A 144,179-nucleotide genomic window follows, 5' to 3' on the forward strand; every position below is an offset into this window, starting at 1 on the left:
TTTTTAAAAGAGTAATTTTCTTGTATAACCATGACTTACACACTTCTCCAAATTTATAAAGAGAAAAACAAGATTTATTATATATGGTATATATTTAATTTTTATTTTTTATTTTTTATTTATTTATACAGGATTTATATACAAGTATTACAGTATATTTATGTATACTGTATATTAGATTTATTTATTAGAATCCTTCACGAGACAGTTTCACTGATGAAATCATAGTGCTGTTACAACAAAGACAGCAATGCCCTGTTCTGTCTCCCTCTTGTGGTCAATGTTAATAACTGCAGTCAGTGTTTCTTCTTGAGGTTCTGTTTGATGATCAACACGTCTCAATGGAAAACATCCAGATCCCCAGTGTCTCACAGTAACTTCTGTGATCTGTCTATAGATATAGAGTATATTGCTTTCTATTCTACATAAACAATACAAGTCACAAGATAAATATAGATATATAGTTATGCAACAATATTGAAATCTTTTGTTTGATTATAATGCTAATAGCATAATTAGCTATAATGCTAATAGTTTGTTTGATTTGTCATTTTGAGTTTCGTAGTCTATTAAGCTTAATACTTAAATACATCTACAGATCCTTTCTGTGTGTTTATTACACAAGATTTACTGTATACATGATCAAGTAAAGGTTTATTCCATGCTGAAAAGAGAAGAAAAGAAACACTACGTTTCAGCTGTGTAGTCTTCTTCGGGGAGACCACCTTTACTTTTTGCCTTTGCAGGCCAACCCAGATGATGCAGCTACGTACCTACTTGAACTATTTATAAATGATGTACAAACACAGTCTGTTTAGAGATATAGCAGCTCTGCAGCTGTTCTAACTCTCAGTCCTCAGTGGTTCTTGTTGATGAGCTCCTGTAGAGCTGAGGGAGGTTTTTGTACAGACGTGTATCACTGTGTGAGAGGGTAGCTACTGTATATTTCTGCTGACAGTAATAATCTCCTGCATCTGCAGCCCTATTAATAGGACAGCACCTCCTACAGGGCAGCAGCTGAATTCCTGATACAGAGGAAGGTCTGCAAACCGCTGCTCTTCAAGCACCACTCACAGAAACACAATCATATTATTGATTTGCCATTGCAGTCCTGACCAGGACTGGCCTTGCTTAGGTTCAGGGTCACGTTTAGCCAAACATTTTGGTGATATTTAAGAAAGATATTTATTGCACATTTCTGAACTGGACACAACTTATCAAAGTGTTTACTTAATCAAGAAAATTGTCATTCCGGAGTAACCACTTAGCCTTTTGCATAAAACACAGCAATTCATACAGCATACACTGTATACAGCAGTAACTGATCTTCCTTGAGGTATCATGAATTGAAGGGATTTTGCAGATAAACCCCAAATCTTCTCTGTTTTACTGAGGTTTTCCCAAGCTCAGGCAGTAACAAATCCAGTGTTCTTTTCCCTGCCCTCGTGTTATTTGGTTTTGAACCTTCATTTCTCTTTTCTCACTCTCTTGTAGATTTTTTACACCTTTAAAAACCTGGAGTTCAGCCCAGCAGACACTGTTGGGCCCAAGGCTGCTGATACAGTACATGTGATATAATGAATGACACAAAGTACTAGCAAATCCTACAGGAAAAAATATTTGACTCACTAATCGAAACAATGGGCAAAAAATTCACTCTTCTTTGTGAATAATGATCCGAAGCACAAGGCCAAAACCTCACTGAAGAGGTTTGACAAGAACAGACTGAGAGTCCTTGAGTGTTCCAGTCCCAGTCAAAGCCCAGATTTGAATCCCATAGAAAAGTGATGGAGAGACTTGATAAGTGTGGTTCATTAACTCTGTCAAGAAGAATGGATACAATTACAGTATCCCACAGTGCAAATCCAGTACAGACCTGTCCAAACCTGCATCCTGTGTAATAACTGAGCTGAAAGGAGCACAGTGGTCTGGGTTGGTGATGAATCCTACATGCAGGCAGGCAGACGAGTGAGCAGGAGGGCAGACAGGAGAACAGGTAGTAGACTGCAAGCAGGTGGGAGACATTCAGCAGCCAGAGAAACAGTCCTGTGGCCATACTGTGGTCATGCAAACAGGATTTGAAGGAAAAGAATCAATGTACACACACAAAAGGAGTATAGTCAGGTGAAGTGAGAAGGTCTGTAGCACAGGAGAGGATCCAGACAAGGTAGAAACTGTCTAGGTCAGAGATGGGAGGAAACAAGCGAAGCACAAATGAGATCTGAAACATAGTATCACAGCCTAGTTATGGCTGTATTCCATTGCAGTTGATAAGAAAGCTCAGCTTATCTTTGATGACCCAATCCAACCTCTTCATTCCTATTTCCAAGAACTGCATCTTCAGTCTGGACTCCTGTGATGGTCAGAGTGAATTCAGTCGCAAATCCACTGCCACTGAAACGCTCTGGGATCCCAGTCTGACGGGTAGTTGCGTAATAGATCAGGAGTTTAGGAGCTTCCCCAGGTTTCTGTTGGTACCAGGCTAGACGGTTATTACTGTACACTGCAGGACTGGTCTTACAGCTCACAGTGACTGCCTGTCCTTAGAGAACTGATCTTATTAATGGAGTCTGAGTCACAGTTACCTGTCCACTGGATTCTGAAAATAATTAAAAAATATTTGTCTGATCCCTGACTGAATTTAAGAGAGACATTGACCAACATGAGACCTCAGTAGGTGAGGGCCAGAGACAGATCATAGCATCTCACTCTTTACAACATCTCCCTCTGCTGGGGACTGTGGGGAGAGCATTATCATTACAACCCTGCTCTCCTTATGATCTCAACTTTCTCACACAGCCTGTGCTCAGCCTCCAGGAGACAGCAGCTCCCTGTAGTAGAGAGCAGGGACTTGTAGCCTCCAGTCGACAGTAGAGGGAGGCTACACTAAAGGCTTTTCTTTCCACTTGCTGGAGGGTAGAGTTCACACTTTCAGTATGATACAGTATATACAGGGAATTCAAGATAGAGTTTGCTTTTGGGTTTTGAAGAGCCTCCAGAGGAAAGTTTTGCTTTAATAAAAACTCCTTGCACTTTTTATATTATTTTACAGTTGCAAGTTTTAATGTGCTGAGGCCACATGATCCATGGGCATTTAGGTTGAGAACTGTCACAAGTAGATATTTTTATAGCCTGCCTTGTGTGGTTAATTACCATCTCCCTGCAGTGCTGAAGGAGCTCTCTGCTCTTCACTGTGATAATACCATCTGCAGCTGAGTGTTTTCTGTGTGTTGCCTCCTTTTTATACCGCAGGGAAACTGTAACCTTAAATATCTGTTAAAGGCTTCTAGATATTTCTCTGTATATCCTTGGACATGTTTATTGTAATTTCACAGTGGAACGTTATTGTTGATTTAATTTTGTTGGATTTTATTTTAAAATGGAAGTATTTGCAGAATTAAAAAAAGTCTTTGCCACAGCCATTAGACTCCTAAACTCCAGCTCTTAATTAACCAGCCCCCCACTCCCACAGTTTCTGCACTGAACTCACAATACTGCCTCTGTTGGGCTTTTGCACTGTGCTGCTGTCTGAATGCTAGTGAACACTACAGCTGTTATACTTCTAATTTATACTACTGCTATTGTATTCTGGATTAATCGCATGCATATTCCTGCCAACCACAGTTTTATTTTTTTAGTTTTATTTTATACTGTTTCTTAACATTATGCTGTTGGCACACATGCCATTATGCTCCTGTCTCTAGCAATATATGTTGTCATCTGTTATGCCATTTGTTATGTGAGGAAACAGGCAAGTAAGCATTTAATTGTACTCAGGTCCATATGACAATGAACCTGAGCTTGAGGTGTGAACAGATGTGACCCTTGTGCTTGATTAATAATCAATTATTAATCAAAATTATGGATTTTATTTTGTTAAGTGCTATTAGTATTAGAGTATTGTATTTATAGAATAGTTTAAATAAAGCTATTATATCTTAAATAGAAAGATTTCTGTCATATGATGTTGTTTGTTCCTGTTTTATCTGGGGTATGAATATAGCTGGAGCCACTGTGTCTAATCATGGAACTCCATTTTACTACAGATATGTCATTCATGAAATTCAGTGTGTTTGTGTGCAGTTGTGGTCCTCCACAAGCTAAGTCCTATTTCATTGTCTTCCCTCTCAGCACCTGCACTAGGTCTCAGCTGCAGCAGTGCAGTTGCTGTGCAGTCCTGCTGAGGGAGGTTTTTGTACGGCTGTGTAACACTGTGTGAACACACCACCACTGTGGTAACTCTGACACTAATAATCTCCTGCATCTTCAGCCTGGACTCCTGTGATGGTCAGAGTGAAGTCAATCCCAGATCCACTGCCACTGAATCGACTTGGGGTCCCAAGTTAATTTTATTTACAAGATAAATCTAGAAGCTCCTTCAGATTTTTGATGGTACCAGGCCATGCGTTCACCTGCTGAGCCACTGTATACTGGACTGCTGGTCTTACAGCTCAAAGTGACTGTCTGTCCTAGGAGAACTGATCTCACTGACGGAGTCTGAGTCACAGTAACCTGTCCTCTGGACTCTGAAAGGAATAAGACAGAACAAGAAATACTGAACGTTATACTAGAATACTGTTGAAATATGTAGTACAATATTTGTTTCCATATATCATCCACAAAATCTTTCTGCTGTATATCATTCTTACCTTGAATGCACAGAAAGAGAACAAAGATGAAGATGGTGATGAAGGTCATTGTTGCTGTGGGTTCTGTTGCCATGAAGGGCAGTTTTCAGTCATGAAGTGTTAAACTCACAGGGCTATAAACACTCCCAGAGCACTGAAGCATGTGCTGCCAATGCAAAGTGTCTCCTCTATGCAAATTGTCTTCCTTTGTCTGTAGAAAATGGAGAGGAGCAGTTTCTGTAGTTGTTAATTAAAACAGTGTGGCTCTGGTATGCAAAGCACTTTCTTCTCTTGTATATAAATCCTGTTTCAGACCAGTCAATGTAATCTGAGCAGTGCGCAGAGGTAGTACTTGAAAACGGATGGATAGTTTTCCTCTGTTCTGCATCATTCATTAATCGCAGGGTTTTGAAAGATGAGAGAGAGGGGCCTTCTCTCTGATCCCTGACTGAATTTAAAAGAGACATTGACCAACATGAGACCCCAGTAGGTGAGGACCAGGGAGAGATCACAACCTTTCACTCTGTACAACATCTCCCTCTGCTGGGGACTGTGGGGAGAGCATTATCATTACAACCCTGCTCTCCTCACAATCTCAACTTTCTCACACAGCCTGCGCTCAGCCTCCAAGGGACAGCAGCTCCCTGTAGTAGAGAGCAGGGACTTGCAGCCTCCAGTCGAAGCAGAGGGAGGCTACTCTGAGGGGCCGTTCTTTCCATTTGCTGGAGGGTAGAGTTCACACTTTCACACACTAGTCTGATGAAGTGGTTTTGTTATAAACAGGGAATTCAAGGTGGAGGTTGGTATTGGGGTTTGAAGAGCTTCCAGCGGAAAGATTTGCAATGTAATTATTCTTTCTTCTCAAGTTTTACTGTTCTTAGGCCATGTGATCCACACCACTTAGGTTAAGAAGTCACAAGTAGATATTTTTCTAGCCATTCCTTCACCCTTTGGGGTTAACTACCATCTCCCTGCAGTGTTGAATAAGATCTCTGGTCTTCATTGTGATAATGCCATCTGCAGCTAAGTGTTTCCTGTGTGTTGCCTCCTTTTTATAGCCCATGGGAACAGTAACCTATTGGAGGCCTCTGTATATTTCTATATATATTTCTGGATATGCTCACTGTGAGTCCAGAACATTGTTGTAGATTTAATTTTGATGGATTTTATTTAAAAAAGGAATATTTTAAATCCAGTTTTATTAGAGGTCTTCCCCACAGCCATAAGACTCCAAACATCTTCCCACTCAAAGCCCCTGAACTCATAGTACTGCACTGCTGGGCTTTTGCACACTGCAGCTATCTGAATGCTACTGAAGATTACAGTTGTTACTCTTCCCAATCATGTATTAATCAAAAACATGCCTTTACTGTTCAGTGCTTTTAATATTTTAGTCTTGCATTTTTTGAATTGTTTAAATGAAGATACAATATCTTAACTAAAGATTTCAGTCTCTTGTTTTTAATAATAATAATATACTTTATTTTATATAATGCCTTTAAATGTGGCTTCTCAAAGTCCTTTACAGAATGACAACAACAATAAATTCAAAAAAGAATAGACAAGATAAAACACAATTACAATATACAGTGGAAACTGTGGATGGTGGTACTACTTAAAGTAGATTCAGAGGGGTAAAGAATGGAACCAGTTAAGTAACAGCTCTAAGTTTTTAAGGTTCTAAGATTGGATTTGAATGAGTTCATAGAAGGTGACTCTCTGATATCCTTGGGGAGAGAGTTCCAAAGCTTGGGGGCATAACAGGAAAAGGCCCTGTCACCCATAGAGTGTAGACAGGCTTAGTGGACAGTTAGGAGACCAGAATTAGAAGAGCGAAGGTTGCGAGGTGGGGAGTAGGATAATAATAGTTCAGACAGCTACTGAGGTGCCAAGCCATGCAGAACCTTATAGGTGAGCACGAGGATTTTAAAATCCACATGGAATTTGACAGGAAGCCAGTGCAAGGACTCCAGGATAGGAGTAATGTGATCACTTGTACTTCTACTAGACCTGGTCAGGATTCTGTGTGCCAAATTTTGGACATACTGCAGTTTGTTCAAAGTAGATTTAGATACCCCAGCGAGTAGAGCATTACACTAGTCAATTCGAGAGAATACAAATGTGTTGATCAGCTTCTCAGCCACAGTTAGTGATAACATAGGGCGTAGTCTAGCGATATTTCTGAGGTGAAAAAAAATATGTTTTGACAATATGCTGCACATGTGGGTCAAATGTTAAGCCAGAATCGAATATCACCCCAAGGTTTTTCAATTTAGACTGAAGTTCAAGTACATCTACAACCATCTACAGATAGAGTTACAGGATTGGCTTTATAAAGTTGATGAGGGGTGCCAATAAGCATGACTTCAGTCTTGTCGCAGTTAAGATGAAGAAAGTTTTGAGTCATCCAAATTTTTATGTCAGAGATGCAATTAGATAGAATAGACAGCTACATCAGTGTCAGGTTTGGTATGGAATTATATTTGAGCATCATCAGCATAGAAATGATAGCTGAGGCCATGTGATCTTAAAAGCTGACCAAGTGGAAACATGTACATGCTGAAGAGCAGGGGGGGCATTATTGAGCCCTGATGAACACCAAACTTAGCAAGACCAATTTCAGACCTATACCCATTAAGAGAGACGAAGTGACAGCGATCAGTGAGACAGCAATTTGTTCCTATCTCATTATTGAGCTCCTCACTACTATAGAAATGTCATTAATTAAATTCAGTGTGTTTGTATGCAAGTGAGCTCCTCCTTAGACTGTGTCCTGTGTCTTTGCCCCAGCTGCAGTAGTGCAGTCGCTGTGGAGTCCCGCTGAGGGAGGTTTTTGTACGGCTGTGTAACACTGTGTGCGTGGCCAGTAACTGTTGATCTTGTGTAAACTCTGACAGTAATAATCTCCTGCATCTTCAGCCTGGATGCCAGTGATGGTCAAAGTGAAGTCAGTCCCAGATCCACTGCCACTGAAAAGACTTGGGATCCCAGAGTTTAGGGCATTTACATAATAAACCAGAAGTCTAGGAGTTCCTTCAAATTTCTGATGGTACCAGGCCATGCGTTCACCTGATGAGCTACTGTAAATTGGACTGCTGGTCTTACAGCTCACAGTGACTGTCTGTCCTGGGAGAACCTATATCACTAATGGAGTCTGAGTCACAGTAACCTGTCCACTGGACTCTGAAAGGAATAAAACAACAAGAATTTACAGTACATTTTTAACTAGAATATTGTTCATATATGTAGTATGACATTTGTTTACATAAATCTTCCACACATTTTGTATCTTTCTACAGTATACCATTCTTAGCTTGAATACAAAGAAGGAAGGCAGAGATGAAGATGGCAATGAAGGTCATTGTTGCTGTGGGTTCTGTTGCCATGAAGGGCAGCTCTCAGTCATGAAGTGTTAAACTCACAGGGCTATAAACACTCCCAGAGCACTGAAGCATGTGCTGCCAATGCAAAGTGTCTCTTCGATGCAAATTGTTTTCATTTGAATCGTGGAAATTTTTTTGTCTTTGAATAGAGTAAGATTAGCAGTTTAGTATTAAAACATCCATGAAAAAACAGATTTATATGGAGAACATGATAAAGTACAATCAGCTGAGGCCATATTGTATGTGTTAAGGTATATTTTTTAAATAAATATATTTTTTAAATAAATTATTTTTAGAAATTATGGTTTGTAACTTCAATACATTTTTAGCTGAAGTCTGTTCTTATACTGTACACATACTGTATGTATGGCATTCCTATCCTATTGGTTCTGGTGATAATGACATGAAGGAGGAGTATATGAGAAATAATGAGAATTTATCATTTCATTGCAATACATCAAAATCCTATTCTTATAAATATGTGTAGTATTATGTTACTGTCTGTTGAGTTGCTATGAAAATGGCAGTATAAAAATAAATACAAATTTGAGTTACAACTCCAGAGCAACATAAACAGAGCTTGTTGGCCACGCCTGAGAGGGAAAGTCAATTCTAGTGTTGTAGAGGAGATTTGACAACCAGACACCAGCAGTGAGATCATTGGAGCTGTCTGTTGAGGCACAATGAGGGAGCAGATGTTTCTCACTGTCAGGCGTTCAGACACTGGTGTCTGATGTTACTCTTATATTTCTGGCAGGTTGCTTGTGATACAAATGTAATCACAGTCACTGCCTGTGTGTAATCAAAATGAATTAGCTTGACTTCCTTATGAATAAATCAACTCGCTTTTGAACCAAATTAATGATGAAGTGTTCAAGAGGCACAAATGACTTTTTTTCTTTAATCATAGTGATGTTCATCATTATGTACTAGAATGTGCATCATAACACCCAGACCCAGAACCCTAAATAAAACCTCCTTTTCCCTAAGGAAAACAGGGGGTGTGTCCATGGTGCGCTGGTGTTCGGGGGAGGTGTGGCTGAGGCAAACAATCCGAGGGAATCCGAGGCAAATCAGAGAGTGTAGCAAATGTCCAAGACCAGGTAATCCATCCTGACAGACAAACAGAGTTAAAAGCCAGAGCGGGGGAATAAAAAGGGGGTAACAGGACCAGACGCTCCAGTCCCAGTCCCAGATGGTCAGGACGCTATGGTGAAGCCGATGCCATCGAGTCACTCCTGGACTCGCGGGTAGGCGGGCTTCCGGGCATCCATCTTCCAAAGCTGAGTCCAGATTGGCAGGAATGGCTCTTTTATAACACGGGGGGCAGGAACCGGAGGCAGGTGCAGGAGATAAGTATAAAACAAGGAAGGACTGGAGCGTCCTTAAAGGAGGAGTTTACGATCATGACACATCCTTGCTCAGTATTAAATTTTCACCTGAAGGTTACACATCCTGTTTTACCATGAGATTCTCTCTGCTGTCCCCTTTTGGCCCATGGACTTTTGCCTTGTCTTTTAACCACGATTTCTGGATTTTCCCTTGGATACTTATTGCTCCAAGACTTTTTGGCTTTTTGACCTGTTGTTTGTTTGGACTTCAACCTTGGATTTCCCTGTCTCTTCTGCTTGCAGCTCTTTGAGTTCCCTGTATCTGCATAGGGTCCATCCCTGACTATAAGCTGCTCTCAGCGGAGCAGTATGGATAGAGGCAAAAATATACTGTAGAGGAAAACATGTTTTAATAAATTCAGTAATAGTGAATTAAAAATGAGTAGAAAATTCACTCTTCTTTAGTGCAATGGCTCGAAGTCTAGAGCCACACTGAAGAAGTTTGACAGGAAGAGACTGAATGTCCTTAAGTGTTCCAGTCCCAGTCAAATCAAAGACTTGAATACCATAGAAAAGTGATGGAGAAGCCTGACAGCTGAAGTTCATAATCAACCCTCAACAAACCAAGTGAGGACTGAAGCAGCTTTCCCAGGAAGAATAAATACGATTTTACTACACCATCCTGCTGTACACATTGAGGGACATGCACTGTATCCAGGAATGTTGACAATAGTTTTTATTGTTAAATTAGTTTCCAACAGTGATTGCCTTAGGGGAATGAATACTGATGCTTCAGTAAATTTCACAGTCTTTGGCATTTTCGAAGATTTACGCTGATATTTATCCTCCTACACCTACTGTATAACAGAGTTCTTTTGAAATGCAATGAAAAAAAGCACTTGAAAAATTACATTAGACACATTACTTGGAATTAAACAAAAGCTGATATCATTGGCAGGAGGTACTGTACATGGTACTTTGCAGTACTACAGTTTTACTTGTACTTAATACTACTCATATGTATAAGTAGGAAAGCTTTGTGGTATGAAAAAAGCCTTAGGTTTTTTCAAATGTAAGAATATAATTATTTATTTCAGGCTTTAAAACCTAAAAATTGCTTGAATCACAAGACTAAACTACAATCAATAGACCAAAAACTCCTGAAAAAGATCAACTGTGTTTTATTATTACTTTGTCACTTTTTGTACTGTAAATCAATGATAGACTATATATTAAACTTTATGAATTGTCTGTACCTATATAGTTTTTTTAGATTATTGTATTGACATGTTGTATCTTAACAAAAACATTCTGAATGTGGGAAATGGCCTAATTTACAGAAAGACCTTATTTCTTAAAAATGGCGAGATTAGAAACAGATGCCACAATATCAGAAAAAATGTGCAAATTTGTCTTGTACTGTATGTGAAATTAATAACTGTGGGTAAGAGTGGGGATTTCTTGTACACTAAATAACTGAATAACAGAATACAGTATTAATATAAAAATATTGTATTTTCTCACTTTGTTAATTTTGTTTTTATGTTTGAATATGTGCTTGAAGCTTTTATTTTCCCCGTTGTTTGAAAATAGTATAAATATGAAATTATAGGATTCCTCTAATATTTTTCTTCAATGTTAATCAAACCCCACCTACTGTACAGTATGTGGACTGGGGGCTCAGGATGAGCTGGGATATTACACAGGGTCACTATGAGCTCAGACGGTAGAGACAGTGAGAAACTGTAGGTGTGAGATGAGGACTTTAATAACATCACTGTTCTTTTTCACACAGACTGATTTTCAGATTTATAAAGCTGGGCTTTATGATCTTGTGTTTGAGCTTTCTTTCTGTTACAGAGTGTAGGAATGATTATGATCAGAATTGAATTAATTGTATGAAATACATTATAGAATATGCAAACACAAATTTTAATATTATACCTAAAAAGGATTATTTTGTACGGAAACCTATTGCTGCAACCAAGGGGAAAAAATCTCACCCTTATCTTATAATTAATGATCTTGTAATTATGAATTAGTAATTCTCATGTACTTCATTTGATAACGCAATAGCACAGTTGTCATATAAAACCTATAATATTTCTACGTGCAGACTTACAGTTTAAAGCAGTGGAACTGATTGCAGATGTACATAACAGAACCAGCGTTGCTTTAATCTCTAAATCCCACACAAGTAGTCCTCATGCTTGTAATGATTCTGTTCATATTTGCTTAAAATGGCAATTTCATTATGACTAAACCCCAGTCAAATGTAGATCCATACAAATTCTGCAGCGCTGGATATTGAGACCATCAATAAACCGAAAGTGCCAGCCGAGCTCACTGTAGCTTCTAAATGTGTTCAGGGGAACAGGTTGTACATACACTGACGTAAGCATTGCTATTTCGTAATTACGAGAAAACTATCTCATAATTACAAGATAACAAATGACCACGTAATTATGAAATACCTGTACTTTTCTCGCAATTACTGTTATGCTGGGCATGTGGGTGGAAACGGGGCATGGCGAAGTAATTATTTCCGGAGCCTGTTCAGCAGTGAAGACTAAGGAGTTTATTGGATGATGACAATGGGAAATAGAAGGAGGGATGGTGAACGGCTGAGATGCACAGATGAAGCAGGTAGGAAACGGCAGGCAGGAGAGATGCGCAGGAATGGCAGATGGGTCTGGGATGAGGTCAGGGCGGGCTGATAGATGATTAGCGGTGGCAAGGTCTGGCAACTGGAGCTGGGAGACCAGAAACTGGGGGAAAAAAAAAACTGTAGTTACCTTCTGGAAACTGAAATAGAGAGCAAACAGACACTAGGGTTATTGACTCAATGTCTGAGCCCTGAGGAATACCTCTTCATGAAGCTGATAAGCCCAGCCTGATCTTGTTAGAGATGGTCCTGACGAGCTCCTTCCATGTGTGGAATGTGTCGTGGAACCGGAAGGAATAATTGTGGGAGCATTGGAACTCGCCAGCGTATCACAATTATGAGATAAAGGGGCGTTTTTTTTCCCTTGGTGGCTGCAATGCACTTCCATACTTGTATATTTTATACTGTGTTTAATTATTATTAAAATATTTTCATTCGGGGCATTTCAGTAATCCTTCTTCAGGTGTTTAATTTTAAAGAAATGCAACCATTGGCACAGAAGAGACAAAGCCAACAATGAGAGAACTGGATTGACAAGGGTGAGAACTGCAAGCTGTTCTGTTGGTTTTATCAAGTTGCTGTTGTACAGTGCAGGTAGCAGTGATCTGTCTCTCTCTTGTGATCAGCGTTGAAAACTGCAGTCTGTAACGATTGTCGTTAAATTTAATAATAAACACACCAGGAGAATGATCAAAACTTCTGTGTCTTCAGGCTACTGCTTCATCTGAATGTCATTTTAAAAGATCCTGTGTCCTGTGAACAGGCTAAGAAATAAAAAAATAGACTCTATTGCCTGAACAGCAGCTTTTGCTTTCTCTTCTCAGTGATTGAAGTTATCATTGGACTATAAACTAAAACTGTACATAATATTTAATATTGTTTAAAATGCTAAACAGCTATACTTTTATTTTATTTTTAATTGTAAAAATGTATAACATATTATTTATTTAGCTGTTAAATGTACAAATCATTCTTCATTTTTAATTTTCAGTTTCATTTAATAATGTGGATATATGTTTACCCAGTAATTTGATACTGACCCCCTGTACTGCTATCAGTACTTGGTACTGCTACCCAGTAATGTGGGTAAAAAAATTACTATAACATAAAAGTTTAATACATTATGTACAAACTTAGTTCTGTTCAGTTCACTTGTAGCAGCTCTACAGTTGTTCTCAGTCTCAGTCCTCTGTGGTTTCTGTTTTTTAGTCAGAGCAGCTCCTGTAGAGTTGAGGGAGGTTTTTGTATAGACGTATATCAGTGTGTGTAAAGTAAGCCAGCAGCCATATCACCCTGCAACTCACAACTGGCAGCCCCACTGAAGTTAAGCAGGTATGAGCCTGGTCAGTACCTGGAGGGGGGGACTCCTGGGGGAAAACTAAGGTTGCTGCTGGAAGAGGTGTTAGTGGGGCCAACAGGGGGTGCTCACCCTGTAGTCCATGTGGGTCCTAATGCCCCAGCATGGTGATGGGGAACATGTACTGTAAACAGGTGCTGTCCTCCGGATGAGATGTAAAATCGAGGTCTTGACTCTCTGTGGTCATTAAAAAATCCCAGGGTGTTTTTTGAAAAAGAGTAGGGGTGTAACCCCAGTGTCCTGGCCAAATTTCCAATTGTCCCTTACCAATCATGGCCTCCTAATAATCCCGATCTATGAATTGGCTACATTACTCTGCTCTCCTCCCCACTGATATCTGATGTGTGGTGAGCGTTCTGGCGCACTATGGCTGCCGTCGCATCATCCAGGTGGATGGTGCACATTGGTGGTGGTGGAGGGGAGTCCCTGTCATTACCTGTAAAGCACTTTGAGAGGAGTGTCCAGAAAAGCGCTATGTAAGTGTAAGCAATTATTATTATTATTATTATTATTATTAAGATGCTACTCTGCTGACAGTAATAATCTCCTGCATCTTCAGCCTGGACTCCATTGATTGTCAGTGTGAAGACTGTCCCAGAGTAACTGCCAGTGAATCGATCAGGAACCCCAGACTGAAGGCTTGTTGCAACAGAAATCAGGAGCTGTGGAGCGTGCCCAGGTTTCTGCAGGTACCATTGGACGATATTGCCAAAAGATTTACTGGCTGTACAGCTGATTGAGGCAGAACTTCCTGTGAGAACTGTCTCTGCTTGAGACTGAGTCAGAACAATCTGCCCACTGGACTCTGAAGAGGAAACATTTATAAATAAAGGAATATTAATAATTGTAATAAGCCTTTTAATGGTTTTAAATTCAGAATTCAGAATAAATCTCAGACATAGAAAGCAAGAATGATCTTTAATTCTCAAGTTGAGCAAAGAGCCCCAGTGTCCCCAGCAATAGAATCAGTGGCATCATTGTCCCGTGTGTGTCAGTGACTCTGAAAGGGCTGAACAGTGACTGATCCACACTATGAGTATTAAAGTGTTTGGAGCAGTGAGGCGGCACAGGTATGCAAAGCTCCTTCCTGTATACAAATCCTGTCACAGACAGTTAGAAAAGGCCGGAGCTGGGAGAACAGGTGCAATCTGCAAGGGTTGGAACTGTTGTTATGTGTATATAATATGTAGTGCATGTACTGCTAGATCAGTACTCTGACGTTAGACCTCTACCACATTTAGACTCTGCATATACACCTCTTAAAAACAACAGCCTTTCCTCTAAACATTCTGAAAACACTGATCCAGCAGAGACTCGCCTTCCCCTGGAAGTCCTCTTGCCAGCACTTGGGGATCCCAGTCCTCCGCTGGCCTTGCTACAGAACCTGCTATTCCTCTGTCTGTTTATTCCTGGTGAACTCTCCCCAGTGACCCTGCTGTCTCCTTTCCACACAGCTTCTCTCACGCTGGTCTCCCCACCTTCTCCTCAGACATGTCCCAGTCTGCAGACTGCAGCCTTCACTCGTTCCCAGCCCAGTCAGCCCTCACATCTCTCGCTCTCTGCTTCCTGCTTGCTGCCTCACCTCCATCTCATCTCTCTGATCTCCCAAAGATCCCTGCAGTCCTGCGCTTGGGGCTCAACCTTTCACTGCAGGGCTTAATAGCAGCTGCAGCATAACATACATGTACATGATGTACAACTTATTGATACAACACCACAACATGCATAATAAACGATAATAGAATATATTTGTGAAATTATCTGCTGTGATAAGAAAGATTGATCTTTCATTCAGGGATTACCAAGATAAGACTTGAAAACATCAGAGTTTATATATATCATATATGTTAATTCTAATGATCTCCTATCTTATAATATAGTGTAGATCGGCTATAAAGTGTTGTTGTAAACCTTGTAGGTTATATCAGTCTCAAGCAGTTAAATCACATTTATTCCTTCATACAAATAAATCTGTTTTCACTACCATAAAACTATCAAATGTGTCAATACAAATTTTTGCATATTTACTTTTTATTTTGCATCTGAACTTCCTGAAGTTCTTATCGTGGAAAGGTGATCTATTTTGTAGGAGTTTGGAAAGATGTAATATTGTGGTTCGGAATCTTCCAGGATTTTCCACTTGTTATTTAAGATGCAGACCAGAAGATCGGGGTCCACATTTCAGGTGCGTTTTAACATGGCTTTAGGGATATGACTGCCAACTGTATATTAATTCATAGGAGTATTACTATATGATGACTGGCAAAGTGTTGTTGAGTACTGTCTCTTTTTTCCTTTAGTTCCTTTTCTTTAAGTGCTCTTTCTGTCCCTCTATTCCAGTTGTGGGCCAGACTGCACACATCCATTCTAACTGTGTGGTAATTGATGAGCACCCAGGCATCTAGACAAACTGTATGATTCTAAATGTGAAGAAGCTTCTGCTTTGCTTATTGTACTAATAAAGATAATATTTTTAATCATTCTCAATCAGAGCAATCCAATTGTTCATTATGATATCAATTATGTGTTTTCAAATTATTATTAGACTATGTTAATTAGCAGATTCTATTTGAATATCCCTTACTACCAAACTTCTATTAACTTTTTATTTCTGTATTTTGATTGCTACAAAATACTAATTTCTGAATACCCTTCCACTCACCAGATATTCTATAAATACCAGTGTCTCGCATCTGAAGTAAGAGAAATTATTTTTAATAAAAAGTCAGTCTTAATTGCAATTTCCTCATACAATGTTTCTGATAGCACAGTCTGATGATTTTTATTTTTGTTTGTATATCATCATACTTGTTTAATTAGTCTGTTGATTCAATTTTTTGAATGTGAGCTTTTTGGATGATCATGTTCTTTCTACATTGAAAAAGAAGTATCAGAAGCATTCTCTTAATTTTCTAATTATCTTTGTGTGCCTTGAGCAAGCAGAAAGGGCAGAAGAATGTAGCTGAAAAGGCCCCTGTCTTTAGCTCTATATGGCTCTCATGCTGTGATCTCAGCCACAGAGTGACCTGGTGCTCTTTGTGTGTGGGGAAGTGAGGGAGATGGGTTTGTCTTTCACAGGACAGTGATGACCCAGTACTCTCCATGATGGATGTTTGCTGCTGGTGGCTGGATGTCTAGCAGAGAGTCATCTGAACATGATCATAAGGTCCAAGGTCACTGTTCATCACCCAGAGGAAGATCCACCAGTGGAAGATCTGTAGGGTGGTACCAGAACCTAAGCTGACAGCATCTCAGCCAATCACCAGCTGTGATGTACAGAATTCTGTCCAAGATATTCTTACTTGTGTTCAAGAAATCTTGTGTTCGTGATCCAACTGTTATGTTTGCTGTCTATTTTGAAATAAGACAATTGCACTCTTTCTTTTTGTCGACATGTTGAATGTCCGAATATATTCAGAAATAAGCTGTAGCCGAGACAAACTGATTTCTCCCACCTGTCTACCTTGTGGCCAGACCCAGGAAATCAAACTGTGTACAAACTTTGTTTTTAAAGACTGAAGTTCAGCAAGACATGGTTATCCACAGGTGAACCCAGCTGCCTGTCTGACTGCGTTTCCACAGCAACCGGCTGGACTGGTAGAACTAGCCAGCTCCACAGTGCCCCTGCTGCTGTGAAAATTGACCCTGGCGTGAGTGTTTGTGTTTGTGTGTCTGTCTGCCCCAAAGCCTCACTGTCAAAATGATTTAAATGAGAAATAGAATAATCACAGTTTCTTGAACACCGTGACTGTGTTAAATTATCTCTTACAGTAGTATAATAAACTTGTAAGTGCACCTGCAGTAGGTCCCAGCTTTAGCAGTGCAGTCACTGTGCAGTCCTGCTGAGGGAGGTTTTTGTACGGCTGTGTAACACTGTGTGAACACATAGGTACTGCTTGGATAGTGGAAACTCTGACAGTAATAATCTGCTGCATCTTCAGCCTGGACTCCTGTGATGGTCAGAGTGAAGTCAGTCCCAGATCCACTGCCACTGAAACGCTCTGGGATCCCAGTCTGACGGGTAGTTGCAAGATAGATCAGGAGTTTAGGAGCTTCTCCAGCTTTCTGTTGGTACCAGTGGAGGTAGTTGTTATTATACACTGCAGGACTGGTCTTACAGCTCACAGTGACTGTCTGTCCAGGGAGAACAGTTTTCACTGTTGGAGTCTGAGTCACAGTAACCTGTCCACTGGATTCTGTAAACAAGACAAAACACAGGGAATTTAATTTCTTTTAGCTATTTTACTCTGTTCTGTAAAACTTGTTTACATAATATACTAACAGCGACAGTATATACTCCACAAATCAAAACATATCTTAAAGTCAACACCTAGCCCAATAATTAATTATAATACACACTTTTTACAAATATATTTGCCTCTGTAAACATAATTAAAATTTTAGATTTATTCTAAATTTATTCAGTTCTTTCAACTTTAACTTTAAAAGGTTAATGTTGTGAAATTAATGTTAATAAAATAAATATAATAAAATTAGATAAGTATTTTCTTTAATCCTCACCTTGAGCAAAGAGCCCCAGTGTCCCCAGCAGTAGAATCAGTGGCATCATTGTCCTGTGTGTCAGTGACTCTGAAAGGGCTGAACAGTGACTGATCCACACTGTGAGTCTTAAAGTGTTTGGAGCAGTGAGGCGGCACAGGTATGCAAAGTTCCTTCCTGTATGCAAATCCCGTCACAGACAGAAAAGGCCTGAGCTGAGAGAACAGCCTGGTCTACAGTGATTATCAGTGTAAAGGCTGGTCCAGACTCACCACCAGTGAATCAATCAGGAAACCCAGACAGATGGGCTGTATGCAATATGGATTCTACTCTAGTCCGCAGAGATATCTACACAATTCACACTATCTGAGCCAAACCACACTTTATACCCAATCTTTTTTTAAAAATGCTTTCTTCTGTTTCTCTCATTTCATCTTAATTCTGAATCTTTATACACACGTGCCTCTTTTTTAATGAGTCAGCATCTCTGCAGGATAGAGTAGAATCCAATCTTCCCACAGTAATAATCTTCTACATTTTCAGCCTGGACTCCAGTTATTGTCAGTGTAAACGCTGTTCCAGACCCACTGCCATTGAATCACATCAAGAACCCTAGATTTATGGGTTGTAAGCAATATGGATCCTACTCAAGTCCATAGAGCCTGTAGGTATGCAATGTGTTTAATTACAATCTAGGTCCGGGAGATTGGTAGCAGGATGAGCCGTCGGGTGGGAACGCAGGTGCAGGAGTTTCCCAGGGTGTCAGCAAGGTAAGTGTAGGGAGCTCCAGCTGAGAGATGTGGAAGACAGTTTGATACTGTGCTGAAAGCAGGCTGATAGTTGAGGGGAAGGGCAGGTGGCAGAGCAGAGACACTCTGGGGTAAGACAGACAATGGAGCTGCTGAGCAGGAGCTGTGCACATACTGCCTGTGGAGAAAAAAAAAGTCTCCGCTAGTTCAATGCTATTATTACTATTCATTCTGAAATACCCTATTGATATTTGGTGCAGCCTGGCTCCCCTCAGTTTGCTATTGCCCTTCTGCCCAAGACATTCAGACACCCTCAGCATGATCATTCACTGATGGACCTGATAACATCCTAATCAGTCCTCAGCTGTGATTTCGTACCTTACAATATAGCCACCAACTCATTTGATTGGTAAACTCACTGGCTCTATTTTTATCTCTGACTAACTTGGCAAATTGGACTTTACCAAGCACGTGACTGCAACAGTCCAGATCAGGACTTAACTTTTCTCCAGGACATACTGTAAGACCCAGACAGTGAGTCACTAAAGTGAAGAATTCTGCCCGAGATATTCTTCCTACAACACATGAAATCTTACAGTATATATTGCAAACCAATTGTTAATTTCTAATTGATTAAACTGAGGCAGTTGGACTCTTTTTGTCAGCATTCTGAATATCCAGACAAACCTGTATTCAGTTAAGGGTTGTAGCTGGGACAAATCAAGTTTATCCCACCTATCTTCTTTGAGGCTGTATCCAAACAGACAACTGTGACCAGCATGTTTTAAGTGGGCTCTTTAAGGTATGCCTATAAGGAGCAGAGGATGAGACACAATCAGCTGAGCCCTTATTCCACTCAACACAGCTGGAATGGAGTGGAGTGTGGTGAGTCTGGTTAAAGCAGCATATGGCTCTGTGTGTTCAGACATACTGTAGCAGGACTGTAGGATTAAAACTTAACATGTAAGTTGCCATTATAAGACATCAGTTAACTTCTTAATGTTCAGTGACACCGATGATTAAGTCCCTCCTCAATTCCTGCACTTTGTACAGTATGTTGGGCTGGAGAGCAGCACATTGAACAGAACATCTCTGACTTCAGGAATCGACTCTGGGGGAGTTTGCCCTCTGGTGGCACCAAAGTGATTTTACTTTTCTGTGAAAAAGAAATTGCGAAAACTGTGAAAAAGAAAAGTACATTGAATGTACAGTACTTTTCTAAGCCAATATAATTTTCCATCTCCAGAACTCACTGACCTTGTGCAAAACCTGAAAACCATCAGAGAGCCAAACATCCCCTTGTAGCACCAGTTGTGTTTCCTGCTTTTAAAGAGGTTATTTTTCCAAACACTACAATCCCCCTAAAGCACCTCAAATCCAGTACAGAACAGGCTCTTTGTGGGTCCTGGCAGGAAAATAGAGTATCGTTCTGGTTTCTTACTAAATACAATCATATTAAAAATTATACATACTGGAGATCATCTGATTTGTAATAGGTTTCAGATCTGTACATGTTTTGGAGTTTCACTCTGATGCCTGAAATGCAACCAATTGGATCTGTAGAAGGAAAAACCTCTCTGGGTGTGTCTGATACCTTGTCTGTCTCCAAAGTGGTTCATAATGTGTCACTCCCACTGTGGGCGTGTCTGATACCACATCACTCCCACCTAACTATTCATCTTCAATTAATCAACTAGTAGGAGCTGTTCAATCAGAATAAAAAGCTGACAAATTAAAAACAGGTCGTGTAAAGATCTGTGTGCCGACGCTGCACAACTGAAGTGTGATAAAAGTGTAAACAAGCAAGAATATCAATGAAGTTATGAAAATGCACTGGAGGAGCAGAGCTCAGCTTGAATGAAAACCAGCAGACTGTGTTTCTGCAGCCCCAGGGCTGGGAGCCACTGCTCTGATTTATTTTCACGTCCAGGGAAATGTGAGACTGACTCTCAGTGAGACTCTGATCTCTGGAGGGGCTCTGCCTGGGCGTACAGACCTCCAGCCTGTAGAGATCACTGTGCTTTGGAAAGAAGAGCCCAGAGGCCCTGCAGATTTTTTTAAAGCTCCGTCTTTATACATGGAACGGCTTCGGCAGATGCTTTGTCGTTCACATGCCGGGCCGCCCTCACAGCAGATTTCCTGGACATCTCAATCCCCCCGTGGAGCAGGGCGGTGTGTTCCCCCAATAATCAGACTCTCTGAAAGGGCACGAGCAGAGCCTGGCCTCATTATTCCGTTTTTATTCCCTGTCCCTGCACCAGATCCGGTTTTTAACCTTATCTTGTTTTTGTCTTGGATGGATCATCCTGTACTGGACTCTTGGACTTCGCCCTGGATTTCTCCCTGAACTCCTTTGGACTTGTCCCCCCCACCCCGAGCACCAGTGCACAGTCATCACGCCCCCCTGTTTGTCAACATGCCCAGTTCCTCGACTTCTCCCCCCCATGTCCGTTTCCACTAACCTCCAGATTCAACCGTCTGGATAGGGTCCTGACCAACGCATCGCTACAATGATCACACCTAGGCAGGGGAAGAGCTGCTTTCAATGCAGTTACTTTATATTGGTTGAGCTCAAGGGTTACTAAAAATTAGAAAAATATATGTCACAATAAGTGTCAACAGTTGAAGAAAGGTCAAGGCTCAGAAGATTAATTGAGTTTGTACACAGTATATAGTGGCCAGTGATTTTGTCAGTTAAGGGGTGTTTATCTTTCTCCAGTGTGTCTGTTTCCTCTTCCTAATCAAAGTCTTCAAAAGTAGAAATTGGGGCAGGTGATGATTAAAAAATGTGTCACTGAAGGACATACTGACCCCATCCAGCTGTGGTAGGTCTGAAGTTGTTCTCTGCTTCAGTTTTCTGTAATTCCTGTTGATGAGCCAGAGCAGCAGTTTTTCTATGGGTGTGCATCACTGTGTGAACACAGGACCACTCTAACAGTAATAATCTCCTGCATCTTCAGCCTGGACTCCTGTGATGGTCAGAGTGAAGTCAGTTCAGATGCCTGCCTGCCACTGAAACGCTTAAATATATAAATATATATGATATATGTAACCTTATATATCAGGAATTTCATAGTTTCCCCAGGTTTATGATGGTACCAAGTAAAACAAGGGGTTGGTGTATTATAAATAATATATTTATATATAAATGATAAAATATACCTGAGAGGCTTATTATACACAGTTTCACATTTGAAACATTTAAAATGACATTTCTGCTAATTCCAAATCTTGTATTAATTAATTTGCTACTTGCCACGAGTACAGACAATAAGTGTCCGTATGAAGACACTGATAAAAGTCATTGTTGCTGTGTGTTCTGTTGCCATGAAGGGCAGCTCTTGGTCATGAAGTGTTAAACTCACAGGGCTATAAACACTCCCAGCCCACTGAAGCATGTCCTGCCAATGCAAAGTGTCTTCCTTAATTAATTAACCAAGCTGAGCTGTAAACACATTTGTGCACTGAGGTCTGTGAAGAAATGTCTGGTGGAACCTGGTTCTGCCTCATTATGCACAATAAACAACTTCATAGCAGGAATATTCCAAGAGTTCCTTTTGTTAACGAACCCGAGGGCTCAGTTTACCTTATGTTTTCATGCAGATGTAGTTCATGTTACCTGATGGCATTCAGTTTGTGATCTTGTTGTATTCTAATGACATCTGATAGTTACATAGATATGTTGGTAGTTGTTTTGGTTAGTGCTGCCTATCTGGCAACACCAGGTTAAATTATAAAATGCAATGAAGTTTTCCAGTAATTCCAGTAGAGGTCACTGTTGCAAACTAGAAATACACTGACTTTCAGTACTTTGGCTCCCCTTCTCTCACACTTAAGAGTGGCTCATCTTTGTCAACACACAATGATACAAAATAAACTTCAGATGCACACACAGATCACATTTCTGATTTTATGGGTTATATGCTGATAAGTATCCAATATAGTATTGTATATCGATCTATTTATGTATATTTACTCTATATAGATATACTGTAGCGTATCGCATTGTAATCAATTATTTAATTTATTTGCAAAAAAGGAATTGTATTGTAAGAGTTTTAATGGTGTAGTGAAGGTGTGAATACAGTTTGCACTGATTGACAAATGTTAGATGTTTGAAGGCCACATTGTCTCACAAATACCTGAAAGCAAGCTATTTGTAGGTAGAAAGGATTACAGTATTTAGACACAGTATACACTTCTGATACAGTCTAAATTTCAAATCTAAAAACTCATTGTTTAAACCAGTCATCTACAGTTTCCATGACATGTGAAGCATCCTGGAAACACTCCTGCAGTCAAACTACATCTGTGGTACCCGTCACACATTTCAGATACTGAATGTGAAGTTTAAACACTGCGGAAGGAACTTAACAAGTAAAAGGCCACAAAGAGATTGAACTGATGTAACCAGGGTTCAGGGAGCTGTGTACCTGGTTTTGTCAGAGAAACACAGAGACAAAGTCTTATAGGCGCTGGAAATTCAATTTGATATATCTGGAGTACAGATATGGATTTCTACAATGTAAACTACTATACAGAGTTACACATCCCGATCTCAGTCTCCTCTAAACTCTCAGAGCCCTGGGTCAGCACAGCTGCAGGGAGAGGTCCCAGTCAGATCCCAGGAACTTGGAATCCTCAGGGAGCTCAGGCTAATGGAGTGAGGATCTCCAGGCATCGGAACAGAATCAGGATGCCTGGCTCCCTAGGAATGAATAAAAAGGCTTTGCTGGGGAGCAGGAAGAAGAGGGAAAGAAAAGTAACCCAGACAACCAGAGAGAAAGGGGTGAGGAAAAGCAAAGAGTCTGAATAACAGAGGCTGGCCAGAGCTGTACTCAGACTATAAAACATCCTGCAAAACTGCTGGGACTCAGAGCACCACAGGGATACACCTTTTGTGTGTCTTTCATGTTCTCTGGCCTTTTTTTATATGAATTAAAACCCTTTTCAAATCATCACTGATCTGTGCTGTAATTTGTTGCATCTCTGCAGAGTGTATGGCATAATAACTTATTCTAGTATAACTGTGATACTTAAAAATGCCAAAGGTTTACATTTCTTTTCCTAATCACTTTGATAATCTAAGATTAATGATTTGTAATAAATTGTACTAATGTCATTGCATTTCCTCCAGCACCAGCACATACAAACTCCACACAGTCTGGTTACCAGATTCAGAATTGAACCCAGGTTACCAGCACTGCAAGGCACAATAGTAACCACTGTGGCATCATGCTGCCATATCTATTAACTTAGATACATTAGAGATGTATGTGTAAAAGTATAAAATAACAAACATCTACAGCACTTGCATATATATTCAAATATAATATAGATGTGTACATTGTGTACAAACCCAGTGTTGTTCAGTTCTCCTGTAGCACCTCTGCTGCTTCTCAGTCTCAGACCTGATGATGAGCCAGAGCAGCTCCTGTAGAGCTGAGGGAGGTTTTTGTACAGACGTGTATCACTGTGTGAACACACCACTCCTGTAGCTCTGACAGTAATAGTCTCCTGCATCTTCAGCCTGGACTCCAGTGATTGTCAGTGTAAAGGCTGTTCCAGACCCACTGCCAGTGAATCAATCAGGAACCCCAGAATAACGGTTTGTTGCACCATAAACCAGGAGCTGTGGAGCCTGACCAGGTTTCTGCAGGTACCAGTTCAGGTAGCTGCTAACAGACTGACTGGCTGTACAGCTGATAGAGACAGAGCTTCCTGGGAGAACAGACTGAGTTGGAGACTGAGTCAGAACAATCTGCCCACTAGACCCTGGAGAGGGAATAGTTATAGATAAGAGGTTATTAATAATTGGTCATTATAAACAGTTATGTATTGTTTTACATGAGAAACAAGAACATTGCTAAATTTCAGTTATCTATAAGTTTTATTGTATCACAAAATTCAGAATAATCTGAATCACAGAATGCAAGAATCATCTTTAATCCCCACCTTGAGCAAAGAGCCCCAGTGTCCCCAGCAGTAGAATCAGTGGCATCATTGTCCTGTGTGTGTCAGTGACTCTGAAAGGGCTGAACAGTGACTGATCAACACTGTGAGTCTTTTTAAGTGTTTGGAGCAGTGAGGCGGCATAGGTATGCAAAGCTCTTTCCTGTATACAAATCCTGTCACAGACTGTTAGATGTGATCTGAGCTGTGAAAACAGATGGAGTTTTTACTGGAGTCTGTGTCTTTGAATTTCCTCTGTTCTACCCCAGTCAAAGAGTAAGCTAAAAAAATGTGGAGTTTTGTTGAATATCACAACTGTCTAATCTGTATGATAAGATAAATATGAATGACACAATAAGATGAATTATAAATCGAAATATTTATATGTTATGATAATTAATGTAAATACTGGCACAGCCCCTATGCTGTCACCTTTTCATTGATTTCTATCCATCCATTTTCTAACTGCTGTATCCAATACAGGGTTGTGGGCAGCCAGAGCCTTTCCCAGCAGTAAATGGCCACAAGACAGGATACACCCTGGATGGGACACCAGTCCATTGCAGGACTCACACAGACACAGACACACAAACCTACTCAAACTGTGGTCAATTTTCCCTGAAACCAATTAACTAACCAGTATGTGTTTGACCTGTGGGAGAAAACCAGACCTCCCGGAAGAAGCCTATACAAACACAGAGAGAACATAGTGTAGCGCGTTCGCCATGCGCTGCGACTGAAGACTGCCAGGCTGGGGTACGTGGCGAGGGGTAGGATGGGAGTAGTAAGGGTCAGGGCGGGGATGAGGAAAGCCACTGACCAGTGCAGCTGACCCACTGTAAAATGGACATACAGTTTGGCGAGATCGCTCGGATTCTTCTAAATAGGTCCCTGGTTTCTAACCCCCTTACCCCTATCCCTGTGTAGCTACTCGAATAGACCCCAGTGTGTTGCTCTCTCTCTTGCTCTCTCTGGCACTCTCTCGTTCTCTCTCACTCTCTCACTCTCTCTCTGTTAGCGTGCGGGTGAGGGTGTTGTGCTGGCTGTGCGAAAAATAAGTGTCTGAATCACTGTGTCCTCACAGAACCCGAAAATTCTACAATACAAACTCCAGGCTGTCAGGACCCCAGCTTCTGAATTGAACCCTGGGCCTCAGCACTACTGGGCACAAAGGCCAAACAGGCCTTCCCTTATTCACTTGTTGTTGAAATTTAAATATTTATTTCCTGAGCAGCTCCAACATTCTAAAGATGCTGCAATGGAGGACCAAAGAACTGTCCTCATGGCTTCTGTCATGTAGAGTCGCAGGATACTCACTTCATGTACTTAGCTTTATATGTTTTTAAGAGGAAAGTGACTTTGTTGCCAATGACGACACCAGGGCTCTTGTCTGTCTTGGTGGGGTTTACACTGGTGAACGTGGTGGGTGTCCCCAGGGTTACAGAAAGCCGACTCTGAAGTGAAGGCTTGGCGAGGATGTGGATTAGCTCAGTCTTGGAGAGGCTGTGTGAGAGATGGTGGTCGGTCATCATGGAGGAGATGTGTGCTTGACAAGCTGTGATGTGGAAGGATATCTGTGTCTCAGAGGGTGACTGAAGGCCGACTTGACACCTTTCACTCTTCTCCTGGGTGTTTAACTGGACTCAGTGTCAGGGTCAGACATATGATAAAGAAGCTTCTGTCTGTATGTCATAAAAATCATTTCAAACTCAATTTGATTTTTCAAAGATTAATGTACTCATATTTAGTTAAAGTAACCCTCCTTTTATTAACATATATTTGTGTGGAAGTTGGACAAATATTTTCAAAGAATATAATTATAAATGTTCAATTTATTTGTGTGTATTATTTAGCATTTTTGTCATCACCTTTAGTCATGGGAAAAATGTTCCTTATAAGTTCCAACTCATGTACAGCTACAGATGCAGCCATTCAAAACAAGCAGGCGATACTGCATTATTTTGTGGTGCGCTTTACTCTGTCTACTGCGAGTTACCGTAAATAATCCTATAATACCACAAGTAAAATAATAGTATCTGGAATTTCTGCAAGGTGGAGGTAATAAAGCTCAACCTCTCATGTTTGAGCTGTCGCCAACAAAGTCTTTAACGAAGATATTACTAATAGTATTAATAATGAATGACCTTGGACAAGCTGTAAACTCAAAGTATTGCCCTGGTCCACATTCTTTTTTTCATTGACCGTCTTTGTAAAAGTAACACCACAGCATTTCGCAATCACGCATTTGTTTCCAATCATGCAAAGTACAGTAATTTTTGAGAATCGATTCACCATGCCTTTCACATGCTCATAAAAGAGATTGATTTAGGAACATAAACATATTACTGTATGTATATATGTATATGTATATTTAATGTCTTTACTGTGCCCGTTTAAGTATTGAATTTGCGGGTTTAAATATATGTGTTTTTTGATTCACAATCAGACAAATGCAACATAAATTGATATCTTTGTCTTCTAAGTATCTTAATAAACTTTCAGTATAGCTTTCTCCCCGTTTAGATTTATTTTTCTTGGGATCTTGGGATCAAACGTGGAAAGATTAGATTGTAATCGTTTTTATTTTTTAAATACCTTTTTAGAAAAGTGTAATCTATACTAAAAAGCTGTACACCACCTGCTATAAAGATACATATTGTAATACTTCCGGGTTCGGATAGGACAGACACAAGAACTCAGACTTGCGGAGTTAAAGCAAGTTAAAGCCTTGATTTTTTATATCACCTTTAAAAGTGGCATCTCAAAGCAAAGTAAATACCCAACACTGATTGTACCCATCTGTCATGCTAATAAAGCACCTTGAATTGAATTGAATTGAGGGGGGGAGGACGAACAAGAGAGCACAGCCAGGACAGACAGGCATCGCGTATCTAAGGAAATAGCAGTATAACCTTGTTCATGCACAAACAGTGGCATGTTACATTATTAATTTGGGTGTCTCCTCTTGCTAGAAAGCTCTAAATTGCATTTTGAGTGTGGTTTTTGACTTTTTTTAAATTGCAACCTATAAATAAAGCTGATACTGTTTAGACTTTTAATTATTTTAAACTGTATTACAGCAGCACAATGCACAATGCAACGTAAATTGCAAAAATGCACTTGGAATCTGTCCAAGCCCTACTTTGTCAGGCATTTTCTTTTACTGTAACGGACATAAAAACTCCCTTGCTTTTAATAGACCGTTTCATAATTTCTAAGTACGAAAATTATTTAAACTGCGACACTTATCATTCAACCAGAGCTCGAAATATCACAAGGATCCTCAAGAGCACAGCAAAGACTGTATTAAAAGTATACTAGTGACAAACTTTTTCTGAACCAGGGAAAATCTGATCATGTTTCTCTATAACAATAATAAAAAACATTATTTTACATATCACCTTTATGTGATATCACCTTAAGGACAGCACACACAAGGGTTAATTGCACAATGGACCGCGCAAAGAAATTTAAAATAGTCTTCTTTAGGTGTGAGGGCAGGAGTGGATCGCAGCAGGCATAATCAGCAAATTAGGAAAACAAAGAACAGGACAGGTGAGATGTGTATCCAGAGAGCGAGTGATCAGAAAAAGGAACAGCTGTTACGCCCAGGTTTTACGCTCTCTCTCTGCTGAATGAATAAAAGCATTTTATTAAAAACGCGTTTGCGTTTGTCTGGGTATTTACTTTGTAATCTGTGGTTTACATCTACTGTATTGCTTTGAGATGGCACTTTTAAAGAAAAAAAGATCTGAAGTGTTTACACCTACCTTTCTTAATTAGATGTATTTAAAACAGTGAACTACTGTAGGTGTAACATAACATTCAGAAATACAATCGAGAATAGTTTTGTGGTGTTTGTATAGATGAAACGTTCCTAAAACGTATAACGTAACAAAATTAAAGACGATTAAAATCTGTAATCTTTCCACTTGTATGTCATCGGAAAATACGAGAAGTTTCTGCTTTGTGTAAGGATGGTATCAAAAAGTAATCTAAGTGGTGAGAAAGCTGTGCTCAATGATAATTAAGGGACTTAAAAGTAAAAGGAGATACTTCATATTGCTTGACTAATTTTAAAAACGAAGTTATAAATGCAGACGCTCTCTCTTAACATCTAATATCTTTTAGATTTTTATAGAGAAAAAGAGGCTGTACAGTATGCGTTACAATATAAACATTTACTGTCAAGACGATCTGTCAAAGCGCAATGAAACCTTTTACTCGATTCTTATGGACTCCCAGTCCCGCCAGGGATTAAAAAATAACATGGAATCGCGTATCTAAAGAAATAACAGTAGACCGTAACTATGTTCGTGCACAAACAATAGCATGTTACATTATTAATCTGGGGGTCTCCTCATGCCAGAAAGCGCTAAATTGCATTTTGCCTAAACACTCCATACTAAACAACGATAATTCACAAACAGCCAGAACATGTAACTCCATATTCCCAAATAGACATCATTTCCATAACCCTGCCCCTTATGCAAAATCAACATCCCTCCCCTGTTCTCTCTCTCCGTTGGCGTTTGTAATCGTTTTTATTTTTAAATAAATTTTAGCAAAGTCATGTATTTTAAAAATCTTAAGATTTCTTTATTTATGTCTATATTTAGTGGTTTCATTAGTGACAAAGGCTAAACTTTCTTGGAAAAATGTCTTTTATGTAAACCATGTTTGCTATTAATTCATTTAGGGCTAGAATATGTTCATTGTCTTACAATGAAAGAAGGGTTCCTTTCGCCGTAGTCCAGTTGACATTAGAAGCTTGCCACACCCGGATTGTTACACCAACGCATTAGCATGTTAAAGCGATTTCATTGAGGAGCCTAGATTAGTACTGTACTTCCTTGGTTTTGGAGGGGGGAGGTGTCTTTCGCTGGAAATCTTGCCCCCTTCTACTTTGAAAATACCTGTGAAACCGGTTTAATTCGTCACAGCCAACACTCCCGCTGGCCGCCCATGTGTTATGCTCTTCATTAATGTCTAAGCCGGAACACATCATTATATCTCATTTTGTATTTCTTAAAAAAAAATCGTTTGCCCAGCCTAACAGTATTGTTGTTATTGTTTTTATCCTGTAAAGTGCTTTGAGGAGCCAGCTTTAAAGGCACCATATACAATAAAGTTCATTATTATTACTATTGTTAATTAGCTGGACAGAGAGGTGAACATTATTACGCAGAAGACAAAGATAGCGATTTACGTTGCATTGTGCATTGTGCTGCTGTAATACAGTTTTAAATAATTAAAAGTCTAAACAGTATCAGCTTTATTTATGGGTTTTAAATAAAGGCGATTTAAATCAATATAAATGGTTATATTGTAACGCCTAGGTGACTATTCATTGTTATTAAAATGACTTAAATTCGATCATGTTGTGATATTTAGAAATACAAATTTGTTTGGTGCGAGTGAAGTTTTATTTAATCTCTGAGCCAGGGAAACTTTTTTTTTTTCAAAGAAATGTTTGTTAAAAAAAGAAGTTATGGCTCCAATGGGATTTGACCTGGGAGTCAGGAACCTAACCCACAATGCCACCAGCAAGGTCACATGCCGAGTGCTGAAAAAGCACTACAGAAACATTATCAACAGACAATATACAGCGTGTACTATTCTTGTGTTGCGGTACATGAATATAATTATATCGTTATTAATTTCTTTAGATACGCGATTCCATATTATATTCCCTTTTAATCGAATTCTAAAAGTATGCTTGTTGACTCCGGTATCACGTTAGTTAAAGACTTTGATGCTTAAAATGTTTAGGGAGAAATGGAATACTGGTGTGTATGTTTTCTTTAAAGTACAGAGACCAGCCATATACTGTATGTTTATATTAAAAAATTAATATAGTTTATGGCCTACACATGCGTTACAGTATGCTCCTATTCTTTTTATGCTCAGCTACAAAGATTTCCCTTTAGTGATAAAATTCCATATAAATATTCAATACTTAAATGGGCACAGTAAAGACATTAAATATACATATACATACTGTATACACTACAGTTTGCATACAGTAATATGTTTATGTTCCTAAATCAATCTCTTTTATGAGCATGTGAAAGGCATGGTGAATCGGAGATTCTCAAAAATCACTGTACTTTGCATGATTGGAAACAAAAGCATGATTGCGAAATGCTGTGGTGTTACTTTTACAAAGACAGTCAATGAAAAAAAGAATGTGGACCTGGGCAATACTTTGAGTTTACAGCTTGTCCAAGGTCATTCATTATTAATACTATTAGTAATATCTTCGTTAAAGACTTTGATGGCGACAGCTCAAACATGAGAGGTTGAGCTTTATTAGCTCCACCTTGTGGAAATTCCGGATACTATTATTTTGCTTGCGGTATTAAAGGAGAATTTACGGTAACTCGCGGTAAACTGCGTAAAGCGCACCGCAAAATAATGCAGTATCGCCCGCTTGTTTTGAATGGCTGCATCTGTATAACATGTATAAAATGAAAACACAGGTTACACAGACATGGACATACATAAGATACAAAAAATATTAGTACGCATCAGTTATGTTTACTGTAAAGGGAATTTGAGAGAGAGTGAGAGAAAATCCAAGAGAGAAAAAAATTCTTAACAATAGCATCACTGTGTATCAGCATTCCCAATGCACCAATGAGACACTCGCAGCAGGTGGCCAACGGCACTACATAATTCAAACAAAAATATACTGAAGTATATGGTTTAAAAACACATATTTCAAACTCATGTAAGATGTGAACCCACTGTACTGCATATTGTATTCTTTATGTATGTGTAACTTATGATTTTTTTTTCTTCTATCTTTTTTTTATCTCTGTTATTTCAAGCATACCACAAAAATGAGAACTAATATAATCACAGTGTGTCTGTATTAAATTATCTGTTATAAAAGCAAAAAAAACTTGTAAGTGCACCTGCAGTAGGTCCCAGCTGCAGCAGTGCAGTCACTGTGCAGTCCTGCTGAGGGAGGTTTTTGTACAGCTGTGTAACACTGTGTGGACAGATATTTACTGCTGAGGTAGTGTAAACTCTGACAGTAATAATCTGCTGCATCTTCAGCCTGGACTCCAGTGATGGTCAGAGTGAAGTCAGTCCCAGATCCACTGCCACTGAAACGCTCTGGTATCCCAGTCTGACGGGTAGTTGCATAATAGATCAGGAGTTTAGGAGCTTCTCCAGTTTTCTGTTGGTACCAGTGGAGGTAGTTGTTGCTAAACACTGCAGGACTGGTCTTACAGCTCACAGTGACAGTCTGTCCAGGGAGAACAGATTTCACTGCTGGAGTCTGAGTCACAGTAACCTGTCCACTGGATTCTGAAAACAAGACAGAACACAATAAGTGCAGGAATTTAATAACTGGAATGCTTTAATTTCTTTGACCTATTTTAAACTTATCTGTAAAGCTTGTTTACATAATATGCTAACAGCTATATGCTCCATCACAAATTTTAAAAAATGTTTACATCAACACCTAGCCAAGTATTAAATTATACCTTGAGCAGAGATGAAGAGTGTCCAGAGGAAGATGGTGATGAAAGTCATTCTTGCTAGGGTTCTGTTACCATGAACGACAGCTCTCAGTCATGAAGTGTTCAACTTACAGGGCTATAAACACTCCCAGAGCACTGAAGCATGTGCTGCCAATGCAAAGTGTCTCTTCTATGCAAATTGTCTTCCTGGGCTCAGCAGCACTTGTAGCCAGTCAGTGCTGGAAACACAGCCTTGGTGCTGTGTGTTGTGACAAAGCAAGATGATCAGTTTAGCATGAACACTCCCAGGACAGCAGGACTAGACAGAGAGCAGCTTTATAAGGAGCAGAGGATGAGACACAACTAGCTGAGCCCTTATTCCACTCAACACAGCTGGAATGGAGTGGAGTCTGGAGAGTCTGGTCAAAGCAGAACTTGGCTCTGTGTGCTCACAGTTGGACTGAAGGATTAAAGCTCCAAATGTAAGTTGCCATTATAGGACATCAGTTAACTTCTTCACTTCTTCTTAATGTTGAGTGACACAGGTGATTAAGTCCCTCTTCAAGTCCAGCACTTTGTGGGTAGAACAGGAAATTGAACGATTGAACGATTTCCATTGAACAGGAAATCGCTGATTCAGTCCTGATTCCTCTCCTGTGTTCTCTGTTTTCACTGTGAATAATGTCTGCAGCCCATCTGGCTTCATTCTACATATTTTAGACACAATATTTCAACAGAAGCTGTTACACTTTACTGTCGCACACTGGACAAAGGGATGGTGTCCTTAAAGAATGACAGGGCAGGTGAAGAACTCTTTCAGAAAGAGCTTGGGAAAGCAAAACTTGTTTTGAAGTGCATTATTTGTTTTAGTAAATGTACAGCAGGTATATTGGAGGTGTAAACAATACAAGTTTCGACCTCTGGAACTCACTGATCTTATGCAAACCAAGAAAAATGCTTGAAACTCAAATATCCTCTTCTATTTTCCCTATAACAGCATTCCCCCCTGAAGCATCTTAAATCCTGCAGAGCAACATGCTCTGTGGGTGTCCTGAGATGAAAACAGAGTATTGTTACAAGTGGTGGGGTTTCAAAAATAGTGAATAAAAGGAATTGAGTGAACAAATAAAGCAATAAGTAAAATAAATAAACATAACCTCCAGCTTGTAAGGATTTCATAAAGAATCAACCAGAGTGGTTGGTATGATTAGTTACATTAATTCTTTGTTCTCTGTTTTGATGAGAACAGTAAAAAGTCAGGCACACTAGGTTAAACAAATATTAACAATGACAAAACAAACTGTACACTACACACATCATAAACACACAACACACAAGTTACTGTATTTACAAGTATACAGACTAGGCCTACATCCAGACCACCCAGATAACCCCAAACTGCTACTGAATATCTGGCTCTTTAATAATTCCAACAGAGGCCAAAGAAGAGATAAGCTGCCTTCTAAACTGAACAGAATACAGCCTACACTTAGATCTCTCTCTGCACACCAGATGCCACAGAATAAATGGGAGCCCATCTCTCCATTCTAAAATGCACCCGATAAGCAGGAGAGGCAATTTTAAACTGAGGGATTCTTCGCGCAGGAACTCCATGTTTCCTAAAAGCCACAGAATAGCAAGCTCTCTTCAGATACTGAGCTTGAATCAGGACTTTTCAGATGATCTTGAAGTAGGGACTCTTGCCTGGCACAAGTTACAAGTTCTGTCTGGTCCTGTTCTTGTTCTTCTGTTGTCCTGTTTTACCCCTTTCATCTTTTCTGTCCTCCTCTTGATCGGATCTTATATGGTGTCATTCTGGACTTTTGATTGGCACTTTACTCATTTACTCAGAACTTAATAAAAGTAAACCGAGGTAAACTGTATGACTGCTTTTATCACAGAATCTGGACTCTATACATCTCAGCAAACATCCCCCCTGCTTTGAAGCTGGAAATGTTTACACTGCCAGTTGTTAGACACTTTATCTAAATTGTTACATACCTCCACTGTAGACAACCTCAGTCTCTAACAATATTTACAAAAAACATGAGTGCAAATTTTATTTATTTTAACACAAACAATTTTAATATATGTCATAATATTCAAGGATGAAGAGCCCTAAATGCAGTTTTGTAGCTGACTGACTGTACCACCAGACACCTTGAAGGGTACAGACCCCTTTACCCCTGTAACAAGCCCTGAAAGACTGTTGCCTATCTATCACTGAGAACACTGCTGAGAGAAAAGCTATTTTGTTTTTTTCTGTTTCTACCTCAATAATGGGGAAGTTGCTCCATCTTACGGCCATTCTGAGCTTGTGTCTCTTGCTTAAGCGTATTTGTTCCTGTACTGTATGTTGTTCAGAACCCAGACTGAACATCTCCAAGCTTGTAACTGAACAGCTCAGTGTCCAACTACCAGCCCCTCTACCAACTGTACATGTTTTCTCTAAATAAAGGGAACATGATTGAGAACAAAGGTGTCATTTTGATTCCCATTAAATATGACCTTTGTGAGGAATTGATTATTTAAATATTTTTTAAACAGAAAGTATTATATAAAACCTCAAAAATAAGTTACCAGATTCCAGAGTCAGGATTACTGTCTGATGCTTGCAGGATGTGGGATGGGCTGTATATGGGCCCTGTCAAATACAAATCTTCTTGTTTTCATTTATTTGCTACTCACATTTGTGCACTGAGGTCTGTGAAGAAATGTAAGCTGGAACCTGGTTCTGTCATGCCCGACATCCCTCCCTAGAGGGCACTCCACTACTCCTGTTATTGTTTCTGTGATTAAGCTCCCCAGGTGTACCCGCTTAGGTCTTTTATTTGAAGACTAGCTCCTCCAGTCCTCGGGGCTCATCATTAGGGTAAGGATGTTGCGAGGCCAGCCTGGCACCAGGAAACCCTGCATCCGTCTCCTGAGGGCACAGGCCTCGTCCCCGACCCCTCCCACTTCCTGAGCCCGGGGTCTGGAGGATCTCGCCACATCACCCTTGGACCTCCATGTTTTGCCTGTTCGTGTGTTCCCCTCTCCCGGGGATTTTAACCTTGTCGCATCCCAGGATGGATTATTCGTTGATGGACCCTTGGGCTGTGCCCTGACCTGTCTTTGGACCCATTTGGATTTGGATGCCTTTTTGTCTTTCTCGTTCACTGTCTCACGGATTGTCACCATTATTTTGTGCACTATTAAACCCCTGTGTGTTTCCTTTTACCAGGCCTCCTGTTTTCTCCAGCTATTACCACATCCCATAGGGTCTACTACAAGACAGGTTCTGCCTCATTATGTGCAATAAACACAACTTCAGAGCAGGAATATTCCAGGAGTACCTTTTGTTAAGAAACCTGAGGGCTCAGTTTACCTCATGTTTTCCTGCAGATGTAGTTCATGTTATCTCTTGGCATTCAGTTTGTGATCTTGTTGTATTCTAATGACATGTGATAGTTACATAGATATTTTGCTAATTGTTTTGGTTAGTGCTGCAAATCAGGCAACACTAGGTTAAATGATAAAATGCAATGCAGTTTTCCAGTAATTCCAGTAGAAGTCACTGTTGCAAACTAGAAATACACTGTCAGCTTCTTTCAGTTCCTTGGTTCCCCTTCTCTCACACGTAGAATGGCTTATCTTAGTCAACAAATAATGATACAAAATAGACTTTAGATCCACACACAGATCACATTTCTAATCTTATGGGTTATATACTGAGTAGTATCAGATTTAGTATTGTATATTGATCTATTTATGTATATTTACTCGATATAGATTTACTGTAGTGTATTAGATTGTAGTTAATGATTAAATTTATTTGCAAAAAATGAAATTAATGGTGTAGTGGAGATGTGAATACAGTTTGCACTGATTGACAACTGTTATATGTTTGAAGGCCACACTGTCTCACAAATACCTGAAAGCAAGCTATTTGTAGGTAGTAAGGATTACAGTATTTAGATACCGTATACACTTCTGATACAGTTTACCTTTAAAATCTAAAACCTCATTGTTTAAACCAGTCATCTTCAGTTTCCATGACATGTGAAGCATCCTGGAAACACTCCTGCAGTCAAACTACATCTGTGGTACCAGTCACACTTTTCAGATACGGAATGAGAAGTTTAAACACTGGTGAAGGAACTAAACAAGCAAAAGGCCACAAAGAGATTGAACTGACACCAGCAGGGTTTGGGGAGCTGTGTACCTGGTTTGTCAGAGAAAGAGACACAGAGACACAGTCTTATAGGAGCTGGACGCAGTTAAATAAATTTCAACTCACCCATCTGAGGAATTCCTCCCAACAACACAACAGCTGACAGATTTTCCCCTAATCCTCTCTCTAAGATGAGATGTGTAACAAAATTCAATTTGATATTTCTGGAGCACAGATATGTATTTCTACAATGTGAACTACTATACAGATCTCAGTCCCTTCTAAACTCTCAGAGCCCCGGGTCAGCACAGCTGCAGGGAGAGGTTCCAGTCAGAGCCCAGGAACTAGGAATCCTCAGGGAGCTCAAGCTAACGGAGTGAGGATCTCCAGGCATCGGAACAGAATCAGGACACCTGGCTCCATAAGAAAGAATAAAAAGGCTTTGCTGGGGAGCAGGGAGAAGACTGGGAAGAGGGACAGAGAAGTAACCCAGACAGCCCGAGAAAAAGGGGTGAGGAAAAGAAAAGAGTCTGATGTAATAACAGAGGCTGACCAGAGCTGTACTCAGACTATAAAACATCCTGCAAAACTGCTGGGATTCAGAGGACCACAGGGATACACCTTCTGTGTGTCTTTGGTGTTCTTCGGAAACGGCCTTTTTTGTTATGAAACCCATTTCAAACCATCACTGATCTGTGCTGTAACTTGTTGCATCTCTGCAGAGTGTATGGCATAAGAACTTATTCTAGTATAACTTTGAAACTTAAAAATGCCAAAGAAGCCTTTTACATTTCTTTTCCTTTTCACTTTGATGATTTTTAAAAAATTGAACTAATGTCATTACATTTCCTCCAGCACCAGCACATACAAACTCCACACAGACTGCACACCAGATTCAGAACCCAGAGCACCAGCACTGCAAGGCACAATAGTAACCAATGTGCCATATCTACTGTATTAACTTAGATACATTAGAAATGTATGTGTAAAAATGGAAAATAAATATCTGCAGTACTTACAAATATATTCAAATATAATATAGATTTGTACATTATGTACAAATCCAGTGTTGTTCAGTTCTCTTGTAACACCTCTGCTGTTCTTCTCAGTCTCAGACCTGCTGATGAGCCAGAGCAGCTCCTGTAGAGCTGAGGGAGGTTTTTGTACAGACGTGTATCACTGTGTAAGAGGCAAGCTGTTACTCTGCTGACAGTAATAATCGCCTGCATCTTCAGCCTGGACTCCTGTGATTTTCAGTGTGAAGACTGTCCCAGATTAACTGGCAGTGAATCGATCGGGAACCCCAGACTGGTTGCCCAATAAACCAGGAGCTGTGGAGCCTGACCAGGTTTCTGCAGGTACCACTGCAGGTCGTTGCTAATAGACTGACTGGCTGTACAGAAATAGAGCTTCCTGGGAGAACAGACTGAGCTGGAGACTGAGTCAGAACAATCTGCCCACTGGACCCTGGAGAGGGAATGTGTATACTGTAAGTAAGAGATTATTAATAATTGCTTGTTAAAAACATTTATGTTTTGTTTTACATGAGAGACAAAAAAGCATTGCTATAATAATCACAGAATTCAAGAATTATCTTTAATCCTCACCTTGAGCAAAGAGCCCCAGTGTCCCCAGCAGTAGAATCGGTGGCATTATTGTCTTGTGTGTCAGTGACTCTGAAAGGGCTGAACAGTGACTGATCCAAACTGTGAGTCTTAAAGTGTTTGGAGCAGTGAGGCGGCACAGGTATACAAAGCTCCTTCCTGTATACAAATCCTGTCACAGACAGTTAGATGTGATCTGAACTGTGAAAACAGATGGAGTTTTTATAGGAGTCTGTCTTTGAGTTTCCTCTGTTCTACCCCAGTCAAAGAGTAAGCTCAATGCTTGTGGAGCTCTCGAGTTTTGTGGAATATCACAACTGAATTATTTGTATGATATGATAAATATGAATTGCATTATATGATAAATTATAAATGCAAATATTTATATGTTATGATAATTAATGTAAATACTGGCACAGCCTCTATGGTGTCACTTTTTCATTGATTTCTATCCATCCATTTTCTAACGGCTTCATCCAATACAGGGTTATGGGGAGCCTGATCCTATCCCAGCAGGAAATGGCCACAAGACAGGATACACCCTGGATGGGACACCAGTCCATTGCAGGACTCACACAGACACAGACACACAAACCTCCTCAAAATGTGGCCAATTTTCCCAGAAACCAATTAACTTACCACTTTGTTTTTGACCTGTGGGAGAAAACCAGACCTCCCAGAGGAAGCTTATGAAAACAAAGAGAGAACAAACAAACTCCAGGCTGTCAGGACCCCAGCTCCAAATCTGAATTGAACCCTGGGCCTCAGCACTACTGGAAATAGCAGGAGAATTGAAGGAGAGTCTTCAGTCTGTTACAGTACAGTACCGTATTATACACAACTAAGACTCACATCACATAAATTACAATCCACAGGGACTTCTGGGATAAATAAACCTTTATTTTTCTGTGTGCTTCTCCTTCAACTGTTATTGAAATTTTTAACAGTTTACTGTTGCTTTTTAAGTAAAGTGTCAGAATTTGCATTCTGATTTAAGTTATAAATTAAATGTCCAAATATTGCACTTGTAATAGTAACAATCACATTTACAGTTTTGCACTTAGATAAAGAAATAAAGATTTACTTTAAAAGTAATATGTGTCATTGGATTTCTTGTTCAATTAGCGGGAAAATATTATGATTGCACAAAGACAAAGTAAAATACAACAGAAATGCCGACAGTGGAGCACGGAAGCGTACGGAGGCTTATTATTATAAAAGATCTAATTTATACGAAATGGCATTGCGAAAAGTATCTTGTATATAGGAGACATGTATTGCGTTTACACACAATAATTAATTTGTGAACAATGGTACCTACTATATTAATACTGTATATTGTAACGAGACAGGGTCAGCGAGGTTGGAGACAGGAACTCGGGCTCATTTAAAATCACAGCGCTTTATAGTTGGACGTGCGTCCGGCTCAGCACCAGCAACAGAGAAAGGGAGTAAAGAGAGAAACAGGGTAAAACACACTGGGGTCATTTCATGTACAGTACGTGGTATAGAGTGGTAAGTGGGTACAGATATAAAAGGGGCTGCAAAACTGGGATAACTATTTACAGGGACCCCGGCAACCTATCCAGGGTGTACACCCGTTCAGAATGGTCAGCGGCACTGACCAGTGGCTCCCCTAGTCCCCGCTCTGACCACTACTACTACTCCCGTCCTGCCCCTCGCCACGCACCCCTGCCGGGCGCTCTTCGGCCGCAACGCCAGGCGAGGACTCCACACTATGCAATAATATTGTCCCCTGCAAAGTAGCATTGACTTAAACAACAGCAGAACATTTCCACTCTCCTCTTTTCTGGAAAAAAAATAATAAAGTAACACGTGTTCTGTCTTTTGTATACATGAAGTACAACGCCGTGTCAGTAAATACAGAAGCGCATTGCTGCCACCAAGGGTAAAAAAATCGCCCTTTTTACGAGATTACAAGATAGCAATGATTACTTCAGTGTATACACAACCTGTTGTGTTGTGCACTGAACGCATGTAGAAGCTACCTTGAGCTTAGCTGGCACTTTCAGTTTAATGATCATGTCAATGTCCGGCGCTGCAGAATTTGTACGGATTTACTTTCGGCTGGGGTTTAGTCATAATGAAGTCTTGCAATTGTGAGCAAATATGAACAGAATCATTAAAAGCATTAGGATCAGGTGTGTGGGATTTAGAGATCAAAGCAATGATGGCTCCGTTATGAACAGTTATACAGTACGTGCAATCAGCTCCACTGCTTAAAACTGTAAGTCCGCACCGAGCGATAGAGGTATAAACATTGAACGCAATACGTTCACTTAACTCGATAGTAAGACTAATGCCAAGTGTTATCGCTGTTAACAGTAAACGGAACCCCAACTGTGTGCAAGCTGTAATACGGGTTGTGTGCCGTCCTGGAATTCTTCTTTTTCAAAAAGTTTTTGTTTGTCATTACCCTGTCTCTGTACACATGAATATCCGTGCAAACGGACACACAAATAGTGTTTCTTCTCCCATCAAAATGCACTTTTCCTGCATTTTGCTGTGTAAATCCAAATTCAAATGCATTTGATGTCAGCACACTGTAGTCTAAAAGCTTTTAATCATTATTATAATTGCTTACACTTATACTGTTCTGTATAATGATTATTTTTTTGTAAGAGGCTGCACAGAGATTACTGTATTATTAGTCAACAGAGGGTTGCACTGAAAACTGAATTGAGAGTCTCCGTCTCTGCTAGCAAACGCTGCTGCTCTTCTTACTGATGTGACTCTTGTCTCAGTGTAATTGCCATATTACTGACACTAGAGGGCAGCACTGAACACTGAATTGAGAGTCTCACTTAAAAAACACTGCTCTGCTCCTCTTATTATGTCACTTGTCTCAGTGTGTGAGAACAGTGCTGCTCTTTCATTTCTCCCTGCCTGTCCAACACATTGTTTCATCCTATAAATACAGCTTCTCTTAAGAATCCAGTCTGCCTGATATTGAGATACCTCACCTGTGAACCTATCTGAGATGATTTGCTGCCTCACACCTCTTCTTTGTACTCGGGATGTTCACCAGTTTCACTCTGTTTCATCAGTTTCTGTATATGATCCACTGAAAGTATTGAAGTAAGAACAGCATTTGAATCTGCAGCTCATAACAAAAAAAACTTGCAGTAAAATAATTATACTTTAAGATTACAGTTGAGAGGGTAAACCAACCCTCATTAGGAGTGATAAACTGCCAAGGTCTTGCAAGATTATTTTCTCTGAGTCAACATACAGTACAGTATGTGTTTTCTTGTAAATAGAGAAGTGTTGGACAATATGAGGTTGTGCAGCTACACAACCTTTCTCTGAGTTCACCAGCCCCGGTTCTGAGCTGTAAAACAGACCAGCTCCACTGGGTTCCAAACTATGTTTGGAAAGCCGTGTCATTTAAACTTGTCACAGAAACAGCGATAAACATGCATTTACCCCAGTATTGCTCACTGACACTGTGCTCTACTGCATGTACACAAAAGACAGAACACGTGAAACTGTACAAACATGTACTGTTCATGGGTTTTCTACCAACTCTTTAAACATTGAACAGAGTATATTTACGATGACTTGACACTCAGATGTAATACCTATGTTGGCTTACTTTTACTGTTATTATTGGTCACTCATTAAATCTTTAAACACAAAAAAACTCTATGCCAGCAACCATATCACCCTGCAACTCACAACTGGCAGCCCACTGAAGCTTAGCAGGTGTGAGCCTGCTCAGTACCTGGATGGGAGACGCCTGGGAAAAAACTAAGGCTGGTGCTGGAAGGGGTATCAATGTGACCAGTAGGGGGCACTTATCCTGTGGTCTGTGTGGTTCCTAATTATGGGGACACTATTCTGTAAAAAGATGCTGTCCTGGTTCTCTGTTACTATAAATCCCAGGGCATTTCTCAAAAAAGAGTAGGGTTGTTACCCTGATGTCCTAGCCAAATTTCCCACTGGCCCTTACCAATCATGGCCTCAATGGCAATAATCCTCCTCTTTGTCACTCTGCTGTCCTCCCCACTGAGAGCTGGTGTGTGGGGAGCGTTCTGGTGCACTATGGCTGCTATTGCATCATCCAGGTGGAGCTGCAAAATAGTGGCGGTGGAGGGGATCCCCATTACCTGTAAAGTGCTTTGAGTGGGTGTCCACATTGTCAGTGAACAATACTGGTGCGTGTTTGTTGCCGTTTCTGTGACAAGTAGAAATGACACAGCTTTTCAAATGTACAGTATGTTATTCTTGTTGTAATACAAAACAGTAAATAAAACCAATATTGAGTTGAGCTCTGAATGTCTGAAGCACATTGAGAGCCCAGAAATCCTCTGCAGACTCCACCCACATTCAGGCTGTCCCTGTGAGTGTGAAGGGATCAGAGCCCAGTGGAGCAGCTCAGAACCGAGGCTGGGAAACTCAAGAGAAGGGTATTGTCCAACACTTTTCTACTTACAAGAAAACACATATGTTGACTCAGAGATAATAATCTTGCCAGACCTTGGCAGCATATCACTCTTACTGAAGGTTGGTTTCAAAGATACCCTCTCAACTGTAATTTTAAAGTATAATTATTGCACTGCAGATTCAAATGCTGTTCTTACTTCAATACTTTCAGTGCATTATATTGTAACGCTTGCGGCCGACAGGTACTGTGTAAGAGCCGGCTTACCAGAGCAGTGACGTCACCGCCCTTCCCAGTAATAGCAGGACCACAGCCCCTGGGCTGTGAAGAGATCTCTCTTTGGCTCACCGGGCTGGGTCCCTCCTGAGTGATGTGGGAGTCCTGGGTTCAAGCCCCTGATGGTGGGGGGCCAACCTAATGCGGCAAGGGCGCCCGCCTGAGCCCCCGTTGTGTTACAATATACAGAAACTGATGAAACAGAGTGAAACTGGTGAACATCCTGAAGTACAAAGAAGTGTGAGGCAGCAAAGCATCTCAGATAGGTTCACAGGTGAGGTATCTCAATATCAGGCAGACTGGATTCTTAAGAGAGGCTGTATTGATAGTATGAAACAATCTGTTGGACAGGCAGGGTGAAATGAAAGAGCAGCACTGTTCTCATGCACTGAGACAAGTGTCATATAAGAGGAGCAGAGCAGTGTTTTTTTTTGGGAAAGACTGAGACTCTCAATTCAGTGTTCAGTGCTGCCCTCTAGTGTCAGTAATATGGAAATTACACTGAGACAAGAGACATCAGCAGAGCAGCAGCGTTTGCTAGCAGAGACGAGACTCTCAATTCAGTTTTCAGTGCTGCCCTCTGTTGACTAATTATACAGAACAGTCTTGTGTGCAAAACTCTTAATACAATGATTCAAATGACTCAAATGAGGAGCAACAATTCTATAATTCTATAAATGGAAGTGAAGAATTCAGTCAAAACTGTAACTTTTAATGATTCAAACAAAAAAGGAAAATGGTCACTTTTAAATTTGCTCCTCAAGCAGAATAATTTGCTCTAAAGTGCAGTTTACTGTACATCAGTCACACTTTGTGCACATCTATCACAGAACCTGTTTGAAGACAGAAATTTGAATATACTGTAGTACCACAAGTCAAGATAAACATACAAATACAATCAATCCACATCTCTCTTATTGGCCTATTTAGGCATTATGTTTGATACTGCATAATTAGGCAGTTGGTGCAGCTCTAATTTCATTTGAGACAGTGGCATATCTGTGTTGTTGACCTCAACAGTTGACCTGTCACCCCTCACGGTGGACTTTCTGGACATCTCGATCCCCGCTTGGGGCAGGGCAGTGTGCTTCCCTGTGAGGGAACCCCGCTCTCGAGTGCTTCGCTCACGTGGTAAATAAAGATCGAAGGGCGATCCGTGAAGGACTTGCCCCCGCGGATCCCATCCTTCTTCCAGAACCATTCTTTTAAGACCAGGAAGAGTTCAGTCCAGCTGTCAAAGTGGACGCTCCACAGGGCCTCTCACTTGTGGAGGGCGAGAGGGGGGTTAAATCTGATGTTCAGAGACTCCTTGACCGTGCCGGTGGACAGGAGGGAGTCCTCGGCCATTGTTTCGACCGAGTTGTCCGTTTTGTGTCTGTTTGTAGCCTGGACACCCCCACTGGTCTGATTTATTTCCAAAACTCATGAATCCAGAAGCACACAGCTGCTCGAAGGTCTTTACTCACAGCCTGAGGCAGCAGATCTGTGCCTCCATCTCTTTTGTAAAACCTGGGGGAAACAGATCAGAAGGACAAATCATTTTTATGTTCCTTCCCATTTCCCAGTACTGTCAATCTGAAAACATCATAAATATGAATATGGTCTCTGTATTAGAATGACTATGTGTCTCAAGACTATAATATGTCATCTCAACACTTTTTGATCAATTTTCTCTGTTTTAAGGAAGAGTCACAAGTTCTAATAGAAATTTAGAGCTGCAGAGATTCTTATTCAGACATTCTCTAGCAGGGATCATACTGCATAGTTCACAAGGAATAACAGCATCCAGGAATCAGGTGCTTTGCAGATATTTGATCATTTGATTATAAAAAGTTTTGGTTTTATCTGCTTGGTTATGAGGAAGCCTATTGGTGATCCAGACGAGGAGGCTCGACCTCCAAAAAGAAACAAGTGAACCCCAAAACTGCACTGCAGAAACAGACAGAAGGAACATTGAAATACAGACATAACATTAAAGGAGAAGGACATTAAAAACTGTGGGACACTCTGACACAGAGACTGACCATCAGCCTGTGTGTCACCTGAGCGACACTTGTCGTCCCAGAGAAAAACTGGGCCAGTCAGTGTGTCCAGTCTCACTCTCTCTGTCAAGATACTGTTACTGACTGTGAACAACCCTGTTACAGCCCGACCTGATCTGTCTAAAATGGAATACTGTATATATCTGAGACATGTTAAAACAAAACGGGCACATTACAGGAAGTAATTGAATTATACTTGGCTTTTTATGCATTTTAGTTTAGTAAATCTTTATGTGAGTGAAAATACAGTTTGGAGGAACAATTTCTTTAGTTCTGTCAATGCTGCCTGGCAGCACTGGGGCCTGGATTCAATTTTATTTCAATTTCTATTTCAATTCAATTCACAGTGCTAACTGTGTGGAGTTTGCATGTTCTCCTCATGTTCTCATGCGGAAAATTAACCCCGGCGTGAGTGTGTGTGATTGTGTCTGGCTGCCCTGCAATGGATGGGAATCTCATCCAGAGTGTATCCAGCCTTCCACCCTTTGTAAGTAACACAAGTAATGTGGCATCGTACTGCATTCTGTATATATGTGTTTCTTATGATTCTCCTTTCTCTTCTTGTATCTTTCTTTTTTTTTGGTATCTCTGTTATTTCAAGTACACCACAAAACAAAAGGTTCGGTTTGGCATTAAGTTTACTTTGACTTTGTGCCCCATTACTGGTTAATGTGGTTAGGAAATGGATGGGTGGGTGGATTTTTCTGTGCCACTAGGAAACATACTTCTCATGAGCATGATGAATACCAGAGATATCAGCTGAGATCAGTATCTTGCTTTCCAGCCTCATTATCAAAATGATTGAAATGAGAAATAATATAATTAGATTTCTTTGAATACTGTGACTATGTTGAATGATCTCTTATAGTAGTATAATAAACTTGATCTGTAAGTGCACCTGCAGTAGGTCCCAGCTGCAGCAGTGCAGTCACCGTGCAGTCCTGCTGAGGGAGGTTTTTGTACGGCTGTGTAACACTGTGTGAACACACGAGTACTGCTAGGGTAGTGGAAACTCTGACAGTAATAATCTCCTGCATCTTCAGCCTGGACTCCTGTGATGGTCAGAGTGAAGTCAGTCCCAGACCCACTGCCACTGAAACGCTCTGGGATCCCAGTCTGACGGGTAGTTGCATAATGTGAGAATTTGCCCTGGTATGAATGTGTTTGTCTGTGTGTGTCCTGTAATGGACTGGCGTCCTGTCCAGGATGTACCTTTCTTGTGCCCGTTGCTTGCTGGGATAGGCTCCGTCTACTTGGTGACCATGAATTAGAAGAAGCAGTACGAACATTATCAATAATATAATATACAGTAATATAATATCATATAATATCATATCATTATTACTATTTTAGACTCTTGTTTTCTTTATCATTCTGTGACAGAAGCATATAAACTGCTCTGCAAAATGTTTTGAGTTTCCTCCCCATATTAAATTGAGACTTATTTTGGAAGGTGTGAGAAATCTGGAATCAAATTAGTTATTGTAGGGAGTCCCCGAGTATTTCCTGTGATGCAGCAGAAAATGCCCCCTGTCTCTGCTTCTCTCTGCTCAAGGTAATAGGATTGTCTGTCCTCTCTGGACAGGCAGGTCTATCTGTGTCCAATCTCTATGGCCACGCTGTGGTCAGTTAGCCTGTACTTCATCAGTATTGATAGTGATGAGGTGATGTGTTATACAGTATGTTTTAATCTTTTCATTGACGCTCAATGTCTGAGTGCAACTGAGCTCCTCCTCAGGCTGTGTCCTGTGTCTTTGTCTTCACCCTCAGCACCTACAGGAGGTACCAGGTGCAGCCATGCAGTCTCTGTGTAGTCCTGCTGAGGGAGGTTTTTGTACGGCTGTGTAACACTGTGTGAACAGATATTTACTGTTGGTGTAGTGCCAACTCTGACAGTAATAATCTGCTGCATCTTCAGGCTGGACTCAGATCCACTTCCATTGAAAAGTAAAGAAAAAGTATACAAAACAGTAAAGAAAACCAATATTGAGTTGAGCTCTGAATGTCTGAAGCACATTGAGAGCCCAGAAATCCTCTGCAGACTCCACCCACATTCAGGCTGTCCCTGTGAGTGTGAAGGGATCAGAGCCCAGTGGAGCAGCTCAGAACTGGGGCTGGGAAACTCAAGAGAAGGGTAGTGTAGCTGCACAGCCCCGTATTGTCCAACACTTTTCTACTTACAAGAAAACACATATGTTGACTCAGAGATAATAATCTTGCCAGACCTTGGCAGCATATCACTCTTACTGAAGGTTGGTTTCAAAGATACCCTCTCAACTGTAATTTTAAAGTATAATTATTGCACTGCAGATTCAAATGCTGTTCTTACTTCAATACTTTCAGTGCATTATATTGTAACGCTTGCGGCCGACAGGTACTGTGTAAGAGCCGGCTTACCAGAGCAGTGACGTCACCGCCCTTCCCAGTAATAGCAGGACCACAGCCCCTGGGCTGTGAAGAGATCTCTCTTTGGCTCACCGGGCTGGGTCCCTCCTGAGTGATGTGGGAGTCCTGGGTTCAAGCCCCTGATGGTGGGGGGCCAACCTAATGCGGCAAGGGCGCCCGCCTGAGCCCCCGTTGTGTTACAATATACAGAAACTGATGAAACAGAGTGAAACTGGTGAACATCCTGAAGTACAAAGAAGTGTGAGGCAGCAAAGCATCTCAGATAGGTTCACAGGTGAGGTATCTCAATATCAGGCAGACTGGATTCTTAAGAGAGGCTGTATTGATAGTATGAAACAATCTGTTGGACAGGCAGGGTGAAATGAAAGAGCAGCACTGTTCTCATGCACTGAGACAAGTGTCATATAAGAGGAGCAGAGCAGTGTTTTTTTTTGGGAAAGACTGAGACTCTCAATTCAGTGTTCAGTGCTGCCCTCTAGTGTCAGTAATATGGAAATTACACTGAGACAAGAGACATCAGCAGAGCAGCAGCGTTTGCTAGCAGAGACGAGACTCTCAATTCAGTTTTCAGTGCTGCCCTCTGTTGACTAATTATACAGAACAGTCTTGTGTGCAAAACTCTTAATACAATGATTCAAATGACTCAAATGAGGAGCAACAATTCTATAATTCTATAAATGGAAGTGAAGAATTCAGTCAAAACTGTAACTTTTAATGATTCAAACAAAAAAGGAAAATGGTCACTTTTAAATTTGCTCCTCAAGCAGAATAATTTGCTCTAAAGTGCAGTTTACTGTACATCAGTCACACTTTGTGCACATCTATCACAGAACCTGTTTGAAGACAGAAATTTGAATATACTGTAGTACCACAAGTCAAGATAAACATACAAATACAATCAATCCACATCTCTCTTATTGGCCTATTTAGGCATTATGTTTGATACTGCATAATTAGGCAGTTGGTGCAGCTCTAATTTCATTTGAGACAGTGGCATATCTGTGTTGTTGACCTCAACAGTTGACCTGTCACCCCTCACGGTGGACTTTCTGGACATCTCGATCCCCGCTTGGGGCAGGGCAGTGTGCTTCCCTGTGAGGGAACCCCGCTCTCGAGTGCTTCGCTCACGTGGTAAATAAAGATCGAAGGGCGATCCGTGAAGGACTTGCCCCCGCGGATCCCATCCTTCTTCCAGAACCATTCTTTTAAGACCAGGAAGAGTTCAGTCCAGCTGTCAAAGTGGACGCTCCACAGGGCCTCTCACTTGTGGAGGGCGAGAGGGGGGTTAAATCTGATGTTCAGAGACTCCTTGACCGTGCCGGTGGACAGGAGGGAGTCCTCGGCCATTGTTTCGACCGAGTTGTCCGTTTTGTGTCTGTTTGTAGCCTGGACACCCCCACTGGTCTGATTTATTTCCAAAACTCATGAATCCAGAAGCACACAGCTGCTCGAAGGTCTTTACTCACAGCCTGAGGCAGCAGATCTGTGCCTCCATCTCTTTTGTAAAACCTGGGGGAAACAGATCAGAAGGACAAATCATTTTTATGTTCCTTCCCATTTCCCAGTACTGTCAATCTGAAAACATCATAAATATGAATATGGTCTCTGTATTAGAATGACTATGTGTCTCAAGACTATAATATGTCATCTCAACACTTTTTGATCAATTTTCTCTGTTTTAAGGAAGAGTCACAAGTTCTAATAGAAATTTAGAGCTGCAGAGATTCTTATTCAGACATTCTCTAGCAGGGATCATACTGCATAGTTCACAAGGAATAACAGCATCCAGGAATCAGGTGCTTTGCAGATATTTGATCATTTGATTATAAAAAGTTTTGGTTTTATCTGCTTGGTTATGAGGAAGCCTATTGGTGATCCAGACGAGGAGGCTCGACCTCCAAAAAGAAACAAGTGAACCCCAAAACTGCACTGCAGAAACAGACAGAAGGAACATTGAAATACAGACATAACATTAAAGGAGAAGGACATTAAAAACTGTGGGACACTCTGACACAGAGACTGACCATCAGCCTGTGTGTCACCTGAGCGACACTTGTCGTCCCAGAGAAAAACTGGGCCAGTCAGTGTGTCCAGTCTCACTCTCTCTGTCAAGATACTGTTACTGACTGTGAACAACCCTGTTACAGCCCGACCTGATCTGTCTAAAATGGAATACTGTATATATCTGAGACATGTTAAAACAAAACGGGCACATTACAGGAAGTAATTGAATTATACTTGGCTTTTTATGCATTTTAGTTTAGTAAATCTTTATGTGAGTGAAAATACAGTTTGGAGGAACAATTTCTTTAGTTCTGTCAATGCTGCCTGGCAGCACTGGGGCCTGGATTCAATTTTATTTCAATTTCTATTTCAATTCAATTCACAGTGCTACCTGTGTGGAGTTTGCATGTTCTCCTCATGTTCTCATGCAGAAAATTAACTCCGGCGTGAGTGTGTGTGATTGTGTCTGGCTGCCCTGCAATGGATGGGAATCTCATCCAGAGTGTATCCAGCCTTCCACCCTTTGTAAGTAACACAAGTAATGTGGCATCGTATTGCATTCTGTATATATGTGTTTCTTATGATTCTCCTTTCTCTTCTTGTATCTTTCTTTTTTTTGGTATCTCTGTTATTTCAAGCACACCACAAAACAAAAGGGTCGGTTTGGCATTAAGTTTACTTTGACTTTGTGCCCCATTACTGGTTAATGTGGTTAGGAAATGGATGGGTGGGTGGATTTTTCTGTGCCACTAGGAAACATACTTCTCATGAGCATGATGAATACCAGAGATATCAGCTGAGATCAGTATCTTGCTTTCCAGCCTCATTATCAAAATGATTGAAATGAGAAATAATATAATTAGATTTCTTTGAATACTGTGACTATGTTGAATGATCTCTTATAGTAGTATAATAAACTTGATCTGTAAGTGCACCTGCAGTAGGTCCCAGCTGCAGCAGTGCAGTCACCGTGCAGTCCTGCTGAGGGAGGTTTTTGTACGGCTGTGTAACACTGTGTGAACACACGAGTACTGCTAGGGTAGTGGAAACTCTGACAGTAATAATCTCCTGCATCTTCAGCCTGGACTCCTGTGATGGTCAGAGTGAAGTCAGTCCCAGACCCACTGCCACTGAAACGCTCTGGGATCCCAGTCTGACGGGTAGTTGCATAATGTGAGAATTTGCCCTGGTATGAATGTGTTTGTCTGTGTGTGTCCTGTAATGGACTGGCGTCCTGTCCAGGATGTACCTTTCTTGTGCCCGTTGCTTGCTGGGATAGGCTCCGTCTACTTGGTGACCATGAATTAGAAGAAGCAGTACGAACATTATCAATAATATAATATACAGTAATATAATATCATATAATATCATATCATTATTACTATTTTAGACTCTTGTTTTCTTTATCATTCTGTGACAGAAGCATATAAACTGCTCTGCAAAATGTTTTGAGTTTCCTCCCCATATTAAATTGAGACTTATTTTGGAAGGTGTGAGAAATCTGGAATCAAATTAGTTATTGTAGGGAGTCCCCGAGTATTTCCTGTGATGCAGCAGAAAATGCCCCCTGTCTCTGCTTCTCTCTGCTCAAGGTAATAGGATTGTCTGTCCTCTCTGGACAGGCAGGTCTATCTGTGTCCAATCTCTATGGCCACGCTGTGGTCAGTTAGCCTGTACTTCATCAGTATTGATAGTGATGAGGTGATGTGTTATACAGTATGTTTTAATCTTTTCATTGACGCTCAATGTCTGAGTGCAACTGAGCTCCTCCTCAGGCTGTGTCCTGTGTCTTTGTCTTCACCCTCAGCACCTACAGGAGGTACCAGGTGCAGCCATGCAGTCTCTGTGTAGTCCTGCTGAGGGAGGTTTTTGTACGGCTGTGTAACACTGTGTGAACAGATATTTACTGTTGGTGTAGTGCCAACTCTGACAGTAATAATCTGCTGCATCTTCAGGCTGGACTCAGATCCACTTCCATTGAAAAGTAAAGAAAAAGTATACAAAACAGTAAAGAAAACCAATATTGAGTTGAGCTCTGAATGTCTGAAGCACATTGAGAGCCCAGAAATCCTCTGCAGACTCCACCCACATTCAGGCTGTCCCTGTGAGTGTGAAGGGATCAGAGCCCAGTGGAGCAGCTCAGAACTGGGGCTGGGAAACTCAAGAGAAGGGTAGTGTAGCTGCACAGCCCCGTATTGTCCAACACTTTTCTACTTACAAGAAAACACATATGTTGACTCAGAGATAATAATCTTGCCAGACCTTGGCAGCATATCACTCTTACTGAAGGTTGGTTTCAAAGATACCCTCTCAACTGTAATTTTAAAGTATAATTATTGCACTGCAGATTCAAATGCTGTTCTTACTTCAATACTTTCAGTGCATTATATTGTAACGCTTGCGGCCGACAGGTACTGTGTAAGAGCCGGCTTACCAGAGCAGTGACGTCACCGCCCTTCCCAGTAATAGCAGGACCACAGCCCCTGGGCTGTGAAGAGATCTCTCTTTGGCTCACCGGGCTGGGTCCCTCCTGAGTGATGTGGGAGTCCTGGGTTCAAGCCCCTGATGGTGGGGGGCCAACCTAATGCGGCAAGGGCGCCCGCCTGAGCCCCCGTTGTGTTACAATATACAGAAACTGATGAAACAGAGTGAAACTGGTGAACATCCTGAAGTACAAAGAAGTGTGAGGCAGCAAAGCATCTCAGATAGGTTCACAGGTGAGGTATCTCAATATCAGGCAGACTGGATTCTTAAGAGAGGCTGTATTGATAGTATGAAACAATCTGTTGGACAGGCAGGGTGAAATGAAAGAGCAGCACTGTTCTCATGCACTGAGACAAGTGTCATATAAGAGGAGCAGAGCAGTGTTTTTTTTTGGGAAAGACTGAGACTCTCAATTCAGTGTTCAGTGCTGCCCTCTAGTGTCAGTAATATGGAAATTACACTGAGACAAGAGACATCAGCAGAGCAGCAGCGTTTGCTAGCAGAGACGAGACTCTCAATTCAGTTTTCAGTGCTGCCCTCTGTTGACTAATTATACAGAACAGTCTTGTGTGCAAAACTCTTAATACAATGATTCAAATGACTCAAATGAGGAGCAACAATTCTATAATTCTATAAATGGAAGTGAAGAATTCAGTCAAAACTGTAACTTTTAATGATTCAAACAAAAAAGGAAAATGGTCACTTTTAAATTTGCTCCTCAAGCAGAATAATTTGCTCTAAAGTGCAGTTTACTGTACATCAGTCACACTTTGTGCACATCTATCACAGAACCTGTTTGAAGACAGAAATTTGAATATACTGTAGTACCACAAGTCAAGATAAACATACAAATACAATCAATCCACATCTCTCTTATTGGCCTATTTAGGCATTATGTTTGATACTGCATAATTAGGCAGTTGGTGCAGCTCTAATTTCATTTGAGACAGTGGCATATCTGTGTTGTTGACCTCAACAGTTGACCTGTCACCCCTCACGGTGGACTTTCTGGACATCTCGATCCCCGCTTGGGGCAGGGCAGTGTGCTTCCCTGTGAGGGAACCCCGCTCTCGAGTGCTTCGCTCACGTGGTAAATAAAGATCGAAGGGCGATCCGTGAAGGACTTGCCCCCGCGGATCCCATCCTTCTTCCAGAACCATTCTTTTAAGACCAGGAAGAGTTCAGTCCAGCTGTCAAAGTGGACGCTCCACAGGGCCTCTCACTTGTGGAGGGCGAGAGGGGGGTTAAATCTGATGTTCAGAGACTCCTTGACCGTGCCGGTGGACAGGAGGGAGTCCTCGGCCATTGTTTCGACCGAGTTGTCCGTTTTGTGTCTGTTTGTAGCCTGGACACCCCCACTGGTCTGATTTATTTCCAAAACTCATGAATCCAGAAGCACACAGCTGCTCGAAGGTCTTTACTCACAGCCTGAGGCAGCAGATCTGTGCCTCCATCTCTTTTGTAAAACCTGGGGGAAACAGATCAGAAGGACAAATCATTTTTATGTTCCTTCCCATTTCCCAGTACTGTCAATCTGAAAACATCATAAATATGAATATGGTCTCTGTATTAGAATGACTATGTGTCTCAAGACTATAATATGTCATCTCAACACTTTTTGATCAATTTTCTCTGTTTTAAGGAAGAGTCACAAGTTCTAATAGAAATTTAGAGCTGCAGAGATTCTTATTCAGACATTCTCTAGCAGGGATCATACTGCATAGTTCACAAGGAATAACAGCATCCAGGAATCAGGTGCTTTGCAGATATTTGATCATTTGATTATAAAAAGTTTTGGTTTTATCTGCTTGGTTATGAGGAAGCCTATTGGTGATCCAGACGAGGAGGCTCGACCTCCAAAAAGAAACAAGTGAACCCCAAAACTGCACTGCAGAAACAGACAGAAGGAACATTGAAATACAGACATAACATTAAAGGAGAAGGACATTAAAAACTGTGGGACACTCTGACACAGAGACTGACCATCAGCCTGTGTGTCACCTGAGCGACACTTGTCGTCCCAGAGAAAAACTGGGCCAGTCAGTGTGTCCAGTCTCACTCTCTCTGTCAAGATACTGTTACTGACTGTGAACAACCCTGTTACAGCCCGACCTGATCTGTCTAAAATGGAATACTGTATATATCTGAGACATGTTAAAACAAAACGGGCACATTACAGGAAGTAATTGAATTATACTTGGCTTTTTATGCATTTTAGTTTAGTAAATCTTTATGTGAGTGAAAATACAGTTTGGAGGAACAATTTCTTTAGTTCTGTCAATGCTGCCTGGCAGCACTGGGGCCTGGATTCAATTTTATTTCAATTTCTATTTCAATTCAATTCACAGTGCTAACTGTGTGGAGTTTGCATGTTCTCCTCATGTTCTCATGCGGAAAATTAACCCCGGCGTGAGTGTGTGTGATTGTGTCTGGCTGCCCTGCAATGGATGGGAATCTCATCCAGAGTGTATCCAGCCTTCCACCCTTTGTAAGTAACACAAGTAATGTGGCATCGTACTGCATTCTGTATATATGTGTTTCTTATGATTCTCCTTTCTCTTCTTGTATCTTTCTTTTTTTTTGGTATCTCTGTTATTTCAAGTACACCACAAAACAAAAGGTTCGGTTTGGCATTAAGTTTACTTTGACTTTGTGCCCCATTACTGGTTAATGTGGTTAGGAAATGGATGGGTGGGTGGATTTTTCTGTGCCACTAGGAAACATACTTCTCATGAGCATGATGAATACCAGAGATATCAGCTGAGATCAGTATCTTGCTTTCCAGCCTCATTATCAAAATGATTGAAATGAGAAATAATATAATTAGATTTCTTTGAATACTGTGACTATGTTGAATGATCTCTTATAGTAGTATCATAACTTGATCTGTAAGTGCACCTGCAGTAGGTCCCAGCTGCAGCAGTGCAGTCACTGTGCAGTCCTGCTGAGGGAGGTTTTTGTACGGCTGTGTAACACTGTGTGAACACAGGAGTACTGCCAGGGTAGTGGAAACTCTGACAGTAAAATTCTGCTGCATCTTCAGCCTGGACTCCTGTGATGGTCAGAGTGAAGTCAGTCCCAGATCCACTGCCACTGAAACGCTCTGGGATCCCAGTCTGACGGGTAGTTGCATAATAGATCAGGAGTTTAGGAGCTTCTCCAGGTTTCTGTTGTTACCACTGGAGGCGATTATTACTGTACACTGCAGGACTGGTCTTACAGCTCACAGTGACTGTCTGTCCAGAGAGAACAGATTTCACTGCTGGAGTCTGAGTCACAGTAAACTGTCCACTGGATTCTGAAAACAAGACAAAACACAAGAAATACAGGAATTTAATAACTAGAATACATTAATTTATTTTAGGTATTTTACACTTTTCTATAAAGCTTGTTGAAATAATATTTTACAAGGTATATGCTCTATCAAAGTTTTAAAAAATGTTTAAGTCAACACCTGGATATGTATTAAATCATACCCTGAGCGCAGATGAGGAGAGTCCAGAGGAAGATGGTGATGAAGATCATTGTTGCTGTGGGTTCTGTTGCCATGAAGGGCAGCTCTTAGTCATGAAGTGTTAAACTCACAGGGCTATAAACACTCCCAGAGCACTGAATCTTGTGCTGCCAATGCAGAGTGTCTCTTCTATGCAAATTGTCTTCCTGGCTTCAGCAGCACTTGTAGCCAGTCAGTGCTGGAAACACAGACTTGGTGCTGTGTGTTATTACAGAGCAAGATGAGCAGTTTAGCATGAAAACTACCAGGACAGCAGGACTAGACAGAGAACAGCTTTATAAGGAGTAGAGGATGACTCTGTAACGTTGCCATAACCGGCCCAGGGACGCCAAAATAAATGTAGTGTGCTCTCTGAAGGCACCAGTTCTGTAGGGTTTGGGCATTTACTGGGACAAGTATTAATTGTAGCAGTAAATCACAAAATTGATTGTTTTGATGGCTTTAGAATCCAACCATGCGATATAACTCAAATAACGCACACACACAGGTATTAATACACGAGGATACATTTATTAATACATAAAATATGCATATAAACCTAACAGATCTTATCGAGAGGGTTATCAGAATACAAAAGGTATATATTCAGTCAGTTACAAAGTGTTACATATATCAAGAGGACATACGTTCAGTATATCAATCATTAAGACCGTTTCATAAATGAACTTGGTTATAACTTCTACATTAGATGCTCAAAACAAGTACATAACTCTTAGGAATTAAATTTATATCAACTGGTTGGGATAACAATTGAATTCTCGATCTGTAATGCATTGAAGTTGAATACTCATCCAATCTCTGGGGATTCAGATCTCCTGCGGGCACAAAGAAACAGTTGCAGGCTGTTGCTGTCCAATCCGCGCTCTCTGGTTCGGTGCCAGGCTGTGCTGTGCGGTTTGCGACGGTGCGCTGCTGATGCTCACTGACCGGCTAGTTAGTGTTAGCTTTAACTAGCAAAGTTTGTGCACAGGAGAAAAGATGACTGTGGGTCCCAGCAAGTCAGGAAGAAGACCGGTTCATTCCTGATGAAGAGCTAGTTCTGAATAGTGATTCAGCTGTCCACAGTTCCGACCTGTTCACGAGGCCTGCTGCTGGTGCTAACCTCGGGTGGATCCTCTGATTACTCTCTGGCAACCTCCGCTCTAGACTGTTAGAACAAAGGAAAGTTCTGGCACTCGGACACACTGGCCGTTCCGTGATTGTCCGGGCTGAGTCTCAGGATGGTCAGGAGGTGCGCTGCAAGAATGTCCTGCCCTTGGGAGCCTTCTGCTCCTGGGCCGTCCTGCCCTGGAATTCTCCTTTGAATTCCCTTTAGAAAAGTCCACAGAATTCTCTAGAATCTCTCTGAATCTCTCAGGCTCTCTGTGTTGCCTGTTTTTACCTGGAGGAACTTCAGCTCGTTGATTGGCTGAAAGTTCCATGGGCATCAGAGTCCCACGTGGGTTACTCGGCCCTACCAGTCCCTGATTGGTTGATCAAGGTGAGATATGAGTCACTTACTCCTGACACTTAGGAATGCAGTCCAGATGTCCATCTGGCCCTCCCTAGACAGATAGGCGCCAATGGATGACCATTGATCATGATAGCCAGGCTTAGCTAAGTGCATCCCCCTTTGGGAGCTGAACTAGGAAACCTTATCAAAGGAAACCTTAAATCAGCCTGCATGAATAGTTTCTCTGTGGCTGAGATGAGGCCTAATTTGGGAAAGCTCAGAAACACTTAATTCTTTCTTATTAGTAAGCCTCGCTGCTACAACTCCTTATGACTCCTTATAAAGACTCCTTATAAAGTTAACTTCTTCTTAATGTTCAGTACACGCACTACATTTTATATAAACATAACCATAGACAAGTGTTAAGATTTCATAATCATTAAAACATATTTATGGTCTTTTCTAAATTGCAAATGGAACAATACATCAATGGATTGTACTTATAAGATAACAATACATCTGTAGTTTTTCAAATGTTTTTCTATTATTACATAAGCTTATATTCCAGACTTATTACAAATTGATTGCTAAGCCTTTACTAAATTGATATTGCTGCTAAATCACCAAATGGGACCTCGCAATATAAAAGTCACAGTTTTATCAGGGCCCAAAGGCAATTTTTATTTATTGAACAACTTCCCTGTTCACATTAACTCATCAAACATGGAACCTAATATTTTCTGAAAACCTTTTTTCTATTTCTATTTATTTCCTATCTTATCTCTCAGTTACTATAAATTCTAACTTCACTTTTTGTCTCATTTAATCGCAATATTTAAGCAGGGGGCTTAAATATTGCAGCAGGCGGCGCTCACCCTGTGGTCTGTGTGAGTTCTTATGACTCAGTATAGCGATGGGGATACTATAATGTAAAGAGGTGTTGTCCTTTGGATGAAATGTAAAACCAAGGTCCTGATTCTCTGCGGTCATTAAAAATCCCAGGGAATTTCTTGAAAAGAGTAGGGGTGTAACCCTGGCGTCCTGGCCAAATTTCCCCCTGGCCTTTACCCATCATGGCCTCCTAATAACCCCCATCTCTGAACTGGCTCCATCCCTCTGCTCTCCTCCCCACTGAGAGCTGGGGTGTGGGGAGCGGACTGGCGCCTCATCCAGGTGGGGCTGCACACAGTGGAGGGTCCAGAAAAGTGTTGTATACTGTAAGTGTAGGGAATTATTATTATTAGAACAATCATTCTAATAACAAACAAGTACAAACAACTGAAAAGAGAAGAAAGGAAACATAACATTTCAGCTGTAGAGCCTTCTTCTGGTGTGAGGAGCTATAAGATTTGTATTATCATTAGTATACTACTAATAATAATCTGGATCTTAATTCTGAAGTTCTTTATTGTTATCTGGGCTTTAAACATTCCCAGAGCACTGAAACACTGAAACTCAGGCTTGGTGCTGTGTGTTGTGAGTTTGAACTGGGAGTGCTGCGTTTGGCATGAATGCCATGAACTTTACGGGTATTTGTCATGCCAAAGCAACTATTAGTAATATACTTCCTATAATTCAAAACATTATTATTTTTATAGTGCAGTTATTAACATTTTGTTGCATTGCAGCTCTGGGGCCCTGGGTTCAAGTCAAAATCTGGGGTGCTGTCTGTGTGGAGTTTGCATGTTCTCACTGTGCTCACATGGGTTTCCTCTGGGTGCTCCGGTTTTCTCCCACAGTCCAGAGACATGCTGTGAGATAAATTTATTATTATATCTCACATATTAATTTATTAATGTGAGAATTTGCCCTGGTATGAATGTGTTTGTCTGTGTGTGTCCTGTAATGGACTGGCGTCCTGTCCAGGGTGTACCTTTCTTGTGCCCGTTGCTTGCTCTGATAGGCTCAGTCTACCTGGTGACCATGAATTATAAGAAGCAGTACAAACATTATCAATAATATAATATACAGTAATATAATATCATATAATATCATATCATTATTACTATTTTAGACTCTTGTTTTCTTTATCATTCTGTGACAGAAGCGTATAAACTGCTCTGCAAAATGTTTTGAGTTTCCTCCCCATATTAAATTGAGACTTATTTTGGAAGGTGTGAGAAATCTGGAATCAAATTAGTTATTGTAGGGAGTCCCCGAGTATTTCCTGTGATGCAGCAGAAAATGCCCCCTGTCTCTGCTTCTCTCTGCTCAAGGTAATAGGATTGTCTGTCCTCTCTAGACAGGCAGGTCTATCTGTGTCCAATCTCTATGGCCATGCTGTGGTCAGTTAGCCTGTACTTCATCAGTATTGATAGTGATGAGGTGATGTGTTATACAGTATGTTTTAATTTTTTCATTGACGCTCACTGTCTGAGTGCAACTGAGCTCCTCCTCAGGCTGTGTCCTGTGTCTTTGTCTTCACCCTCAGCACCTGCAGGAGGTACCAGGTGCAGCCATGCAGTCGCTGTGTAGTCCTGCTAAGGAAGGTTTTTGTACGGCTGTGTAACACTGTGTGAACAGATATTTACTGTTGGTGTAGTGCCAACTCTGACAGTAATAATCTGCTGCATCTTCACTGCTACTGAAACGCTCTTGGATCCCAGTATAACGGTTAGTTGCTGCATAGATTAAGAGTTTAGGAACTTCTCCAGCTTTCTGTTGGTACCAGGACAGGTAGTGATAAGAGCCAGCAGTACACACTGCAGGACTGGTCTTACAGCTGACAGTGACTGTTTGTCCAGTGAGAAAATATTTCACATCTGGAGTCTGAGTCACAGTAATGCTGCCAATGCAAAGTGTCTCTTCTATGCTAATTGTCTTCCTGGCTTCAGCAGCACTTGTAGCCAGTCAGTTCTGGAAACACAGGCTTGGTGCTGTGTGCTATGACAGAACAAGATGAGCAGTTTATCATGAAGACTCCCAGGATAGCAGCACTATACAGAGAGCAGCTTTAATAAGAAGCAGAGGATGAGACACAACCAGCTGAGCCCTTATTCCACTCAACACAGCTGGAATGGAGTGAAGTGTTGAGAGTCTGGTTAAGGCAGCACGTGGCTCTGTGTGTTCAGACACAGCAGGACTGATTGTCTAGATTGTCTTTTCACCTGAAAATGGAGCCAGAAAATGATTCCTATACATTGTGTTTCAACATGGAGCTCATGCTTGTCTTGTCTGCTTAGACAAAATGCTAAAAGAAGGTACAAACTGCTCAGAGATACAATGATACAAGAAACAAGGAGGCTAGTGGGCCCATCTTGCTCTCTCATTTTCAGTTAGCTAATTGGAAGGCTGTGGGTTGAAATTCCTGTTGTTGTCCCCTTTTAGAACACACTTCACCCAGATTGCTGCTGTAAAATGCTTGGATGTATCAATGGCAGTCTTAAAAATGACAGCCAAACTAATTGGTAATTTGTGATGATTAGTGGTGTTTTTCCAGCCCAGCCTCTTCTTGAATAGAATCACCTTCAACACTGCAGCTATGACAGCTTGTGCCACACACCTACACTTCAGTGTGTAAAGAAGTACTTCCTGTTTTCAATTCTATAAAATCTCTTTCCTCTCCTATTACTTTCCCGGGATCCAGCCTAGATCCAGGTGTTGATCTTGACATAGGATATTTGATAACCTTAGACCTTTTCAGGATTTTGAATTTTCAAACCCGATTCCTCTCCTGTGGTCTCTGTTTTCACTGTGAATAATGTCTACGGTGCATTTGGCTTCATTCAACATGTTTTGGCCACAATATTTCACCAGAAGCAAGTCTCCATTAAAAGTTCTTTGTAAATTATTATTAAGTCTTTTAAAAATATTTTCTAGGCAGATATTATACAGCAGAGATGTCAGACAGAAAGATGGGAAATGCCGTTCTTCAGCAGCTTTCAAACGGCTTGGCTAAAATCAATCAGAGCCTGTTTCCTGGAAAATATAAGGTATGGTGCTACTAATTTACACTGTACCCGAGGTTCATGTGGTTACTGAAGATGAGTGAGATCACCTCAACCTAGTCAAAAAGAAGAACGTAAAGGCCAACACTTACATCCGTAAGTGGCTAAGCCTCCCACAATGTCTTTCAGAGAAACACTCTCCAGCTTCCTATAAAATCTTTAAGCCTAGGCCAGAAGCAGGAGAAAAGCTTGTTAATCATAGAACAAAGAGAGTCCAGCGCCCAGATAACAGAGGTGTCAATGCACAAGTGCATACTGGGAGAAGTTGTACGGCACATGATGACGTGTGGAATAATAATAATAATAATAAACTTTATTTTATATAGCGCCTTTAAAGGTGGCTTCTCAAAGCGCTTTACAGGATGACAATAACAATAAATAAGAAGACTACAACAATAAATAAGAAAATTTCACAAGACAGGACATAATTATAATTACAACAATACAACAATACCAATAGAGGAGACCGTGGAAGATGGTATTAAGAAGAGCAGAGGGGTGAAGAATGGAACCAGTTAAGTAAAGGCTTTACTGAAGAAGAAAGTTTTGAGTCTGGATTTGAAGGAGTTTAGAGAAGGTGACTCTCTAATATCCTTGGGTAAAGAGTTCCAGAGCTTGGGGGCATAGCAGGAGAAGGCCCTGTCGCCCATACAATGTAGACGGGCTTGGGGGACAGTAAGGAGGGCAGAATTTGAAGAGCGGAGGTTGCGAGGTGGGGAGTAGGGCGATAAAAGTTCAGACAGGTATTGAGGTGCCAAGCCATGTAAAGCCTTGTAGGTGAGCATGAGGATTTTAAAGTCTACGCGGAATTTGACCGGAAGCCAGTGCAAGGACTCCAGGATAGGAGTAATGTGAACACTTGTACTAGACCTGGTCAGAATTCTGGCTGCTGAATTTTGGACATACTGCAGCTTGTTCAGAGTAGATTTAGATACACCAGGGAGCAGAGCATTGCAGTAGTCAATTCGAGAGAATACAAATATGTTGATCAGCTTTTCAGCCACAGTTAATGATAGCATAGGGCGTAGTCTTGCGATATTTCTAAGGTGAAAAAAAGATGTTTTGACAGTATGCTGTACATGTGGGTCGAATGTTAAGCCAGAATCGAATATAACCCCAAGGTTTTTCAATTTTGATTGAAGCTCAAGTACAGAGCCATCTACAGACAGGGTTACAGGACTGGCTTTACGAAGTTGATGGGGGGTACCAATAAGCATGACTTCAGTCTTGTCACAGTTAAGATGAAGGAAGTTTTGAGTCATCCAAATTTTTATGTCAGAGATGCAATTAGATAGGATAGAGACAGCCACGTCAGTGTCGGGTTTGGTATGGATGTATATTTGAGTATCGTCAGCGTAAAAATGAAAGCTGAGGCCATGTGATCTTAAAAGCTGACCAAGTGGGAACATGTAAATGCTGAAGAGCAAGGGGCCCAGTATTGAGCCCTGGGGGACACCAGACTTGACAAGACCGATTTCAGACCTGTACCCATTGAGAGAGACAAAGTGACAGCGATCAGTGAGGTAAGACTTAAACCATTTGAGGGCAGTGTCAGAGACTCCAAACACAGTCTCGAGACGAGAAAGCAAGATGTTATGGTCAACAGTGTCAAAGGCAGCACTGAGATCAAGAAGGATGAGTATGGAAAGAGAACCAGAATCAGAAGCTATTAGGAGATCGTTGGTGACTTTGACTAGGGCGGTTTCTGTGCTGTGAAGTTGACGGAAGCCAGATTGGAGGGGTTCGAAAAGGTTGTTTGTCATGAGGTGGTTATGTAACTGAAGTGTGACAGCACGTTCTAGAATTTTAGAGAGAAAGGGTAAGTTGGAGATGGGGCGAAAGTTGTTAAGATTGTCGAGAGCCATGTTAGGCTTCTTTGGCACTGGGGTAATAGCAGCAGTTTTGAGGACCGTTGGTACAATGCCGGTTCTCAAGGATTCATGTATTATATTGAGGACAATATAATACATATAATATTGAGGCCTGCAATCTTTGCAGTACCCTTCAATACTGTAACAAGCGGTGTGGAAGGCAGTGAATAGGCTGCAACACCAGGAGGTGGTTGGCTCAGTCCAAACAGGTTGAGCAGGAGTCAGATGGAGGCAGGCACTTCGACTGTGGTCCTAAGCCAATGAGAAGGAACAGAAGGAGATGGTGGTCATGGAAGCGATAAAGATAGAAGAGGAGAGATGGAGGGTGTCACATGGAGAACAGGAGAGCAGGACTAAGTGGGAGAATGTGGTGAACTGGAAAATCAGCTGGAGGGACATGTGGAAAGTCCCACAAGCATGCCTCAGCTTCCTGATCAGGGCAGCCTATGAAATTTGGCCTTGCTCCAAGAACCTCCATTGATGGTACGGGATAGAGGAGGCCTGCAATCTTTGCAGTACCCTTCAATACTGTAACAAGCGGTGTGAAGAACCCTATGCAGGTCGGGTAGCGAACAAGTCCAGTAGGGCAAGGCGAAGTCGGAGTCAGGTAGCCAGGCAGTGTCATTATCCAGGGAGGCGTTGAGAGGTTGCAAACAAATCCGTAGGGTGGGACGAAGACTGGGGTCGGGTTGGCAATCAGTGTCGTATCCAGGAGGCTTGAAGAAAGGGATCGCAAAGGTTTCGAAAGGGAAGAGCTCAGGAAAACAGTAAACTGTTTAATACCAAGCGCTGAAGTGAAGGTTGAGGATGTTTAAATAGCAGGTGTGGTGAGAAGCGAGAGACGTGATAGGATGACTAGATTGTGCATTGTTGTATTTTAAGAATTGGATCGGGCTGGTGTCTGATTGACAGGGTTCGTGTGAATGTGCCGGCAGTTATTCGCATTATGTGAGAGTGCGACAAATACAAGCCTCCAGCATATTCTGATAGGCTGCAAGATGGCTCTCTCGCTGGGCCGATACAGGTGGCGATACGCCCAGGTCCTCGGGAATCTGGCAGAGGTGCTGGAGACCAAGCAGCAGGAGGCAAAGGGAAAGAGGAAAGGAAGTGGGAAAGTGCAGGAGGAGGGTGACATCAAAGATCCTCACACCAGGAGTGGAGTGGAAGATGAAGGTGGATCTTGGCAGGCAGCTCCAGTTCCCTAGAGGAATCTGCAGTACAGCACTGATATAATGGTGTGGGCAGAAACACCATTATATCAGTGCTGTACTGCAGACTTATGACTTATGTCATAAGTTATGTCATGACTTATGTCATGACTTATGACTTATGTCATGACCAAGACTTATGATTTTTCTTTCTCTTCTTGTATCTATCTTTTTGTATCTCTGTTATTTCAAGCACACCACCAAAAATTCATATCAACCCAAAGGGACGGTTTGGCATTAAAGTTTACTTAGGCTTTGCGCACATGTACTGGGTAAAGTGGTTAGAAAATGAATGGATGGAGTTTTTGGTACCACTAGAAAATGCACTTTTCACGAGCAGGAAATTAAAACCCCTTGATTATGAGAAATGTCAGATATGATCAGTATCTCTCTCTCTAGCCTCACACTCAAAATGGTTTAAATGAGAAATAATATTATCACAGTTCTTTGAATATCGTGAGTGTGTTAAATGATCTCTTATGTTAGTAAAATATACTTGTAAGTGCACCTGCAGGAGGGCCCTGCTGCAGCACTACGGTCAGTGAGCAGTCCTGCTGAGGGAGGTTTTTGTACAGCTGTGTAACACTGGGGGAGCACCCATTTCCCGCTGAGGTAGAGTTCACTCTGACAGTAATAATCTGCTGCATCTTCAGCCTGGACTCCTGTGATGGTCAGAGTGAAGTCAGTCCCAGATCCACTGCCGCTGAAACGCTCTGGGATCCCAGTATACCGATTAGTTGCTGCGTAGATCAGGAGTTTAGGGGCTTCTCCAGCTTTCTGTTGGTACCAGGCTAGGTATACATTACCATGTACAGCAGGACTGGTCTTACAGCTCACAGTGACTGTCTGTCCAGTGAGAAAAGCTTTCACTGCTGGAGTATGAGTCACAGTAACCTGTCCACTGGATTCTGAAAACAAGAAAAAACACAGGAAATGCAGGGGTTTAAAAACTAGGTTTAAAAACTAGGGTGCATTTTAGCTATTACACACTACTGTATTTCTGTAAAGCTTGTTCACGTAATATGCTAAAAGCTACTGTATATGATCTATCACAAATTCAAACAATTATGTTTAAGTCAACACCCAGCCATGTACTAAATTGTACTCTGAGCAGAGATGAGGAGTGTCCAGAGGAAGATGGTGATGAAGGTCATTGTTGCTGTTGGTTCTGTTGCCATGAAGGGCAGCTCTCAGTCATGAAGTGTTAAACTCACAGGGATATAAACACTCCCAGAGCACTGAAGCATGTGCTGCAAATGCAAAGTGTCTCTTCTATGCAAATTGTCTTCCTGGGTTAAGCAGCACTTGTAGCCAGTCAGTGTTGGAAACACAGACTTGGTGCTGTGTGTTGTGGCAGCGCAAGATGAGCAGTTTAGCATGAACACTCCCAGGACAGCAGGACTAGACAGAAGGCAGCTTTATAAGGAGCAGAGGATGAGACAATCAGCTGAGCCCTTATTCCACTCAATACAGCTGGAATGGAGTGGAGTGTGGTGAGTCTGGTTACAGCAGCACTTAGCTCTGTGTGTTCAAATGTAAGTTGCCATTATAAGACATCATTTAACTTCTTCTTAATGTTCAGTGACACAGATGATTAAGTCTCTCCTCAATTCCAGCACTTTGTATGTTGGGCTGGAGAGCAGCACATTGAACAGGACATCTCTGACTTCAGGGATAGACTCTGGAGGAGTTTGCTCTCTTGTGGCACCAAAGTGGTTTTACTTTCCTGTGAAAAAGAAATTGCGAAAACTGTGAAAAAGAAAAGTAAATTGAATGTACAGAACTTTTCTAAGCCAATATAATTTTCCATTTCCAGAACTCACTGACCTTGTGCAAAACCTGAAAACCGTCAGAGAGCCAAACATCCCCTTGTAGCACCAGTTGTGTTTCCTGCTTTTAAAGAGGTTATTTTTCCAAACACTACAATCCCCCTGAAGCACCTCAAATCCAATACAGAACAGGCTCTTTGCGGGTCCTGGCAGGAAAATATCATCCTGGTTTCTTACAAAATACAATCATATTAAAAATGATACATACTGGAGATCATCACATTTGTAATAGGTTTCAGATCTGTACATGTTTTGGAGTTTCACTCTGGAGCCTGAAATGCAACCAATTGGATCTGTAGAAGGAAAAACCTCTCTGGGTGTGTCTGATACCTTGTCTGTCTCCAAAGTGGTTCATAACGTGTCACTCCCACTGTGGGCGTGTCTGATACCACATCACTCCCACCTAACTATTCATCTTTAATTGATCAACTAGTAGGAGCTGTTCAATCAGAATTAAAAGCTGACAAATTGAAACCAGGTCATGTAAAGATCTGTGTGCTGACGCTGCACAACTGAAGTGTGATAAAAGTCTAAACAAGCAAGAATATCAATAAAGTTATGAACACACACTGGAGCAGCAGAGCTCAGCTAGAATGAAAACCAGCAGACTGTGTTTCTGCAGCCCCAGGGCTGGGAGCCACTGCTCTGATTTATTTTCATGCCCAGGGAAATGTGAGAATGACTGTCAGTGAGGCTCTGATCTCTGGAGGGGCTGTGCCTGGGCGTACAGACCTCCAGCCTGTAAAGATCACTGTGCTTTAGAAAGAAGAGCCAAGAAGCCCTGCAGATTTTTTTAAAGCTCTGTCTTTTCATGTGGAACGTCTTCGGCAGATGCTCTGTCGTTCACACACCAGTCCGCCTTCACATCAGACTTTCTGGGTGTCTTGATCCCCATGTGGGGCAGGGCTGTGTGCTCCCCTTTGAAGCAGACTCTCTGAAAGGGCACGAGCAGGTGCTGGTGATAATCCGTCAGCTGGAAGGGCGTGAAGAGTGCAAAGGTGCCCAGGCTCCACTTCTTCACCAGCCGCCCTCGCCGTGGATGGCCACCAGGAAGAACAGAGACTCGTCCGACCACATGTGAGACACCACACCAGCCCGACCCTGCTCTCAAGCGCTTTGCTCATGTAGTAGATAAAGATCGATGAGCGATCCATGACAGACTTGTCCCTGCGGATCCCTTCCTTCTCCCAGAACCGCTCCTTGAAGCCCAGGAAGAGTTCAGTCCAGCTGTGGTAGGGGACTCTCTGCAGGGCCTCTCTTTTGTGCAGGAGGAGAGGGGGGTTAAATCTGACTTATATGAGGGTCCCATACTATGACAGTGAAACCAGGCACAGAGAAACAAGACCTATGGGTGTAATGAGGCTATTTAAGGTGGAACTGTAATAGAGGTCTGTAGGTAATAAGATGAACCCTAAAGCTGGAACAGGTCAGCTGGTGAGCAGCAGGCAGGAGCAGCAAACAGGCAAAGCACAGTCCAGAACTGAAGTCAAGAAACAATCTTAGCTCGGAGCTGGAAAGACATAACAAAGGAACAAGGAAACATCTGATGAGAAGCAATCCAGGTACACAGTTGAATGAAACTCAAGGAAAATGCAAAGCTGGAGTTGAGACAAATCAGGTTGATAGCCCAAAGAGAAATACAAGCACAGCCAGGAACAAGGCAGTGGCTCAGAAATGAAGCTCTATACAGGAGACCAGAGCAGAGCTCAATCAGATCTTAAACAGCCTGCTTCACCAGGAGACAGGGAGGACATGGTGATCCACAGGTGAAGCCATCTACCTGTCTGACTGCATTACCATGGCAACCAGCTGACTGGTAGAACTAGTCAGCTCTACAGCGCCCCCACTAGGACGGCAGAGACTAATGGTACATTGTACTAACAGCCAGACCCAGACATCACTGTGTTCTAGAGATAATAAACCTGCAGGTTAATTTCTTTAGTTTCTTCTAAAGAAATAAGAACTGTCTGAAGAGCAGCAGTGTTTCATTAGTACCCAGGAGTAGTAGGAGATATAATCTTACAATATATTTTTGAAATATTCAAATGTAAACTTGAACATAAAATAATTTAAAAAAATATTAACAATTGCAAGTTCAAAACATTTTGACCTCCCTAGGAAATGAAGAGGAAAAATTCAGCATCAGCCCAATGTAACATGACAAAGTGAGGATGAGACTTCAGTGTTAGAGAGCTGTGATATACTGTACATCAATCCATCCATTTTCACTTCCGCTTTTCCTGGTGAGGGTCGCGGTGAAGCTGCGCAAGGCAGGGTACACCCTGGACAGGGTGCCAGTCCATTGCAGGGTAAGTGCAAGCCAATCATACATGGGGACAATTTGGAGGCCACGGTAAGAGCAGAGGGGGGAAATTTGGCCCGGACACCAGGATAACTCCCTACTCTTATCAAGAAATGCCCGGGGACCTTTAATGACCACTGAGAGCCAGGAGCTCGGTTTAACTTCTCATCTGGAAGACGGCACCCACTACAGTTCAGTGTCCCCGCCACTATACCAGGGCATTAGGACCCACACAGCCCGCAGGGTGAGCACCCCCTAGTGTTCCCACTAACACCTCTTCCAGCAGCAACCATAGCTTCGCAGGAGGACTCCCAAACATGTACTGACCAGACTCCACCCTGCTTACCTTCAGTGGGTTGCTAGTTGAGAGCTGGGAAAATTGACCCTGGTGTGAGTGTTTGTGTCTGTCTGTCCTGCAATGGACATTCCTCAGAGTGTATCCTTTCTTGCACTCTTTGGAAGTAATGAAAGTCATGTAGCATCATACTGTAATCTGTATATACTGTATGTGTTTTTATGGTTTTTATCTTTTTTCATATCTTTGATATTTCAAGCACATCTGACAAATCCCTAACAACACAAAGGCTTGGTTTGGCAATCAAGTTTACTTTGTTTAGAATGCTTTGCTGCCTGTACTGGATACAATGGTTTGAAAATGGATTGATGGACTGTTTGGTGCAGAGAACACACTTCCCACGAGCAAGAAAGCAAAATCCATTGAATTTCAGAGATGGGAGATGTGATCAGTATCTCTCTCGGCAGCCTCAAAGTCAAAATGATTGAAATGATAAATAATATAATCAAAGTGTTTTGAATACTGTAACTGTGTTAAATGATCTCTTGCACTAGATTAATAAACTTGTAAGTGCACCTGCAGGAGGTCCCAGCTGCAGCAGTGCAGTCGCCGTGCAGCCCTTCTGAGGGAGGTTTTTGTACAGCTGTGTAACACTGTGTGAGCAGAGCTTTACCACTGGGCTGATGGTAACTCTGACAGTAATAATCTGCTGCATCTTCAGCCTGGACCCCTGTGATGGTCAGAGTGAAGTCAGTCCCAGATCCACTGCCACTGAAATGTTCTGGGATCCCAGTCTGACGGGTAGTTGCAAGATAGATCAGGAGTTTAGGAGCTTCTCCAGCTTTCTGTTGGTACCAGGCTAGGTAGATGTTATTATACACTGCAGGATTGGTCTTACAGCTCATAGTAACTGTCTGTCCATGAAGAACAGATTTCACTGCTGGAGTCTGAGTCACAGTAACCTGCCCACTGGATTCTGAAAACAAGAAAAAATACAGGAAATGCAGCAATTAAATAATGTGAATGCTTTAGTTTCTTTCAGCTATTTTACACTTTTTTGTAAAGCTTCTTAACATAATAAGCTAAAAGCCATATCCTCCCTCATTAATTAAAAAACATTTTAAGTCAGCATCCAGCCAAGTTTTATATTGTACCTTGAGCAGAGATGAGTAGCGTGCAGAGGAAGACGGTGATGAAAGTCATTGTTGCTGTGGGTTCTGTTACCTTGAAGGGCAGCTTTCAGTCATGAAGTGTTAAACTCACAGGGCTATAAACATTCCCAGAGCACTGAAGCATGTGCTGCCAATGCAAAGTGTCTCTTCTATGCAAATTGTCTTCCTGGGTTCAGCAGCACTTGTAGCCAGTCAGTGCTGGAAACACAGGCTTGGTGCTGTGTGTTATGACAGAGCAAGATGAGCAGTTTAGCATTAGACAACTGCTGTTTTGCCCTTTTAGAATGCACCTCAACCATATTGCTCTCATAAAATTAAATGGGACAGCCAAATTAAGTGGTGATTTTTTAATGATCTGAGATGCTCATCCATTCTCATCTTGACTAGAATCACCTTCAACATTGTAGCTATGACAGCTTGTTCCACACACCCACACTTCTGTGTGTAAAAAGTTACCTCCTGCTCTTGATGCTATAAACACTCTTTCCACTCTCTGGCGGCTCAATCCAAGGCTTTGTCCCGGGCCTCTCAAGGGAATGAGAATTGGACACACCTTGCCTGACTGCCTGGTCAGTGCCCTGTGTGACATGAATGCCACTGGAGCTCATGTGATTGGTCCAGGAAAATTCCACATCCCAGTGAATTTATTATCAGGTTATATGAGTAGACAGGTGTACATAAGCTGGGTCTAAGCTCCTGCTGTTTAGGGAGAGAGGAGAGTAGACACTGTAATGCTTTAGGATCAAGGGAAAGGCTTTTGCTTAACCCGTGGGTTAAATGGGGTCTTTCAAACAGGATAAGGATAGGTGAATAGTTTTATATGGTGCACAGCTGGGGTTCTTGTGGCAGTTTTGTCTATGTCATGGAACCCTGTCGGTTTGCACCATTACTTTTGTGCACATATTGTACATCTACCCAGTTTACACTACCTGACCCCAACCCATCAACCTTGATGCCTAATATTTTTATTAAATCCTTTCTATTTATGTCTATTTTCCATCTTATCATCCAGTTACCATTAGTAATAACTTCACATTTCATCTAATTTCATCTGATTAAAAAAAAATATTTAACATAGCTATTTTAAAGGTGGCTTCTTAAAGCACTTTACAGAAAGACAACAATAAAAAATATACAAGATATAAACAATGGAAATACACAGTGAGAGGATAAAGTAGATGGGGTTACTGAATACGGTAGTGTCATGATAGTTTGAACACACTCCCTAGAGTAAGCTGGCGAGAGTTCGAAGTTGGCTGACCTACGAACAAACTGCTAAATAATCCTTCAAGTACAAAGTTAAGTTAAACACATTCCTTGTGTTACGCTCAACTGTGTTTAAGATGTATATTTAAACGAACCCAAAAGGTGATAAGTTGGAGCAAAGGGATAAACAGAGCTGGTTAAGCAAAGGCCCTTCTAAACAAGAAGGTTTTAAGCTCTTTGAAAGAAGTAATCATCAATTGCAGACAGTAGATCGTTTCACAAATATATTCTATTACATTTGTTATTTGTCATATATTTAGAACCCATGTGAAATACTGTAAATTACTGTATCATTTTTGATTGGTTCATAAAAGTTGTCAAGTGTTCACACAAATGTAACATTACAATTTCAGAATGTATTTCAATTTCAAAACCCCACATTATCTATACATTTAACACAGGTGTTTCACTGTAATTTAAGAATGTATCGAGTTAAAAACTAATGCGATTGTATTTCAATTCAAGAGTAAAGAGGGTTAGTAGGAACAGCCTTAGCAGCTCTTGAAAACTGCACCATCTGTAACGATCTCGTGTCTAAGGACCCTATGCAGAATTCCTCTGAACGTAAATTTTCTTGTAGACACAAATCCAAATTAATGAGTCCAAAATCCAGGCCAGAGTCAAAAGGCAAAAAAATACATAATCAAATCATGAACTAAGAGACCTACAGTAGTCAGTAAACAAGCCGACGTCACAATCACTAAAACTAGGAGTCTTTTAGAGAAGCACAGGAACGATGTAGCTCTGGATAGGAAAACCCTAATACTGAGCAAGGAGTGGAGTGTCAGGCTGCTTGAAGTAGACAGGTGGGAGAGGGTGTGTCTGATTATTTAATTAGAGACTCCACTGGAATGTGAAGGAGTTGATTGAGGGTGATGAGACCTCCGGGGGCGTGATGCGAATGACATAACACCATTTCCAACTCAATAGGTATGATCAACGATAAAGTGCTGTACATGAAAAAAGCAAAGCTCATGCATAAACTGACTTGGTTTATCCAGTGTGCAGCCCCACCTAGATGAAGCACCAGCAGCCGGAGTGTGCCAGTAGGCTCCCCACACACTAGCTCTCAGAGTGATGGAGAGTGATGGAGCCAGTTCACAGATGGGGATTATTAGGAGGCCAGGGAGGCATTTGACCAGGACACTGGGGTTAACTCCCCAATCGTAAAACCCCAAATTTATCAAAAGAAAAGTTGGTTTAAATGTTGAAAACATAAGTTTTTTTGTCACAGCGGGTGTTATGAATTATAGCATTTATTAGCTTGAGCCACAACTAATAAATAAAATCACAAATCCCAGCAAAGCCCTCTTTTTCTAGGGAAGGAGTGGGAGGAGGGGTCGAGCAGAGGGGGTCAGAGTGGCAGTACTGCTGGTCCAGTCCCTAGGGCAAATCTCTACAGTACTACAGTATAGTAACTAGCAATGTACCAAGCAAGATTTGAGAAGTAGACGATACCTTTATTGTTTGAATTGGATGTGTACTTTGCTTTGATATGTCATTCAGTAGGACTACTTTATACAGTGACTGGGTGATTCAGTACATAACATATAATGTTTCTGGGTAAATGTCTGCGCTGAAACAATTGTGTCCTGTGAATGAACATCTCTGTGTTAAAATGCATAGAAAATTACAAAACATTCTCAATGAATCTTACAAAACTATCAGTGCACTTGGAACTTATACATGGTTCACCTCCATTATAATTTAGGAGAAGCTCAGGATGGCAGGACAGTAGTCAGTTACCACCTGGGCAACAGCAGCTTCAGGGAATAAAGTCCTGAGAAAGAAGAGCTGTGAGCTTCCCTGCTGAGCCTGTGTCTCTCTGAGCAGAAGGATAAAGAGAGAACTGGAGGGAGAGGAAAGAGAGATGAGGAGGAAAGCAGAAGCCAATAAGACTAGAGGACAGGAACAAGAAGCACAAGACCCGAATCCAAGTGCACAATGAGAAAACCAAACTGAAATGATTAAAAAGACACTTTTTCAGGGGGCACATCAACAAACCAACTCTGATCATTCCATGCCTGGCATGATACACATGGGGTCACTTTCTTGTCCATAAATGTAGACAAATTTAGAGTTATTTTTGGGAATTATTGGAAACGTAAACCGTGTTCCACTGAAGCCACAACACATTGTTGGAGTGTGTTTATAAAAGTGCTTTATAAAGTACTGGAAATAGTGGTTAGAAAATGGATGGATGGACTTTTTCGTTGTCACCAGAGAACACACTTCTCATGAGCAGGTAAATTAAACACCTTGAGTATCAGAGATGACATTTAGAATTTCTCTCCAGCCTCACAGTCAGAATGATGAAATAATATAATCCCAGTTCTTTCAATACTGTAACTGTGTTAAATGATCACTTGTAGTAGTAAAAAAATATAGATTTTTTTTATTTTTAAATAAAGTTTTTTAAGTGCACCTGTAGTAGGTCCCAGCTGCAGCACTGCAGTCGCTGTGCAGTCCTGCTGAGGGAGGTTTTTGTATGGCTGTGTAACACTGTGTGAACACACCACCACTGTGGTAATAATCTGCTGAATCTTCAGCCTGGACTCCTGTGATGGTCAGAGTGAAATCAGTCCCAGATCCACTGCAACTGAAACGCTCTGGGATCCCAGTATACCGATTAGTTTTACACATTTTTTTTGTGTATCTGAACTTCCCAAAGATTTTATGATGGAAAGGCTATCTATTTTGTAGGACTGGAAAGACGTAATATTGTGGTTGGGAATCATCCAGGATGTTCCACTTGTTATTTAAGATGTAGACCAGAAGCTTGGGGACCACATCTCAGGTGGGTTTTAATAGAACATTAGGGATATGACTGCCAATTGTGTGGTGATTCATAGGACTGTTAATATATGATGATTGGCAAGTGTTGTGGAGTGCTGTGTCTTTTTTCCTTTAGTTCCCTCTCTTTAGTGTTCTGTCTGTCCCTCTATTCCAGGTGTGGGCCAGACTGCACACATCCATTCTGACTGTATGGTAATTGATGAGCATCCAGGCATCTAGACACACTGTATGAATCTTCTTCTATATGTAAAGAAGCTTCTGTTGTGCTAATTGCACTAATAGAGATAGCTTTTAAAATTATTTTCAATCAGAGCAATCCAATTGTTAATTATGATATCATTGATGCATTTTCAATTTTTTTATCATACTATGTTGATCATCACATTCCATTGGAAAATCACTTACTGCCAAACTTTTATTAACTTTTTATTTCTGTATTTTGCTTGTGCAAAATATTCTTCCCGTGTTCATATGGGTTTCCCACCATGTGCTCTGGTCTTCTCTCACAGTCCAAATACATTGTTAGAATAACTGGCTGATGGGAAAATTGACCCCAGTGTGAGTGTTTGTGTGTCTTTTTGTGTCTATCTGCCTAGCAACTGACTGGCTTCTCTTCCAGAGTTTATCCTGCCTTGCACCCTTTGCAAGTAATTCAAGTCATGTAGTTTTACAGAGGGTTCTCAATTTACATGGAGGTTGCATTCGGGAAACCCACGTGTACTGTAAATTTAGTGTATTTTTAAACACATTTTCCCTATTTAAAATATTGGTAATTTCTATAGTTGCATTCCGCACAAGTAAGTTTGACTCTGCTTACACACTATAGATGTGAATGATGGGACGTGGCATTCGCTAAATACCTTCAATACATCAACTTGTACTATGTATAAAATAAAAACACATGTATAAAATAAGAATTCCCAATGCACCAATGAGACACTCGCATCAAGCGGCCAACTGCATAACTATGTGGTGCTCGTTATTTTGACTCGCACTACATAATTCAAACAAAAATATACTTAAGGGTATATGGTTTTAAAAACGCATATTTCAATCTCCCGTAAGACTGTACTGTAAGACTTGCGCCCCTGTACTGGGTTCTGTGGTAAGAAAATGGACGGATGGACGTTTTGGTTGAATGTGGTGGCATATGTGATTGGTATCTCTGTCCTGTCTCGCAGTCAGTATGATTGTAATGAGAAATAATATAATCACAGTTCTTTGAATACTGTGACTGTGTTAAATTATCTCTTACAGTAGTATGTTGTAACAGAAGAAATAAGGTTCTTGATCCCGAGATGAAGTAAAACTAGGCTGGGCAAACGATTTTTAAATTTTTTTAAAAAGAAATAAAAAATGAGATATAATGATGTGTTCTGCTTAACTTAGACATTACACGACTTTAAAACCTATAAAAATGGGTTACGAGAGTTAAAAACCACTTTTTATGCGCGAAAAATGGGTGATTTTTCTTCCTCGTGATCAGCTCAGAATCTCTGTGTACGCTGTAAGGTTTTTACTTCTTAATTAAACGTTTAAAATACACGAATTTCATAAAGACAACACACGTTTCGAAGAGAAAAAATCCCATTCTTTTCTCTTCCTGTTGTGTGAAACTCATCAGCAGGTCTTTTTTTCCCAATCAGAGGCTCTGAAAATAGCGTACCGCCCACTGCGCTCCGTCAGAGAGGGGCGCGGCACCGAGAGAGGGAGGAGGCGCGGAGCTCAGCAGTACAGAACGAACGTTCTACTGCCTTGAGCGCTTATGGCAGCGATCGCGTCTGCATTTATAACTTGGTTTTTAAAATTAATCAAGCAATATGAAGCATCTCTTTTTACTTTTAAGTCACTTAATTATCATTAAGCACAGCTTTCTCACCACCTAGACTACTTTTTGATACCATCCTTAGACAAAGCAGAAACTTCTTGTTCTGTCTAATGACATTACAAGTGGAAAGATTACAGAATTTAATCGTCTTTAAATTTGTTACGTTATACATTTTAGAAACGTTTCATCCATACAAACACCACAAAACTATTCTCGATTGTATTTCTGAATGGTATGTTATCACTTAGTTCACTGTTTTAATTACACCTAATTAAGAAAGTTAGGTGTTAGCATAAACTATTAGCAATCAATATTAAATTTAGCACTGTAATAAGTTGTTGCACTTTCCCCCGCATCTTGTAAAAATATATTTTCATTGTTCAAATATACATTAAATCTGACTAATTAAATATAATTCAAAATATTTTGCTAACAATGTTAACTGTTTATAAATAATAAATTGTATTAACTAAAGAGTAGGATGGCACAGTTGTTAGTATGCTTTTTGTTTTGTTTCTTTTTCATAAATACAACAGTAGTACCTGATGTCTCAGCGCCTTTCAAAATTAAATTATGCATGCAAACCTGTGAACTAGAAAGATAACTAAGATATCCATCCATTTATAATGGTGGCAAAGTGGTTAGCATTGCTATCTTGGAGCACTGGGGTCCTAGATTCAATTCCTGCCATCCTGTGTGTGTGGGGTTTGCATGTTCTCTCTGGGTTACATGTTTTTTCTCCATATGTGTGATATGACTCCCTCTCGCACTCCAAAACATACTGGTAAGTTAATTGGTTTATGGGAAAACTGGCCCTGGTGTGTGTGTGTTTGTGTCTGTCTGTCCTGTGATGGACTGGCGCTATGTCCAGGGTGTATTCTGCCTTGTGTCCGTTGCTTACTGGGATAGGCTCCTAATCCTCTGTACTGGATAAAGAGATTAGAAATGGATGGAAGTAAAGGCACTGTGTGGATTGAACTATACTCAGTGTTAGAAACCCACTATGAAATGGCAGCATCTCACTGAGAATAAAATATTTTATAGTGCTGGCTTAAGTAAACAGCCTTTCCACCTCTCTTGCACATCAGTATCCATACCTAGTTATTTAAACAAATTGCCTCTAATTATAAACATCTTAATATGCTGGCTCTGTGGATCCGCATCAGCGATGTTTGCCCATTCCTTCAATTCATGTGCATCCAACACACAGTTCAATGCTAGCAACTACACAAAATCTAAAATACAATCCTCATTTCAGTATCTATGTAAACATACAGTCTGTTTACTTCATCATCTTCATCAAAAGTATGCCTAACCCCATTAGGAAGTGTTCTTGTTATCAGTGTATTCCTCAGCTATCCCAAAATTATCTTCTTACCAACATCTCTAGTTTTTTATCCTGCAATAACTCAGCCAACACTTAAATCTCGAAAAGCTGCTTGTGTTCATTTCTTTAAATCACAATATCATGTGTAAATACTGTCCATATAATACTCTGCATTGTGGCATAATAGTTTATTTTAAAGGGAACTAGTGAAACTAAGAACTAGAGAAATCAAGAAAGGCTTTTTTTTCTAGAATTAATAAATGCACATCCTGTTCACTGGGGAAATTAAATCCACACTGAGCAATCTTCAATATGTTCAGAATATGACAGCGAGAATCCTATCAGGGATGCATTACACCTGTTTTCAAGTCCTTGCATTGGTTACCTATCAGGTTTCGAGTCAACTTCAAAATCCTCATCCTCATTCAGTACCTACAGTATATGGCTTATTATCTGTCTACTCCCCACCTTTGTCCGTCTGACTCTGGTCTTCTAGCTGTCCTCAAGAACATCTACATTCTGTGGGTGACAGGGTCTTCTCTAGCTGCACCCCAGAGCTCTCAATTTGTATTCCCAGTGATATCAGTCACGTACCCTGAGTGCATTTAAATCTAACCTCAGAACCTTTCTTTTCAGAAGACTTAGTGTCTGTATCTGCTTCATTTTCTAATTTTGGTAGCACCTCTAACTGCTTGTCTTTCTTATATGTATTTACTTTGTAATCTGTGGTCCTTTTATCTGTTTTTACATCTACTGTATTGCTTTGAGATGCCACCTTTAATGTTGATATATCAAATAAAGTTTTTTTATTATTGTTATAGAGAAACATGATCAGTTTTCCCTGGTCCAGATAAAAAGATCTAAAGCATACTAGTTTGTCACTCTTCTCATTCCCTTTGCTAAATAACTTTTCATACTAATCCGATCAATCTAACTGCCTGTTTTCTGTGCTTTCTCTATCCTGCTAGATTTGCAATTATTCTGAACATTTTCTTCTTGAAATAACTCATTTCTAAATACCTTTTTTCACTGTTAACATCTTGCAGCAAAGCTGCGACAAAATATACACTTAGCACAGTTCATCCTGCTACCAACATTGAATAACAAAATCTTATGATTTCTATATTTATGTCTTTATTTAGTGGTTTCATTAGTGACAAAGGCTAAACTTTCTTGGAAAAATGTCTTTTATGTGTTGCAGAAAAAACTGACTTGCTTTAACAAAGTATGTTTACAAATCCTTTCACCTGGCAATCTACCTGAATGCCCAACTATCTGAGAAGCCCTCCATGAAACCATGGTTGCTATTAATTCATTTAGTGCTTATTGACAGAATTGCTGTTTTTTATGCATGCTAATTTTCTGATTCCTCACTCTGTTTCATGTTTATAGATAAGACTTTATTGATCGTGAAGGGACATTGATGTACATGATGAACATGTTTGCATGTTCTTTTGTAACATACACCTTTTTGTGATTTTTTTTGTATATCTAAGCAAGTGTTCCTGCATCCCTCTTCTGTACTTTAGTCATGGCTTTTTTTCTGTTTGCTTATTTCAAAGCAACACCTGCTCCATTTCTAAAACTTTTTACTCATGTGCATTTTTGTATTTTTTACACCTCTAGCACTTTAACATCCTGAATTTTCATTTGCCTTAATTTGTAGAATGAACTTGAGTTTTAGCCTAAAGAAGTTTTCATTATCTTTTGTTTCTTGTCCTACAACTGTTATTATTGATCACCGAATTATTGTTCTTAACATGACTTCATTCAGCCTTTCCCGAACGTCTATGACAGGCAGAGAGAGTGCTGTTTCTGGTGCGATCTTTTGCAGCTGACATTTCACTGTTTTAAACGAACAAGAAATTAGATTGCTCATAGATAAACTTATCCTATATAAACACAGCGTAATTGCCCTCCGAAAATCCTCTTTTTCTTGTTCGTTTTAGAGACCTTGATCGAAATTTTAGATGTCAGAAAGGATTTCTTTTCTCTGTATTTCCTATATTGCTTTGTCGAGATTTTAACTTTATATCTAGGCTCAGATTTCAACTATAAATCGTACAGTAATTAATAGCAGTAAATACTGATGTTTTGCGCCCTCTTACCACAAAAATATATATGTTTTGTAGCTGGGATGAACTTTATTTCATACGCGTAGCTACAGCGATTCGGACACGGACGGTTAAACATGGCGGCAAATCAGACACCCAGAAAAGGGGGGGGGGGGGGTGTTTTCTCGCCTCCATAACTAAAATGCCAAATAGGAGTGGCTTAAGCGACATACACAGTCGTGTAACTGACAGTTTGAGGTAGCCTATCGTGTAAATTTCGCTTTGTTGCTGATAGGTTAAGCTTTCGAAACTCTGCCCCAAAGTCATGTGACTGATTTTTCGCCCTGTTTCGTTGGTTAAACGCAATGATCACAAGCACCACCATGGTAACTGGGATGTGTAGTTTTTAATTCCGTTTGAATTATAACTGTACGTACTGTCTTCGTATTTGGCCAGGGCTTTAAAGAGAGGGCGCGCCAAAAATTTTCGGTGCCGTCGTCTCCGCTTTAAAGGTACCCCCGTCGCGGAAGAATTCGATCTCGGGACGTTTGCCCAGCGTAGTAAAACAGATGAGTTTATTGCATGCAAGGAACAATAAAGCCGAAGTCTTGTTTCCCGCAAGAAACAACAAAACCGAAGTATTGTTCCCTGTACTGTTACAAACTTTTGGGTTATATAGTGTTTTCTTCTCCGTTTCTGACGTCACTCGGTCTGATGGTAAAGAGGGGGGTTCATGGTATTTGGCCAGTTTACGATGTTCTGGACAAATGGTCAGTTTAACATTACACCCAGGGGGGTTCCTAGCTTGTATCTGCAATCCTTATCAGTTAACCCCCTTTCCTGCCATAAACCCCAGCTTGTGGACTTGAAAGTCTAAACCCCCTACAGAAAGGATTAAATTCAAACCCCCGTCTTCACATCTTTCTTCATTCCCCCCTTATAAAATATGGCATACGTCAGTGTAGCCTATTTTTATACATACAATGTCAGGGCAGATCTTTCCTTTCTTGGCGAACAGGTATGTATTGCCATGTCATTGTACATTCCACGGTTATAGCAAGATGTGATACATGTTTTTGTGAACGTGATGATTACAATTATACATATAAACAATACTATTCCTACAGATAAACACTATAAAAAGGTTCCACCCCAGGCCCCAAACACAGACTTTACCCAAGACCCAGTTCCCCAATTTTCATTATAATAGTCCTGATATTTCTGTCCCTCATTGTAAATGTGTTGGGCCAGATCTGAGATGTGCTCAGAGTTATCAGGAATATATGTGCAGCATTCAGTGCCAATTACTGCACAAGTTCCTCCTTGGGCCGCCAGTACATAATCTAAAGCTAGTTGGTTCTGCATGGCCACTGTTCTGAGGGCTACCATCTCATCATTAACAGCCTTCAGACTAGATGAGGTAGAATTTGCTAATTCTTCTAAAGTCGAGGCCATTTGAATTAACTCTCGACTCAGAAAGTTCATGCCGGCTTGTGGAAATATTATACCTAAATAATATTCCCCATCAGCCAATTTTCTTTGTGGTCTGTGGTTAGGTCCGAAGGGGCTGTGGATTTGAACACGGATATGAGGAACCACATATCCTAAATAACATGAGCCAGACCACTGGGCTGGCAACCATGGGTAGGCTCGTTTTCCACAAATGAAAGATGTTCCGTTTGGCGCTCCCCATGCCTCTGAAAATACAGTAAGAAGCTTATACCGAATTGTGGGGTGTGCCGATCCCATCCTGGAATTTGGAAGGTAGAGGTGGATATATTTGCAGCGATGGTAAGGTTGCAACGACTCCATCCAACCAAGTGCAGACCATTAGTGTGCTGAAAACATATGTTTCCCTCACGTTCCTTATTTAGAGTCAGGTATGGTGGTGTATGGCTTCTGTTATATTTAGGAGCGTAAGAGCCTGTGAAACTCGTGGGCTCTAAGCCTCGCTCCTGTAGATATTGTAATGTTGTGCAGCTTAAAGTCGTGTTATGGCAACCCCCATAGTTTGTCATATTAAAATCTCCTAAATTATCCCTCCAAATGATCATGCCTATGACTTCCTCGAGACGCCAAGGAATGGCTCCCATAGGAAGTCCTCCCTGTACATATTTGGGTAATGCGGCACACACCCAGCAGGCACTTTGGTTGGTTTTCTTAGCTGTCAGATAGGAGAGGCCTAAAAAGGAATTAATTCCATGTTCTCCTTTGTGGGAGAGATGATCATTAATTCCTGCGGAACATAGTCCTACAGCAACAATTATCGTTATTAACAGAAATGATTTCATTCTGAGTCTGCAACTGGGGATGAGGCTCGTCGGCAGTGTGACGCGTGGATCCAGCGATCTTTTCCTTCCACTCGAACCGCAGACTCGGTTGTCAACAGGATCTGGTAGGGTCCGTCCCACCTGGGCTGGAGAACCTGTGAAGGAAATTTCCTGATCCACACCCACTCTCCTGGGATGAGGTTGTGCCCTCCTTCAGGTGGTGGTCCCCACGCCTCCAGGACCTGCTCGCGGGCTCCTTGGGTGGCCTCTGTCAGCAACTTGCAATAATACAAAGGAATGGTTGATCCATCTGAGGAAACCCCAGTCTCAGCACCTGTAAGAGAGCTTGTTTCAAATTATTACAGGCGGCTTTTGCTGTGGGAACCAAGGCAATCTTGTCCTTGTACTGCACTCCCCCCTTAAGCAGATCTGTTAAGAGTTGTGCTCACCCTGTAAAAACATTGCACCCAGACCCTGTTAAAATTTCACAATGCTAGACACAAAAGGGCCTTATCATAACTGTTTCTATTAGACACTCTAAAGCTGAAGCAACTCAGACTTGTGGGTTTCCTCGTCAGGGGAAGCACTCAGAATACCATCAACATACTGAGTGATCACAGCCAGTTGAAGCCACGTGATACCCTGTTCTGGATAGTCATTCTTTGTAATGCATAATATTCCAACCCAATAGATCTGGAATAAAACCACCCATTAAAATCTGGTACTCGGCAAGTAAAACTTGCTGTCCCAATACTCCTGTGGCCTCCTGCCGTCTTCCCATATAAATTAATCTATAGCACACTGTCGAACAGAGGAGTGAAACAAGCATGACAGTAGTGCTCCAGTATCCCCTAACAGAGAAACCAACACTCCATTAACAGTACATTTTTAACCACTGGACTGGGACAGACTTAGGGAGGCTACAAGGGATTTACAGGATCTAATCGTTAGGTAAACAGATTTTCTCACAAGACGTTATTCTCCCCAGTCTCGATTCTAAACCTACAGCGTTTCAGCATGTCTGGTTTCGAGACATTCGAATAAAACCAAATTGTTTCCATTATTGCAACTAATTTATAAAAATACAAAAACTGTTTAACTACTTTTACGTCCACCTGTACTGTACTAATACGTTTCAGACGCTCTTATATTTTCCAATCTCCTTAAGTTGATTTTCGTCAAGTCTCTTTAGTTACGTCTCTAGCCAGTCCCGCTGGCTAAACACACTCACACCGTCATTTAGTAGACCAAAACTCACAGTTACACACATACATGCCGGCACACAAATTCATAAAACACACATACACATTGAGAATATATTTTTCTCTTCGTAATACAATGTGCTGTATTCTTGTTTCACTTCTACATGAATCCTTTTAATTCCTGAAGGGCACTCCAGGTTCGCTGCATTTCTAATTTCGGGTGCGGTACTTTAGCCCACCGGTCAATATCTTACGGTTTTGGATTTGATCGTATGGGGGAATCAGGGAAGGTAGGTGCGAGTGCAGACCCCCTCGACGGGGTGCGAGACAGTGTTAGAGTGGCGCTGTCATCAACGGCGCCAGCCCCTGCTACATCAAGTCCTTTCCCACTTCGAGTGAGAGTACAGATCTGCGGGCGCCCTCCCTCTAACAGGGGAGACCCTGATCCGTCTTTATCACACTCATACCAAGTGTTATCCCAATCAGACCCCCCTTCTCCATATGGCCACTGTGGGAATTGATCCCAATTATTTTAGTTTCCTGCCTGTTTGTTCCCTGTGGGAGAGCAGGATATAACTTAGTCGCCGGCTGTAGCACATTAACCAGTGCAGTGTGACCAGGAGTTAATTCCTTCTTTAGTTTCTCATTCTCCTGTACTGCCTCTTTTAGCTTTTTTTCTATACTCTTTCGTAGCGAGTAAAGTATCTTTTCTTCCGGGTTTTTGTTTTCCCCGTAAACATACTTTTAAATCACATCCCAATTTCTTTTTTTTTTTCTCATGTATCTGCCACCACTGGTGCCGGCCGTGCACCAGGGTGGGAGCTACATGCTTGTGCTTTTGCCAATCAATACTCATATGCTTTCTTTACAGGCGTCTTCGCCCCAAATTCCCTCTGACAAACTCAGCTTTTTCCATATTTTTCTCCTTCTTTTCCGTCAACTTACACTTTTCCGATATATAAACGGACCCTTCCACCACTTTCTCAAACCATCAGTCAGCACACATGTTCAGTCTCTTTTACTTTTGTCGTGTGTGAGGTAACAGCTCATACAGTAAGGGGATGCTTTCACTTGAAAAACCTGTGCATTCCTGCACTCATTCAGCCAAGGGCGTCTGTTACCTCCGGATCTAAATACCTCTCAGAGACTTTAGAGAGGACTTACACCGCACTGTTCACAGGTAAGGGACGAGACCTCGAAAACCCCCTTTCTTGATCAGTAATTCACCATCCCCAGAACGCCAGCATCGCTGCTTTTGCCCCGGGGTGGACTTACGCACTGAGCTCAATCAGGGCGATTCTCGGGTCTCAACGTCCTTTAAATCCCGCTACTTAATGCTTTGCTCTTTTATTATGAGGTGTGTTTATGTTAGTGTCGTGCGTGTGTATATGTATTTCACAAACAAGGAAAACACCAAAAACATACATACATATATATCTTTTCTACTCCTGTTTTCTTTAAAACAAAAAACCATGCCACGCCAATCCGTGCACGATCAAGGCGTAGCTAATCTCAGGACCCCGGGCGCAATTAAGGCCCACACCAATCCTGGATTATACGTGCATTTAATGTACCACTCAGCTCCAGAACCCCGGGCGCAATTAAGGCCCACACCGATCCTGAGCCACAGAACTCCGGGCGCAATTAAGGCCCACACCAGTCCTGAATTACGTGCATTTAATGCACCACTCAGCTCCAGAACCCCGGGCGCAATTAAGGCCCACACCGATCCTGAGCCACAGAACTCCGGGTGCAATTAAGGCCCACACCAGTTCTGACCTTCAGAACTCCGGGCGCAATTAAGGCCCACACCAGTCCTGAACTACGTGCATTTAATGCACCACTTGCTCTAGAACCCCGGGCGCAATTAAGGCCCACACCGATCCTGAGCCACAGAACTCCGGGTGCAATTAAGGCCCACACCAGTTCTGACCTTCAGAACTCCGGGCGCAATTAAGGCCCACACGAGTCCTGAACTACGTGCATTTAATGCACCACTTGCTCTAGAACCCCGGGCGCAATTAAGGCCCACACCGATTCTGAGCCTCAGAACTCCGGGCACAATTAAGGCCCAAACCAGTTCTGACCTTCAGAACTCCGGGCGCAATTAAGGCCCACACCAGTCCTGAACTTCACGGTAAGGGTCCAAAACCCGTTCAAAAACTCCACGCGCAATTAAGGCATACACCAGCTTCGAACGCCTGTACACAATACCGCGGAACCCCTGCCAGACCAAATTCTGGGCTTACAGCAAACAACCCATTACATACACCGGTGTCTTCCCCGGGCCAGAGGAATTCAGAAACTCACGTTTACTCCGTCATCTCGGGCGATTCTCGCAGGGAGCAGAGATTTCCCAATCGGTCAGAGAGAGTCGGGACTTTTAAATAAAAGAGGAGTCCTTACCTCTTAGTTATGTGCGCGCTGACCGTCTCTCCTGCCGATGGGAAGTTCTGCGCCTTCTGGAGCATCCGCCGACTACGCCAAATTTGTTGTAACAGAAGAAATAAGGTTCTTGATCCCGAGATGAAGTAAAACAGATGAGTTTATTGCATGCAAGGAACAATAAAGCCGAAGTCTTGTTTCCCACAAGAAACAACAAAACCGAAGTATTGTTCCCTGTACTGTTACAAACTTTTGGGTTATATAGTGTTTTCTTCTCCGTTTCTGACGTCACTCGGTCTGATGGTAAAGAGGGGGGTTCATGGTATTTGGCCACTTTACGATGTTCTGGACAAATGGTCAGTTTAACATTACACCCAGGGGGGTTCCTAGCTTGCATCTGCAATCCTTATCAGTTAACCCCCTTTCCTGCCATAAACCCCAGCTTGTGACTTAGAAGTCTAAACCCCCTACAGAAAGGATTAAATTCAAACCCCCGTCTTCACATCTTTCTTCAAGTATAATAAACTTGTAAGTGCACCTGCAATAAGTTCCAGCTGCAGCAGTGCAGTTGCTGTGCAGCCCTGCTGAGGGAGGTTTTTGTATGGCTGTGTAACACTGTGTAAACACCCATTTACTGCTGAGGTAGTGAGCACTCTGACAGTAATAATATGCTGTATCTTCAGCCTGGACTCCTGTGATGGTCAGAGTGAAGTCAGTCCCAGATCCACTGCCGCTGAAACGCTCTGGGATCCCAGTCTGACGGTTAGTTGCATAATAGATCAGGAGTTTAGGAGCTTCTCCAGCTTTCTGTTGGTACCAGTGGAGGTTTATGTTATTATACACTGCAGGACTGGTCTTACAGCTCACAGAGACTGTCTGTCCAGGGAGAATAGATTTTACTGGTGGAGTCTGAGTCACAGTAACCTGTCCACTGGATTCTGAAAACAATACAAAACAAAGTAATTTAAATTTCTTTTAGCTATTTTACGCCTTTCTGTAAAGCTTATTTACAGTGCCTTGCGAAAGTATTCGGCCCCCTTGAACTTTTCAACCTTTTGCCACATTTCAGGCTTCAAACATAAAGATATAAATTTTTTATTTTATGTGAAGAATCACCAACAAGTGGGACACAATTGTGAAGTGGAACGAAATCTATTGGATTTTTGAAACTTTTTTAACTAATAAAAAAATGAAAAGTGGGGCGTGCAAAATTATTCGGCCCCCTTGCGTTAATACTTTGTAGAGCCACCTTTTGCTGCGATTACAGCTTCAAGTCGCTTGGGGTATGTCTTTATCAGTTTTGCACATCGAGAGACTGAAATTCTTGCCCATTCTTCCTTGCAAAACAGCTCGAACTCAGTGAGGTTGGATGGAGAGCGTTTGTGAACAGCAGTTTTCAGCTCTTTCCACAGATTCTCGATTGGATTCAGGTCTGGACTTTGACTTGGCCATTCAAACACCTGGATACGTTTATTTGTGAACCATTCCTTTGTAGATTTTGCTGTATGTTTGGGATCATTGTCTTGTTGGAAGATAAATCTCCGTCCCAGTTTCAGGTCTTTTGCAGACTCCAACAGGTTTTCATCCAGAATGGTCCTGTATTTGGCTGCATCCATCTTCCCCTCAATTTTAACCATCTTCCCTGTCCCTGCTGAAGAAAAGCAGGCCCAAACCATGATGCTGCCACCACCATGTTTGACAGTGGGGATGGTGTGTTGAGGGTGATGAGCTGTGTTGCTTTTACGCCAAACATATCGTTTTGCATTGTGGCCAAAAAGTTCGATTTTGGTTTCATCTGACCAGAGCACCTTCTTCCACATGTTTGGGGTGTCTCCCAGGTGGCTTGTGGCAAACTTTAGACGAGACTTTTTATAGATATCTTTGAGAAATGGCTTTCTTCTTGCCACTCTTCCATAAAGGCCAGATTTGTGCAGTGTAAGACTGATTGTTGTCCTATGGACAGACTCTCCCACCTCAGCTGTAGTTCTCTGCAGTTCATCCAGAGTGATCATGGGCCTCTTGGCTGCATCTCTGATCAGTCTTCTCCTTGTCTGAGCTGAAAGTTTAGAGGGACGGCCAGGTCTTGGTAGATTTGCAGTGGTCTGATACTCCTTCCATTTCAAGATGATCGCTTGCACAGTGCTCCTTGGGATGTTTGAAGCTTGGGAAATCTTTTTGTATCCAAATCCAGCTTTAAACTTCTCCACAACAGTATTACGGACCTGCCTGGTGTGTTCCTTGGTCTTCATGATGCTCTCTGCGCTTTCAACAGAACCTTGAGACTATCACAGAGCAGGTGCATTTATACAGAGACTTGATTACACACAGGTGGATTCTTTTTATCACCATCAGTCATTTAGGACAACATTGGATCATTTAGAGATCCTCGCTGAACTTCTGGAGTGAGTTTGCTGCACTGAAAGTAAAGGGGCCGAATAATTTTGCACGCCCCACTTTTCATTTTTTTATTAGTTAAAAAAGTTTCAAAAATCCAATAGATTTCGTTCCACTTCACAATTGTGTCCCACTTGTTGGTGATTCTTCACATAAAATAAAAAATGTATATCTTTATGTTTGAAGCCTGAAATGTGGCAAAAGGTTGAAAAGTTCAAGGGGGCCGAATACTTTCGCAAGGCACTGTACATAATATCTTAACAGGTATACAGTATACTGCAGATATCAAAAAGTATATTTAAGTAAACACCTATCCAGTAATTCATTATAATACATACTTTTTTAAATGTGTAAATAAATGTGCCTCAGAAAACACATCTTCTACTCTTCTGTTGAAGCTCTTTACATTTTAGATTAATTCTAAATGTATTCAGTTCTTTAAACTTTAACTTTTAACAGTTAATATTGTGAAATTAATTAAAACAAAATAAAAATAATAGAATTAGAGAAGTATTGGTTTTAATCCTCACCTTGAGCAAAAAGCCCCATTGTCCCCAGCAGTAGAATCAGTGGCATCATTGTCATGTGTGTCAGTGACTCTGAAAGGGCTGAACAGTGACTGATCCACACTGTGAGTGTTTGGAGCAGTGAGGCGGCACAGGTATGCAAAGCTCCTTCCTATATACAAATCCTGTCACAGACAGTTAGAAAAGGCCTGAGCTGGGAGAACAGGTGCAATCTGCAAGGGTTGGGTCTTTTATGTGTATATAATAGTGTAACGCATACGGCCACCATTGATTGTGAGAGCCGGCTTACCAGAGCGGTGACGTCACTGCCCTTCCCTGTAATAGCAGGACCACAGCTGCTGGGGTAAAGGGAGATCTCTCTTTAGCTCAACAGGCTGGGTCCCTGTTGAGTGACGCCGGAGGCCTGGGTTCGAGTCTCCGATGGTGGGGGGCTGACATGATGCGGCAGCAGGCGAGGGTGCCCACATGAACCCCTTAGCGTTACAATATGTAGTAGAAAAGGCCTGAGCTGGGAGAACAGGTGCAATATCTGCAAGGGTTGGGTCTGTTGTGAATATAATGTGTAGTGCATGTACTGCTAGATCAGTACTCTGACGTTAGATCTCTACCACATTTAGACTCTTCATAAACACCTCTTAAAAGCAATAGTCCTTTCTCTAAGCATTCAGAAAGCACTGATCCAGCAGAGACTTGCCTTCCCCTGGAGGCCTTCTTTGTCAGCACTTGGGGCTCCCAGTCCTCTGCTAGCCTGCTACAAAACCTGCTATTCCTCTGTCTGATTATTCCCGGCGAACTCTCCCCAGTGACCCTGCTGTCTACTTTCCACACAGCTCCTCTCACGCTGGTCTCCCCACCTTCTCCACAGACAGGTCCCAGTCTGCAGACTGCAGCCTTCACTCTCTCCCAGCCCAGTCAGCCCTCACATCTCTCGCTCTCTGCTTCCTGCTCACTGCCCCACCTCCATCTGATCTCTCTGATCTCCCAAAGATCCCTGCAGTCCTGCGCTCGGGGCTCAACCTGTCATTTCACTGCAGGGCTTAATAGCAGCTGCAGCGTAACATACATGGTGTAGAACTTATTGATGCAACACCAGAACATGCATAATAAACTATCAGTCTAATAGAATATATTTGTGAAATGATCTGCTGTGATCGTAAAGACTGATCATTCACTCAGGGATTACCAGGATAAGACTTAATAACATCAGAGTTAATATATTTCACATATGTTAACTCGAATGATCTCATATCTCAACATATATTGAATATAAAGGCTGTTGTCAACCATGTAGGTTATGTCATTATCAAACAGATAAATCAGATGTATTCTCTCATACAAGTAAATATTATTTCAAATGTGTGTCAATAACATTTTTGGTATACTTACATTTTTTTTTGTGTATCTGAACTTCCCAAAGTTCTTATGATGGAAAGGCTATCTATTTTGTAGGACTTTGGAAAGATGTAATATTGTGGTTCTAAATCTTCCAGGATGTTCCTCTTGTTATTTAAGATGCAGACCAGACACTTGGGGAACACATTTCAGGTTGGTTTTAATAGGGCTTTAGGGATATGACTGCCAATTGTGTGGTGATTCATCACAGGACTATTACTATATGATGACTGGCAAGTGTTGTGGAGTGCTGTGTCTTTTTTCCTTTAGTTCTTTCTCTTTAATGTTCTGTCTGTCCCTCTATGTCTGTCCCTCTATTCCAGGTGTGGGCCAGACTGCACACATCCATTCTGACTGTGTGGTAATTGATGAGCATCCAGGCATTTAGATACACTGTATGATTCTATATGTGAAGAAGCTTCTGTTGTGCTAATTGCACTAATAGAGATAGTTTTTAAAAACATTTTCAATCAGAGCAATCCAATTGTTCATTATGATATCATTGATGCATTTTTACATTTTTATCATACTATGTTAATTAGCACATTTCATTGGAATATCCCTTACTGCCGAACTTTTATTAACTTTTTATTTCTGTATTTTGCTTGGCAAAATATTCTCCCTGTGTTCATATGGGTTTCCCACCAGGTGCTCTGGTCTCCTCTCACAGTCCAAATACATTGTTAGAATAACTGGCTGCTGCAAAAACTGACCCCAGTGTGAGTGTTTGTGTGTCTTTTTGTGTCTATCTGCCTAGCAACTGACTGGCTTCTCTTCCAGAGTGTATCCTGCCTTGCACCCTTTGCAAGTAATTCAAGTCATGTAGTTTTACAGAGGGTTCTCAATTTACGTGAAGGTTGCGTTCGGGAAACCCACGTGTACTGTAAATTTAGTGTATTTTTAAACACATTTTTCCTATTTAAAATATTGGTAATTTCTATAGTTGCATTCCGCACAAGTAAGTTTGACTCTGCTTACACACTATAGATGTGAATGATGGGACGTGGCATTCGCTAAATACCTTCAATACATCAACTTGTACTATGTATAAAATAAAAACACATGTATAAAATAAGAATTCCCAATGCACCAATGAGACACTCGTATCAGGCGGCCAACGGCGTAACCATGTAGTGCTTATTATTTTGACTCGCACTACATAATTCAAACAAAAAAATACTTAAGGGTATATGGTTTTAAAAATGCATATTTCAAACTCCCGTAAGACGTGAACCCACTGTACTGTGTATTGTATTTTGTATGTACAGTATGTGTAACTTATGAATTTTCTTTATTTTCTTCTATCTTTTTTTGTATCTGTTATTTCAAGCACACCACAAAAATTCCTCAAAACCCTGAAAATGGCAATAAGATTTACATTGACTTTGCGCCCCTGTACTGGGTTCTGTGGTAAGAAAATGGACGGATGGACGTTTTGGTTGAATATGGTGGCATATGTGATTGGTATCTCTGTCCTGTCTCGCAGTCAGTATGATTGTAATGAGAAATAATATAATCACAGTTCTTTGAATACTGTGACTGTGTTAAATGATCTCTCACAGTAGTATAATAAACTTGTAAGTGCACCTGCAATAAGTTCCAGCTGCAGCAGTGCAGTTGTTGTGCAGCCCTGCTGAGGGAGGTTTTTGTATGGCTGTGTAACACTGTGTAAACACCCATTTACTGCTGAGGTAGTGAGCACTCTGACAGTAATAATATGCTGCATCTTCAGCCTGGACTCCTGTGATGGTCAGAGTGAAGTCAGTCCCAGATCCACTGCCGCTGAAACGCTCTGGGATCCCAGTCTGACGGGTAGTTGCATCATAGATCAGGAGTTTAGAAGCTTCTCCAGCTTTCTGTTGGTACCAGGCTAACCAATTGTTATTATACACTGCAGGACTAGTCTTACAGCTCACAGTCACTGTCTGTCCAGGGGGAACAGATTTCACTGCTGGAGTCTGAGTCACAGTAACCTGTCCACTGGATTCTGAAAACAAGACAAAACACAGTGCAGGAATTTAATAACTAGAATGCTTCAATTTCTTTAAGCTATTTTACACTTATCTGTAAAGCTTGTTTACATCATATACCAACTGCTTTATACTCCATCACAAATTAAAAAAAATGTTCACATCAACACCTAGCCAAGTATTAAATCTTACCCTGAGCAGAGATGAGGAGTGTCCAGAGGAAGATGGTGATGAAGGTCATTGTTGCTGTGGGTTCTGTTGCCATGAAGATCAGCTCTCAGTCATAAAGTGTTAAACTCACAGGGCTATAAACACTCCCAGAGCACTGAAGCACGTGCTGCCAATGCAAAGTGTCTCTGCTATGCAAATTGTCTTCCTGGGTTCAGCAGCACTTGTAGCCAGTCAGAGCTGGAAACACAGGCTTGGTGCTGTGTGTTGTAAAAGAGCAAGATGAGCAGTTTAGCATAAACACTCCCAGGCAACAGGACTAGACAGAGAGCAGCTTTATAAGGAGCAGAGAATAAGACACAATCAGCTGAGCTCAACACAGCTGGAATGGAGTGGAATGTGGAGAGTCTGGTTAAAGCAGCACTTGGCTCTGTGTGTTCAGACACTGGAGAACAGATGCAATAATTCTCAAAAATGTAATATTATAAGTTATCAGTTAACCTCTTCTTAATTTTCAATGACACAGATGATTCCCTCCAGAATTCCAGCACTTTATGTGTGGGGCTGGAGAGACGCTGGCAGTGTATTCTCATACACTGTATTTTCTATATTTACCAAAATCGCTTTGTTACAAATTGTTTTTGCACCTGAAAATCTTTACTGTACCTTGTCTTTCAAAATGGATCTTATACTTCTTTTGACTGGTTAAATAAAATGATCAAAAAAGGTATAAGCTGCTCAGAGACATAAGAAAGATTATAAACATGGAGGCTAGTGGACCCATCTTACTTTCTTGGTTTCAGTTACTGTGGATAATTGGAAGGTTGTGGGTTTAAATACCAGCTAGACCACTGCTGTTGTGCCCTTTTAGAATGCACTTCACCCAGATTGCTGCAGCACAATGCTTAGTTGGATCAATGAGTTTTAAAGCAGATTAATTGGTGATCTTTGATGTTCATCCAACCTCTTCTTGAATAGAATCGTCTTCAACACCACAGCTGTGACAGCTTCCACGTACCTACATGTGTATGTGTAAAGAGGTACCTCTTGTTCTTAATGCTTTCCACTCTGTGGTGGCTCAAGCCAAGGCTTCGTCCAGTGCCTCTCCTGGGAGGGAGAATTGGACACAACTGCCCTGACTGCCTGGTCAGTGTCCTGTGTGACTGGAATGCCACTGGAGCTCATGTGATTGGTCCAGTGAGCAGGGCGGCCATGGGCACAGGAGAACAGGGACACTGCCCAGGGCCCCGAGGCCACCAGGGGACCCCCTCAATGTGCAACACAACATCTTTTAATCTGCAATTTCTATTGTGAGCAAAACATTCCCTTTAGTGGCTCTTCTCTTGCTGCCGTGGATTATTCTAATGGAAGCTGACTGATTCACATTTTATTGGAGAATAATAATGGAGACAATAAAGTAGTTGGTGGCCGAGCTGCGCAGGTTTAGTAGGTAAGAGAATGGCAGCAGGAGATATGCACAGTGAAGCAGGCAGGAAGTCCTGGAGAGTGTGGAGCAGGAGCCAACACTCACTCTGGGGTAAAGGACTCAAGATCTGCTTAAATAGTGTGAGGTTCCCTTAACGAGGTGATAAGCCTGGCCTGGGCTCGTTTGGGATGGCCCTGACGAGCTCCTTCCACATGTAAGAGATGATATTAATACAAGAGCACTGGAGCTCGTCAGGGCATCACATACTGTAATCTACATGAAAACATTCTATTTTCCTTACGGTATCTCCTGTATTTCATTAAATGGGGGTTTGTAAATCCAAACCCCTGTAGTCTTCAGCTTGCAGTCACTCTCCCAGTGACAGAGGCAGGAGCAGAGAGGAGCTGTTCAAAGCTCATGATTAAAACATACCTGAAGGCAGTCATGATACAAGGCTGTCTCAGTGGACTGGCCATCATCAGTCACGCAGTGGGTCAACTACTATGTATTAATTTCATCGAATAAACCTTTCCTATTCCCTCAGACTTACTGATCTCACCTCCCTTGTTATTAAGTGGAATTACTGTTATTATTTAATTAATTCAGGTGGGTAGCTGCGTCAGCATGCGCAGGCTGCAAAGGAACAAGTAATAGGTTTATTCCATGCTGAAAAAAAGAAGAAAGAGAACACAACGTTTCGGCCATGGAGCCTTCTTCAGGTGTGAGAGAGACAAGGCAGTAGGCAAAGGTAAAGTAGCGGGAGAACAAAGGTTGGGAGGGGGGAGGAGTGAGAGGCGGGAGCAGGGGACAGAAAGAGAGGCCAATCAAGAGGTGTGAGAAGTCAGAAGTCAAAATGGGTGCAGAGAGGTGTGAAATGAAACTTCCAATGAATAGAGAAAATTTAAAAGAACAGTAGTCTGTCGTTAAGAGAAGGGAGAATGTGTGATCCTAGCTGCAGAATCATTTTGGTTTCGGTGGTCTTTCTGATATATGAGTTCGGAAAACCGTCTTTGAGAACACAGACGGAGAAATTAGAGTGGTCGTGGCCGTCAGAGGTGAAATGAGAAACAATGGGCTTGGAGAGATCTTTAATCTTCACAGCCCTGACGTGTTCTCTGAAGCGGTCTCCGAGTCTCCTTCCTGTGTCTCCAATGTAGATCGCTGGACATTTACTGCAAGAGATACAGTAAATAAGGTTGCTGGAGGTACAAGATGCTGTCTGGGTGATCCGGAATTGTCTTGAGGGGCCTTGAATGAGTGTAGTGGTGGAGGTGTACTTGCAGGTGATACAGCGAGCTCTGTTGCAAGGGAAAGTGCCTGGTGTGGATGGTTGTTGAGGGCGGTCGAGGGAGCTGTGAACAAGGAGGTTATGCAGAATTATTTAATTAATTCCTTTCTACAAAGGTTTAAATGCAGTAATTTTTAAGTTATGCTTTGCTATAATTTTGAAGTTAAAGGGATCCTTTTAAAATCTGGGCTTTTTGTTCTTGTTTGTAGCTTGTTTATTAAGTGTTCCTCAAAGCTGGTTAATAAATGTTCTAGTTCTGTAGTTCATGTATTTAATTGTTCTATGAAATAAGCTTGTGTTGGGAGCTGATAATAGTAGTGTCTGTGCAAATCATGATCTAGAGGGGCCGCTTTCCAAGATCTTGCCCCCAAACTGGGTTTAGGAAACTGACTAGTTTGTATATGGTAATTAAATATGGTTTAAAACTGTGTGTAAATCCTTGAATTTTTCAATTCAGTTTGGTTCATTGTATTAAGAGATTGTTAATTAGAAAATTGTTGTGTATAATTAATCAAATCATTTATAAACACTGAAATAAAGCCATCCCACCTTTTGTTTTGGCTTCAGTGATAAGGTGATAGATGTTGTTTCTTTTTTAATACTTATAACCTGAATTTAGTCTGTAACAGTATGCCTTTCTACACCTGGTTATACCTATCGAATGAGGAGCAGTGGAAAGAGACCTCCTTCTGGTCAATCTTGTTTCTTTTGTACTGGCTGACTGGCATCACAAAGATCGAAGCTGTTCCTCTGTCAGAGTCTCTCCAGCTCTCATTGACCGGATCCGTCTGTGAGCTCCTGTACTCCTAGACTCCTCACTCTGCAAACACTGGAACCTTCAGCTTTCACTACCTCCTGTCCCCATCCGGGGCTGCTGCTAGAACTGGCACCCTTCTGGGGTGATCTGTCACAGACTCTGGAATCTCCCCATGAGACAGGATGTTAGAGAATATTTTGTAAACCAAATTTTTTTGCAAGAAGAGGATACTGTGCAAATAACAGGCTGAGAGTATTTAAACAACTGTAGAGATTAGTAAGGAAGATCAGAAACAGAAACTGCAGTGTTAAACATAATTAATGTGCATTAATTCTTTTATGGGTCTTGTCTTTTCAAACAAGACAGGGGCAAGCAGACATGACAGAACCTTTAGCAAACGAAGCAGACTTTATAACGCTTAAAAGATAAATCATTTTTAAAATAATCAGGCAATAAAAGGACCCAGATATAGAAATGGAGTACAGAGAACTGCAAATACAGGTTGAAAAAGATATTAGAAAGGCCAAAGGAAAATTGAAATGGAGGCTAAAACCAAAAACAAAAGTTCTTTCAATCAGTTCTTTCACAGAACTCTTCCAGCAGCAGCTCAACACTGGGGCTGTACTCAAGAGCTGGAGGATTGCTAATGCAGCGCCCATCCACAAGGGTGACAATACTGACCCAATTACAGACCAGATCACATCACTTCTATAACATGTGAGCTTATAGAAACTATTATTATATCTAATCATCTATTTGGAAATAACATTCGAATCAAAATGAATATAGAAAAGGTAGGTTTTGCTTCACTTCCTTATTATATCAAGCAAGAGCAGTAATGAGCATGCCCTGAGCATATGATATGGTCATTATTTAGATCTTCCAAAGTTCCTCATGAAAGATAAATTTTCAGTTTACAGGCAGAAAACACTTAGTTAAATGTGTGCATGTGGACTGAGAACTGGTGAAAAAAACAGGAATGACATGAAGATAAAGAGGAAATATCCAGATTGGGGTGATATACTGTAATTAATGGAGTCCCAAGGGGAACTACTGTATATGAGGACCTGCCTCTGAATTGATATAAAGGATTTAGATTCTGGTTAAATTAGTCAATTTAACAAATGACAAGAAATTAGGAGGGTTTGCTAATTATTCAAAAGTAGTTAATTTCATTTAAAAATATTTGGATAAAACTCAAGAGTAGATGTTTGCATGCAGGTACAGTATTGAAGTAAAAATATAAACTACTCTATACATAAACATAAAATTGGAAACACTGAGCTGGAAGAGGTTGCTTACTGTATGAAATAGACCTGAATGTTGTGAGGAAGTGATAAAAAAGACAAACACAACTTTAGGCTTTTTGAAATAATTCTCACAAGTGTAGTATCCAAACCAAGGGATGTTCTGTTAAAATTGTACAATACACTAGTTAGGCTTCAGTTAGAATATTGAACAAAATTCACCACATTGTGTACCTGGAATCAGTCCAGTGAAGAGGAGCCAGATTCAGGGCTATGAAGGAACTTTATACAAGTTCTCAAAACCTTGAAACAAATTGAGAAGATCAACACAGCAGACAAACTAGAGGACAAAAGGGGAAATATGTAGAAAAATATTTCAATTTAGGAACAGAAGGCATTTCTTTGTACAGAAGATTGTGGGAAAATGGAACAAGCTTTCTGGTCACCACCAGTGTGTAGCCCCTACCTAGCCAGAGTGCGCCAGTACACTCTACAGATCAGCTATTAGTGGGGAGGAGAGCGGAGTGATGTGCCAGTTCAGAGATGGGAGTTATTAAGAAGCCATGATTGGTAAATTTGTCCAGGACAGTGGGGTAACACCCCTACACTTTTCGAGAAACACCCTGGGATTTTTAATGACCACAGAGAGTCAGGACCGTGGTTTTACTGTTTGTCTCATCTGAAGTACAGCACCTTTTTACAGTACAGTGTTCCATCATTATGCTGGAGCATGAGGACCCACACAGGCTTCAGGGTGAGCAAAAAGGATTCCACTGGCCTCCGGGTTAGGCCCCAAAATTAGGAAGACTCACTGTTGGTGTAACTTTGTAATAAACACTTTATTAATTGGACATTGGTATATTGAGGTGAATGAGTGCTCTGTTGATGGATATTTTGTTTATTCTATTTATAGCCAGCAGCCATATCACTCTGCAACTCACAACTGGCAACCCACTGAAACAAAGCAGGTGTGAGCCTGGTCAGTACCTGGATGGGAGACCTTCTGGGAAAAACTAAGGTTGCTACTAGAAGAGGTGTTAGTGGGGCCAGCAGGGGGTGCTCACCCTGCAGTCCATGTGGGTCCTAATCCCCCAGTATAGTGACGGGGACACTATACTGTACACAGGCACTGTCCTTCGGATGAAACGTAAAACCAAGGTCCTGACTCTCTGTGGTCATTAAAAATCCCAGGGTGTTTCTCGAAAAGAGTAGGGGAGTAACCCCGGCGTACTGGCCAAATTTTCCATTGGCCCTTACCAATCATGGCCTCCTAATAGTCCCCATCTATGAATTGGCTTCATGATTCTGCTCTCCTCCCCACTGATAGCTGATGTGTGGTGAGCGTTCTTGCGCACTATGGCTGCCATCGCATCATCCAGGTGGGGCTGCACATTGGTGGTGGTGGAGGGGAGTCCCCATTAACTGTAAAGCGCTTTGAGTTGGGTTACCAGAAAAGCACTATATAAGTGTAAGCAATTATTATTATTAATTATTAATTATATATCCTGTAGTGGCATCTAGAGGTAAAACTGAGAACTGACAGTGAGCTGGTCTCTGGAGTTGATCCAATACATTTTGGTCAGGTAGATAATCATGTTGCTAAACCCACTAATGTCTTATTTGCACTTGAAATGTATGATTATATACTGTATGCATCTGGTATGGGTATTTGATATGTACCTACTATGTATTTTGCACAATAATACATGTAATCACCACTCAGGTGCATAGTATTTTTAATCTGCATCAGTGCAGCCTGTTGATTTGTGCTCTGAGGGAAGAATGAGTTGCCACAGAACTGATGCAACAGGAAATGGTTTGTGTTAATGTGGAGCTTTTTAATCTAGGAACATTTCCAAAGGCCCATATGGTGATTAACATACTGTAACTCATCTAAAGTAATTTTGTTGGTAAAATGCTGCATATGAGCCAGCCAACTGCTGACTGAGACTGCAACTCCTAACCTTGATTCCTCTGTCTATCAATTAGCTTGCTGTCCAAATTATAAATAAATTATCAATTATATATTAATGTGACATATAATAAATGTTTTGGTATACCTCTCCACCCCATGTAGAATAAGTCTTATTTGTACATATTCTTATCATACAACACAGTCAGTGATTACACATTGAGTTTATACAAAAGTTCACCACAAGGCATCTTAGAATATTCTGATCATATTCAGTAGTTTAAATCTACCACAGAAGGGATTAAAGTTTTAATTTAATAATATGTTATTATTATCTGTTAATTTTCCTCAAAACATTCTGTATTATATTACTCGCTGTTCTCTGGTGGCATTAAATGATTAAAGTCCCAGTGATTTTTACCAGGAAGGTAATTGCTTTGGTCTGTTTCACACAGTAAAAAAATGAAATTATATACACAAAAACAAGACAAACTAACTCACAATACTTAAGAGAGCAATAGATATTCTCACCCCTCTACTTTGATTGAAAACTAAACAGGACAATCACTATGTTTGTAAAATTCTGCACTGAAGTTCATCAAAGTTCTGCATATGTCCAACTTGCTTCGAGGCCGGTCATTCCTCTTCACTCTGCCTGTCCTGGTGTAAATCAGGGATGGTTCAATGCTTTAGCCAGAAAACGATTTTTCTTCTTCAGGTGTGTGAGAAATCTGCTTTTATACATTATAATTGTGGACATCTGGGTCTTTGCAGTAAAACTACTGTAGCAGTCCCTGTGTCCCCAGGAAGCAGTGATTCCATGAGGAAGCCATGAGGATAGTGAAGATTAGAAATGTGCAGATTAGAAGAGGTTTTGTGGGGAACAGACCTCACTCTTCAATATGAATAACCCAGAGACATCATGTACATAATATCCTTTCATTCAGTGTGGACTGGTAGTCAAGACATGTGAATTGACCGCAAGTTTGTGAGCTTTCTTTTTTTAAAAGAGTAAGTGTCTTCTATAACCTTGTCTAAAACACTTATTTATTATAATGATTCCTTTAGGAGATGGTTTCATTGACTAAATCATTGTGCTGTTACACCGGAGAGAGCAATGCCCTGTTTTGTGGTCAATATTAATAACACTCTGTGCTCCTTCTTGGGGTTCTGTTTGATTAACACATCTGAATGAAAAACATCCAGATCCCCAGTGTCTCACAGTGGCTTCTGCGATCTGTCTGTAGATATGGAGAGTATTGCTTTCTATTTTAAATAAACAATAAATAGCACAGAGATAATATAGATGTCTAGTTATGCTAAATTTAAACATATTTTGTTTGATGGCATTTATTAGCTGCAATGCTAATAATTTATTTTATCTGATATTTTCAGTTTCATAGCCTATCAAGTTTAATACTGAAATACATCTAGACATTCTTTCTATATGTTTATTACTCAACATTTATAAATCTTTACAAACTCATCTCTGCTCAGTGTGATTGTAGCAGCTCTGCAGTTGTTCTCAGTCTCAGTCCTCTGTGGTTCCTCTTGATGAGCCAGAGCAGTTCCTGCAGAGCTGAGGGAGGTTTTTGTACAGATGTGTATCACTGTGTGAGAGGAGTACTGTCATACTTCTGACAGTAATAATCTCCTGCATCTTCAGCCTGGACTCCAGTGATTGTCAGTGTAAAGGCTGTTCCAGACCCACTGCCGATCAGGAACCCCAGAAAAATGTGTTGTTGCAGCATAAACCAGGAGCTGTGGAGCCTGACCAGGCCAGGTTTCTGCAGGTACCAGTTCATGTAGCTGCTAACAGACTGACTGGCTGTACATCTGATTCCAGTCCTCCGCTGGCCTTGCTACAGAACCTTCTATTCCTCTGATTGTTTATTCCCGGCGCACTCCCCCCCCATTGACCCTGCTGTCTACTTTCCACACATTTCAGGAGGGTTTTAATAGGACTTTAGGGATATGACTGCCAATCGTGTGGCGATTCACAGGACTATTACTATATGATGACTGGCAAGTGTTGTGGAGTGCTGTGTCTTTTTTCTTTCAGTTCCTTCTCTTTAGTGTTCTGTCTGTCCCTCTATTCCAGGTATGGGCCATGCTGCATACATCCATTCTGACTGTATGCTAATTGATGAGCATCCAGGCATCTAGACACACTGTATGATTCTATATGTGAAGAAGCTTCTGCTGTGCTAATTGTACTAATAGAGATAACTTTTTAAATCATTTTCAATCAGAGCAATCCAATTGTTCATTATGATATCAATGATGTGTTTTCAAATTATTGTCAGACTATGTTAATTAGCAGATTCTATTGGAATATCCCTTACTACCAAACTTTTATTAACTTTTTATTTTTGTATTTCGTTTTTGCTATAAAATACTAGTTTCTGAATACCCTTCCACTCACCAGATATTCTATAAATACCAGTGTCTCGTATCTGAAGTCAGAGAAGTTATTTTTTATAAAAAGTCCATCTTAATTGCAATTTCCTCGTACAATGTTTCTGATAGCGCAGTCTGATGATTTTTATTTTTGTTTTTATATTGCCATCCTTGTTTAATTAGTCTGTTGATTCAATTTTTTGTATGTGAGCTCTTTGGATGATCATGTTCTTTCTACATTGAAAGAGAAGTATTAGAAGCATTCTCATAATTTTCTAATCATCTCTGTGTGCCTTGACCAAGCAGAATGACTGGCACAAGAATGTAGCTGAAGTGGCCCCTGTCTTTAGCTCCATATGGCTCTCATGCTGTGATCTCAGCCACAGAGTGACTTGGTGCTCTTTGTGTGTGGGGAAGTGAGGGAGATGAGTTTGTCTTTCGCAGGACAGTGATGACCCAGTACTCTCCATGATGGATGTTTGCTGCTGGTGGCTGGATGTCTAGCAGAGAGTCACCTGGACATGGTCATTAGGTCCAAGGCCACTGTTCATCACCCAGAGGAAGATCCACCAGTGGGAGATCTGTAGGGTGGTACCAGAACCTAACCTGACAGCATCTCAGCCAATCACCAGGTGTGATCTACAGAAATGTCTCCAATTTATTCTTTCTGCAACAGAAGAAATCTTGTGTTTGTGAACCAACTGTTATTTTTGCTGTCTATTTTAAAATATGACAATTAGACTCTTGTCCAAGTTCTCCCACCTGTCTACCTTGTGGCCAGACACAGGAAAACAAACCGGGTACAAATTTTGTTTTTAAAGACTGAAGTTCAGCAAGATAAGGTCATCCACAGGTGAAGCCAGCTGCCTGTCTGACTGAGTTTCCACAGCAACCAGCCTGATTGGTAGAACTAGCCAACTCCACAGCACCCATGCTGCTGGGAAAATTGACCTCAGTGTGAGTTTTTGTGTTTGTGTCTGCCCCACAGCCTCAGTGTCAAAATGATTTAAATTAGAAATAGAATAATCACAGTTCCTTCAGTACTGTGACTGTGTTAAATGATCTCTTACAGTAGTCTAATAAACTTGTAAGTGCACCTGCAGGAGGTCCCAGCTGCAGCAGTGCAATCGCTGTGCAGTCCTGCTGAGGGAGGTTTTTGTACGGCTGTGTAACACTGTGTGAATACAGGGCCACTGTGGAAACTCTGACAGTACTAATCTGCTGCATCTTCAGCCTGGACTCCTGTGATGGTCAAAGTGAAGTCAGTCCCAGATCCACTGCCACTGAAACGTTCTGGGATTCCAGTCTGACGGGTAGTTGGATAATAGATCAATAGTTTAGGAGGTTCTCCATCTTTCTGTTGGTACCAGGCTAGGCAGTGCTTAGAGTTATAAACATACACTGCAGGACTGGTCTTACAGCTCACAGTGACTGTCTGTCCAGGGGGAACAGATTTCACTGTTGGAGTCTGAGTCACAGTAACCTGTCCACTGGATTCTGTAAATTCTGGAATTTAATTTCTTTTAGCTATTTTACTCTTTTCTGTAAAACTTATTTATATAATATACTAACAGCGACAGTATATACTCCACAAATCATAACATATATTAAAGTCAACACCTAGCCAATAATTAATTATAATACACACTTTTACAAATTTGTAAATATATTTGCCTCTGAAAACACAATTTAAATTTTAGATTTATTCTAAATTTATTCAGTTCTTTAAACTTTAACTTTAAAAGGTTAATGTTGTGAAATTAATGTTAATAAAATAAATATAATAAAATTAGATAAGTATTTTCTTTAATCCTCACCTTGAGCAAAGAGCCCCAGTGTCCCCAGCAGTAGAATCAGTGGCATTATCCTGTCTGTCTGTGACTCTGAAAGGGCTGAACAGTGACTCATCCACTCTGTGAGTCTTAAAGTGTTTGGAAAAGTGAGGCGGCACAGGTATGCAAAGTTCCTTCCTGTATGCAAATCCTGTCACAGACAGAAAAGGCCTGAGCTGAGAGAACAGCCTTCACTCCAGTGATTATCAGTGTAGAGGCTGTTCCAGACTCACCACCAGTGAATCAATCAGGAAACCCAGACAGATGAGCTGTATGCAATATGGATTCTACTCTAGTCTGTAGAGATATCTACACAATTCACACTATCTGACTCTAACCACACTTTATACCCAATTTTATTTTTTAAAATGCTTTCTTCTGTTTCTCTTATTTAATCTTAATTCTGAATCTTTATACACACGTGCCTCTTTTTTAATGAGTCAGCATCTCTCCAGGATAGAGTAGAATCCAATCTTCCCACAATAATAATCTTCTACATTTTCAGCCTGGACTCCAGTTATTTTCAGTGTAAAGGCTGTTCCAGACCCACTGCCATTGAATCGCATCAAGAACCCCAGAGTTATGGGTTGTAAGCAATATGGATTCTACTCAAGTCCATAGAGCCTGTAGGTATGCAATATGTTTAGTTACAATCTAGGTCCTGGAGATTGGTAGCAGGATGAGCCATCAGGTGGGAACGCAGGTGCAGGAGTTTCCCAGGGTGTCAGCAAGGCAAGTGTAGGGAGCTCCAGCTGAGAGATGTGGAAGACAGGCTGATACTGTGCTGAAAGCTGATAGTTGAGGGCAATGGCAGGTGGCAGAGCAGTGACACTCTCGGGTAAGACAGGCAATGGAGCCGCTGAGCAGGAGCTGTCTGGTTGCTCAGTGAATAAGAATGGAAACAGCAGTAGGAAGCGGAGCAGCTGAATGAGAAGCTGTGCAAATACTGCCTGAAGAGAAAAAAAAAGTCTGTGCTAGATCAATGCTATTATTACTATTCTGAAATACCCTATTGATATTTGGTGCAGCCTAGCTCCCCTAAGTTTGCTATTGCCCTTTTGCCCAAGACATTCAGACACCCAGCATGACATTCAGCATGATCATTCACTGATGGACCTGATAACATCCTAATCAGTCCTCAGCTGTAATTTTGTACCTAATGGTCTAACCCCATTACCCCCATTTTGATTAAAATCGAAAACGTGTGTTTAATTAAATGCCTTTATTGATTCACAATCTGACAATGCAATGTAAACTTTATCAGTGAAAAGACCACAGGCACTTTTGCTACCCCCTACATTCTCAGAGTAGAATAGGCAGACCATCCAATTAAAAGACAATCCCCCTTCCCCCTACGGACAGACATACAAATATTTTCATGGCCTATTATTTGACTTCCTATTCAGAGGGAAAGGTGGTGACGTCACCGCGCTGGCAAGCATGCTCTTTAGATACGCGATTCCATATTATATTCCCTGTTAATCAAATTCTAAAAGAATGCTTTTTTTATGCCAATAATGAGCGAATTTGCAGAAAAGGTTAAAACATTATCACTTTTCACAAAGTATATAAACAATATGGTCAGAGGGAGCACGTAAAAACATTTCCAAAATAATAATTAAATTCTGAAAAGTCTGAGTTTCTTTTACTGTGATAACAAGCGCAAGTATTCATGGAAAATGGTAATCACTTAATTTTGAATGTTTTGTGATATTTAGAAAGACCAACAAATTCAATACAGTGTTGAGAATATTTATTGTCAGTAATAATATCAGAGCAGTTTGAAATTATTCATTGTTATTAATAAATGACTTAGCTTCAAACATGTTGTCATATTTAGTAATATAAAAAATGTCAATATAGTGTCCATAATATTTGCTATTTTAGTTTTTCAAAGAAATGTTTATTTGTTTAAAGAAAAATCATGGTGATAGCTGGATTTAAACACCCAACTTCAGGCTTATAAAGCACTAGCTTAAGCCATCATGCCACAGACGCAGTTAGGTGAACAACACTGAAACAGCCATTCACATGTCAATAGAAAGTCTTATACTACTGTTTGTGCTACAGTACATTAATATAATTATATTGTTATTAATTTCTTTAGATACGCGATTCCATATTATATTCCCTATTAATCAAATTCTAAAAGTATGCTTTTGTTTACTCTGATAACGAGCGTATTCGCAGAAAAGGTTAAAACTATCACTTTTCTCACAAAGTATATAAACGTAATATGGTCAAAAGGAGCACGTAAAAATGTTTCCAAAATAAACCACATGTAAGACTTTGATGCTTAAAATGTTTAGGGAGAAATGGAATACTGGTGTGTATTTTTTTTTAAACTCCCAATACCAGCCATATACAGTACAGTTTATATAATATGTTTATGTTCCTAAATTAATATCATTTATGAGCATGTGAAAGGCATGGTGAATTGGAGATTCAGTGGACCAGAGTAATACTCTGAGTTTACAGCTTGTCCAGGGTCATTCATTATTAATACTATTAGTAATATCTTCAGCAAAGACTTTGATGCTTAAAATATTTCTGCATAATTAAAATATTTATGAGAAAGGTGGTAGGTTGTATACTTTTGTCCAACTGAGCAATCTTGCTTTCATAAAATATACCAACTTTTTAATGTATAATGATTAACATGCTGTAATACACAGTTTAAATTTAAAAGTCTAAAGAGTATACAACTTAAATTCTTAATTGAATAAAGATTGTCCTTCAGCAGTGATCAGGAATCGAAATGGGGTGTTTTCTGGTGACAGCTCAAATGCTGTACAGTACATGAGAGGTTAAGCTTCATTAGCTCCATCTGGCGGTTTTACAGGGTGATTCCGGATACTATTAACATAATCTAATTTTAATGCGGTAAAATGTATGACGCGAAACGACGTGTTTTGATGTGACACGCGCACCGCGTTGTACCGCAGCGTACCCAGCTCGTTTTGAATGGCTGCATCTGTAGCATACAATAAGATAAGATTTTTTTATTGGCCATACAGTACACAATTTCTTACATTAGGAAATTGTCTTTCCCCGTAAATGCCCAAACCCTACAGAACTGGTGCCTCATGAGAGCACACTACAACTGCCAACTGTGTATTGATTCATAGGACTATTACTGTATGATGACTGGCAAGTGTTGTGGAGTGCTGTGCCTTTTTTCCTTTAGTTCCTTCTCTTTAATGTTCTGTCTGTCCCTCTATTCCAGGTGTGGGCCAGGCTGCACACATCCATTCTGACTGTATGGTAATTAATGAGCATCTAGGCATCTAGACACACTGTATGACTCTATATGTGAAGATGCTTCTGCTGTACTAATTGCAGTAATCATTTTCAATCAGAGCAATCCAATTGTTCAATATTATATCAATGATGTGTTTTCAAATTATTATCATACTCTGTTAATTAGCAGATTCTATTGGAATCTCCCCTACTACCAAACTTTTATTAACTTTTTATTTCTGTATTTTGTTTTTGCTACAAAATACTAGTTTCTGAAACCCATTTCCACTCACCAGATATTCTTATACTGTAAATACAAGTGACTCGCATCTAAAGTCATAGAAATAATTTTTAATAAGAAGTCCATCTTAATTGCAATTTCCTAGTACAATGTTTCTGACAGCACAGTCCAATTATTTTTATTTTCCTATTTATATCTTAATACCTGTTTAATTATTCCCCAATGATTCCATTTTGTTGCACGTGAGCTTTTCGAACGATCATGTTCTTTCTACACTGAAGGAGAAGTAACAGAAGCATTCTAATACTTTTCTAATCATCTTTGTGTTCCTTGAGCAAGCAGAAACGGCACAAAAAAGTAGCTGAAGTGGCCCCTTTCTTTAACTCCATATGGCTCTCATGCTGTGATCACAGCCACAGAGTGACCTGGTGCTCTTTGTGTGTGGGGAAGTGAGGGAGATGGGTTTGTCTTTCTCAGGACAGTGATGGCCCAGTACTCTCCATGATGGATGTTTGCCGCTGGTGGCTAGATGTCAAGCAGAGAGCCATCTGGACATGATCATAAGGTCCAAGATCACTGTTCATCACCCAAAGGAAGATCCACCAGTGGGAGATCTGTAGGGTGGTACCAGAACCTAAGCTGACAGCATCTCAGCCAATCACCAGCTGTGATCTACAGAATTCTGTCCAAGATATTCTTTCTGCAACAGAAGAAATCTTGTGTTCATTAACCAATTGTTATTTTTGCTGTATATTTCGAAATAAGAGTTTAACACTTTCTTTTGGTCAACATGTTGAATGTCCAAATATATTCAGAAATAAGCTATAGCCAGGACAACCATAGTTTTCCCACCTGTCTACCTTGTGGTCAGACCCAAGGAAACAAACTGTGTACAAACTTTGTTTTTAAAGACTAAAGTTTAGCAAGACGTGGTTATCCACAGGTGAAGCCAGCTTCCTGTCTGACTGTGTTTCCACAGCAAACGGCCTGACTGGTAGAACTGGCCAACTCCACAGCGCCCCCGCAGCTGGGAAAATTGACCTTGGTGTCACTGTCAAAATGATTTAAATGAGAAATAGAATAAATACATTTCCTTGAATACTGTGACTGTGTTTTACAGTGGCAAACTAGCCAGCAGCCATATCACTCTGCAACTCACAACTGGCAGCCCCATTGAAACTAAGCAGGTGTGAGCCTGGTCAGTACCTGGATGAGAGACCTCCTGGGAAAAACTAAGGTTGCTGCTGGAAGAGGTGTTAGTGGGGCCAGCAGGGGGCACTCACTCTACGGTCTGTGTGGGTCCTAATGCCCCAGTATAGTGACCGGGACACATACTGTAAACAGGCTCCGTCCTGCAGATGAAATGTAAAACCGACTCTCTGTGGTCATTAAAAATCCCAGGGTGTTTCTTGAGAAGAGTAGGGGTGTAACCCTGTTGTCCTGGCCAAATTTCCCGTTGGCCCTTACCAATCATGGCCTCCTAATAATCCCCATCTATGAATTGGCTTCATTACCCTGCTCTCCTCTCCACTAATAGCTGATGTGTGGTGAGTGTTCTGGCGCACTATAGCTGCTGTTGCATCATCTAGGTAGATGCTGCCCATTGTTGGTGGTGGAGGGGATCCCCATTACCTGTAAAGCGCTTTGAGTGGAGTGTCCAGATATGCTCTATATAAGTGTAAGCAATTATTATTATTAAAATAAACTTGTAAGTGCACCTGCAGTAGGTCGCTGTGCAGTCCTGCTGAGGGAGGTTTTTGTACGGCTGTGTAACACTGTGTGAATACAGGGCCACTGTGGAAACTCTGACAGTAACAATCTGCTGCATCTTCAGCCTGGACTCGTGTGATGGTTAGAGTGAAGTCAGTCCCAGATCCACTGCCACTGAAACGCTCTGTGATCCCAGTATAACGGGAAGATGCATCATAGATCAGGAGTTTAGGAGCTTCTCCAGCTTTCTGTTGGTACCAGTGGAGGCAATTGTTATCATACACTGCAGTACTGGTCTTACAGCTCACAGTGACTGTCTGGCCAGAGAGAACAGATTTCACTGTTGGAGTCTGAGTCACAGTAACCTGTCCACTGGATTCTGAAAACAAGACAAAACGAAGCAATTTTAATTTCTTTTAGCTATTTTATACTTTTCTGTAAAGCTTATTTATATAATATGCTAACAGCTTTATACTCCAGATATTAAAAAAGTATATTTAAGTCAACAACTGTCCAGTAATTCATTATAATACATACTTTATATAATCGTGTAAATATATTTGCCTCAGAAAACACATTTGGTACTCTTCTCTTGAAGCTCTTTAAATTTTAGATTCATTCTAAATTTATTCAGTTCTTTACACTTTAACTTTTAAAAGTTAATATTGTGAAATTAATGATAACAAAATAAAAAAAATAGAATTAGAGAAATATTTTCTTTAACCCTCACCTTGAGCAAAGAGCCCCAGTGTCCCCAGCAGTAGAATCAGTAGCATCATTGTGTCAGTGACTCTGAAATGGCTGAACAGTGACTGATCCACACTGTGAGTCTTAAAGTGTTTGGAGCAGTGAGGTGGCACAGGTATGCAAAGCTCCTTCCTGTATACAAATCCTGTCACAGACAGTTAGAAAAGGCCTGAGCTTGGAGAACAGGTACAATCTGCAAGGGCTGGGTCTGTGTCACGATTATAGTCCCCCCTCCTTAAGGGTGCTCCAGCCCTTTCACTTTAGACTTTATTCTGTGCACCTGATCCCTTTTCCCAGCCCACCTTAAAAGCCAGGCGCTGACGCTCATCCGGGTTCTGCATCTGGTTTCCGCACTGTGCGAGTCCGGGACCTGGAAGCGCCTGGTCCCGTTAAGGTTGTAATCTCCGTTCCCGTTCCCTGTCCGCCAGTTCCGACCCGGTTCATGTTTTTTATTCCTAGTTTGGATGGATCACCTGGCTATGGACTTATTCTTGTGTTTTGGATTCCCTCTATGGATTACTTTTTGGATTGTTTGCCTCGGCCACACCTCCCCCGTGCACCAGCGCACTTTGGACACGCCCCCCTGTTTTCAGCCCCGTATTCCTGCATGACGTTTTCCTAGTGTTTCCCCACTTCTTCGGATTGTGTCGTCCACATAGGGTCCGGAAAGAACTGTTCGTTACAGTCTGTTGTTATGTGTAAATAATATGTTGTGCATGTACTGCTAGATCAGTACTCTGACATTAGAGCTCTACCACATTTAGGCTGTGCATATATGCCTCTTTAAAACAGCGGCTTTTTCTCAAAACAATCTGAAAGCACTGATCCAGCAGAGACTCGCCTTCCCCTGGTGGTCCTCTTGCCAGCACTTGGGGATCCCAGTCCTCCGCTGGCCTTGCTATTCCTCTGTCTATTTATTCCCAGTGAACTCTTCCCAGTGACCCTGCTGTCTACTTTCCACACAGCTCCTCTCACGCTGGTCTCCCCACCTTCTCCACAGACAGGTCCCAGTCTGCAGACTGCAGCCTTCACTCGCCCCCAGCCCAGTCAGCCCACACATCTCTTGCTCTCTGCTTCCTGCTCACTGTCTCACCTCCATCTCATCTCTCTGATCTCCCAAAGATCCCTGCAGTCCTGCGCTTGGGGCTCAACCTGTCATTTCACTGCAGGGCTTAATAGCAGCTGCAGCATAACATACATGGTGTACAACCTATTGATACAACACCAGAACATGCATAATAAACTATCAGTCTTAATAGAATATATTTGTGAAATGATCAGCAGTGATAGGGAAAATTGATCATTCCCTCAGGGATTACCAAGATAAGACTTAATAACATCAGAGTTAATATATATCACATACATTAACTCTAATTATATCATAACTCATAATATATATCAGCTATAAAGTGTTGTTGTCAACCTTGTAGGTTGTATGTCAGTCTCAAGCAGTTAAATCATATTTTTCTGACATGCAAGTAAATATTCTTTCACTATCATGAACTATCAAACGTGTCAAGATAATTTTTGGCATTCATATGACTTTTGTTTACATCTGAACTCCCCGAGGTTCTTATTTGGAAAGGTAATCTATTTTGTAGGACTTTGGAAAGATGTAATATAGTGGTTGGGAATCTTCCAGGATGTTCCTTTTGTTATTTAAGATGAAGACCAGAAGCTTGGGGACCACATTTCAGGTGGGTTTTAATAGGGCTTTAGGGATATGACTGCCAATTGTGTGGTGTTTCATAGGACTATTACTACAGTATATGATGATTGGCAAGTGTTGTGGAGTGCTGTCTCTTTTTTCCTTTAGTTCCTTCTCTTTAGTGTTCTGTCTGTCCCTCTGTTCCAGGTATGGGCCAGACTGCACTCATCCATTCTGACTGTGTGGTAATTGATGAGCATCCAGGCACACTGAGTGATTCTTTATGTGAAGAAGCTTCTGCTGTGCTAATTGGACTAATAGAGATAATTTTTTAAATCATTCTCAATCAGAGCAATCCAATTGTTCATTATGATATCAATGATGTGTTTTCAAATTATTATCAGACTATGTTAATTAGCAGATTCTATTGGAATATTTCTTACTACCAAACTTTTATGAACTTTTTATTTTTGTATTTTGATTTTGCTACAAAATACTAGTTTCTGAATACCCTTCCACTCATCAGATATTCTAGAAATACCAGTGTCTCGCATCTGAAGTCATAGAAATTATTTTTAATAAAAGGTCCATCTTACTTTGTAATCTCCTCATACAATGTTTATGACAGCACAGTCTGATGATTTTAATTTTTTAATTTCTATCATGATACCTATTTAATTTGTCTCCTATTGATTCCATTTTTTGTGAGCTTTTCGAACGATCGTGTTCTTTTTACATTGAAAGAGAAATACCAGAAGCATTCTAATACTTTTCTAATAATCTTTGTGTGCCTTGAGCAAGCAGAAAGGGCACAAGAATGTAGCTGAAGAGGCCCCTGTCTTTAGCTCCATATGACTCTCATGCTGTGATCTCAGCCACAGAGTGACCTGGTGCTCTTTGTGTGTGGGGATGTGAGGGAGATGAGTTTGTCTTTCTCAGGACAGTGATGGCCCAGTACTCTCCATGATGGATGTTTGCTGCTGGTGGCTGGATGTTTAGCAGAGAGCAATCTGGTCAGGATCATAAGGTCCAAGGTCACTGTTCATCACCCAAAGGAAGATCCACTAATGGGAGATCTGTAGGGTGGTACCAGAACTTAACCTGACAGCATCTCAGCCAATCACCAGCTCTTATGTACAGAATTCATGAACCAGCTGTTATTTTTGCTATGTTTGCCGTCTAAGACAGTTGGACTCTTTCTTTTGTCGACATGTTGGATGTCCGAATATATTCAAAAATAAGTTGTAGCTGGGACAAACCAAGTTCTCTCACCTGTCTACCTTGGGCCAGAACCAGAAAATCAAACGGTGTACAAACTTTGTTTTTAAAGACTAAAGTTCAGCAAGATGTGGTTATTCACAGGTGAGCTCAGCTGCCTGTCTGACTGTGTTTCCACAGCAACATGCCAGACTGGTAAAACTAGCCAACTCCACAGCACCCCCGCTGCTGGGAATATGGACCTCGGTGTGAGTGTGTGAGTGTTTGTGTTTGTGTATCTGTCTGCCTCACTCTTAAAATGATTTAAATGAGAAATAGAATAATCACAGTTCCTTGAATAATGTGAATGTGTAAAATGATCTCTTACAGTAGTCTAATAAACTTTTAAGTGCACCTGCAGGAGGTCCCAGCTGCAGCAGTGCAGTCTCTGTGCAGTCCTGCTGAGAGAGGTTTTTGTACGGCTGTGTAACACTGTGTGGACAGAGCTTTACTGTTGATGTAGTGGTAACTCTGACAGTAATAATCTCCTGCATCTTCAGCCTGGACTCCTGTGATGGTCAGAGTGAAGTCAGTCCCAGATCCACTGCCACTGAAACGCTCTGGGATCCCAGTCTGAAGGGTAGTTGCTGTATAGATCAGGAGTTTAGGAGCTTCTCCAGCTTTCTGTTGGTACCAGGCTAGGAAGTTGTTATTATGCACTGCAGGACTGGTCTTACAGCTCACAGTGACTGTCTGTCCAGAGAGAACAGATTTCACTGCTGGAGTCTGAGTCACAGTAACCTGTCCATTGGATTCTGAAAACAAGACAGAAAACAGGAAATGCAGCAATTTAATAATGTGAATGCTTTAGTTTCTTTCAGGTATTTTACACTTTTCTGTAAAGCTTCTTAACATAATACGCTAAAAGCCAAATCCTCCCTCATGAATTAAAAAACATGTAAGTCAGCATCCGGCCAAGTCTTAAATTGTACCTTGAGCAGAGACGAGGAGTGTCCAGAGGAAGACGGTGATGAAAGTCATTCTTGCTGTGGGTTCTGTTGCCATGAAGGGCAGCTCTCAGTCATGAAGTGTTAAACTCACAGGGCTATAAGCACTGAAGCATGTGCTGCCAATGCAAAGTGTCTCTTCTATGCAAATTATCTTCTTGGGTTCAGCAGCACTTGTAGCCAGTCAGTGCTGGAAACACAGGCTTGGAGCTGTGTGTCGTGACAGAGCAAGATGAGCAGTTTAGCATGAGCACTTCCAGGACAGCAGGACTAGACAGAGAGCAGAGGATGAGACACAACCAGCTGAGCCCTTATTCCACTCAACACAGCTGGAATGGAGTGGAATGTGGAGAGTCTGATTAAAGCAGCACTTGGCTCTGTGTGTGGGGCTGGAGAGTGAGACATTGAATAGAACATCTGTGACTTCAGGGAGACAGTCTGGGAGAGTGTGCCCTCTGGTGGCACCAAAGTGATTTTATAATAATAATAAACTTTATTTTATATAGTGCCTTTAAAGGTGGCTTCTCAAAGCACTTTACAGGATGACAATAACAATAAGGTTGCGAGGTGGGGAGTAGGGCAATAATAGTTCAGACAGGTAGTGAGGTGCCAAGCCATGCAGAGCCATGCAGAGCCTTATAGGTGAGCATGAGGATTTTAAAATCTACACGAAATTTGACCGGAAGCCAGTGCAAAGACTCCATGATAGGAGTAATGTGAACATTTGCACTAGACCTGGTCAGGATTCTGGCTGCTGAATTTTGGACATACTGCAGTTTGTTCAGAGTAGATTTAGATACCCCAGCGAGTAGAGCATTACAGTAGTCAATTCGAGAGAATACAAATGTGTTGATCAGCTTTTCAGCCACTGTTAGTGATAGCATAGGGCGTAGTCTTGTGATATTTCTAAGGTGAAAAAAAGATGTTTTGACAGTATGCTGCATATGTGGGTCGAATGTTTAGCCAGAATCGAATATAACCTCAAGGTTTTTCAATTTTGATTGAAGCTCAAATACAGAGCCATCTACAGATAAGGTTATAGGACTGGCTTTACGAAGTTGATGGGGGTTGCCAATAAGCACGACTTCAGTCTTGTCGCAGTTAAGATGAAGGAAGTTTTGAGTCATCCAAGTTTGTATGTCAGAGATGCAATTAGATATAGTAGAGACAGCCGCATCAGTGTCAGGTTTGGTATGGATGTATATCTGAGTATCATCAGCGTAAAAATGAAAGCTGAGGCCATGTGATCTTAAAAGCTGACCAAGCGGGAACGTGTAAATGCGGAAGAGCAAGGGGCCCAGTATTGAGCCCTGAGGAACACCAGACTTAACAAGACCAATTTTAGACCTGTACCCATTGAGAGAGACAAAGTGACAGTGAGGTAAGACTTGAACCATTTGAGGGCAGTGTCAGAAACTCCAAACTAAGTCTCAAGACGAAAAAGTAAGATGTTATGGTCAACAGTGTCAAAAGCAGCACTGAGATCAAGAAAGATGAGTATAGAAAGAGAACCAGAATCAGAAGCTATTAGAAGATCATTGGTGACTTTGACCAGGGCAGTTTCTGTGCTGTGAAGTTGACGGAAGCCAGATTGGAGGGGTTCAAAAAGGTTCTTTGTCATGAGGTGGTTATGTAACTGAAGTGTGACAGCACGTTTTAGAATTGTAGAAAGAAAGGGTAAGTTGGAGATGGGGCGAAAATTGTTAAGATTGTCGAGAGCCATGTTAGGCTTTTTTGGCACGGGGGTAATGGCAGCAGTTTTGAGGACCGTTGGTACAATACCAGATTCATGTATAATACTGAGGACAATGGGACAGAGAGAAGAAAAACAGGACTGAAATAAAGTGGCAGGAATGGGATCTAAAATAGATGTGGTGGGTTTCATGCGTGTAACTAATTTGTTGAGGGATGCTGAGTCAAGAAGAGAGAAGCTGGAGAGAAGGGAACCAGAGAAGTTGGATGAGGAGGGAGGAGGTATGGAAATGATATGTGTAGTGGAGAGAATGTGATGCCAGATGTTGTCAATCTTAGAACTAAAGAAATCTAAGAATGTGTTGCAAAGTTGTAATGAGGCAGGTAATGTGGTGGGGCAATTTGGCTTGAGCAGTCTGTTGATGGTGGAGAAAAGATATCTGGGGTTGTTTTGGTGATTTTCAATGATGTGAGAGAAGTAGGTGGATCTAGCAGACTCTATAGTAACCTTATATTCAGATAAGTAATCTCTCCAAGCCTGATAATGTACATTTATGCTGGAAAGATGCCACCTACGCTCAAGTTTGCGAGAGGCTGCCTTCATGGATCACAGATGGTCATTGTACCAGGGGGCAGGGCGAGAGAAGGAGATGGTTCGAGTTTTTAAAGGAACAAAGGCGTCGAGGGTAGATAAAAGAACACTGTCAAGTAACTGTATTTTGTCCTCTAGAGGGTCAGAGGAAGAGAAACAAGGAGGACAGAACAGAATTTGCAAACCTTGAGTGATCAATTGATCGCCAGTTGCGGAAATTTACAGAGTGTGAGGGGGAAGTGTTAGAAACAGGTAATTCCAGATTGAAAAGAATGGTTAAGTGGTCAGAGAGGCCTAGATCAAGGGGAGAGCAGTGGGAGACAAAAGAGTCATTTGCAATAATTAAATCTAAGGTTTGTCCTTTGTTATGTGTAGGGGTACAAACAAACTGAGTAAGGTCAAAGCATCCCAAAAGAGACAGAAAGTCTTTAGCCTGACTGGAAGAGGTTGAATCGATGTGTATATTAAAGTCCCCTAGAATAAGGATCCTTTTAAACTTAAGGAATAAGAATGAGAGAAAATCAGCAAACTCACCTAAGAAGGCTCCACTGGGTTTGGGTTGTCTGTAAACTGTGGCAATAATAGTAGATTGGGGGATAGAAACATTTCAAACAAGACACTCAAAAGAAGAGGGAGGAGGTATACTAATAGGACTTAGACTGTAAAAAAGGTTGTAAATAACAATGATGCCCCCGCCTCTGCCTGAAAGACACGGAAGGTCAAACAAACCATATCCAGGAGGAACTAGTTGGTTAAACAGGAGTACATCGTTTTGTTTGTGCCAGGTTTTGGTTAAGCACAGAAGGTCTGATTTTTTTTTCTTTGATTCTGTCACATAAGAGAAGAGCCTTGTTGTTTATGGAGCGGGTGTTGAGTAGCGCTGATCTGGCCAGTCTCGGGGATTCAGGGGGAAGCGGAGTGCGTTCCAGGTGCGGTAGTGAGAGGAGATTTTTGAGATCGGCGCCGGTACGTGATGGACTTACAGTCGTGCATCGAAAGGCAGGGATAGAGACTCTGCTGGCAGATGAACGAAAAAAACGGCATTGCAGCGATGGATGTAGCGACACAGTCGTAAAATCCCAGTAAAACGGCAATAATCTAATGTGTCTTTCACCAGGAAGTAGCTTTGTTTTAGTTGAAGAAGTTGCAGTGCAGTGTACCTCAGAGACATGATCAATGAATCAAGACGGGAAGGAAATCCAGAGTGAGGCGATAGCAGGTGGTGAAGGTCTTCAGTTGAACAAATTCACAATGCAAGTGGAAGTCGCATTTGTGAATTTGTAACGTGGAGCAGATAACATGAAGCGGAAGAAAATAGATAAATTAGAAATCAGTGTCGCTGAGAAGAAGAAAAAAAAAACATAAATAAGTAGATAAAAAATGAAAAACTGAGGAGTGGCAGCCAAACGCGCCAGCATTCCCTCTCGACCGGAACAGGAAAGTTTTATTTTAAATTAAAAAAATTACTTAAGGGTCCTCTTGACAATTTTTTTTTTTCATGTGAATATGCCACCGAAAAATCATTGCTTTATATTGTTTTTCAAAATGGATCTTATGGTTGTCTTGATAAAATGATCAAACACAGTACAAGCTGCTCGGAGACACAAGAGAGATTACAAACGAGGACTATAGTGGTCCATCTTGCTTTCTTGGTTTCAATTGCCTCTTAGCCCTTTTAGAATTCCTTTCACCCAGATTGTAATCATAATGTTTCTGAAGCACAGAAAAGAAGAGTGGGATAAGTGATCTCAAAATAGAGGTACGCTCAAAGTATTATAATAATGCATAATATACATGATAATGTAATCATTGCTATTTCATTCTGTTTTGAGTCTTGTCAGATCCATGTAACTAGAGAATGGTAGACAAGCCGCAAGCCATTTCAAGTCCCAGTCAATGTTGAGGGACAAACTTTTTCCACTTATAGAATGTAAGTTGTATACTGTTTGAATTTTATACATTTTAAACTATATTACAGCATGTTAGATATTGAACTAATTAAAAAAGAGGTATATTTTACAGAAGCAAGATTGCTCAGTTGGATATATAAAAATGTTTATTATTATATTGTACCTTGTAAATGTAATGGGCCTCTTTCAGGTTTACTGTATACACACACCACTCCAATATCAACATGTATGCATCATTAGCAAATGTTCTGATGATGTGGGGAGTGTAAAAAAGATACGCAAACTCCCAAATCAAAAATTAACACTGGATGAACACTGAGATCCGCTGCCTGCTCAAAGCCCATTATGCGGCCTTCAAATCTGGTAATGAGGAAGAATTGAGAGTGGCAAGGAAAAAATTAAGAGCTGGCATAAAATCTGCCAAGAAACACTACAAATCCCAGATAGAACACCACTTCAACACGCTAACCCACGACGCATGTGGCAAGACATAATTACAATCACAAACTACAAGAACAAAACAAGCACTGTAAGCGCTACTGACCCCTCCCTTCCAAATAAGCTTAACACCTTCTATGCATGCTTCGAAGCTCAGAACCCTAAACCAGCCACTTGGACCACTGACTCCCCTGCCACCCCACCCCCCACACTATCCAAGCTAGATGTCTGGAAATCACTAAGTAGAGTAAACACACAAAAAGCTGCTGGACCTGATGGTATCCCTGGCCTGGTACTCAGAACATGTACCTGGCAGATAGCTGATGTCTGTACTGACATCTTCAACCAGTCCTTGGCCCAGGCTACTGTACCTAGCTGCTTCAAGTCAACCACTATCGGGCCAGTACCAAAAAAATCAGCTCCCACATGCCTCAACGACTACCACCCTATTGCACTCACCCCCATCATAATGAAGTGCTTTGAAAAACTACTCATTAAGGACAGCATCCCCAAAACACTTGACCTTCACCAGTTTGCCTATTGCACAAACCATTCCACGGAGGATGCAATCTCTATAGCTTTACACACCACACTAACCCACTGGGATAAAAGGATCACCTATACAAGACTGCTGTTCATTGACTTTAGCTCAGCATTTAACACCATCATACCCATAAAACTTGCTACCAAACTTAGGGCTCTAGGTCTAAATACCACCCTCTGTAGCTGGATCCTAGACTTCCTCACCAGCAGACCCCAGACTGTCAGGATTGCCAACCTCACCTCCAACACGCTCACCCTTCACACCAGTGCCCCTCAAGGCTGTGTGCTCAGCTCACTACTTTACTCCCTGTTCATCCACGACTGTACTGCCAAGTTCAGCACAAACACCATCATCAAGTATGCTGATGATACCACAGTCGTGGGCCTGATCACTGACAACGATGAGACTGCCTACAGGGAGGAGATAAAACAACTTGCAGACTGGTGCTGAACCAACAACCTATGTCTCAACATCAGCAAAACCAAAGAGCTGATCATTGACTTCAGGAGACAAGGAAAAGTCTACTCCCCCATCAACATTAAAGGGTCTGCAGTGGAGATGGTGAATAACTTCAAATTCCTAGGTGTTCACATCTCTTAGGACCTCACATGGGCACTAAACACCTCCAGTCTCATCAAGAAGGCACAACAGTGGCTGTACTTCCTGAGAAGCCAGAAGAAAATACGCCTGCATCCACAGCTCCTCACCAACTTCTACAGATGTACAGTGGAGAGTATACTGACCAACTGCATCACAGTCTGGTACGGCAACTGCACCGCATCCGACCCTAAGGCACTGCAGCGGGTGGTCAAAACTCCCCAACATATCATCGCCAGTGCCTTACCATCCATCCAGGAAATCTACAACACCAGAAATGTGAAAAAAGCCACCAAAATTATGTCTGACCCCACTCACCCCAGTCATAACTTTTTTGTCCCCCAATCATCTGGTCTCTGTACCAGCTGCAGTGTTTTTGTCCTGTTTGTATACTTTTCTCTGTTTGCGTATTTGCACAGTTTTTGACATTTTTGCACTGACACCATACTGTTGTTTACACTGTTATTGTTATTGTATTACTGTCTATTGTCTTGTCTTCTGTTCAATTTATATACTGCACCTGAGAGACTAATGAGAAACACTTTTCACTATTCTATGCACCCATGTAAGAATAATGACACATAAAGTTGAATTGAATTGAATTGAATGTAGTTCAGGACATGTTAACTGACATCAATTTTTTTATCTTTCTGTCTGTCAGAGAGTTAGTCTAAAATACGTATCAATTACTTTCAAAAATAGAATTGCCTTGCATGAGCACTTGTGAAACACTACAAAATTGAAAAAGATGTAAGCTCATGTAAGCTATTTAACCAGCTGACAGGAGATCTAGTGCAGCATTTGTAGGTGTGCAAAGAGGAAACAGTGGAGCTCAATACATCCAGAACCAGACAGGTGAAGCCATGACCTGTCAAGGCATTAAACAGCAGAGAGCAGAAGCCCACCTGACCCACTGTGACGCACTGAAACGACGGTCTGGCCCTAGTGGGAAGAAAACTTACGAGTGAAAACTCCCCCCCAAATTGCAACAGGGGGCCTCACTGTGCAATTGCATACTGTATCTTTAAAATTAATTTGTGCAATGATTTTGTATTAAAAATTGTATAGATTAAAATAAAACAGCTTCATTACTTTAAACATACACTCTACTCCACCCTTCATACAGTGTGAATTCATTTCTGGTCTCATGTGATATATTTTTGCGTTGGAAGTGAATTCAGGTAAAATGTGCTTTCTTCTGAAGCAGCCTATAGAATACCATACACAGTACCTCCTGTTGCAGCCATGTGTTTCTCCAGCACACAATGCAATGCTTTCCCGGTGTAGCCAGCTCAGGAGAACAGCCTATGACATCATATATGCAGACATCAGTTCAGGCAGCGTCACCCAATCAAGGCACGGGTATATCCAATAATTCCATCCACGTGGATTAATTTGTTTGGCCCTCACTGATATTGTGTTTTAATGACCTGCCTTGCTTAAATTTCTCTTCTACTTTATTTTCATAAATCGTTTTTGCTTGCTGCTATATCATCCTGCAGCTCTCAGCTGGCTACTCACTGAAGTTCAGCAGGGTTGAGCCTGGTCAGTACCTGGATGGAAGAAATCTTGGGAAGCTATGGTTGCTGCTGGAAGTGGTGTTAGTGGGACCAGCGGGGTGTGCCCACCCCGCGGTCTGTGTGGGTCCTAATGCCCCAGTATAGTGGCGGGGACACTATACTGTAGTGGGCTCCATCTTTCAGATGAGAAGTTAAACCAAGGTCTTGACTCTCTGTGGTCATTAAAAATCCCTGGGCATTTTCTTGATAAGAGTAGGGACAAGGAGGGGAACTGGCTAGCTGTGCCATCATAGCTGGTGAACAAAAACTTTGAAAGAGCTAAAGAGTTCAATGGCAGAGATGGTAGAGAATATCCATGAGTCAACATTATCCTGGGTACTCCACAAACCTGGCTCTTACAGCAGAGTGGCAATCCCAGCTCAAATCCTACATGGAGTTTGAAACAAGGCATTTAAATGATGCTGCATATATGTGGTATGAGCCAAAGCTGACAATTGCTGTCCATCAGCTATACCCAATCACCTTCACAGATCTTGATCAAGTTGCTCCAAAAAAATTCCCACCATCTCAGTGTGCAAAGTTAGCTCAAACGTTTTCAAAAAGAACTGCACTGTAATTGCTGTGAAAGGTGCTTCCTCTATCTAGTGACTTAGGGGTAACTTTCAGGTTCTTTCACATTCAGTCTAAAAGTGATCACTTTGTACATTTAATATTTGATTAAAAATATGTAAAAATCTCTCTAGATATACTTTGTACTTCAATAAGTTGTGACATCACTGGAAAGGTGTGAATACTGTAAGGAACTGTAAATCTGTGTCATTATTGAGCTCACTGCTGTTACAGAAACTTAGTTAATTGAATTGTTTTCATCTTCAACACCTGCAGTGGATCTCAGTTGCAGAAATGTTCCTGCCGAGGGAGGTTTTTGTACAGCTGTGTAACACTGTGTGAACAGACTTTTACTATTGATATAGTGTTCACTCTGACAGTAATAATCTGCTGCATCTTCAGCCTGGACTCCTGTGATGGTCAGAGTGAAGTCAGTCCCAGATCCACTGCCACTGAAACGCTCTGGGATCCCAGACTGACGGTTAGTTGCTGTATAGATCAGGAGCTTAGGAGCTTCTCCAGCTTTCTGTTGGTACCAGGCTAGGTATTTATTATCATACACTGCAGGACTGGTCTTATAGCTCACATTGACTGTCCAGGGAGAACAGATTTCACTGCTGGTGTCTGAGTCACAGTAACCTGACCACTGGATTCTGAAAAACAAATATTTTTATTACCAGCATTATATTTTTGCTAGGTACAATGCATTATATAGTACTTCATTTGTATTTCCCTAAGATAATTCAATAATGAAATAACATCTTACCTTGAGTGTATATGAGGAGCGTCCAGATGAAGATGGTGATTAAGGCCATTGTTGTTGTGGGTTCTGTTGCCTTGAAGGGCAGCTCTCAGTCAAGTGTTAAACTCACAGGGCTATAAACACTCCCAGAGCACTGAAGCATGTGCTGCCAATGCAAAGTGTCTCTTCTATGCAAATTGTCTTACCGTGTCTTGAAAATGGAGAAGAGCAGTTTCTGTAGTTGTTAATTAAAACAGTGTGGCTCTGGTATGCAAAGCACTTTCTTCTCCTGTATATAAATCCTGTGCCAGAGCTGCCATTGTGACCTGAGCTCTTAGCAGAGGTAGGACTTGAAAACGGATGGATAGTTTTCTTCTATTTTGCATCATTTGTTAGTCACATTTTTTTGAAAGATTATAGAGAGGGGCTTTCTGTCTGATCCCTGACTGAATTTAAAAGAGACATTGAGCAAGCAAACACCAGTGGGTGAGGGCCAGGGAGAGATCACATCATCTCACTCTGTGCAACATCTCCCTCTGTTGGAGACTGTGGGGAGAGCATTATCATTACAACCCTGCTCTCCTCACGATCTCAACCCAGGAGGAGGAATTTCTCACACAGCCTGCTCCTTGTAGAAGAGAGCAGGGACTTGTAGCCTCCAGTCGACAGCAGAAGGAGCTACACTGAGGGGGCTGTTCTTCCCACTTCCTGGAGGGTAGAGTTCACACTTTCACACACCGGTCTAATGAAGTTATTTATTGTTACAGTATATGCAGGGAATTCAAGGAGGTAAGTGTTGGGATTTGGAGAACTTGCAGAGAAAAGATTTGCAATGTAAGTACTCTTTCTTCTCATTTCTTAGGCCATATGATCCACATCACTTGTGACTTATCTTCATCTGTCACAAGTAGATATTTTTATACCCATTCCTTCACCCTGTGGCATTAACTACCTTCTCCCTGCAGTGTTGAAGGAGCCCTCTGCTCTTCACTGTGATAATGCCATCTGCAGCTGAGTGTTTCCTGTGTGTTGCCTCCTTTTTATACCCCAGGGAAACAGTAAACTATTGGAGGCTTCTATATATTTCTATATATATTTCTGGATATGCTCATTGTGATTCCAGAACATTGTTGTAGATTTAATTCTAATGGGTTTTATTTGAAAAAGGAATATTTTAAATCCAGTTTTATTAGAGGTCTTCCCCACAGCCATAAGACTCCAAACCGCTTCCCGCTCATACCCCCTGAACTCACAGTACTGCCACTGCTGGGCTTTTGCACACTGCAGCTGTTTGCTTATTGTATTGACATGTTGTATTTTAACAAAGACATCCTGAATTTGGGAAATGGCCTAATTTACAGAAAGACCTAATTTCATTCATATTATGATATTAGAAAGACATGACACAATATCAGAGAAAATAGGGTAAATTTGTCTTGTACTGTATGTTATATTAATAACCATGGATAAGCCTGGGTATTGTTTGCAATTACCCTAAATAATTAACATAATACAGTATGAAAAAATAATAATTTTATTATTATTTTAATTTTATTCATGTTTGAACATGTGCTTGAACCTTTCATTTTTCCTATTGTTTAAAAATAGTATCAATATTAAATTCTTGTATTACTCTAATATTTTCCTCGATGTTAATCAAACCCCAACAGTACTTGATGTACTATTCTGTGTGGACTACTAAGTGTGAACTGTGAGCTCAGGATGAGCTGGGATATTACACAGGGTCACTATGAGCTCAGACAATAGAGACAGTGAGAGAGTGTAGGTGTGAGATGAGGACTTCAATAACATCATTGTTCTTTTTCACACATATTAATTTTCAGATTCATAAACTGGGCTTTATGATCTTGTATTTGAGCTTTCTTTCTGTTACAGAGTGTAGGAATCATTACTTTCAAATGATCAGATTAGTATTACTGTAAGTGTATGAAATACATTATAGAATTTACAAAAACCTAATGTTTGTAATAGTATTAGTATTATACTATTAGTAGTATATTTTATACTGTGTTTAATTATTATTATTAAAATATTTTTATTTAAGGCATTTCAGGAAACTTTCTTCAGGTGCTTACAAAGAAATGAATCCAGTGGCACAGGGACAAGGGTGAGGGTAACCTACTCTTTTCTGTTGGCTTTATCAATGTGTGATTGTACGGTGCAGGTAGCAGTGATCTGTCTCCCTCTTCTGGCCAGAGTTGAGAAATAAAGACTTCATCTCATGTGGTTCTATTAGACCATAAACACACCAGAATGTGAACCACCCAGAGCTTCAGTGTCTTCAGGCTCCTGCTTCGTCTGATTGGATGTGTTAGAGTAACAATGTCCTGTGCAGAAGTCAGTCCAACATGTTCAGAATAAATTAACTCTACTGACTGAACAGCAGCTTTCTCTTTCTCTTCTTAGTGATGGAAGTTACCACTGGTATATTGGAAAAGTAAAATATATAAATGATAAACATTTAATATTGTTGAAAATGCTAAAGAGATAGAATTTTATTTGATATCAAGAATGTATAAAATAATATCTACATAGCTGTTAAAAGAACAAATTATGTTTTATTTTTAATCTTCGGTTTCATTTAAAAACATACTGTAGATACAGTACGTTTAGAAGTAATGTGGGTAAAATACTGATTATAATATTAAGATAAAAGTTTAATACATTGTGTACAAACTTAGTTGTGCTCACTGTAGCAACACTGCTCCTCTGCAGGGCTGAGGGAGGTTTTTGTACAGACGTGTATCACTGTGTGAGAGGAGTGCTATCATACTGCTGACAGTAATAATCTCCTGCATCTTCAGCTTGGACTCCAGTGATTGTCAGTGTAAAGGCTTTTCCAGACCCACTGCCAGCGAATCGATCAGGAACCCCAGACTGACGGGTTGTTGCACAATAAACCAGGAGCTGTGGAGCCTGACCAGGTTTCTGCAGGTACCAGCTGAGATAGCTGCTAACAGAGCTGCTGTGCTGTACAGCTGATAGAGACAGAGCTTCCTGGGAGAACAGACTGAGCTGGAGACTGAGTCAAAACAATCTGTCCACTGGACCCTGGAGTTGAAATGGAAACAAAGAAAGAATATTAATACTTACTTTTTATAAACTTTTTCTGTATTTACATTGAACGTCTACAAAAATAGCTTCGATATTTTGACACAATAAAGAAAATCTAATTTACTTTATCACACATTATGAAAGAAGTTTTATTTTTTAATCCCCACCTTGAGTGTCTGTGTGTCTCATGGAGTGTAAATTGGGGTAGGTGAAAAGATGAATTGCTAATACAAGAAAATTGTATTTGGCCAATAAAGTGTATTTTATGTTAAATTATTTTTCTTTTTCAGGCTGTGTGTGAAACATTTGTTTTTATACATTATACATGCAGATATCTGGGTCTTTGCACTAACACTATTGTAGCAGTCCCTGTGTCCCCAGGAAGCAGTGATTCCATGAGGAAGCCATGAGGATAGTGAAGATTAGACATGTGCAGATTAGATGAGGTTTTGTGGGGAACAGACCTCACACTTCAATGTGATACTACGTGCATAATGTCCTTTCATTTAGTGTGGACTGGATTTCATGACGTAAACTGACAGCAAGTTATTGAACTTTCATTTTTTAAAGAGTAATTGTCTTGTATAAGCATGTCTGAAACACTTCTCCAAATATAAACATTAAAACAAGATTTATTATAATGAGTCTCAGAAGATAGTTTCACTGATGAAATCATTGGTCCTGTTACAATGAAGACAGCAATGACCTGTTCTGTCTCCCTCTTGTGGTCATTATTAATATTGCAGTCGTTGTTGCTTCTTGTGGTTCTGTTTGATTAACTCATCTGAGTGAAAAACACAGATCTCCAGTGTCACACATTCGCTTCTGTAGTCTGTCTATGTATGTTGAGTTGATTGCTTTCTATTTTACACAAACAATAAATATCACAAGATAAAAATAGATATCTAGTTTGCTAAAAATATTGGAATATTTTAATCAGATGGCATTTATTATCTATAAAGTTAATTAACAATATTTAATTTGTAATTTTCAGTTTCATAGCTATTAAGCTTAATACTTATATACATCTATATATTCTTTCTGTGTGTTTATTATACAACATTTACTGTATAAATGATCAAGTAAAGGTTTATTCCATGCTGAAAAGAGAAGAAAAGAAACAGATTCAGCTGTGGAGACTTCTTCGGGGAAACAACCTTTACATTTTTCCTTTGCAGGCCAACCCATCTGTTGCAGCTACTGTACCTACTTGAATTATTTATAAATGATGTACAGACTCAGCTCTGTTCAGTGTGATTGCAGACGCTCTGCAGCTGTTCTCAGTCTCAGACCCCTGTGGTTCCTGTTGATGAGCCAGAGCAGCTCCTGTAGAGCTAAGGGAGGTTTTTGTACAGATGTGTATCACTGTGTGAGAGGTGTGCTTCTGCTCTGCTGACAGTAATAATCTCCTGCATCTTCAGCCTGGACTCCAGTGATTGTCAGTGTAAAGGCTGTTCCAGACCAACTTCCAGTGAATCGATCAGGAACCTATCAGAGGGATCAGTGTAGGGACCAATATTGTTCTCTCTCTACATGCTGCCACTAGGTAGGATAATATGAAAACATAATATTAACTTTCATTCATATGCTGATGACACGCAAATATACATTTCGTTCACACCAAACGACAACTCTTCTATTATCACTTTAGTTAATTGCATTAATGAAGTAAAGACTTGGATGTGTGAAAACTTTTTGTTACTTAACTCTAATAAAACTGAGGTTCTGTTGTTTGGAGGAAACAATACTGATAGGAGTACTATAACTGCAGCACTTAACTCAGAGGATTTAAAAAAAATTCCTCAAAGACTCAGCATGTAACCTAGGCGTCATATTAGACACAAGGCTCTCATTTAACTGTTAATTGTTAATTGTTAAAACAGTACCTAAAACATATTTTCTACAGTTAAGAAATATTGCATAACTACGGCAGTTTCTCTCCACTCAAGACACAGAGAAATTAATACATGCTCTTGTATACAGCAGGTTAGACTACTGCAATGCCCTACTATCAGCCTTTAGTTACAGGGCCCCTAGCTTATGGAACAGTCTCCCACCCCAGTCAATCTCAGTATTCAAATCCACACTGAAGACCTATAACTTCAGCCTAGTCTACTCACACCTTACATTATAGCCTGCTGCAATCATGGCTGCTGGTGCTGCTGTACATGCCATTGTGTGTGTCTCTCTGTTGACCCACCAGGTAAATACATCTGTTCTGATCAAACTATCCTATTCTCCTCCCCACATGTCCGGATGGTGCCCGGGCTGGGTAGTCATCTGGACATGGTCATTAGGTCCAAGGTCACTGAAGATCCACCAATGGGAGATCTGTAGGGTGGGTACCAGAACCTAACCTGACAGCATCTCAGCCAATCACCAGCTGTGATGTACAGAAGTCTGTCCAAGATATTCTTTCTGTAACAGAGGAAATCTTGTTTTGGTGAACCAACTCTTATCTTTGCCTTATATTTCAAAATCAGACATTTTGACACTTTTTTTTTGTTGACATGTTGAATGGACAAATTGAGTTCACCCACCTGTCTACAGTACCTTGTGGCCAAACCCAGGAAATCAGACTGTGTAAGATTGTTTTTAAAGACCGAAGTTCAGTAAGACGTGGTTATCCACAAGCCAGCTTCCTGTCTGACTACGTATCCACGGCAACCAGCCTGACTGGTAGAACTAGCCAACTCCACAGCGCCCCCGCAAGGACAGAAGAGACAACTGGTACATTGTACTAACAGCCAGACCCAGACATCACTGTGTTCCTGAGCTGATAAAACTTCAAGGGAATTTCTTTAGCTTCTTCTAAAGTTGAAGAAATAAAAACTGTCTGAAGAGCAGTAGTGAATCAGTACTGCAAGCACATATAACCCTGCAATATATCTTTTAAATTTTCAAAATCTAAATAAAAAAAACAGGGGATTTTACAAACATTTTTTTTGAAGAGCTGTAGTATGGTATTGAATGAAGGGAACAAAATTCAGCATCAGCACAGCGTAACATGACAGAGTGGGCAGGAGACTTTAGTGTTAGAGAATAACAATGAATAGCAATGAATATCATGAAGCTGACAAGAGCTCCACACTCACATGTCATTCTGAGAGCGGTCTGAGTAAAACTACAGTTTATAGGAATGATTTTTTGAGTTATGGCATTGCTGCCTGGCAGTGCTGGAGCCCTGGATTCAATTCCCGGGGTGCTGACTGGGTGGAGTTTGCAAGGTCTCTCCGTGTTCATGTGGGTTTCCTTCATGTGTTCCTGCCGCAGTCCGAAGTCATACTGTTAGAATAACAGGCTGCAGGCTGGAAACCTTACCCCAGTGTGAGTGTGTGTCTGTTTGTATCTGTCTGCACTGTAGTGGACTGGCTTCCCATCCAGAGTGTATCCTGCCGTGCACCCTTTGCAAGTTATACAAGTAATGTAGCATCACATTGTATTCTGTATACATGGAACAAGTAATAGGTTCATTCCAGGCTGAAAAGAGAAGAAAGAAAACGCAACGTTTCGGCCGTGGAGCCTTCTTCAGGTATGCACCTGAAGAAGGCTCCACACCTGAAAAAGGCTCCCTGACCTACCTGAACTTCTGTATACTGTATATGTATTCCTTAGGATTTTTCTTTCTGTTCTTGTATCTATATCTGTTATACCAAGCACACCATAAAAACATTATTAGCAACCAAAATGTTTATTTTTGCAAGAGTGTTTATCTTGACCTTGCTCCCCTGTGTATAAAGTGGTTAGAAAATGGATGAAAGTGGTTAGAAAATGGATGAATGGAATTCTAGCTCAATACACAAAAGTTCACACAAATACACAAGTGAACTACGAATACCAATAAGGGAAAACGAGAGTAGACACAAGTAACAGGGTACAAAAGAACACAGAGTTTGATACAATACGTTTGGACAAGGTAATGGCTAAATACAGGATAAACACACAAACAAACGAAAGTACAAAGAGACGAATACAAACCAACAAAAGCCGGAGCTATAGGAAAACACACATGCGCGCATACACACACGCGCTGTGGATGGCAGCCAGGTCACTCAGCACCAGCCCCTGGCAGGCCTTGTCGCTCCTCTTCAGGAAGAACAGGGGCTCGTCTGACCAGGTGTGAGACACCAGACCAGCCCGACCCCGCTCTTGAGCGCTTCGCTCACATAGGAAATAAAGATCGATGGGCGATCCGTGATGGACTTGCCCCCGTGGATCCCTTCCTTCTCCCAGAACCTCTCCTTGAAGACCAGGAAGAATTCAGTCCAGCTCTTGTAGTGGACACTCTGCAGGGCCTCTTCCTTGTACAGGGGGAGAGGGGGGTTAAATCTGACTTATATGAGGGTCCCATAACTATGACATGGAATCCAGGCACAGAGAAACAAGACCTATGGGTGTAATGAGGCTGTTTAAGGTGGAACTGTAATAAAGGTCTGTAGGTCATAAGATGAACCCTAGAGCTGGAACAGGTCAGCTGGTGAGCAGCAAGCAGGAGCAGCAAACAGGCAAATCACAGTCAAGAACTGAAGTCAGGAAAAAATCGCAGCTCTGAGCTGGAGTGACACATCAAAGGAACAGGGAAACATCTGATGTTTTAGGACTAGAGAAGCAATCCAGGTACTCAGTTGAGTGAAATATAAGGAAAATTCAAAGCCAAAGTTAAGACAAATCAGGTCGATAGTCCAAGGAGAAACACAGACACAGCCAGGAACAAGGCAGTGGCTCAGAGCCAGACCTTATACAGCCTGCTTCACCAGGAGACGGGGAGGACGTGGTGATCCACAGGTGAAGCAGGCTTCCTGTCTGACTGCGTTTCCACAGCAACCAGAACTAGCCAACTCCACAGTGCCCCCACGAGGACGGGAGAGACAACTGGTTCATAGTGTTCCTGAGCTGATAAAACTGAAGGATAATTTCTTTAGGTTTTTCTAAAGTTTAAGAAATAAAAACTATCCAAATCCAACTAACTCTTAAATGGACCTTTGGTGTTTCATTATTACCAGGAGATATAATCTTACACTTACATCTTTGTATCATTACATTGTAACTTTGAAGTGTTCAACTGTAAACAGAGGAGGATAAAGACTTTAAAGAAATATAAAAATAGGGTTTTTCAAAATGTTTATTTCTAAAAAAAGCACTACAGTCTGGTATTGAGCTCACCTGTCATTCTGTGAGCAGTGTGATTAAAAATACAGTTTGTAGGAATGATTTCTTGAGTCATGGCATTGCTGCCTGGCAACTGTGTGGAGTTTGCATGTTCTCCCTGTGTTTGGTGGGTTTCGTCCAGGTGCACTGGTCTCCTCCCACAGTTCGAAGACATGCTGGTAGAATTACTGGCTGCTGAGGAAATTGACCCCACTGTGAGTGGGTGTGTTTGTGTCTGTCTGCCCTACAATGGACTGGCTTCACATCCAGAGTGTATCCTGCCTTTTGCACTCTTTGAGATTAATTCAAGTAATGAAGCATCATATTGTATTCTGGATATATGTGTTACTTATGTTTTTCTTTCTCTTCCTATATCTATGTTTTTTGTATCTTTATTATTTCAAACACGACACTTTTCAGTTGCAGGAAAATAAAACCCCTTGGATATCAGAGATGGCATATGTAATCAATATCTCTCTCCCCTGCCTCACAGTCAAAATGATTCAAATGATAAATAATTTAATCACAGTTCTTTGAATACTGTAACTTTGTGAAAAGGTCTCTTATAGTACTAAAATAAACATGTAATTGCACCTGCAGTACTGTAAGTCTCAGCTGCAGCTGTGCAGCCCTGCTGAGGGAGGTTTTTGTACGGCTGTGTAACACTGTGTGAACACATAGGTACTGCTTGGATAGTGGAAACTCTGACAGTAATAATCTCCTGTATCTTCAGCCTGGACTCCTGTGATGGTCAGAGTGAAGTCAGTCCCAGATCCACTGCCACTGAAACGCTCTGGGATCCCAGTCTGACGGGAAGATGCATCATAGATCAGGAGTTTAGGAGCTTCTCCAGCTTTCTGTTGGTACCAGGCTAGGCGGATATTACCATACACTGCAGGACTGGTCTTACAGCTCACAGTGACTGTCTGTCCAGGGAGAACAGTTTTCACTGCTGGAGTCTGAGTCACAGTAATCTGTCCACTGGATTCTGAAAACAAGATAAAACACAGGAAATGCAATAATTCAAGAACTAGAATGCTTTAATTTATTTTAGCTATTTTTACATTTCTGTAAAGCTTGTACATAATATGTTAATAGCCATATCTTCCATCACAAATTAAAAATATGTTTAAGACAACAACTAGCCAAGTATTAAATTATACCTTGAACAAAGATGAGAAGAGTCCAGATGAAGATGGTGATGAAGGTCATTGTTACTGTGGGTTCTGTTGCCATGAAGGGCAGCTCTCAGTCATGAAGTGTTAAACTCACAGGACTATAAACACTCCTAGAGCACTGAAGCATGTGGTGCCAATGCAAAGTGTCTCTTCTATGCAAATTGTCTTTCTGTGTCTGTAGAAAATGGAGAAGAGCAGCTGCTGTAGTTGTTAATTAAAACAGTGTGGCTCTGATATGCAAAGCGCTTTATTCTCCTGTATATAAATCCTGTGCCAGAGCTGCCATTGTGATCTGAGCAGTGAGCAGAGGTAGGACTTGAAAATAGACAGATAGTTTTCCTCTGTTCTGTATCATTCAATAGTCACATTTTTTTTGAAAGATGAGATAGAGGGGCTTTCTGTCTGATCCCTGACTGAATTTAAGAAAGACATTGAGCAACAGGAGAACCCAGTAGGTGAGGGCCAGGGAGAGATCACATCATCTCACTCTGTACAATATCTCCCTCTGCTGGGGACTGTGGGGAGAGCATTCTCATTACAACCCTGCTCTCCTCACGATCTCAACCCGGGAGGATGAATTTCTCACACAGCCTGCTCTCAGCCTCCAGGGGACAGCAGCTCCCTGTAGAAGAGAGCAGGGACTTGTAGCCTCCAGTTGACAGCAGAGGGAGCTACACTGAGGGGCTGTTCTTTCCACTTGCTGGAGGGTAGAGTTCACACTTTCACACACCGGTCTGATGAAGTGTTTTTTTTATCTACAGATAATTCAAGATGGAGGTTGGTGTTGGGTTTTGAAGAGCCTCCAGAGGAAAGATTTGCTTTAATAAAAACTCCTTGCACTGTAATTATTCTGCAATTGCAAGTTTTAATGTGCCGAGGCCGCATGATCCGCATGTCACGAACTGTATTCCCGCGTGCACCTCTCGCCGTCAACACCTGCACACTAGTTAAGCTATTATCACTTCTCACACCTTTTCCTATTTATACCCTCTCACTCCTCTCAGTCCCCGCTCACTGTTGAGCTCGACTTTTGACTTTCTCTTGTGCGCATACATTTCTGACCTGACTTCTGGATATCCGGCCCCGTTCAATCTTTGGCTTCGACTTCGTCTCTGTCTAATATTTTTGGATTTGGATACTCTCGACCTGATACTCCGGAAACCCGACCCAGCCTTCCTACCTCAACTTCTTATTCTGCCTTTTGCTCCGGGGAATTGGACGCCAAACTCATTCAAACTACTCTCTCAGCACACAGCATAGGGTCCGAGCAGTTATTCTTACATGTCGCTAGCGACATTGACACTGCAGTTATTTACAGTAGGTTGAAAACTATCATGAGCAGATATTTCTTATAGCCAATCACAATACTGCTGGGCTTTTGCACAGTGCTGCTGTCTGAATGCTTGTGGACATTGTAGCTGTTTTACTTCTAATTTATACTATCGCTATTGTGTTCTGTATTAATTACATCCATATTCCTGCAAACAGTTTTATTTTGTTTTATTTTATACTATTATGCTGTTGTCACACATTCCATTATGTTCCTGTCTCCAACAATGTCATGTGTTATGTGAGGAAACAGTCAAGTAAGCATTTCATTGTACTCAGGTACACATGACAATAAACGTGAACTTGAGGTATGAACAAAAGTGACCCTTGTGTTTTATGGGAATCAATCATTAATCAAAAATAGGAATTTTATTTTGTTCAGTGATAGTAGTATTAGAGTACTGTATTTTAGAATAGTTTAAAGGAGGCTTCAATATCTTAAATATAAAGATTTCTGTCATATGATGTTGTTCGTTCCTGTTTTATCTGGGGAATGAATACAGCTGGAGCCACTGTGTCTAATTTTTGAACTCCATATTACTGCAGATATGTCATTCATGAAATTCAGTGTGTTTGTGTGCAGTTAAGTTCTGTTTCATTGTCTTTACTCTCAGCACCTGCAGGAGGTCCCAGCTGCAGCAGTGCAGTCACTGTGCAGTCCTGCTGAGGGAGGTTTTTGTACAGGTGTGTAACACTGTGTGCTTAGCCAGTTACTGTTGATGTTGTGTAAACTCTGACAGTAATAATCTCCTGCATCTTCAGGCTGGACACCAGTGATGGTCAGAGTGAAGTCAATCCCAGATCCACTGCCACTGAAACGACTTGGGGTCCCAGTGTTTAGATTATTTACAAGATAAATCAAAAGTTTAGGAGCTCCTTCAGATTTTTGATGGTACCAAGCCATGTGTTCACCATAGCTGTCACTGTAAACTGCAGGACTGGTCTTACAGCTCACAGTGACTGTCTATCCAGAGAGAACAGATTTCACTGATGGAGTCTGAGTCACAGTAACTTGCCCAGTGGATTCTGAAAGGAACAAAACAGAACAAGAAACACTGAAAGTTATACCAGAATATTGTTCAAATATGTAGTACAATATTTGTTTACATACAGTATTTCTGTTACAAATTCTTTCTACTGTATACCATTCTTACCTTGAAAACAGAGAAAGAGAACAGAGATGAAGATGGTGATGAAGGTCATTGTTGCTGTGGGTTCTGTCGCCATGAAGGGCAGCTCTCAGTCATGAAGTGTTAAACTCACAGGGTTATAAACACTCCCAGAGCACTGAAGCATGTGCTGCCAATGCAAAGTGTCTCTTCTATGCAAATTGTCAGCAACAGTTCTAGAAAATATTTTGTCTTTGAATGGACTAAGATTAGCATTAAAAGATCCATGAAGAAAACAATTGATCCTGACAAGATTTATAACAAGAACATGATAAGGCAAAATTGGTCGAGATCATATTGTATTTGTTGAGGTTACGAGGTTTCTGATAAATGATTTTGAGAAGTTATGGTTTGTGACTTGATTACATTTTTATCTGAAACCTGTTCTTATACTGTACATTCTGTATGTATGGTGTTCCTATATGAAGGAGGTGAATATGAAAATTATGAGAATTTATCATTTTATTGCAATACAACAGATTCCTATTCTTATAAATATGTACAGTATGATATCACTGTCTGTTGAGTTGTGATTAAAAGGGCAGTAAGAATAAATAAATACAGACTGACTTACACCTCAAAGCAACTTAACCAGAGCCTGTAGATACACTGTTGGCCACACCTGAGAGGGAAAGTCAATTCTATTGTTGATTCTACTGGAGATGAAGAGATTTGACAACCAGACACCAGCAGTAAAATCACAATGAGGTACAATGAGGCAGCAGATGTTTCTCACTTTAAGGCGCTCAGACACTGGTGGCTGATGTTACTTTTATATTTCTGCCAGGTTGCTTGTAAGTCAAAGCTATGCCATGGTCACTGCCTGTGTGTAATCAAAATGGAGCAGCTTGACTTGCTTATAAATACATCTTTCTCGTTAATAGATATTTGATGTTAAGTCATAAATGTCAAAGCAGTGTGACAAATAATCAAGAAGAATTAGGTTTTGGACCAAATTAGGGATGAAGCGTGCAAAAGGCACTGATCAGTAGAAGATTACTTTTGTCTTTAAGTATAGTGACGTTCATCATTATGTCCTGGAATGTGCATCATATCACCTAGACCCCTAGATAAGACTCCTGCTTCTCCTGCTGCTCAGTGTGGAAGAGGGAAGTGATTCGAAATGCCACTGTAAAGCTGTTCTGTATCTGAGCCTGTAGTCATTGTTCACACATTGACAATATTCTAGTCTCTATAGATACAGTAACATATTTGTATGGGTAGAAATGGACTAAGTAAAGTGTGTAATTCTAGAGGAAATCATAGTTGACTTCCCCAATAAATTAAAAATGAGTAGAAAATTAACTTTTCATTAGCACAATAACCCGAAGCTCAAGTCCAGAGCCACACTGAAGAGGTCTGTCAAGAAGAGACTGAATGTCCTTGAGTGTCCCAGTCCCAGTCAAAGCCCAGATTTGAATCCCATAGAAAAGTGATGGAGAGGCTTGACAGCTGAAGTTCATAATCAATCCTCAACAGACCAAGTGAGGACTGGAGCAGTTTTACCAGGAAGAACAAACACAATTATAGTACAACATCCTGCTGTTCACATCTGAGGGAGATGTACTGTATCCAGGAATGTTGACAACAGTACTTACTGCCAAATCTGCTTCTCAGCAACGACTGCCTTAGGGTACTGAATACTGATGCTTCGGTAAATGTCACGGTCTATATCATCCTCGAAGGTTTCACTGGCATTTAACCTCCTACCCCTATAACAGAGTTAATTTAAAACTCAATGAAAAGAAATACATGAAAAAAAAAGAATTAGACACATTACTTGGAATTCAACAAAGTGTCTATATCATGAAGTATACTGTACTTTGTAATACTACAGCATTACTTGTAGTTAATACCACTGTTTGAAAATAGTATAAATATGAAATTCTTGCATTACACTAATATTTTTCTTCAATGTCAATCAAACCCCATCTACACACTGTTCTGATTGACTGAGTGTGGACTGTGGGCTCAGGATGATCTGGCATATTACACAGGGTCACTATGAGCTCAGACAGTAGAGACAGTAGAGACAGTGAGAGACTGTAGGTGTGAGATGAGGACTTTAATTACATCACTGTTCTTTATCACACGGACTTTCAGATTTATAAGCTGGGCTTTATGATCTTGTGTTTGAGCTTTCCTTCTGTTATGGAGTGAGTGAACAATTATTTTCAAATGAACACAATTGAATTAAGTGTATGAAATACATTATAGAATTTACAAACACAAATATTTATATTACACTTAAAAATATATATTTTTGTATATTTTATACTGTGTTTCATACACTTAATTCAATTGTGTTCATTTGAAAATAATTGTTCATTATTAAAAATAATAATTATTTGATAATAATTTGATAATAATTATTTATAATAAATAATTATTTGAAAATAATTTAATTATTAAAAAATATTTTAATTTAGGGCATTTCAGAAATCCTTCTTCAGGTGCTTAGAAAGAAAGGCAACCATTGGCACAGAGGAGACAAATGCCAACAATCTGCAATGAACTGCAATGCATTTTGGTGGCTTTATCAATGTGCTATTGAACAGCACAGGAATCGGTGATCTGTCTCCCTCTTTTGGTCAGTGTTGAAAACTGCAGTCTTCAATGATTGTACTTCTCTTGTTCTATGTGACAATAAACACACCAGGATAATCAAGAGCTTCAGTGTCTTCAGGCTCCTGATTCATCTGATTGTCATTGTAACAGATCCAGGGTTCTGTGAACAGCCAGTCACACATGTTAATAATAATAATAATTGCTTACACTTATATAGCGCTTTTTCTGGACACTCCACTCAAAGCGCTTTACAGGTAATGGGGACTCCCCTCCACCACCACCAATGTGCAGCATCCACCTGGATGATGCGACGGCAGCCATAGTGCGCCAGAACACTCACCACACATCAGATATCAGTGGAGAGCAGAGTAATGTAGCCAATTCATAGAGGGGGATTATTAGGAGGCCCTGATTGGTAAGGGCCAATGGGAAATTTTGCCAGGACGCCAGGGTTACACCCCTACTCTTTTCGAGAAACACCCTGGGATTTTTAATGACCACAGAGAGTCAGGACCTTGGTTTTACATCTCATCCGAAGGACGGCGCCTGTTTACAGTATAGTGTCCCCATCACTACACTGGGGCATTAGGACCCACATGAGCCGCAGGGTGAGCGCCCCCTGCTGGCCCCACTAACACCTCTTCCAGCAGCAACCTTAGTTTTTCTCAGGAGGTCTCCCATCCAGGTACTGACCAGGCTCACACCTGCTTAGCTTCTGTGGGTTGCCAGTTGTGAGTTGCAGGGTGATATGGCTGCTGGCTGTTAATAAGATATTAACTCTACTGCCTGAACAGCACCTTTTCTTTCTCTTCTCAGTGGAAGCTATCATTGGATTAAACATAAACAATATATAATATTGTTTAAAATGCTAAAAAGATGTACTTTTAAATTGTATCAAGGATATATACAGTAACATAATATCTACTTAGCTGTTAAAAGCATAAAATATTCATATTTTTCATTTTCAGGTTCATTTAATAATGTGGATACATGTAGAAGTAATTTGGGTAAAAAATGACTATAACATTAAGATAAAAGTTTAATACATTATGTACAAACTTAGTTGTGCTCAGTTCACCTGCAACAGCCATGCAACTGTTCTCAGCCTCAGTCCTCGGTGGTTCCTGTTGATGAGCCAGAGCAGCTCCTGTAGAGCTGAGGGAGGTTTTTGTACAGACGTGTATCACTGTGTTACCCGCTGTAGCTCTGCTGACAGTAATAATCTCCTGCATCTTCAGCCTGGACTCCAGTGATTGTCAGTGTAAAGGCTGTTCCAGACCCACTGCCAGTGAATCGATCAGGAACCCCAGACTGACGGTTTGTTGCCCAATAAACCAGGAGCTGTGGAGCCTGACCAGGTTTCTGCAGGTACCAGTTCAAGTAGCTGGTACTACCACTGGTAACAGAGCTGCTGGCTGTACAGCTGATCGAGACAGAGCTTCCTAGCAGAATAGACTGGGCTGGAGACTGAGTCAGAACAATCTGCCCACTGGACTCTGGAGGTGAAATGGAAACAAAGAAAGAGTATTAATACTTGCTTGTTATAAACATTTGGTGTTTTAACACACTGAACTTTTAAAAATTAGGTTAAATATTTAGACTCAATCATGAAAATCAAATTTACTTTATCACACATTATGAAAAGTTTAATTTTTTAATCCTCACCTTGAGCGAAGAGCCCCAGTGTCCCCAGCAATAGAATCAGTGGCATCATTGTCCTGTGTGTCAGTGACTCTGAAAGGGCTGAACAGTGACTGATCCACACTGTGAGTCTTAAAGTGTTTGGAGCAGTGAGGCGGCACAGGTATGCAAAGCTCCTTCTTGTATACAAATCCTGTCACAGACAGTTAGTTGTGATCTGAGCTGTGAAAACAGATGGAACCTGTTAGGGTGTTTTGTCTGTTAATGTTTTGCTCTGTTTATCCCAGTCAAAGATGGGTTACTAATCTCTAACAAGGCTGAATTCATGTCCTCAATAGCACCTCAGTGTGATGGAGACCTGGGAATATTGTTCACCTGAATAACTGACTCCTGTTAAGAAGAGACGTGGGGGAATAACCTGTTTGTCTGAAAGATGTATTGAGTTCAGTACCATATATCAGGAAAAAGAGAACTGTATATTCAGCATCAGTAATGAGCTCAGATAGAATTAAATTAACTGCAATATAGGGTAATTTATTTAACTGATTAAGGAAGTTGTTTCAAATAAACACTTTGATAAGTTGTGTTTAGAAATGTGCAATAAATATCCTTCTTTAATATCACCAAAATGTTTGTCTGAACCTAAGCAAGGCCGGTCCTGGTCAGGTCTGCAATGGGAAACCAATAATATGATTGTGTTTCTGTGAGTGGTGCTTGTAGAGCAGCAGTTTGCAGACATTCCTCTGTATCAGGAATTCAGTAGCTGCCCTGTAGGAGGTGCTGTCCTATTAATAGGGTGTGCGACACGGTGGTCGTTTTCTCACCAGAAGTCCTGCTAGTCACCACTAGAAGGCGCACTGTCAACGCAGGACCAGAGTTATTTCAGAACCACAACCCTGTTACAGGTGTTCAGTCAAATTCTTGAGCTGCTGATTATTGAAGACCCATGACACTTTCAGAATGTTTACCACAGAATCCAATGATATAAATTTGCACAAACAATAGTAATGCCATATTTAGTTATCTTCAAGAGTATGGATGCTGAGTAAGTAGCCTGATTGATCCTACAAGTTAGACCATAACAGATGTTATAGTTCAAGTTCAAGCTCAAAACTTAATTACCATAACAACTAGTTGCATGAAATTTGGTTTGGAAAGCTCACAAAATTAAATACTTGCAATACAAATACTACATAAATCCAATAACACAATACATCAACCCAACATATTCACAGACCATCCTAACTATAGCGTATGTATGTATGTATTTTATGGTGTATTACTTATTTTGACCTTATATTTCTTTGTCATTCCGGAGTAACCAATTAGCCTTTGCATAAAACACAACAATTCATACAGCATATACTGTATACAGCAGTAGCAGATCCTCTTTGATGTATCATGAATAGAAGGGGTTTTGCAATAAACCCCAAATTGTCTGTTTTACTGAGGTTATCCCAAGCTCAGGCAGTAACAAAGTGTTATTTTTTCTGCCCTCCCATTATTGTTGTACTTGGTCTTGAACCTTCATATCTCTTTCATACTGTAACTCTACAGATTTATTGTTATTTGGTCTTTAACCTTAATTTATCTTTCCACACTCCCTTTTTTACACCTTTCATAACCTGGAGTTCAGCCCAGCAGACACTGTTGGGCCCAAGGCTGCTGATACAGTACATGTGATATAATGAATGACGCAAAGTACCGGCAAATCCTAGAGCAAAACATGTTTGACTCACTAATCTAAACAATGGGCAAAAAATTCACTCTTCGTTGTGAATAATGATCCAAAGCACAAGGCCGAAACCACACTGAAGAGATTTGACAAGAAGAGACTGAATGTCCTTGAGTGTTCCAGTCCCAGTCAAAGCCCAGACTTGAATCCCATAGAAAAGTGATGGAAAGACTTGACAAGTGTGGTTCATTAACTCTGTCAAGAAAAATGGATACAATTACAGTATCCCACAGTGCAAATCCAGTACAGACCTGTCCAAACCTGTAACCTGTGTAATAACTGAGCTGAAAGGAGCATAGTGGTCTGGGCTGGAGATGAATCCTACATGCAGGCAGGCAGATGAGTGAGCAGGACGGCAGACAGGAGAACAGGCAGTAAACTGCAAGCAGGTGAGAGACATTCAGCAGTCAGAGAAACAGTCCTGTGACCATACTGTGGTCATGCAAATGGGATTTCAAGGATAAGAAGCAATGTGCACACACAAAAGGAGTATAATCAGGTGAAGTGAGAAGGTCTGTAGCACAGGAGAGGATCCAGACAAGATAGAAACTGTCTGGTTCAGAGACAGGAGAAACAAGCGAAGCACAAGGGAGATCTGAAACCTAGTATTACAGCCTAATTATGGCTGTATTATACTGCAGTTCATAAGAAAGTTCAGCTTATCTTTGATGTCCCCTCCCAACCTCTTCATTCATATTTCCAAGAGTTGCCTGCAGGGAGGTGGTTTAGAAAGCCTGTGGCCAAGAAAAATGTCTACAATAAATCCACTGTTCCCTGAGGAGTCAGTATATTAAACACAGCTCAGTGACTGTTTCCTGTATGGAGCTATGGAAATATGTGTAATGATAGTGGAGCTGGTTTCAGCACGGTGACGTCATCACCCTCCCTGAGCGTAGCAGGGACCTCGGCCGGCTGGGATTGAGGGAGGTCTCCTTTAGCTCACTCAGCTGGTTCCCTATTGCGTTATGCCGGAGACCTGGGTTCCCACACAGGTGTTGCGGGATGAACCGGCGGGGTGGTGCGGTGAGGGCACAATGCAGAACATAATCGTAGTGTAGTACGGGCAGAGCAAGATGTGTGTACTGTATACAATACATACTTTTGCATGCCTAGGACTATTGTTTGTATTGAATGTGTATTTATTTTATGTTGAGTATTGTGTTTTTTTAGTTTTGTATGGTGATGCCAAAGACAAATTTCCACCCTTTTGGACAGAAAATAACGTTATATCTTAACTTATATCGTTAATGAAGTTCAGCTTTTGTCTCAGTTCAGTTGCTTCATACAGTAAACTGTGTTCTGTGTCATTGTCTTCATCTCAGTAGGTCCCAGCTGCAGCAGTGCAGTCGCTGTGCAGTCCTGCCGAGGGAGGTTTTTGTACGGCTGTGTAACACTGTGTGAACACATAACCACTGTGGTAACTCTGACAGAAATAATCTGCTGCATCTTCAGCCTGGACTCCTGTGATGGTCAGAGTGAAGTCAGTCCCAGATCCACTGCCACTAAAACGCTCTGGGATCCCAGTTTGACGGTACGTTGCTCCATAGATCAGGAGTTTAGGAGCTTCCCCAAGTATCTGTTGGTACCAGGATAGGCAGTCATTGCTTGAATAGCAGTTGCCTACTGCACTGCTGGTCTTACAGCTCACAGTGACTGCCTGTCCTGCAGTTACAGATTTCACTGTTGGAGTCTGAGTCACAGTAATCTGTCCTCTGGATTCTGAAAAAGAAACATCATTATATTTATATTGTTTGTTTTCATTGCCAGCATTATATTTTTGCAATGTTCAATGTATTATACTTCATTTATATCTTTCCCCAAAAAATAAAAATAAATAATGAAATAATATTTTACCCTGAGTGCAGACGATGAGTGTCCAGATGAAGATGGTGATGAAGGTCATTGTTGCTGTGGGTTCTGTTGCCATGAAAGTCAGCTCTCAGTCATGAAGTGTTAAACTCACAGGACTATAAACACTCCCAGAGCACTGAAGCATGTGCTGCCAATGCAAAGGGTCTCTTCTATGCAAATTGTCTTCCTTGGTCAGTAAACCATAGACTGTTATTACAGCAGTTGCTTGGAGCAGGGAGATTTTTCTGAAATATGAAAACAACGTTCTTTTATACGTATCTATATGACAAAAAGAGGTATATAGAGTGAAAGTTTGCAGTCTGCACCACAGATTGTCTTTCTCTTATTGCAGATAAAAACAGATGACACAGTGGCTGCTATCACTGCCTCACAGTTCTTGAGCACTGGGTTGAATTCCTGTGGTGCTCTCTGCATGGCTTTTGTATGATTTCACCTGGTTCCTGGGTTTTCTCCTGGTGCTTTAGTTTCATCCCACAGTCTAAAGGACATACAAGGCTAATTGGCTTCTGGAAAAGTGGTTTGACAATGACCATGTTTGTTTCAGTGTCTGCCGTGTGGTGGACTGCTGTCACGTACTGTACAGGGTGTATCCTGCCCTGTGCTGTTTGCTGGCTGGGATAGACTCTGGCACCCTCGTGATCATGAATTGGATCAAGCAGCTAGAAAATGGATGGATGGAATATCAATAAAGTCTAACACTGAAATGTATTTTAAAAATGACAGAATGATAATCGTTAATCATCATAAGGTAATAACTCTTTTTTTCTGTGGTTATAGTGATCATTTATTTGTATTTTCTTCCCTAAGCCCTAGAAAAACATGTTGAGTGACTCAGTGCTGTCTTTATTCTCTGCAGTGTGGGACAGGGTGTAGTCAGAGGATTTTTACAGGTGTTACAATCCTTCCTCCTACCCCTGTGTGATCAAAGAGACCCCAGAGAGGAGGAACACTAACATAACAAGTGTAGCTGCTACTGGACTGGTGAGATGAGTGAGTCACAAGTTGTGGGCAAACTCGAACAGAAGACATACAAAAGAAGACAAGGGAGGACCCACTCCAGATCTCCAGCACTGTCCTTCTGCCGTCTCTGTATTAAAATATTTCCTGAAGAAATAAAGTTGCCCATGATTTTAAAAAAGGGATGAAATTATTTTTTTTAGTTTTGAATGTTTCAAAAAAGCATTTAGAAGATGCAAAAAGAGAGAGGACACACTCTGAGTCCTTCCACAGGTGGGATTCAAACCAGAAAAAAAATCCATTAACAGTCAAAGATATCCAAGTGACCTTCAATAAATTTAGTTTCCATACATCCTAAATTCATTGTAGTTCCGTCTTGATCTTCTTCTGGCCACCTAAATGTTCTCATATTATGCCAATACAGATGCAATATTAATAATTCTATTGCTTCTCATTGTAATGCATTTCTAATTGCATTGTCACTGTGCAACGTGTCATTTGACAAATATATAGACTTTGAGCATACAGTATATAATATAATAATTTTCAGAAGAAATCAGGGATGTAAGAGTGTCCCATTTCTTCATTTACGAGTACAGGTAAAGATAGCCACAGTTAAGCTTTTCATTACTCCCCTATAATGTTGTGCGAAAAGTGGGTAGTTTTGAAAAGTACAAGTATAAAAAGATAAAATACGCCCAGTGTAAGAGGGGACAGGAGACAAGGAGATAAGCCTGATAGAGCTGGAGAGGAGAGGAAGAAGACTGATAGGCTGGAACCCACTCAGGCCATGAAGAAACAGAAATGTAGCAGCCCTGTGGTATTGATACTGTATGTTGATGTTGTCAATGAGCGCCCTCTTGTGTGCATTGCAAGAGCTTTTTGAGTGTAATAAATAGTGTGATGGGCTGGAGCCACAGGTGTTGGTGCAGACAGCATGATGAGTGAGGAAACAGGCCTTCATTGATTAAAGATTATAACATCTCTCACTGCTGAGATATTCAGAAACACTGCTAAGTTAATAAGGATAATTTAAAATAAAGGTGGGTACCTAGATCTGTCACATTGTTAGAGTTTAGACAAAACACACAAACAAATCTCTGTTGTAACTGAACCTCAGCAGGTTTCTGTTTTCACTCGCAACATTTTACCTGAGTGTTTTAACCGTAATTGTGTGTATCTCTGTGTGAACCTGTGAAGGTATCTATCTGCACAGGTTTTAAGCAAAGTCCGTATCTGATTCACTAACACTGCAATGAGGTGGGATCAATGGCAGATTAAGGTGATCAATAGCCCCTAAGCTACACGTTGTGTAGCCACCACCTACCCCCATACCATTACCAGAAAAAAAGCTAGAGAAAATACTGTAATAATTCAGTGATGCGTTCGGAGTATGAGCTGCTACCGCTTATTCAAACGGAATGTAAGGCGGCACACGTGTACACAGGGAGCCTAAATACACACACACTACAAAAGCCTGTAATGTAAGAATAGCAATGCAACCAATAAATCAGATTCACAGCCAGTCTGCGAGCTGACAACAAAAATCAGGTGCATTCTTACTTTGAAACCGACGATACACAACAAGATCAGCAGAGCAGAGACCAATGACGACCATGTTTGAGCGCATTATTTCAAGAACAGCAGGACACTCCCAACTCGTCCAAGTCCATTGCAGCCAATAGATTCAAATCAGTCAATACACTGCATCGACGATTAGATATTTTTCTATATGGGCTTTCAAGAAGCGATCAAACTCGCTGATAACTTCGAGGACACCCATGAAGTTCCCGTTGTCGGGGCACCCGAACGTTTCGCTGCATCCCCTAAAAGGCAGCCCTCGCTCTGCTAAAAACTTCACCACTGCAACCACCCTTTTCAAAACGTTAGTCCAATACTCATATTCATTGTCAAACTGTCTTTTTAGTTCTGAATCTATTTGACCATTATTAGCACAGCGCATAACGTATGCAACCATAGCCTTTTTATGGCTCTCCAACACTTGTTCAGCCAAGCATGTGGCGGCATTTTTCCAGTCGCTATAGCCTACGGTCAGTCCGGACTGATTATCGCCGCCCTCAAATACTTTACATTCGAAACAAAACACTGCGCCTTTTGAAGGGGAATACAGCAGCCATTCTCTTGACACACACTCGCCATTTCCGAGTTTTCTTTTGAAGAGGGTTTTAAAGTTGTGTTTATGTTGTCTTTCTGATGCTGCAACATCCGCGTCTTGGTCTTGACACGATTTCGGGCCCGACCTATCCCAGTATGCCTGCATCTGTTCATCTATTTTACCCCAGCAGCCTTGGTCTGACATATATGATATGGCTCAGATATGGCTCGTTGATCATATGGATATGGTGGTGGCGTTTCAGATGGCTCTGCCTCTGACTCATGTTCCTGTGATTCCATTGTGGGAGCTGGCTTGTCCTCATGATTGGCGTTGATGTAGACTGCCCTCAGGCTAGAGCTACTGTAGTTGCAGCTAACTTTTCAACTGCGGTTGCTGTAGCACTGGCTGCAACGTTAGCTGTAAACTCAGGATCGGTGTCCGGCTCAGCAAACTTGAAATAACCAGTCAATCTGGGGATCTTTTTAAGTAGATCCTGCTCACACTGCTCACCTCGCCTCTCGCCTAGCCCTCCTAAGGTACAGCATAGGGTTCATCTTCCCGTTTGCTCAGTGACTCATTTGTGACAGTGAGGGTCTTCTCAGACAGCCTCTATCTTACACTGAGTGCTCATTTAGGGAGCTGGTGTCCCCAAGGTGCAGCCAATTGCCCCAATTTCCTTGGGATACTGTGAGACTTTATATTCCCCGGTTTGTTACAACACCACCACTACTGGTTTGACCCTGCTTTCACAGCCCCAACTCGCCCGCACTAATATACTCTCTTAAAGAGACATCAGGGATTTTTACAGTCACTTTCAGTGATATTAAAGTAGTGAGCAACACAGGCTGACATCAGGGCCTTACAGTCACTAAATAAATGGTGTTTATAAGCTTCAAGGTGAAAATTGTACTTTTCCTCCATAAAAACTCTAGTCTGTGATCTTGTGTTTATCACAATTCATAGCTCACCGGTAAACCAAGGAGATGACCTGGTGCAGTCCACCCTCAGTTTAACAATCACAATGGAGGAAAGGCATGCCTGTTATTGTTGAATGTCCATTAAATCAGGAATGATGATGTTTCAGCCCCAAAACACACTATTATATGAGAAAAATATATACAGTATATACTACTGTATATACAGTATATGCTTCTGGATCTTTTGACTTATTTTTAACAATCGCAATTAACAATCAACAAAACTGTTCCTGTGCCCCTTTTTATATACATTTTACAAATTCTTTTTATGTGTCATAAATAATATGTCACCGTTGGGCAACGTCCTTTTTAAAATGTCTGAGGTTAACAAAGTTGTGGTAAATATAAGAATTCACTGTAAAAAATGAAACAGAAGCCTCACATCCATTGAAAAACACCCTATATGCTGGGGCCATATGCCACTGCAACAGAAATTCAAAAAGATAAGAAAATAGAGAAGAGAAAAAGTTGAGAAAAAGTAGAAAAATAGCAAAAGGAGAAGCATCAGGTCATTTGCAGCAGTGTCCTCTCCCTACCCCACCGGAAAAATGACCT

This window comes from Lepisosteus oculatus, chromosome 18 (genome assembly GCF_040954835.1).
Source record: "Lepisosteus oculatus isolate fLepOcu1 chromosome 18, fLepOcu1.hap2, whole genome shotgun sequence".
Lineage (NCBI taxonomy): Eukaryota > Metazoa > Chordata > Actinopteri > Semionotiformes > Lepisosteidae > Lepisosteus > Lepisosteus oculatus.